The sequence below is a fragment of the Myotis myotis genome, unplaced genomic scaffold (genome assembly GCF_014108235.1).
Source record: "Myotis myotis isolate mMyoMyo1 unplaced genomic scaffold, mMyoMyo1.p scaffold_m19_p_2, whole genome shotgun sequence".
In the NCBI taxonomy this organism is placed as follows: Eukaryota; Metazoa; Chordata; class Mammalia; order Chiroptera; family Vespertilionidae; genus Myotis; species Myotis myotis.
Genome location: NW_023416324.1, coordinates 20,100,796 through 20,242,217, shown reverse-complemented (window position 1 = coordinate 20,242,217; position 141,422 = coordinate 20,100,796). Strand labels below are relative to the sequence as shown.

At 49.8% G+C, this 141,422-nt stretch overlaps 3 protein-coding genes, 1 long non-coding RNA gene and 1 pseudogene across 13 annotated transcripts in view; 3 read left to right on the top strand and 2 right to left on the bottom strand.

Annotated features, from left to right (window-relative positions):
* PHC2 (polyhomeotic homolog 2) overlaps positions 1-33,940 on the top strand; it is a 49,496-nt gene extending 15,556 nt beyond the window's left edge. Inside the window, exons 7-14 of one of the 4 annotated variants that reach the window (XM_036347191.1) lie at positions 5,301-5,716; positions 5,973-6,138; positions 23,560-23,762; positions 25,705-25,834; positions 26,719-26,833; positions 27,865-28,006; positions 28,993-29,269; positions 32,524-33,940. In XM_036347191.1, the coding sequence (XP_036203084.1) occupies positions 5,301-5,716; positions 5,973-6,138; positions 23,560-23,762; positions 25,705-25,834; positions 26,719-26,833; positions 27,865-28,006; positions 28,993-29,269; positions 32,524-32,678 (1,604 nt within the window). In that variant the 3' untranslated portion in view covers positions 32,679-33,940. Of the gene's footprint in view, positions 1-5,300; positions 5,717-5,972; positions 6,139-10,969; positions 11,270-11,997; positions 14,752-15,375; positions 15,583-23,559; positions 23,763-25,704; positions 25,835-26,718; positions 26,834-27,864; positions 28,007-28,992; positions 29,270-32,523 lie in introns of those variants that run through there. The other 3 variants (XM_036347189.1, XM_036347188.1, XM_036347190.1) reach the window with 3 other exon arrangements.
* A 3,387-nt stretch (positions 33,941-37,327) lies between these two features.
* Positions 37,328-37,643, bottom strand: LOC118675055 (annotated as a pseudogene).
* Positions 37,644-42,868: 5,225 nt separating this feature from the next.
* Positions 42,869-48,162, top strand: A3GALT2 (alpha 1,3-galactosyltransferase 2). Of its 4 annotated transcripts, XM_036347185.1 has the most exons (5): positions 42,869-43,065; positions 43,773-43,853; positions 44,049-44,138; positions 44,421-44,558; positions 47,023-48,162. In XM_036347185.1, the coding sequence occupies exons 3-5, from the start codon at positions 44,071-44,073 to the stop codon at positions 47,708-47,710; spliced, it is 894 nt and encodes a 297-aa protein (XP_036203078.1). In that variant the 5' UTR covers positions 42,869-43,065; positions 43,773-43,853; positions 44,049-44,070; the 3' UTR covers positions 47,711-48,162. The 4 variants fall into 4 exon arrangements, with proteins under 4 accessions (XP_036203078.1, XP_036203080.1, XP_036203079.1 ...); XM_036347187.1 differs by lacking the exon at positions 43,773-43,853; XM_036347186.1 differs by lacking the exons at positions 42,869-43,065; positions 43,773-43,853 and having other exon boundaries at positions 43,870-44,138.
* A 9,944-nt stretch (positions 48,163-58,106) lies between these two features.
* ZNF362 (zinc finger protein 362) lies at positions 58,107-95,673 on the bottom strand. Of its 4 annotated transcripts, XM_036349231.1 has the most exons (9): positions 95,324-95,656; positions 82,640-82,765; positions 77,507-77,570; positions 77,123-77,369; positions 73,226-73,547; positions 72,316-72,540; positions 63,221-63,299; positions 62,941-63,099; positions 58,107-59,886 (listed from the first exon to the last, which is right to left on the bottom strand). In XM_036349231.1, the coding sequence occupies exons 2-9, from the start codon at positions 82,675-82,677 to the stop codon at positions 59,770-59,772; spliced, it is 1,251 nt and encodes a 416-aa protein (XP_036205124.1). In that variant the 5' UTR covers positions 82,678-82,765; positions 95,324-95,656; the 3' UTR covers positions 58,107-59,769. The 4 variants fall into 4 exon arrangements, with proteins under 4 accessions (XP_036205124.1, XP_036205125.1, XP_036205127.1 ...); XM_036349232.1 differs by lacking the exon at positions 82,640-82,765 and having other exon boundaries at positions 95,324-95,673; XM_036349234.1 differs by lacking the exons at positions 82,640-82,765; positions 95,324-95,656 and adding an exon at positions 95,124-95,304.
* Positions 95,674-120,712: 25,039 nt separating this feature from the next.
* Positions 120,713-125,807, top strand: LOC118675096. Its single transcript, XR_004973814.1, has 3 exons — positions 120,713-121,083; positions 122,680-122,793; positions 125,630-125,807. It is a non-coding gene; the product is annotated as an uncharacterized LOC118675096 (long non-coding RNA).
* Positions 125,808-141,422: the final 15,615 nt, after the last annotated feature.

The following is a 141,422-nucleotide window of genomic DNA, read 5'->3' as shown; positions in this document are numbered from 1 at the left end:
GAATACGCTTCGGCATTTCATATACTGCTGGTTTGGTGGTGATGAACTCCTTTAGCTTTTTCTTATCTGTGAAGCTCTTTATCTGACCTACAATTCTAAATGATAGCTTAGCTAATCTTGGTTGTAGGTTCTTGCTATTCATCACTTTGAATATTTCTTGCCACTCCCTTCTGGCCTGCATAGTTTTGTTGAGAAATCAGCTGACAGTTGTATGGGTACTCCCTTGTAGGTAACTAACTGTTTTTCTCTTGCTGCTTTTAATATTCTCACTTTGTCTTTTGCCCTTGGCATTTTAATTATGATGTGTCTTGGTGTGGTCCTCTTTGGATTCCTTTTGTTTGGGGTTCTCTGTGCTTCCTGGACTTGTAAGTCTATTTCTTTCACCAAGTAGGGGAAGTTTTCTGTCATTATTTCTTCAAATAGGTTTTCTTTTTTTAAAAAAAAAAAATTTATTTCTTTATTGATTTCAGAGAGGAAGGGAGAAGGAAAGAGAGATAGAAACATCAATGATGAGAGAGAATCATTGATCGGCTGCCTCCTGCACACCCCCCACTGGGGATCAAGCCCACAACCCGGGCATGTGCCCTCGGCCGGAATCGAACCTGGGACCCCTTAGTCTGCAGGCCGACACTCTATCCACTGAGCCAAGCTGGCCAGGGCTAAATAGGTTTTCAATATCTTGCTCTCTCTCTTCTGGCACCCCCATAATTTGGTTGTTGGTACGCCTGAAGTTGCCCCAGAGGCTCCTTACACCATCTTCAAATTTTGTATTCTTTTTTTCCCTTTGCTTTTCTGGATGGGTGTTTTTTGCTTCTTCGTATTTCAAATCTTTGACTTGATTCTTGGGATCCTCTAGTCTGCTGTTGGATCTCTGTATATTATTCTTTATTTCAGTCAGTGTATGCTTAATTTCTAATTGGTCCTTTTTCATATCCTTGAGGGTCTCACTGTATTTCTCGGAGGTTTCTAGAAGATTCTTGAGTAACCTTATAACCGTGGTTTTGAACTCTATATCCAGTCATTTGCTTTCCTCCATTTCTTTCATTTGTGACATGTTTCTTTGTCTCCACATTTTGGCTGCTTCCCTGTGTTGATAGAGTGGCTTTGTGTGCTAGGTGTCCTATAGGGCCCAATGACTCAGCCTCCCTAATTACCTGAGGTGGACACTCTTGGTGCACCCCTTTGTGGGCTGTGTGCACAGTCTTGTTGTAGTTAAGCCTTGATTGCTGTGGTATCACTGGGAGGAATTGACCTTCAGGCCAATTGGCTGTGAGGACCAGTTGTGTCTATAATGGGAGAACTTCTGTGCTGGAGACACCCTTATGGGGCAGGCCTTGCTTCAATGGGTCTTTGGTGCTCACTGAGTCTGTCCCCTGAGTGTGTCTCTTATGGATGTGAAGAGTTGTAATCTGGATGGTCTCACTCTGACCACTGGGTATACTGGCTCTTGGATCTCCAAGGAGGTACAAAGTCCGCCATTGCCTGAGGCCACCCAGCAGGAGCTACAGAGAGCTCTGCAGATTCCTCCTCTTTGTTTGGGGTTTTGAGGTGCCCAGATGAGGCGCAGCTGTGAAGCAATGCTGGCTGCTGATGAGCCTTAGGCCTTCTTTTGGAAGCTCTGGGGTTCTCTGACCCAGCTACAGTTTGACAGGTTTTTAGGTAGAGAAAGGCCAGGCCATTCTATGCAAAAGCCTCTGCGCACAGCTTGGGTGGGGTTGTAAATTGGGTGGGGCGGGGTCTCAGAGAATCACCAGGATGGAGCAAACAGCAATGGCTGCCAGTCAGCCCTGCCATGGAGAGGTCCCGGGGTCTGTGTCCCGTGGCCCCATGCAGGAACAATCAACGCTGCAAGCACCTCTGTGAGAAAGCCGCCCTCACGTTCCAGCCCAATGCCAGACAGTCCAGTTTCTCTCTGTATGAGTCTGGGTCCCCAAATTCTCTCCCAGAATTGAAGTTCAGCGCAGTTGGGCGCTTGTATCTCCCTCCCGGTTGAAAAAGACAACAGCATACCCAGCTGCCAGCCCCTTTCACAAGTGCCTCCATACCTCCACACTTCCACACCTCTGCACCTCCTACCGGACTCAATGCACTTTTCTCTTTCCTTCTAGTTGTAGAATTTCTACTCAGCCAGCCTTCCCGTGGTTCTGGATGCTACTCGTTTTATCTTTTAGTTGTAGTTTTAATGTGGTTGTGCTCGGCAGCAAGTTCAGGTGCTTACCTGTGTCGCCATCTTGGTTCCATGTTCTGGTTTTGTGGGACAAACAAGCTGGAGCCCATGTTTGTCATTCATTCATTCATTCATTCAGTAATACTGATTGAGCATCTGCTAAATTCAAGGTGCTTTGGAGGAAACAAATCCCATCAATTCTGCCTACTAAAGAAGATGGTTGTTTACTGAAATAATTATGAGATAGGTATTATCATGACCCCCATTTTAAAGATGAGGACACAGAGGTACAGAGAGGGCAGATGACTTCCCAGCATCCCACTGCTGGTCAGTGGCACGCTGTCCCTAGGACAGTGCAAAGCAGAGACCTCCAAACAGCTGGGAAGAAGGGGAGAGTCCTGCTAGCTGCAAGGATGGGAAAGGGTGACCGGGATTTGGTCTGTGGCGCTCTAGACAGCGTGAGACAAGACAAACTCCATAGCGGGGACAGTGAGCTTGGAGCAAAGAAATAAGAACTGAAAGGTTGGTTTGTGTTGTGAAAAGATCTTGAACGTCAGGGGCTTTAGATGGCTGCTGACAAAGAAGAGTCCCCGATGGCTTTTGATCAGGGATCAGATCTGTGCACCAGGAAGAGTACTTTGCAATCATCTGTTAGGTGGGCTATAGGAGAAGAAACTGGAGTCACAGAGACCCATTAGGTTATTGCAATACTCAATAGAAAAGGACTTTTGACCCAGGACAATGCTGCAGTTTAATTCATGGTATTTGTTTTTCATTAACCTCAGAAGGATGTATACTCCACCCAAAATACACTGGGGTCTTTTTTCCCCCCTTTATTGATTAAGGTATTACAAATGTGAGCTTATCCCCCTATTGCGCCCCCCATCCCCCTAGTCCTGCCCTCACCCTCACCCCCTGTTGTCTGCGCCCATTGGTTATGCTTATATGCACTCATACAAGTCCTTTGGTTGATCTCTCCCCCTTACCCCCACCCTCCCCTACCTTCCCTCTGAGGTTATCTAAGCTTCCAGGAGCTTTGTTTACAGCCTTGGCATACACTAGCATCATTTGTTCTAAAACAATTGCCTTTGGGTTTTCCACTAACAGCACAGGGTCAGGGAGGGGGTAGGGTAGGATTGGAGGCCCAGGGATGGAGGGCCAGTAGGCCAGCAGTCGCCTTTCCCAATTTGGTAAACATGTAGTGTCCCTAATTCCCTAACTATACTATTTATGTTCTATAGATCCAGAACCTTTCTTCTCTTTAACCTTTTCTTACAAATCCTGAATTTTAAACTAGTTTCCTGTGATAGCCACTCACAATTGTAAAACAGGAAGAGACTTGTATGATCACCTAGCCCAAACCTCATGTTTCACAGATAAAACTGAAGCCCAGAGAAGGAAAGGGGCCCATCTCAGGCCACACAGCCAGCGAGCAGTGGGATGTGCACTGATCCTCTCAGCTCCTCTGACCTGCACCATCTCTGGCTCTCACCTCAGATAGGCAGCCCCCAGAGTGACTCTGTTCCCAAGCCCGGAATTCCTGATTTTGAAATAATAGAGAAAAGGTTTTACCTGAGTTTTCAGTGAGGATAAGCATCATTCTGCAGGTCTGTTTGGCTGCTGGAGCCTGACAGGACTGGCGTGGCATCTCTAGTATCTCAGGTGCTATCAACGGTTGTCTTAGACATTCCTGATCGTGAAGTTTGCCTGATTAACATTTTTTGCCTGGTTGTTAAGTTTTGAGTTAAGTGACTTTGTAAGTTAAGTTCAGATAAGTTCCTGGCTGTTCAGTGTGGAATTAGGAGACAAGGCTTCGGTTAGGGTCAGGGGCAACTTATAATCACCAAATGCCTGCTGGAAATTTTCATTTGGACGTTCCACCATCACCTCAAACCCAGCACATTCCTCTCAAAACCTCATCACCATTGGAATTTCCCTCTTTCATCACTGACTGACATCCACACTGTAGCCTGTGGGCCACCCACATTCGCTCTCTTTCTGCCTGCAACAGTCCGTCACCAGGGACCACTTTGTTTTTCCTTAATGCCTCTTGTTTCAGACCTGGGTTTCAGTCGAATGTCCTGAAACGCTACTGTATACAAGGCATGAGATAGACCCGGAAGGGAATACTAAAAATCCTCACCTCAAAAGGTCAGCCTGGTTAAAATGCAGGGAGAGAAGGCCAGCAGTGAATGCCAAAAATGACAATAAGTTTCCTTACTTAGCACCCATCTAGTGTCAGGCATGAGGTTCTGGATAAAGAGATACCTGACAGCTTTGATGCCACGGGGTTTATGATCTGGAAGGAAAGAGAGCTAAGAACAGTTGTAGCTCACTGTAATATTGCTGATTCTGATAGAGGTAAGCCCAAGATACTTTGAGAATCCAAGCCAGCCCTGAAATAATGATTTTAATTATAGCTAGAAATGCTTGAACAGGACTGGGTGCCAGACACTGAGCTGTGCACATCATGTCATTTTCTCTCATTTTATTTGCACAGTTTTGTTTGTGTCTTATTTCATCCTTACAACTTTCTGGGTAGGAACTATCTTTATTTCTAATTTTTAGACAAGGAAGCTGAGGCCCAGAGAGGTTGCGCACATAGCCCAACGTCCCAGAGTATGCAACAGAAGGTGCTGGTAGCCCGGCCCTGGTCTGCCTCCTGCCACAGTCTGAGGACCACTGTGTGCAACTGGTGCTTCCTGGAGGAGGCCAGCCTGGGCTGAGCAGAGGGTGAATAAGAACGAGCCAGATAGAGCTGGGTTGGGCAATGGGAGGCTGCACGTATGGAAGGCATGGAAAAAAGCAAGCGAAGGGCCTGGAGAAGAGAGAGAACATGGCACCCTAGAGAAGCCCGCTGGAATGTCAAGGAAGGCTTCACAGAGGAGGTGAGTTTTGCATTGGGCTTTGAGGGACAGCCACAGGTCCAGTGTCGCAGCATAGGAGGAAAGCAAGAAAACAGAGAGAGAGAAAAAAACGGGCCATGACCAAGTCAGGCTCTAGGCTCTAGGTGAAAGCAATCCACACTGAGTTTGAGAAGCCTCCTTTATGTGGGCATGGGAGAGGGTCCATTTGGGGTGCTTTGCAGAGGACGAGGTCAAGCCACGCCCCCTCCCTGGTTTTTCCCCTTCAGCCTATGCTCAACTGCAGCCACACCAGCTCCTCTCCCAGCCGCCTTCAAAGCACCTGCAGCCCCAGTTTGTGATCCAGCAGCAGCAGCAGCAGCCAGCGCAGCAGCAGCAGCCCCAGCAAGCACGGCCCGCACTCCAAGCCCAGTCCCACCCCCAGCTCGCCTCCATCCCTCCGAGCTTGGCCCTGCAGCCCAGTCCCGAATCCCATGCCATGCCTCTAGGCCCAGTGACATCCACCCTGCCTCTCCAGTGTCCCACTGCCAACCTATACAAGCCTGGCAGCACTCAGCATTGCCACCCTCCCACGCCAGATGCTGGGCCTCACAATGGGTACCCTGAGGGCCTGTCCCACACCCCTCAACGCAGGTTCCAGCACGCTTCCGCTGTCATCCTACAGCTACAGCCTGCGTCACCAGTGGTGAGTAAGACGATCCCAGGTGCGGGGAACAAATGGGGGCCACAGCTCAGGTAATCCCACAGCCCTACGGGGACGTGTTTCCAGGTGGGGTGAGTGGTGAAGACCTCTGGATATTCCAGAAAGGGGCCTCTCTCTAACGTGGGGCTGGCTAAATCTTAATGTCCTTGTCTTCTACCCAAGCTCCACGGAAGCAGGGAAGTGTCCAGAATGTAAAGGCAGTTCATGAGAAGATCATCCCTGTCCTGTGTCTTAACAGCCCCAGCAGTGCACCCCAGAGGACTGGAAGGAAGTGGTACCTGGGGAGAAGAGTCTGCCTGAGGCTCGGTCCCGCCCATCACCGCATCAGCAAGCCATTGTCACTGCCATGCCCAGCGGTCTGCCTGTACCCAAGAGCCCTAATATCCAGCAGATCCCAGCTCACGGTATGAAGTGAAGTGGGGCCCTTGGGGGAGGGGAGAGAGCTGGCCTTCCTTGCCATCCCCTGGCACATTATAGTTGGGCCACTAGAATGGAAGGGGAAACTATTGTAAACCAAAGAGGCAACGAGGAAACTGGGTAGGTAAAGATGGAGGGAAGAGAAGATGAACCAAGGATAAAGGAAAGGGGGCCTAGAAGGTATAAGATAAAAGGCTAGAGAAAGGAGAGTTGAAAATCCTAGATGCAGACTCAGGCCTACATGTCATTGCTGTCAGATGTGTCTACACATCCATATGCTAGCTGGGGAGCTCAGCAGGTATTCAGTTGTCTTTGTTTTCTGCTTCATTGGTAGGAGAGGAGTTCTTGACATTGGAAATATGACAAGATGGCTGTGTAGCTCCAAGATAAGGGAAATAAATGCCTAGGGGGAGCTGGAAAGGGATTCAGAATGAGTTCAGCTTGTGGAGAGCATTTTTGAAGGAACAGTGCTCGGCTGGGACCCCATCTGTCTGCCTGTGAGTGCCCAGCGACAAGTGGGTTTTCCCATGGCCTAGGTTTCAGAAGATTCCGCTGGATCCTTCTACCCTGGTGGGAGAGTCACAGCAGTAGTTCTGCCTTTGCAGCAATCCATTTGCTTTCCTTCCCTCCCTGCCAGTGTGCACAGCAATCTTGGCCCAGATTTCAGTGACATTCTGAGCCATTTGCTGCCTACAACTCAGGGTGGCAGTTCCAGTCATTGGACTGTGTGTTGGGGTGAGGGTGGGGAGAGCCAAAAGAAAGTTTGGAAATGGAAGGACAAAATGGGGGGGGGGGTGTAATAAATGTCCTATAATGAATGGAAGACAGGATCAAGGAAAAGGAAAGCAAAGGAATATGGAGAAAGAACATTAGAAAAAGTAAAAGACAGGAAGGAGTTCATTGTTCTCTTGGCACTTGCAAGATTCATCGTTTTGAAAAGCAGCCGTTCCATTGTGGAATTGCTCTAATGATCAGAAAGTGACTCTTCAAATTAAGTCCAAATCTGCTCCCCTGGAACTTCTACTACTGGTTGTGATTGTCTTGTGAATTATAACAGAGTCCATCTCCTACTGTGGTTGTAGACAGTTATCATGTCTCTTTCCTCTCCCTCCCAATCAGCCCTGGCTGGTGTTGCTCACTGGTTAAAGTGTCAGTCCGAGCACCAAAGGGTCATGGGTTCAATTCCCAGTCAAGGGCAAGACCCTGGTCAGGGTGCATGCGGCAACCAATCCATATGTCTCTCTCACATCAATGCTTTTCTCCTCTCTCTCCTCTGTCTTTCCCCTCCCTCCTTCTTTTCCACTCTCTCTGAAAAGCAATGGGGAAAATCTCCTCTGGTGAGGATTAATGAGAGAGAGAGAGAGAGAGAGAGAGAGAGAGAGAGAGAGAGAGAGAGAGAGAGAGAGAGAATATCCAGTCTAAAGGCTGAGACTTTTTTTTTTTTTTTACCTATTACATGTCAAAACCTCCTATTCCCTATTCCCGCTGTTCTGGTTATTCTTGTCTAGGCACTTTCCACCTTTTCATTAATTCCCTTCAAGTGTGATCCACAAAATTAAGCACCTTAATTCCAAATATAAAAGGCCACAAGTCACAGTAAGTTGGGACTTGGGTCGCTGTACTAGCCCTTCAAGGGGCAGGCAGGACTGTTTTCCAGATCTACATGGTATGGTAGGGAGGAACTGACATTTATTGAACACCTACTATGTGTCCAGTACTGTTCTAAGTTTTCCTTTACCCATGATAATAAGGCCACGAAAGAAATGTTATGGCCCCAGTATTTCGAGGAGAAAACAAAAAGCTTGAAGAGGCTTCAGGTCACACAGCTATGAAAGCACCATGACTCTGGCTCCAGTGTCACCTTCCTTCATCAGGAAGTTGCACCCAGGGCCCCACATCAACTGCTCCAACCCAGGGGGATGACACTGTTGGGCCACAGAGCATTGTGTCACCTGAATTCCTGATGGTTGGGTCAGCTTTTGTGTCTGCTTTTGTTTTTGAGGTTTCTTTTTACATGGACTGCTCTCACTCCAGGTCTCCCCAGTCCCAAACACATACAATTTATATTTTGTGCCAATGTCTAGCTAATGACATGTGTTAAATATCTTGCGAATTTAGCCCAGAGTTCCAGCCTAGTAAGAAAATGGTAATAGTTAATAGCTAACATTTACTGGGCCCTCTCTGTCAGAGTTTACATGTATTTCCTCATTTAAACCTGACAGTAACCCTCTGAAGCAGAAACTTTTATCATCCCCATTTTAAAGATAAGAAAACCGAGGCACAGAAAGAATATGTGGTGGGGCAGAAATGTTTCATATCTGAATTTTGTTATTCATTATATAATGCCTCTGCTAACTTTGCCATCTATCAATTATATAGCATGTTTTCTTTGTCTTTAACCAATTTGCTGATAGAAATGTTGAATAGGACCCAAATGAGGACACATGCCCTGTCTACAGGTTGGTGATAATCAATATTCTTTGTTCAATTATTTGTTATCCAATAACCCTTAAATGAACTGACATTTGCCTACCTTTCTCCACCTTGTCTACAAAGCCCTCAAAAAATCTCTTTCTGTAATCTAATCAAGATGATATACACATAACAGGCATCCTGCCCCAAAAGGACTATCTAAGGAGAGAAGTAAGCTTTGCACAGTGGAAACAATGGTCAGCCACCCAGCACTTAACTGTATAACCATCCTGTATCTATCTGAATGCTTGCTCTGTGCAAAGCACTGTGGGATGGGAGGTAATACATAGAGTAAAAAAGATTTGTACCCTGCCTTCAAGGAGCTTCAGTTCTGCTGGGAAAGATGATAAATGCACAGGGGAGGGGGGACATATACAATAAAAACTAAAATGTGATAAATGCTATAGAAGGATTATAGGCAAGTGCTATAAGAGGGAAGAGTTACTATCAAGTACAAATTATCAGGATAGACTGCAGAGAAATGGCATTGTTCTAGAGCAGGGGTTAGCAAACTGTATCCCAAGGCCCAAATCCATCACATCACCAGCTTGGTTTTATTATTATTATTATTTGTTTTGGTTGTGTGTGTGTGTTTAATCCTTTCCTGAGGATATTTCCCCATTGATTAGAGAGAGTGGAAGGGGGGTTAGGGAGAGGGAGAGGGAGAGGGAGAGGGAGAGGGAGAGGGAGGGAGGGAGGGAGGGAGGGAGAGAGAGAGAGAGAGAGAGAGAGAGAGAGAGAGAGAGAGAGAGAGAGAAACATCAATGTGAGAGAGAAACATTAGTTGGTTGCTTTCTGTACATGCTCTGAGCAGGGATTGAACCCACAACCTGAGTATGTTCCTGGGAATCGAACCGGCAACCTTTGGGTGCACAGGACGATGCTCAACCAACTGAGCCACTCAGACACAGCACATCACTATTTTTTTGTACAGCCCAGAAGTTATTGATGGTTTTTACATTTTAAGATGTTTAAGAATAAAAAGAATAGTCTTCATGATACATGAAAATTATAAAAAATCCAAATTTCAGGGTTCATAAATAAAGTTTTATTGGAGCACAGCCACCTGTATTCATGGACATATTATCTATGGTTGCTTTCCTGCTACAACAGCAGAGCTGAGTAGTTGCCACAGAAACCGTATGTTCTGTAAAGTCTAAAACATTTACTATCTGGTCCCTTACAGAAGTTTGTCGGCCAGCTCTTGCATCTTGACCTTGAAGGATAGGTAGGACCTGGACATGCAGAGTTGGGAAAAGGGCATTCCAGGAGGGAGTCGTGGAAGTAGAGGTAGGGAGTCAGGAAGATGTGGGCATGTTTGGAGAATAGAGAGAAGCTGTGTATTCGATCCTATGTTACCTTCTTTTATAAAACAAAATATATGTCTAAGAAATGTAAAGACAGAAATGTGAATATTAATGAAAAAGGGCTTTGGAAATTTGAAAAATACTAGAGGGGAAAGGGAATGGGGAAAAGAGAAAGGGGGTGAAGTAAACAATCAAGAAACATAAAATAAATGTAAAACGTGGAAACAAAGACAAAGGGATGAGGGAGACCTAATGGGAAAAGAGAGAGAATGTGAATGCAAAAAAATAAATAAAAAGTCAAGACAATGGGAAAATGTTGGGAATAGTGAGCGAGCAATCATGGAGAGATTCGAGTTGTCTTCTCAGCACAAAGCTGGGAGTGGGGAGTGAGCTTGTGACTCACTTATGGCTTTTGTATCCCCCACAGCTCCTAGCATATCTACTGAATGACTGTACTTCGCCAGGACCATTCCGTTTAAAGCAGTGTGGTTTAGGAAGAGAAAGTAACCTTTATTGGGCTCCAACTGTGTGCCAGGCACTGCTGGCACTTTGTGTAAATGTCCTCAGGTAACCTCCACAGTAAGCCTAACAGTCGCATTATTCCCGTTTATGGAGGTGTAGCCGGGTCGCTTCGGTCATTACTTAACCTCTCTGATCCTGTCCCCGTGGGGGCGGATAATGACTCCTGTGGGGCCGTTGCGAACACGCAGAGCGCGCGCACGCAGAGCTTGGCACGCACCGAGCAGGCATTGCTTGCAGTTACTATTATTGCCTCCGTATTGGCCCAGGCGGGAGGCCAGGCCACCGCGCCGCTGGGGACTTGCGGCCCGGCGAGGGCAGACGTCCTCGGGGCGCCGCTGGCCTCCCCGCACCGAAAGCCCAGGTCCCTAACCGCCGCGGGGCGGGCGGGGCGACCGCACAAAGGAAGCGCGCGGCCCGGCTTCCGCGCCGGGGCCCCGCCTCCCGGAGGCCCCGCCCCGCCCCGCGCGCCCCAGGCCCCGCCCCGCGCCTCACTCCGCCCCCGGCGGAGGCGGCCGCGGGAGCCCAGCCGGGACGCGCCGCATTGTCTCCACGGCGGCTGCAGCCCTCGAGCGCCCGCCGCGCGCGCGCAATCCAGCCGTTGCCCGCGCCCCCGCCCCGGCCTCGCGCCCCCGCCGCCCTTTGTTGTCGCCGGCCCGGCCGGTGCGGTCGGATGCGCCGCGGCAGCCCCGGGCCCCGGCTCGGAGGCTCCCGGCGGAGAGGAGGCGGCCCGCCCGGGCCCGGGACTCCGCGCGAGGCGGCGCCCGGCCAAGGGGCTGCGTAGGCCCCGCCCGGCCAGGCCCAGCCGGGCCCTGGACAGGTCAGTGCCCGCGCGGGGGAGGGGGTCTTGCCAGGAGGGGTCCGCGGCCCGCGCTCCTCGCGCTGGAAACCGGGCACCGCCCTCCGGTGCCACTCCCGGCCCGGGCCTACTCGGCTGCCAGGCCGTGCCAGCCCGCGGCTCTCGCCCTCTCGGCGCCTGAGTGGTGTCCTGCGCCTCCTCCCCTCGTCGGGGACCCTGCCTGCCCCGCACTCCCCCTGAAGCCTCGGTGTCAGCCTGGCGAGCCCAACGCTTCCGTGTGTCCCGTCCCTACCCCGAGCCCCCGCACACCCCGCCCCCGCCCTCCCGGGACGGCGAGTTGCGGGGGATGGACGTCCCTTTTAAGGAGCAAGGCTGCTGTGCTCCACCGACCGGGGACTTCTGTCTTGGAGGGCCTGAGGCTTCGCCGGAGAGTTTTGTTTTTAATCTAGTTCAGTTTTTAATTGGATGGAAAGGGACAAGCTGTTCTGTGTCTGTCCTCTCCTTTCCCATTTTTAGAAGAGCATTTTCTCTCCTCAGACCAAATGATGGTGTTCTAATATTGTTGGTCCTTTACATCGGGATTTGTGAGGTTCGCTATTTAAATTGAAGTGCACAGAGGGAATGATTAGCCCAAGGTCAGGTTGCAAAGAATGGTGAAGCTACAATCTGAACTTATATCCGTCTGTGCCCCCCCCCCCCCCGCTCCCTCCCCGCCCCGCCTTCGATACCTGGACCGATTTCACTGAAGCGACTGACATGCTTTCAGTTCTGATCAACTTTCCTTTCCTTCGTGCTCCATACTTAGAATGTTTACCTTTTTCCTGTGCTGTCTTCAGACACACATTCTTTTTCCTGCTTTACCAGTGACAGCTTTCTCCTCCCATATCTCCCATCCTAGGTTTTTAATCCCCTCTATTAGCATATTGGGCCCAGAGGATCCTTGTAGTGAAATAAGCTACCGACCTAAATGCACCATATGCCCTCGATTTTTCTAGGACAGCCCCAATGTAAAATATTCCATCTATTGTCTGTCAGCCCGCGTGTCTCGATTTTGATTTAGAAAATAGTCACTTTAGCTGTATCTAGCCTGCTGTCCTGGCCTTTTCCAGCCTTTTGGCTCTGGTGCATAACGGTAATCCAATTATCATTCACCTGGGATTTTTCTTCCCCTTCTGAGTCAACCCAAATGTTGGAACTGCCAGGATTTCTAGGGGTGCCTGAATACTACAGGCTAGTGGGGAAAGGGAATGCCTTCTTACTCCTTTATTTCTGTCCCCTCCCCATCTTTTATACCAGTACAGGGAAGCTTTTATACACCTGGCAGTGTCCATTGATTAAGGCTCAGGTTTAAGTCATGAGGGATGTAGGGCTTTATGTCATTTGATTCTAGAATAGAAATAACTTACTGTATTGGTTATAGGGCAAGAGATTCTATCTTGAGTCTTAAGAAACCTGCCTGCACAAGTTTCTTAAGTAGTTTTGGTTTCATTGAGTTACATTTTACAGACCTCTGTTAGGCTTCTTCATATAAAGAAAGCACTTGCTAGGCACTGAGGAAAATGTAAAAGTGATTTCTCCACACAGCCCCGACATCTGGATCTGTATTTGGAAATGCCCACACTTTTGAGTCAGCTGATAAACTTGTTTTCCCCTGTTTCTGTACCTAAGTTCCAGTCCCTGCAAGGCGGGAGCCAGAGCTTCTGGTTTGGCTCATTCACAAGGGCTGGCTTGTTTCACAGAGGGTCCAGCAGATGGGCAGTGGTGCTCTTTTGGCACCTGCCCTTTCCAGGCACTTTTCATCACATGGTCTCTGCCTCTCAGCCCACCCAAGATCTTTTCCCGTGCACACTGGGGAAACATACCTTTTTTCTCCAGCCTTCGTCTTGAGAAAGCAGACAGTTTCTTCGTCCACTTTTCTGTTGTTCTTGAGTTGGTTTCTCAGTTATCCAACTGCATTTTTTTTTTTTAAATCCTCACCTGAGGATATGTTTTCATTGATTTTGAGAGACAGAGGAGACATTTGAGAGAGGAGCATCGATCCGCTGCCTCCTGCATCCGTTCCAACTGGGGATTAAACTTGCAACCCAGGCACGTTTCCCTGAAAGGAAATTGACCCCGCCACCTTTGGGTGTAGGGACGAAGTTCTTGCCAACTGAGCCACCCGGCCCGGGGCAGCCCAGGGCATCCGACTGCATTTTCATGAGTAAATCTCTCCTGGTCTCACCCTCTTCTTTATTTTTCTTGTTTTACTGAAGGTGGCACATAGATGCTAACTGAACATTGGTAATTCATCATGTACTCACCTACCAGACCTTTCCACTTCTCTTCCAGGTCCTGGCTTAATTTCTAATTTACCGTGTTAAGTGCACTCAATGTATATTATTCCACTTTCTTTAAAGTAAGGAGAAAAGGAAACTGTCCCGGGAATGATTCTCCTGGTTGTAGATCTCTTCAGCCATCTTTTCTCGGCATCTCAATGGTGGATAACTTTTTAGGAAGATGTTTTTAATGCTTCTCCAGACATACCTCCTCTGTCCCTGGCTTTCTAGTCTGAGCCAGTTGACCCTGAGACTTCTCTTCCTGCCACCAAAACCCCTTCCCCCATCTGTGACCCTGTGCCTGTTACTTGCTCTGGCTCAGCCCCAGAATCCACTCTTTTTCAGACCACATCCTTTTTCCTGCCTTACTCATTTCCTGTCTCAGATACTTTGGATCCCTTGGTTCTGATTTTTCCGAGGGAGAGAGAACAGACTAAGAGAAGAGGAATAAATAGATAAGTCATCTCACAAAATTGAACTGTTCTTGCCTCTGGTCTTGCATGCTCTCACACAGCTTGCCCCCCTCCCTGAGATTTCTTATTTAAGAAAAACAAGAACCAGTTACTATCTCAGAATCAAGAATTCATGAATGTTTTTTAATCTTTTTCCCTTTGTGAATGTATGCCTGCCTTAGACTCTTCCTCTAAGTCTTTGCCCTTCTTTGGTCTGTGGACCTCATGCTAGTCATTTGGTAACCATTTGCTGAATAAAGTTCACCCACTTCCTATGAAAGTCCTTCACTTACAGATAGCATGGAGCAGCAAGCCAAAATAAAGTAAAAACAAAAAACGGGAGAAGGATGGTGGTTCCAGTTCTGGTAATACTGTTCGTGTTAATATGCTACTTACCAAGAGGTATTTTCCCCCTCTTCTTGAGTTAGTCCAAGTTTATATTAAAGTTCTCCCAGCTGTTCAATGCCACTTAATCTCTAGACAGATTTGGTCCCACCCACTAAAAGATTCTCTTCCAAAAATATACATCTACTGAGATGAGAGTAGGGACGTGAGTCTTCATAAATGATAGTTTCTCTTTTATTCCTTTTATGCCATTTTGCAACTGGAAGATGAAGATGATTTTCTGTGGTCAGGAGGGAGCTCACTAAAGTGGTTGTAGAGAGATGCTTTTGTGTTTTCCGCCCCCATGGAAGTGCAGGGTGAGGACTGGCTGCTTATGCAATCCACTCTGGTGAGTCCTTTGTGCCAGTAACAGAAATGACTCCACAGTGATTTAGCAACTTGTTTGATGGTGATATCAAAGCCGGACTGCCCCTCAAGGCAGAGGTCTGAACATATGTAGATTTATGTTTTAAATATTTTTTTATGGCATGGTTTAAACTACAATGTGAGTCCCCAGTTTAAAAGACTGAATATGTTTTCTGTTTAAAAGAGTGCTTTTTTAAAACAACTATTTATTCACAACTTAAATAGGTGCAGGTTTCATTTTAAGCATTGACTTACTTTTAAATTTCAGTTTGAATTACTAGCTACATTAGATCACTGACTTGATATGTCAAACTATTCAGACACAGATCATCTTTAATTCAATTTCCTGACATTTTGCGAATAGATAGGAAAATAATCAACCATTTGTTTATCCAAGACAGAAGTCTTACAGATTCTGGACACTTTCCCATCAATAATATAGTTTTATAATCAATAATTATGCAATTTAAAATGGTTAGGTTTTGAAGATTAAAAGTAGAGTAAGAAACATAGCGTTACTTTAAATAATAAATTGTTGCTCTGTGATTCAGTGTAAGACCATCTTAGCCAGCATGGTAAACTTAGTATTTTTTTCTTCCCCTTCCAGATTATTTATAGCTAGTGGAAAAGGATGTGCTTTCCTACTCTTTGAGTCTCCAGATGATTTTTTTTTAGTTTAGATAAGTCCAAAAGAAGAGGACATTCTTTCTACATCTGCTAAAGAAATGATTGCTGTTAAACAGGCATCGCCAGTGCTCTAAGAGGAATCCACATGTTGAAAAGAGTCCCCGTTGCTGTTAGGATTTTCTTGAAAGCAAGTATCTGTTTCTTGAATGACTTTCTTCACAGTAAAAGTTATTATACCTCCTCTTAAGAAAAGATGTGTTTTAGATGTCAGCTCTTCTCTGTACGTTAGGAGGTCCAGAGCCGATGCTGAGTATTGAGACTGTTGGCAAGAAAGTGAGAGTTTGTGACTGCTTTGAGTTATTTTTAAAGTTTTAGTTGCATGGCTATTATGTCTCAAGTACTATATAATTATCCCTAGTTAGTGATATCTTTAGCATATTTGAAACCATCATACATCGTCTGAGTCCACACCAGCTATATTAAGACATTTTTAAACAATTCAAGCAAATGACACTTTAAATTAATAACATGAATGTGAATCAAATACTTTTAAAATGAATTAAGTCCACATTTCCAGGACTCCAGTAATCAGTATTAATCTGTTCTGTCAGTTGATTTGTAGCAAAGTAGGGTGAGGGAAAGCTTAGACAATGGTTACAGGAAGGAAGCGCGGGGGATGGTTTCCAAGAACTGAAATTATCAGGAGGATTGATTTGCAAGGTATTATCCAGCCCATTATATAGATAAGACAACTGAGGCTTAGTATTCTCCCTCCCTCCTTCCCCGCCCCCAATCCTTCAGCCATTTATCTACATGATCCTACAGCTGGTAACCAAATAAATAAATAAGGCATCATTGCCTTTTCTTGTTGTCACCCTGAAAATAATTAGGGAATTTACTAAACATTCCTAGATATATATTTTTCTGGAGTGTAAACTGTTATAAATTCATCTCCCATGATTTTACCTTTAGCTATAAGAGGCTGGTTTCCTAATCTCTCAGATCTCAGTGATGTAACCCTTCTATGGCCAAGTCAGGTCAATTCCACTGTGTTGTACCTGCATTATCTTAATCCTCATGGAAGCCACATGAGACAGAGATTATACCCCATTTTGTAGATAAGGAAACAGGCCTTGAGTAACTTGTCCAGGATTACAAACTATGATTTAAGCCCAGAGTCTTTGTGATCCCCAAGTCTTAACTTCCATGTAGCCCAGCTTCTAAATGTAATCAGAGCCAGGGTTTTTCTTATACTCAAATATTTGCTGTAACCTTGCAAGACAGGCAGTGATCCTCATTTTTATAGATGGGAAAACTGAGGCTCAGAGCAGGTACCAATGCTTGAAGCTGCACAGGTGATCCACGATGGACCCAGACTGTGAACCCAAGTCTGACCAGATCTAGTGTTCTTTCCCCTGTGCCCTCTCCTTTCATCTCCTGCTGTGCTGATGCCTCTCCTGTTGGTTGCATTCTCCTTTGAAACCATAGTGTCTGCTAGAGCACTGTGACAGGAGACTATGTGGGGCCTGCACCTCGGCATGGGGTACACAGGACCGTCCCCATTTAAGCAGGACTCTGAAAACCCCGCCTGCCTGACGCCTCGAAGTCAGAGTAGCTGTTATTCCTGTCCTGTTGGACGTCCCCCTGTGGTCCTGCAGATGCTGCTGCTGAGTGTGATCTGGCTGTAGAGTTGCAGCACCCGCCTGACTGGGAAGCAGTTCTTGCAGCTGTTTGGAAATCCCCCACGGCTCTGGCTCTGTTGTCCTGAACCGCATGGGGGACGGTGGCTGTTCGCCCCATTGATTCCTTCATAGCTGGGGGTGGCAGCTTGGAAAACATTCAGCTGTTTACAATTCAGCTTATGTACACTTTAGCTGGGGATTGTGGGTGAGTGAGAAGGGCTGCTCTCTTTGCCTGTGTCCTAAGAGACAGCATGAAAGTCAGCTGTATGGTAATGGCTGCCAGTGAGGAGGAGGAGCCCTAACAGATGCCTCAGCCAGAGTCACTCAGCCCAGATGCTTAAGATCCGAGAAGCATGTCTGCTCTCCAATCCCCTTCAGCCAGACTCACAAGATCATTGTTCAGTGACACCGAGGGCAGGTCTGGGGCCACCTGGCTCGGCCTCCCGCTCATTCTGCCGGCCAGCTCACCCCTTTGCTCAGTAAAGTTCCCCAAAGGGGTCCGCCTGCCACCGCTGTCACTTCCCTCGGGGAGAGGTGCTTCAGGTCGGCCGCTCTTGTTTGCAGAGCCAGGAAGGTGCCCTGAGGAGCAGAATGTGGGTGGCATGTGTGTGAGAGCCTGCTGTGTATCCTCAGGGCAGGGACATCTTGGATGTCTGACAGCTTGGTCCTTAGCAGGATTGAAAAACTAGCAAACATTTGGCCTTGGTTCTTTCTGCCTTCTGGTACCTAGGGTCCTACAATTTCCCCACCACTAAGAGCTCCTTCTGTGTGTTTAGAAGATACTGTCTTCCAAGCAAATTGCATCTATTCCTCTTTGATTCTAAAATGCACAGTTAACTGTGCGCACTTTTCCTCCTCTGGAAAATGAAGATGTTATACGAGGCCCTTCCAACTCTAATCATCTGTGATCTCACACCCAGGATCCAAAATGATCGCTCTCCACCCCCGCGCCTCCCACTGAACCTTCTGTCCCAGCTCTGGGAAGAAAGCTATCTGCTTATCTAAGTGGTTCACAGTGAGGTGTGAATGACCGCAGGTGTATATTTGCATTTTAAAGAAGGTTGTTAACCAAATCAATCTCTTTAATTGATGGGCTCTGTCAGGATCCCGGGGTAGAGCTCCACTCCTCCCTCCCTCTTCCCCTCATACTACCCCCCACTTCATTTTCCTACCCTTCCCCTGGGAGAGTGGGGGGCTGGGGAGAGGGAAAGGAACCCCAACAGATTGGTGCTTATGAAATAGCTTACCTCCCTAACCTGCAGTGACACTAATTTTTTTAGGGGCCCAAATAAAGCTAAAATCCTAACGGGTGGCCCACAGACCTCTCCACAAGGACTGTGCCCTGCACCCTGGGCTTCCTGCGCTGTGGCTCTGCCCTCTGCTCAGACCAGGCACTGCATCAGCTGCTCTCTGGCCCAGGGGTGTGGTTGCCCTGGGGTCCCTTTGTAGGTGCTCCACTCAGGCTCTCCAGAGGGCAGTCCTTCAGGAATCCTGCTGTCACCCTCCAGGCCTCGTGTCTGGCCTGCTAAGCTGGGCACAGTGAGCAGGACTCTAGAGCCAGGAAGGGGCCTGGAGAGGACGCTCTGTGCGGTACAGGTGGCCTTGTTTTCCCATTTGCCCAGCAGAATTTGCTGCAGGCAAATGACCCATGTTATCACCTACTCTGCTTCCTTGAATTCTTTTAACTCCATTAGCTCTGGCTTACTCCTGCTATAGCCAAGCAAGGCTAGTTAGAAGCCTTGTTGAGCAAAATACTCTCTCCTGTTGTCTAGAGAAAGGAGGGAACGTGTTGGTCCAGCTGAGGGGGTGGAAGGAGAAGCTGTGCTTGCCCCCCATTTCCTCTGGAGTCAGATCTTCACGGCAAATAGAATGAGCAGCCAGGCCATCTGAGATAGCCACAGTAAATATTAGTACTAAATGTATTCCAGTATAACTGGTGATGTTGATGTCTTATCTGTGCATGTAAACAACATCAGAACTGGTTCTGAAGTGGTCCAGGTTTTGCATAGCTGGGGCCAGTATGACCTCTCTCTGCAGAGGGCAGGAGAGCTCAGCCTCTCTGGACATCTACCAGTGGTCCTTCGGGCCTGCCCATTTCCACAGGCAACTCCTGGCCTTTGCCCCTAGAGGTCATTGTGCCTTTCCAAGTGCCTGGAGCTGGCGTAAATGTTTCCCTGCCTTAACAGGAAGAAGTGGACCAAGGAATAGCTCTTAGGCTTCTTTATAGCCAGGTACCCAGAAATGCCACTCTTATTGACAGGCACCAGCCTAGCTGCTCTCAAACCATTATAGCCTCGGAAGTAATTTTACAAATCCCAGTTGCTCGCTGGCAAGTTGCTTATTTTGAGTCTAGGGAGACCTGTTGAAACCATGGTTTCATATATTCCAGTTTAACAGACATTAAGGGTCTGTCATATAGTGGACATTGCATTAGCCCCTGGAGATACAGAGGTGACTAAGATATAGCCCCTGCCTAAAGAAACGTGCTCTGCCTAGTGAAGGGGACCAACCCCGAAGCAGATCATTTCACAGACAAGGCCATTGTGGTCCTTCCCACATTATCCCGCCCCTATTAGGGCTATTTCTGCCAGAGCCTGAGTGAAACCAGAATTGAGAGCCACCCGAAAGGTTGAGACATTATGTAACGACTGCCCCAGACATACTGTTCTGTTCATTCTGGTCTGAATACTTGGCCCTTACGGTCAGCTTCAATTAAGGGCTAGATTCTACCTTCCCCCAGCGCCAGCACCACAGAAGCTTGGCTTTACTCCCACAGCCTCCTAGACTCATGGTGTCCTGGCCTTCCCCTTTCAGATTTCAGGTGCCTAACTCTGTACAAAGGCATTTGAGACCCCTGGGAATCCCAGGCATCCCTTGCAGCCTAGGACTGATCCAGAGAATTGAGAAAGGACAAATTCCAAACGGTAGAGTATTGCTTTGTCTCGGTCTTTTATCTGGCCTCCGGGCCAGCAGGGCAGGTTTCTGCAAGTTTCCCTATTAAGCTGCTTTTCCCCAAGCAGGCCGCAGAGCAGTCTGGGAGAGCGGGGAAGCAGATTAAATTAATCGCAGTGTGCTGAGCCTGGCGGGGGTGAGATTGTGTTTTGTCATTCCACAAATAGCCCAAACTCCTTTGTTACTAAAGCAGATGAGGAGGTATTTGCTACGAGATGAATGTGAAGCGAAGCAGTGTCTGCAAACCTGTGCCTTCATAAAACATGCTCTTCTGTCCCTTGGATTCTGTCTCTCCTGTAACGCGCCCCAGTGATAACGGGAGTGATAGTTTCTAATGTTATGGTGAAAGGGTTTCTCCGTTTGTTGGCTCTCTCGCCTCTGAGCTGGTGAAGGTATCTCTCACCACTGTATTTGGCATGAGGGAAGAATCTGACCTCAAAAGAGTTGTCCCGCCTTACAGTGTATATTAATAGGCACAGATCTGAGAGGCAGGAGGGAAGGGATGAGGGGAAAGGGGAGGAGTCCAGCAAAGATAGATCCCATGAAAGGAGACAAGGATCAGAGGCTGTTTGGTGGTGAGTAGCACTGAAAAGAGCAGGGGGTAGGAGTGATCCCAGAATTCAGGGAAGAATGGATTCATAAACTAAAGGAATTATAAACTAAAACACGGAAGTCACTAATTTCCCTCCACCTGTTCTCTTAATGTAACAAAAATCTTATCAACCTGATCTCTTACCAATACATTGCTATGTTTGCAGTAACTGGGTAGACTTTAAAAGATGCAGGCCAAGAAGACCTAGGATGATGATGAACTTGAATCCTTTTTATATACAAGAAACAGTTGGAAGAGCAGAGGGAGTTGGGCCTGGAGGAGAGAAGTATTCTGGGTCATGAGTGGCTTCTTCATGCCACTTGAGCATTTCCTAGTGTGCTAGCACTACACTGCTGTTGATTCATTATCTCATTTAGTCCTCACAGCGACACAGTGAGGTAAGTATTGTTATTGTCCTTATCTTACGCCAGTGAAACTGAGGCTCAAGGAACAATGAGGACTTGCCACTGACACTTCAGTGATAGAGAGACCAGCCTCTAAGACAGGTCCCAGCCCGTGTTTCTGCCCATCACACAAACAGGATTAGCCTTGTTCTGTGTGGTCTTAAGGAACACAGCCAGGATAAGTGGGCAGAAATTAACAGCAGATAGATGTGGGGCTCATTATAAGGAAGAACTTTTCATTGAACTGCCCAAGGTGGGAACAAACTACTTCAGAGATAGTGAGCTCCTTTGTCACAAAAGATATTTAAACAAATGCCCGGAAATCTCTGGGTGGGGGTATGACAGAGCAGGTGTAAGCAGTGGTGAGAGGATGCCCAGAATTTCTCATCTTGATTCTGTAATCTATGGTTCATAAGAGTAACCAGAGAATCTTTTACGAGGCTCTAATAAGGAAGAAATAGCCATCATCTAAAAATAAAATTTTAACTTACACAGTAAGCTTTCTAATTATCTATTCATCATTTTAAATAAAATATATACTCAATTTGAATTTTGAAAACATTTTTAAAGCAGAGGAAATGTAGTTATGTCAATGCAGAGTTAAATATTTAAAATTTAAGCGCAGAGAAAAGTAACTTGATTATGTAATTAACTCAGTCCACCTAGTTATTCATAGTTTATGAAAGAAAGTGTTTTTGTTTTTTGTTTTTTCAGTTCCCAAATGCCTTTCACGTTAGAAAGATTTCAAAAGAGGGGAAAGTTCCTATCTTTACAAAAAGAGCCAAAGCTTTAAATAATTCTCACAACCAAGAAGAAATTTTTCAAAGGCCATCAATTACACCTCTTGGATGACTCCTGCTCAGCAGTGAAGTTTATTAGAGTTGAATTAGGCAGGTCTGACTACTGGAGCATGTGTCGTAGCCACCAACTCTTTTTCATCAAAAAAGATTTATCCTGGCTTATTTGAGCATTGGGGCTACTAGTAAGAAATGAGCCAGTTATAAAGCTTTTCTAAAATGAGTTTATTTTGATTTCTCCATGCTGCATAATTAGACCCTGTTCCATCGTAGGATTTGAGATCTTTTTTAAAAAATATATTTTATTGATTTTTTACAGAGAGGAAGGGAGAGGGATAGAGAGTTAGAAACATCGATGAGCGAGAAACATCGATCAGCTGCCTCCTGCACACTCCTTACTGGGTATGTGCCCGCAACCAAGGTACATGCCCTTGACTGGAATCGAACCTGGGACCCTTGAGTCCGCAGGCTGATGCTCTACCCACTGAGCCAAACCAGTTAAGGCGGATTTGAGATCTTTAACATGAAATAAGAGCATCTTCATGGAAAGTTTTGTGCAGACATGGCTTAGCTAATAAATTTATTGAAATCGTTTTTAAAGTAACACACAAATACACACTGGTTTATACTTAATAGGCTGTTGCAGTAAAAAAAAAAAAAAAGCTTTTTCTTTCCTTTTCCCTCCTTTCTTAGGAAGTTCCAGGTTAAAGGCAACCTCAGGCCTCCTGGGCAGCTGGTGGTGGTAGAGAATGACTCTGAGAAGGGGGGTAGAGTTTCACAAGTGAGGTGACGAAGTCTTGCACCTCTAAACGACTCCTGAGAGGTGAAGTGGAGAAGAGGCGGCCATTGCGGTGTGGTTCTGTATGGATACCCATCACGCTTTTGGAGCACTCTGTTAGGTCTTTCCGAGCAAGGCCAGGGGATCCAGGAGAGGATAACTCAGGAAAAGTTGTCCACAGAGGGACAGAGGGAAGGAGTCTCTGGTTGGCTGAGCATCAGATCGGATATGAGGCTGACAACGGGCAAGAGGCTTGACTGAGCACAGGACCAGCAGAAGCAGCACGGAAGGCCTCCGCTCGGCCTCGCAGCCTCCTGGCGGGAGAATGGAGCAGTGTATCTTAATGCAGTGACCTGAGTCCCAGGCTCTGGACAGTCAGATCTGTGTTACCGTGTTTACTTGGGGTTCCGCTCCCCAAATTCCCTTTGCATTGATTTCTGGAATTCAGTACTCTGACATTTCACAGGACACTTTCAATCTAACCCTTTTCCAAGGAACCTCCTAGAAGGTTCACTTGAACTCTTTCCCCCAAACCCTATTATACCCCTAGCCCTCTGTCTAGTTCAGCTTCTCAATCTGGTTTCTGATACCAGTTTGAATATATTTTCTCCCTTGAACTGAATGTTACTTTATTTGTCCATATCAATATTGACCAAGTTCCTAACACCTCAAAGGCAAGATTCTTGTCTGTTCACCTAGTTGAATTGTTAACACAGTTGGAAGTCTACAAAACACTGCCAGCTGATTAGTTGCATTGCTGCACAACTGAATGGAGTCACACCTGGTGGTGTGTCCCTTGACACCACATCAAATAGGTGGTTGAGGGAGGGGACTGCTTGGTTTGCATTGTCGCTTGGCTCCACCGAAGGTACCAGGCTCATGTTGAACCCCTGTGCTCCTTCTGGGCTGAACCAGGTTCTGACCTCCCCTGCTTGTGTTTCCCTACTTTCCCTGTACAGAGACAGGGCAGGGCATTGTTCATGCACTGACCGACCTCAGCAGCCCCGGCATGACCTCAGGGAACGGAAATTCTGCCTCCAGCATCGCCGGCACTGCCCCCCAGAATGGTGAGAATAAACCACCACAGGCCATTGTGAAACCCCAAATCCTGACGCATGTTATCGAAGGGTTTGTGATCCAGGAGGGGGCGGAGCCTTTCCCGGTACGGACTACTTCTTTTCCCCTCTTTTTTCTTTCTTTTCTTTTTTTTTAAGTATAATTTGGATGTGTATTAGAATATTTTATGTTTCCATGTAAAATTTCCAAAAATGTGAAATAGTTGTTCTTTCCCTGCTAATTTTCCCCAAAGGAATGTCAGAACTATTTTCTTTCTAGGATTGAGCAGTGTCCTGAGGTCCACAGGGGGTCAGTGATTAGGAATAATTGGCAAGACGCCTTGTTTAGAAGTTCCCAACATAGACTCCGCTGTGTCCCGCCTGGTGATATGTGACCCCCTTGGTTAAAAGGGAGTTCTCCTTGGCATGTTTGGTGGACTTTGGGAGATGAAACCCCATTCAGTTTTGAATACTAACACCTCTGCATGGCAAAACTGGCCAGTCAGAGAACAAAAGGAACCTGTACAGAAGAGAATTCTTCAGATGCATTTGAAACGAAGAGAATAGGGTTGTGGCTGGGGACAGAGCCTCTAAAGGGGAGTGAATGAAAGTGAGGGCACTTCAGAAAGGGCACAGTCAAGTGTCTCCAATCCTCCTATATAATAAAAGGCTAATATGCAAATCGACAGAACTGTGGGATGGTTGCTATGACGAGCACTGACCACCAGGGGGAAGATGCTCAACGCAGGAGCTGCCCCCTGGTGGTGAGTGTGCTCCCACAGGTGGAGTGCCCCTCAGCCAGAAGCTGGGCTCACAGCTGGTGAGTGCAGTGGCGGTGGTGGGAGCCTCTCCTGCCTCTGCAACAGCACTAAGGATGTCCAACTGCCAAGAGGGCACAGGCCAGGCTGAGGGACCCCCCAAGTACATGAATTTTGTGCACCGGGCCTCTAGTTAAAGCATAAGACCAAAGGGAAATATAAAAGAATCAAGAAAATGGCTTATTAGAACAAAGCAGCCAAAGCTAATTCTGCTCAGTGCAGACTGGTGAGGACAGGTGGTACTGCTGTGTGGGTGGGAGGGGCCTAGACCCAGTGCACGTAGCTCCTGTGATAAAAGTATCTGTTAGAGACATACGATCCTCACGGGATGCCATCTGCCTCCTGCTCGTTCTCTGGATCCATAAGTGATTTGAATAGTCAGCAAAAGACTGCTTGATTAACTGAGAAGGATGGCCTGCCCTTCTGAAATGCCGAAGGACGTGTAGGTTCTTGTCCTCTTTTCCTCTGGAGGTCGTTCAAGGCCTGTGGCAAAGAAACTCACATGGCGCACCTTAGTTATGAGTAGCTCTAGGCCTATGACATCCCTTCCCTCATTAGACTAAGTCTTCCCCTGGGCCTCCTGGAGCAACACCAGAAACCAGCCGATTTCTCAGGGTGATGCAGATTCAGTAACACCCCAGTATTGCTCTAGCGATCTGGCCACGGGGCTGCCTGAACAAAGGCAGCTAAGGGAGAACCAAAAGAATGAATTAGCCAATCTGGGATCCTTGCAACCATAGAGGGCATTTTTGCTCTTAGCCCAGAGTCCATTTTTTTCCTACTGCCTTCCATGGCTGTGTGTACATCTGCCTTGGGTAGGGCAGTGATAAGATAGAGAACAGTAAGAAATTTTAAAATGGTTGTTGAGACACACACACACACACACATAGCCTTGGCTGTGTTGCTGCCTGGTGGCATGTGAACACTGCTGGCAGTGTGGGAAACTCTAGTCTCTGCCTCATCTCTGCCCCTTAGACACTGGGAAGGGTAGATATTTTCCTTACCTCCCGAGGCATCCATTTGTGCTGGATTGAAGCCTTCCCTTCAGTCTCCAGTAGCATCCTGCCTCATGAGCTAACAGTGAAATAGGCCTTTTACAGGGCTTACTTGGATGATGATATAGGGGCTGGCATCTATGCCTGGATGCTTTATACGTGTAATTTTGGTGAGGCTGGATAAGGAAGCATTTCCCAGCTAACCCTCATGGCCTCCGTGTCACCATGTCCTCTAGGTGGGACGCTCGTCCCTGCTGGTGGGGAATCTCAAAAAGAAGTATGCACAGGGGTTTTTGCCTGAGAAACTTCCACAGCAGGACCACACCACCACCACTGACTCCGAGATGGAGGAGCCCTATCTGCAAGGTAAGCGTCTCACACCCGGAACGCTGAGGGTGTGTGTAGCCACATAGGAAGTAGGCAAGTCTGGAAAAGCAGGCCTTCCCCACTTCCTTTCTTGGTATCCATGGAGGAACTCAGAGCCAGGGTGTGTGTGAACATGCAGGCTTACTGATCATTTCCTCCAGTGCCTTCCCAGCTCCTAAGAAGCAGGGACAGAAGTCCCTGCCCTCTGGGAACTGTTTCTGCCCTGCCTGCCCTCCAGCCAACCACAGGACTCTAAGGCTCTTCTCCCGTGTGAGTCACTGGAGAGAGGTAGGGCTTGAGGAGCAGCGGGCCACCATGCCCTTCCTCCACCGCCTCGGGAGCCTGCACTCAGCACGGCCCAGCTCAGAGGCTCAGTGGCGGCCAGACAGGGACGGCACTGGTCACTTAGCCACTGATAAATGGAAGGAGGGGCCTGTGTAGGAGACAGAACTGGATTCTGTTACCCAGGTTAGCAGCCAACTAGACAGATTGAGGTGGGTGGGGAAGGACAGCTGTTCCTTCATGAGCTTCCCCCCAGCTCAGGTCAGTTGTGGCAGCACCCAGAGTGCTCCCTCTGAGCTCCTCTCTCCCAGGATCAGGAGGGGTGCTGCTACATCTTCCCCTGTGGGCGCCTCAGGCTCATAGCACTTAGACAAGAGAATGGTCAGTGTCACGGGGGCATTCTCAGATCCCTTTGAGTACTTTCCAGGGAGGGAAACGGCTCTTCCAAAAACAGTGACAGAGAAGGCTCAGCATTTCCCAAGCTAGGCAGCTGTGTGTGTCACAGCTGTGAGAACATGAGCAGGCAGACAGTAGGGAGGCCCTGTGATGGGGCTGTTGACAATTGCTCGTTCTCCATACTTACCAATTTTCATACATTTCAGAATCCAAAGAGGAGGGGACTCCCCTCAAACTCAAGTGTGAGCTCTGTGGCCGGGTGGACTTTGCCTACAAGTTCAAGCGTTCCAAGCGCTTCTGTTCCATGGCCTGTGCAAAAAGGTGAGTGGCTTGGCCCCCCCACCCCCTGTGCTGTGCCCAGCCCCTGCCCTCCCCCAGGATTGTGCCTTTGATCCTGCTCCTGTGTCCCACCTCCCTTCAGTAATAGTCCATCCCAAGAGGCCGGGGGGTGACTTACCAGCTCCCCATTTCCTGTGCCTGCCTGGAAGCAGCACCGCGTCACTAATTCCCCCAGAGAAACCCCCACCAGCAGATGAGAGAGAGCAGCCCAGAATGGAGGGAGGAGGCACAGAAGGAAGCAGGGCTTCAGTGTGGCTGCCTCCTGGGTCCCCTTGGCCCAGCCTCTTTTCCTGCCCATCTCCTTATGGCAAGCCCTCCCCTTGGAGCTTTGCCCTGAGCGCTGCACTAGTGACAGTTCCTCATGAGCTTCCACCAGCTTAGGAAACTAATGATCCTAGTAAAAACCAGCCGTATTGGATGAGAGCCTATGTGTGCAGGGCAGTGGGTATTCATTGTGTCATCCAGCCTTCAAGACAACTCTGAGGCCGGTGTTGCTATTGTCTTCTTTACACACAGTTTGGGAACTGAGGCATGAATGATAAATAATTGCGCCTGAAGTCACAGAGCTGGGGGGTTTAGATCGTCTGACTCTACAACCCTCTGTGGTCTTTGTATCAAAGTGGACAAGGCGGCTGCCCTAGAAGCCCTGAGCCCCCCAAAGAGAAGAACTCTAGGCCCCAGGCACCCATGTTCTGCAGGCCAACTAGAGTAAGGCTTCCTCAGCCCTCATCCCCGCAGGCTGTGCTGGAGGGGATCAGGGCGCTTCAGTGAAGCCTCACCAAGCTGCTCTCCAGCAGGACCGTGGACAGGAGTTTCTTAGCACAGGTAGTATTTGCAGCAGAGTGTGTCTGCAATGAGTTATCACCAGGATCCAAGTTATTTCAAGTGACGGATTTAGGATTAGAATGAATGAATGGACGGACACGGGTTTGCCACATAGCTTGGCTGCTCTTCTGCCCGAGGCCTGTGCACCCTATGACTGCTGACTTCCTGTATTCCCCTGACTCTGGCAGGTACAATGTGGGATGCACCAAACGAGTGGGGCTTTTCCACTCAGACCGGAGCAAGTTGCAGAAGGCAGGAGCCACGACCCACAACCGCCGTCGGGCCAGCAAAGCCAGTCTGCCAACTCTTACCAAGGATACCAAGAAGCAGGTGAGAGGGCTGGCTGAGCCTGAAGCTCCATCCTCACTGTCCCCATGTCTTTTCTGCCCACATCAGCATGTTCTGTCAGATCAAGCCTTCCCCATGTCCCTTCATGTAGTTCAAGCATGTCAAACTCAAATAAACAAGGTGTAAGTTTATGTGGGCCGCAAAAAAAACCCAAAAGCTTCAATTTTGATAGAAACGTAGGTTTATTTCGATTAAAGATATGCTGAATACAAAAGGCTGAAATAAATGAGTAATCGTTAACATAAAGTAATAGAACATTTTCATAAAAATTTATATTTTTTTCTTGGACATTGACTTACCAGATACTAACTGCACAAATCAATAAGCATAACGCAAATAAACCTATTTTCTTGTTCTCTGAAAGCGAAATATTTCCTGTTGCGCACACCAAACAAGTCAGTACAAGACTAATGACATGGCAGTCAGCTGCTAAAATATTCGCTGCTAGTATTAGTGGAGAGAAATGGTGTGCCTGTGCATAAGGCGCATAAGGGAAATGAACACGATTATAGTAATCAGTCATTGTCGAATGTTGTAGTTTGTTATTACTAATTATGTATAACAGTATATAGTAAAAATTAAGTTACAAAATTTTTATTAAAATGTTTCTTACATACCGTTATATTGGCTGGGCTACAAAAATACTCGTTGTGGGCTGCATGTGGCCTGTGGGCCGTGAGTTTAACATGCTTGATGTAGATCCATGGGTGTCTATGAGGTGACTCTGTTTTCAATGACCTTGCCCCAACATCATCCCTCCCGGTTTGCCTTCATCCATGGCCTCAAGTGTGGCACATACTCCAGCACTGACCCCATAGGGCCAGAGAGGGACAGCACAGAAGGTACTTTTTGGAACTCAGAGATAGGTAGTAGTAGACCAAGTAGAGGAGGGAAATGCACCTGCCTTTGCACATCACTGTACTAGAGATGGTTTAGTCCCCATTCTGAAGAAACTTTCTCTCTCCCAGCCAACCGGCTCTGTACCCCTTTCGGTTACTGCTGCATTGCAGCTAACACATAGCCAGGAAGACTCCAGCCGTTGCTCAGATAACTCAAGCTACGAGGAACCCCTGTCACCCATCTCAGCCAGCTCATCCACCTCCCGCCGGCGACAAGGCCAACGCGACCTGGAGCTCCCTGACATGCACATGCGGGACCTAGTGGGCATGGGACACCACTTCCTGCCAAGTGAGCCCACCAAATGGAATGTAGAAGATGTCTACGAGTTCATCCGCTCTCTGCCAGGTGAGGCCCTTGGAGGTTCCACACCTGCATGGAAGGCGAGAGATGAGAGGGAGTGAGAGGCCTCACCTCTGCCACCAGGAAAGATTAGGCAGCTCAGTTAATGACTCTGGTTCATGAACTGGGTACAAAGATGATGGTGATGAGGTTTCATAGCTAGAGCTTCCATTCTAGCACAGAGCACAAACTAACATTTTAAAGCTATAATTGGATATAGTTGCTGGATATATTTACGTGTGTGAATATATTTGTGTGTGTGAAACACAGAGGTGATAATGTAATGAACCCTGTGTCCTGTGCAGGTTGGGAGGAGTGATAGGTGGGAGTGTAGGAAATCAGTCAGGAACATCAGGAACAGGTATAGGATAATGGCTGTAGACATGCCGTTCAAAAAATTTAAACTGAATGACAGTGGACAGGTAGGCCCTTGCCAGGTGAAGTGATGCATGAGGCAGCAGCATGAGGCATGAAGACAGGGAAGTGCAGGATGCAGCTGGGAACTCCACAGAAGCCTGTGTGGTGGAGCGCAAGTGGTTCTGAGGGCTAGCATCCAGAGATGAGCCCTGAAAGGCAAACCTCATACCAGTGCTCTTCTACTGCCTTCCTGCCAGCTGCGCCCAGCCAGTGACCAGGTCAGGCACCGACGGCAGCCACAGGCCTGACACTCAGGGCCTGGAGTGGGCGTAGTTGCCAAGAGCACAGACTTCTGAGTCAGACAGACCCCAGCTCTGCCAGTTAACCCAGTGTGGTAGTTATCGCACAGCTACTGTGGGCAGTTCTGCCGCAGGGTCCCTTTTGAGATTTTGATGAAGATGTCGACAGGTCAAGGCTAAGGTCCTCTGAAGGCTTGTTGGGGCCTCACTCACATGATTCTCAACTCGGGTGTGGCTGTTGGCAAGAGGCCGTTTCTCCACACGGGCTCTTCAGAGCACTCACACTTGAGTCTTCTCTTGACATGGCAGCCAGTATTTGCCACCGGCGTTGTTCCAGGAGAGCAAGGTGGAAGCCACTGTGCCCTTTACGATCTGGGCTCAGGCACCACACACAGTGCTGTCAGTCTCACAGCATCTTCCTGGTCTCCCAGGTAAACCCTGTTGTTTTGTGAGGGACTCAGGAGGACATGAGAGGGAGGCAAGGGTTGTTGGGAGCTCTTTGGAGGCTCACAGCCCCTCATGTAGAAACGCTCTCAGCCCTACTGGGCTCTCCTGAGGCTCCTTCCATTGCAGCAGCAGTTTGAAACCCAGGATCTCGTCATCTAACTCAGGACCAGGCACGAATGAGCCTGCTCTTCCAATAAATAATTCCTCTCAACTTTAAGACATGAGGACTAGAGACAGGTTATCCGTTTTCCTTCACAAATTCAAAATATGGTGGGTGAGATAGGCATAGGATAACTACTGTAGACGTGTCGTTTAAAAGGGGGGAAACTGCCGCAGCAGTTCCTAAACCTAGTGGTGCACATGGCATTTCCTTCACTAGGACTCAACCTGGGAGTGATTGTCTTTAACTCTTGGTTCCACTCTCTGAGTCATTCTTCCTCTCCTCTGAAAGCTAGCCTCAGTTTTCTTAGCCTGTTTCCTGCTGCTTTTCAGGTTGTATTACCTCTGACCCTTTCAGTTTAAGTGAGAAGCACTCTGCCAATATGATTCTCTTAAAATATTTGTTGGCCCCCCATGTATCTTGTTGGGGGCTCACTTCATAAGACAAAAACCATACCCACGGAAGTCTTCAAGATGAACTCTCTCTGCATTGGGCTTCTTCTGAAGCTGAGGGACAGTGAATGGTCATAGAAGCCCTGCTGATGCATGGAGAGGATCTGTGAGGCACTCCCATAACATCCTTCAAGAGTTTTTTTATTGAATTGTGCTCGAGGCAGCATCTTAGATCTTTCTGAGGCCTTAAAAGATTTAAGTCACAGCCTCAGTTTCATCTGTAGACCATCTTTTCTTGAACACCGTGCCTTGTATTTGATCTTTGCCTAGAAACCATTTCTTAATTTTAGCATCATTTACCATGTAGAGAGGCTAGAGATTTTCAAAACCAGCAAATCCTGGCTCCTTTATGTTTTAACAGTTTTCCTTTACCTTATCTCTCTCTCCTCTCCTTTTGTTTTAAGCAGCAATAAGCCAGGCAGCCTGGCTGGTGTGGCTCAGTGGTTTAGTGCCAACCAATTGGAGTCACAATTCAATTCCTGGTCAGGGCACATGCCCGAGTTGCAGGATTGATCCCCAGTGTGGTGCATGCAGGAGGCAACCAATCAACGATATCAATAAAAATATATACATTAAAAAAAAAGAAGCCAGGCAACACCTTCAAAATTCTGCCTAAAAATGTTAGCTGACCCGCTCAGTTCATTGGGCACATTAAACTTACCTGTGGCTGCATTTTCTAATTCATAGCAAGGATCCATTTCTTCCAGTTTCCAGTAAGTTTGCTCACTTTCCTTTAAGACTCCCAAGGAGTTTCTCAAAGGCCATCAGGCGTTCAGTCTTGGGAAAGCGCCTTAGCCATTCACTAACACTCTCCTCTCAGTCCTCCCAGCTCCCACCCACTGGCGCTCCCAAGATCAAACCCACATTTTTAGGGGTTATGGCAGCAGCCCTCTGCTAAGTACCAAAATCTGCATTATTTTTATTGTGAAACAGGTTACCCCAAAACTTGGTGGCTTAAAAGAGTGATTATCGGAAGGTTTCTGTGGGTCAGGAAATGGAGTGGCTTAGCTGGCAGTTCTGGACGGGGTCTCTTACAAGGTCTCGGTGAAGACATCAGCCAGAGCTGCAGGTGTCTGAGGTTTGGGGCCGGAGGATTCACTTCCCGGTGCCTCCTTCACATGGCATGGAGGGCTGGCTATGGGCAGGAGGCTCAGTTCCCCTCCATGTGGCCTCCAGAGGACTGCTTGAGTGTCCTTACAACATGGTAGCTAGCTTACTCTAAATTATCCAGAAGAGCAAGGTGGATTCCGCTGTGCCCTTTGTGATCTAGCCTCAAACCACATGCCATCACTCCCGCAACACCTTATTGGTCTCCCAGGCCAGCCAGTTCACCGAGGGGGGGCTCTGAACAACTCCATGGAGACTAAGGAGGTGACTTCTGGGGCCATCCTGGAATCCGGCTGCCTTAGGCAAGTCACTTAGCCTTTCAAGCTATAAAATAAGGATGTGATTGTGAGGACTAATTGAAATGTGTGTGCAGTGCAGGGACTGCCAGAGTGAATTTGGGGGGCTCTGATTGACAGTCTTTGGTGGTGTCCCTGTCAGGCTGCCAGGAGATAGCAGAGGAATTCCGTGCCCAAGAAATCGACGGGCAGGCCCTGCTGCTGCTCAAGGAGGACCATCTGATGAGTGCTATGAACATCAAACTGGGGCCCGCCCTGAAGATCTACGCTCGCATCAACATGCTCAAGGACTCGTAGGGCTGGCCGGGCAGCCACGGTTCTGGCCCAGGACGCCTCCACCCAGCTGAGCAGAGCCAGACAGACATTCCTGAGGGGCCCAGACATGGGGCCAGGCGGAGGGCAGGGGCTCTCCCTGTGGGGCATGGCTGGTGGGGAGGTGTTGGCACCTCCCGGTGGCTCTCAGGGGCCTTTCTTTCTGTGGGAGGGGCTGAGAGGTAGGTGGCGCAGAAGATGGGGCTTTATGCTTGTAAATACTGATAGCACTGGCTTCCTCCAAAGTCCCAACACTCTAGCCCCGCTCTCTTCCCCTCTTTGTCCCCCATTTTCCAGGGGGTATATGGTCAGGGCTCCCAACCTGAGTTGGGTTACTTCCAAGGGCAGCCATCAGGCCTGGATGGAGGCCTTGAAAGCCCTTCCTGCCTTCCTTCCACTTCCTTCTCCAGGCCTGGCTAACGCTCCCGACGCCAGCTTCTCCCCCTTCAGCTTGTTTCTGAAGCAGCCAGGTGTTCCCCCCTTCACCCTCGGCAGGTGGAGAGAGAGAAGCTGGGCCCAGTTTGCCATGCCTGCTGGCACAGACGCCTTAAACGCTGTGTGTGTGACTGTATGACTGTGTGGGAGCCTGGACTGACAGATAGGCCAAGAGCCACTCTCTGGCATCTCCAGGTGTTTTGTAGCAAACAGCCACTTAGTGCTTTGTCCTGGACTCCACTCGGCCTCAGGATGGGGAATAGAAACGAAGGGCGGCCCCAGTGCAGAGAGGCAAGATCAGAACGCGAGTTAGATGATCCTCTCCAGACTGGCCACGATGCCTCTAAAGTCCCTTCCCCACACTGTGAAGTCCCCCCGACTGCCCTGCTGTCACAAACATTAAAGAAGCTGCCGGCCACAGTGCTGGTGGGCGGGCTGGGTCAGGCTGAGCCTCCTGCCCGCCGCCCGGGGACCCCAGTGGTGAGGCCCAGACAACCTCGGAGGGAGAGAAGAGCTGGAGTGACCACTCATATGGAGAAGGCAGCCTCTGGCCTCCCGCTCCCACACTTGGCCTTGCGAACCTGCTCGCAGCAATCGGCTGCCCGCGGAGGAGGCAGGGCAGGAGGGGCGAGGTCTGCCTCCCACGTGCCCTGTCCTCAGCAGCTCCCCGGGGGCAGGGGGCCTCTCCCCGGAAGAGGTGGCTGCCTTCCTCAGCTTGTTCTGTTCCCCACTCACACCCCTGGCAGGGTTGGAAATGAAGGACTTTTTTAACCATTTGTTTTTGTTTTTTAAAAATAAATCTGTAAAATCTGTTTCTATGCCTTTCTTTCCTGGGGATGCCTGTCCCTACAGGTATAGGTCTTGAGTGGTGGCAGTTCACCCCTAGGAGCGGGGTGAGTCCCTGGTTGGGAGAGCATCTCCTCCGCACTTCGCTGGGCTGGGCCACTGAGGGCACCCTCAGCCCCAGTCCTCACAGGGGTGGCAGATTCCCCGTCTCCTCATGGTGTCCCTTGAAGTGGAGGGTCCAGAGCCCCTTTAGCTCTGAGCCCCGTCCCCACCATTCCCCTGGGGAGACAAGTCCCCAGTGGGGATATCTGGGACACCCGAGGCAGAACCCTGACTCCCATCCTCTAGCAGACACCTTTAGTGGTCGCTGCTCAGTGTCCAGAAGAGCCTTGGAATGGCTCTGGTTTACTCAGCGTGTTCTGAGCATTTGTTGGATGCTGGAATAGCAAATTATTAGGAAGTCATCGTCCCCCAGGAGGTAACATCTAAGCCTCGAATGAAAGAGAAAGCTCATTCCAGGCCCAGGCAGCTCACCCGAAGGCAGGAGCATGAAGGTGGGAGTGCAGACCAGCAGGATGTGAGGGGGTGGTGGGATGGGCTGTGTTGACCTGTGCCTCTGTGAGCCAGGCCTTGTGCTGGCAACGAGGCCTTGGTGGGGAGCAGGACACTGCTGTGCCTGCTTGCGCGGAGCTTACATCTCGCTGCACCTGTCTCAGGGGAAGGGAGGGCAACTGGCCTGCTCCTGACCTTCTCTAGGTTTTCCCTTCAGTGTTTCCACTTGTTTAAAACATAGGATTTAGGCCGAGGGCCCAACCTGCTGAATCAGAGAATCTAAGGGGGGGGGGGGGGGCCGGGCCTGGAAGGTCAGGCCCATACAGAGCCAATACCCTCATCTTGATAGCACCTCTGGAAAGCCTGTTAAAATGTAGCTACTCCTGCCCTGGCTGGTAGCTCAGTTGGTTAGAGCATCGTCCTGATACTGATACACTAGTGCAGTGGTTCTCAACCTGTGGGTCGCGACCCCTTTGGCGGTCGAATGACCCTTTCACAGGGGTCGCCTAAGACCATTCTGCATATCAGATATTTACATTATGATTCATAACAGTAGCAACATTACTGTTATGAAGTAGCAACGAAAATAATTTTATGGTTGGGTCACAACATGAGGAACTGTATTTAAAGGGCCAGAAAGTTGAGAACCACTGCACTAATGGGTTCCATCTCCAGTCAGGGCACCTACAAGCAGCAACCAATGAATGAAAAAATAAATGGGACAACAAATCGATGTTTCTCTCGCTCTCTAAAACCAATTTTTAAAATATATGTACTGTCCTAGCCAGTTTGGCTCAGTGGATAGAGTGTTGGCCTGTGGACTGAAGAGTCCCAGGTTCCATTCCAGTCAAGGGCACAATCCCGGGTTGCGGGCTCGATCCCCAGTAGGGGGCGTGCAGGAGGCAGCCGATCCATGATTCTCATCAGTGATGTTTCTCTCCCTCTCCCTTTCTCTCTGAAATCTATAAAAATATATTTAAAAAAATAAAAATAAAATAAATGTACTACCCGGAAGAGGAGGAAAAGCAGATTACAGGCTTACCTTGCATTTTTGCGCTTTATTGCAGTTCACAAATACTGCTTTTTTTTCCCAACAAATTAAAGGATTCTGGCAACCTTGCCTCGAGCAAGCGTTTTCCAACAGCATCTGGTCTCTGAGTCTCTGCTGCTGGGAAGATGCTGGGAAGACTGCTGGAATGAGATTAGCACGTGAACTGATTGACAGCGGCAGCAGGGGTTGAGAGGATCTGAGATTTCCAGTTTTAAGTTCTGTGGTAAAATGCTACCAGTAGCATCACATGCTACAGAGAAATTGTTTGTGAAGGGAAAAGTCAACTAGGGCAAACTTCATTGTCTTATTTTAAGAAATTGCCCCAGTCGCCCCACCCTTCAGCAACCACCACCCCGATCAGTCAGCAACCATCAGCATCGAGGCAAGACCCTCCACCAGCAACAAGGTTACAGCTTGCTGAAGGCTCAGATAATGGCTAGCATTTTTAGCAATCAAGTCTTTGTAAACTAAGTTATGTGCATTATTTTAGACATAATGCTATTATTACTTAAAAGGCTACAGTAGCCTGGCCGGTGTGGCTCAGTGGGTGAGCTTCGACTCATGAAGCAGAAGGACATGGGTTGATTCCTGGTCAGGACACATGCTGGGGTTTCAGGCTCCATCCCCAGTAGGGGGCGTGCAGGGGGCAGCCAATCAATGATTCCCTCTCATCACTGATGTTTCTATCTTTCCCTCTCCCTTTCTCTCTGAAATCAATAAAGAATATATTTAAAAAATAATAAAAGGCTACAGTATAGTGTAAACATGGCTTTTCTATGTACTAGGAAGCCAAAACTTCCCATGGCTCACTCTATTTCAACATTCGCTTTATTATGGTGGTCTGGCACCGAATCGACAGTTGATAGCCCAGAGGGTAGAGCCAGGACTGGAAAGTCTGGTGGTTCCAGGAGATAGGGAATGGCTCGCAGGACCAGGGGCCAGCATAGCCCCTGAGCTGAGGGGGAAGAAGGAGAGCATAAAGGACCTTGGGGAGGGCACCCGGGGACGCCCACTGCCCTGCCCCTCCCGCTGCAGGAAGTGGGCAGGTACGCTGTGGCCTGGGTGGCTCTGGGCAAGTCTGCACTCTGGACCTCAACATTCCCCTTCCTGGCAGATAGTGAAAGCCAGGCCACACCTGAGTTTGTTTTGGTGTGCATGGTGGAGAAAGAAACCTAAATTCCCAAGAGGGCATGGTGAATTTGAGGGAGCTGACTTAGGTAAATATGGGCACTGTTTCCTGTTTTTTTGTTTTTTGTGTGTTTTCTTTTGAAACAAGTTTATTTAAACAACAAGACACTTGAAAGGAAAACTAGGATTCATTTTTTTAGAGTAATCTATCCCTGCTTAAAAACAGATTGCCCTACATGTAACAGCTATGTACAAAAAAGTTATAAAATTGTCCTTGGTTTTACAATGATAAATGAAACACATTAAAATTCTTCAATCAAACAAGGTATGCACGAATTTTTATGTTGTTCTTTTTTGTTAAACAGCGAGAGTAAAATAACTTACCGGAATATAAAGGTAAGAGCTGCATGAGCATGCCACGAATGGAGAAAGGGGGTGTTTTCACAGATCCAGTATTTTCCCCATCCCATCTCCATTTGCTGTAGATCAAAACATAACCATTGGCCATGTAGTTTAAAAAAAATGCAAATGCTGGTGCACATACATCAGTTACTTTATGTACAATAAAGGAATGGGGAAGGGGAAAGGAAAGAATGGAGAAAACGATACGGTGGCAGTCAGATGTGTTGAAACCAAATTGCAGTTTTCTAATTGAGAATGTCTTCTTGGTCTGGAGGAAGAGTTCTGGAGTACACAGCAGGTTCCCTTTTTAGCAGACACCTGTCTGCTGCTGGGACACATCGACTGTATCTTCCTCCTCCATGTCCAACTGTGCAGGTGTGTCTGTTTCATTGATTGGCTGGCTGCCCGTCAAGTCGGAATCTGATCTGCCTCATTGACAAACCCTGTCATTCACAATAGGCTTTCCTTAGTTTACTAAGTGGTGTGTGCCTCTTAATCTTAAGCGGCACCCCAGAACCGCCCTGCCCCGCCACCTTCAAATTCGTATGGTCGTTATTCTCAGTCTTGGCTCCTTCCTTGGGCTTTGTGTCGGCCATGGCGAGCGCCGGAGTCTCCAGCTGCTGCTTCCCAAGAGGTACCAGGCCCGCCCGGAAGGAGCACGCGAGCAGCACCAGGAGCGGCCTGGGCGCTGCCGCTTTGCTTTGGGTGGAAGGCCCCACCCCATCGCCGTTTGAAGGGCGCAGCCTTCACTATACTTTTGTTCCTGTTTACACTGTACACAAAATTTTTCCAACCTCTGATTACGGCCCAGAGTTTAAAAAGTGTTTCCAACATTCACGTACATACTTAAACACGTATACTGGAAACAAAACTTTCACAAAACAGCACCTACCGTCATGTACCATGCATCCTGGTGTTTTCTTTTCCAGTCTCTTCCTGGTCACACTTTTTAAGTCTTGGTCACAATCCAGGAAATTGATTTCATGGCTCTCGGATGGATCACAACCTGCATCTCAAAAAACGCTGCCCAGTGCAAACTCTCCAGAAATCCCGTATCCGCTCTCTCAAGTGGCTCTTCCACTGTCCTGGTGACTTTCCCATTTGACTGAGGAGGTGAAGGACTCCTGGGTAACTGGTCCAGGATCGCAATCCGAAATCGGGAGACAAGTGCCCTGGGGCTCTGGCTGAAGCCTTTCCCTCATGAGACCAGAAGACACTGGAAGGGGCACAGGGAGCGTAGAGAGGGAAAGGGAGTCAGTACGAAGTAGTTCCGAGCCTCTGCCCAATCAGAGCTGGCCCTATTCAGGTCCACTCTTTTCCAGGTGATTGGCCCCAAGGGGGTTCCCAGCCCCCACCCGAGCCTGGGGCCAGCCTCCTGCAGCAGGTGCCACTCCTAAGTCCCACACCAGGCCAGGCGTTCTTCCCCGCCTGCTCCTGTGGGTGTGGTTCCAGATGGCCTGTACCTGCTTTGTCCCAGACACAGGGTCATTTGCTTCCCCGCTGAGCTGAGAGAGTTCTTGGAAGGCTGCTCCACCAGCTTCTCAACATGGCTCTCAAAGAGAGACTCAGGTGAGTGGGGACACCCCCAGTGTGGGGGAAGCTGGGGGGGACAGCTGACCTGAGAGGAGTCTAGAACAGCCAAGGAGGCACCAAGACAGCCCTGGGAGAAGGTGACTCTCAGAGGGAACACAGCCCACGGGGTAGATAGACGGCAGGGGACGATCTGGGAGATCTCGTAGCCTGTGAGGAGCTGGGTAAGTCCCCTTGCTTCCCTGACTCTGAGCCCCTTGGTGAGCCACAGAAGGCAGGCCCCGGGGCTGCACCCCCACTGTAACCGAGGGGTCTCCACGTTCCCACGGCAGTTACTGTCCAGGACTGGAAGCTTCTACCTGCTTAAGAACTAATGACTGATCTTTAACCCCTACAGGGAAGGTACAGGGAACAGAACATGGGGTGGGCTTGAGGGACTACCTTCTGCAGATAGAAGAGGGGTGCAGGGGGTCCTTTTGAAAATATCTGAGAAGGGAATGTGGAGGAATAGGCCAGGCAGCGGCCAGATGGACTAAGGGCTCCCAGGCTGGGGCATGGCAAGGCGGCAGGAACTGGTGGGTGCCTGCCGAAGGCCTGGGTCTCAGCACCTTCCCAGACCTGACAGTTTGCGCCCACCTGGCGCAGCTCTGCCTGGCTGCCCTGGTGGAGGCCCAGTGCCCTAGATAAGCATCGGGACAGCAGTGAGAGCAAAGGTCCCAGCCAGCCTTTTCCTGCCCGGCACCACAGAGAGTACTTCCTATCGTGTACCTGGGCAACCCTGCTTCCGGGAGCCGGAAAGGCCCTGGTGCAGCCAGCCCTCCAGCTGCTCAGCGTGGAGCTGGGGAGTGAGGAGGGAGAAAGGCTTTTTGTAGGAGAGACACTGACTTGGGGCCGTGAGGAGCCTTGGGAGGAGCCAAGCCTATGGGAAATGGTAGCAGGGACGTTTGGAAGACGAGCGTCAGGGTTGGGCTGGGGCCAGGTCATAAAAAGCCCCAAACGCCAGGCTCTGGCTTGGGAGTCAGACAGACTACGTTCGCACCTCAGCTCCAGCACTCCTAGCTGTGTGAGCCTGAGCGAATGATTTCACCTTTCGGAGCCACAGTCCCCTTGTCTACAAGGTGGAGGTAATCACCGTATCTTCCTCAAGTGACCGTGGTCAGACTTCCCTGAGAGAGGGGCAGAGAACTGTCAGCACAGCATCTGCCTCAGTAAGCGTCTGGGATCATTCAGAGAGTGCAGAGCTGACCCTAAAGAAAATGGTGTTTTGAGCAAAGGAGAAACCATCAGTTTAGGAAAGAGAATGAAGACCAGGAACCCACTGATGACCTCATTCATTTACTGAACAAATAACTATTCATACCGCCAATTCTGAGGCAGCCTCTCGGATCCAAAGTCGGATAAAACAGGAAACCCGTGGCCTGGCCCGGCAGTCAGTCTAGTTCGGCAGGTGCTAGAGTAGAGGTTTGCACAGGAGGAGCTCTTGGGAGGGCGGGTGTTGAGGGGAAGGCGTCCCCAGGAGGAAGCTGGGATCGAGGGATGACTGGGAGCTTGGTGGTGGCTGATGGGGAAAGAGCAACCTGGTGGGAGGACCCAGAGTCAAAGCAAGTCTAGGAATCACAGGATGGAGACTGGGAGGCAGGTGAGGGGAGTTGCAGGAATCTATCTGATAAGAAACAATGAGGGGTAAGAATTCAGTGGGGTGGAGAAGAGGGAGCTTAGAGCTCTACGAGGGAGGCAAATGCAGTGGAACTTGGTGACTGAATGGCTATGCGGGGGTGGGGCAGGAAGGGTCCCACTTGGGTAACGGGGACCAGTCACGGAGAATGCAGAAGGAAGAAGAGATCGGGGAAATGCAAATGCAGCTTGGGAAGCCGAGTTGGAGGTGTCTGTGGGACACCCAGGGAGACACCGCAGTCCAGGAGACACACGGTGCCTGAGTCCAGCGCTCAGTGAGAGCTGGGCTGGACTCGGTTTTCGGAGTCATTGGTAGAGAAAAGACAAGGGGTGAAAGAGGCTGCACGCAGAATCCTAACTGGATTCCAAATGGCAAGAAGGGCAAGCCAGGCAAAGGTGAACAAGAACGCTGCGGGCCAGAGCACGTAGGGGCGCACAAGAGAGACCCCAGGAGCCAGGTGCATGGAGCTCTGCACACAGACCCCAGGGGGCGGGTTTTGTTCTAAGGGCGTAAGAAGTCGTTGGAAGGTCTGGAAGAGGGGAGAGATGTGTTCTAATATGTTTTTGAAAGTTCATTCTGGAGAACGGATTGTTGGGGGGCAAGAGTAGAAGCAGGGAGGCTGAAAGGGGTGCTATGAGGTTATCCAGACAGTGGCCTGGAGTGGAATGAGAGGAGGCGAAGGCCCGTGGATAGAGTGGGGTGTGTTTGTGGGAGAGTCCACGGTGCTTGTTGGTGACTGCATGTGGGGCATGACACATGGGAAGAATAAACGGGGGCTCCTAGGTCTTCAGTTTGAGAAATGGGGTGTATATCATGATGCCATGTCCCAGGATGGAGGCGACCTGAGTGGAGAGCAGGTTTCTGAGGAAAATCGAGTCCCTTTCTGGTCGTATAAGTTTGAGATGCTTGTGGGATATCCAAGTGGAGAGAGAGATCAGGTGGCACCAGTGCCCCAGGCGTCCTCTGTCACTGTCCCAGCGATGCCAGGCCAGTCCACCAGAGGCCCAGGCCATGATTCAGCCCCACCCCACTTCCAGGAGGGCGGTCCGATAGAGGCTGTGGTCTCTTAAGAAAACATTTGGTCACTTTTGCACATTGTCGTCTCCTTTCCGTGGACCTCCCTTCCCACTCTACTATCTTCTTTTCTTGGATCCCTTCTCCTTGCTCCGGTGCTAGCTCAGAGGTCACCTCCTCCAGGAAGCTGCCCTGACTTCCCACCTGTCAAGGCTTAGGTGCCACTCTCCAAGCTGCCCTCGTAGCATCTTATGTTTATATGAATTACAGCCTTTGCTGCGCTGTGTTCCACTCATCTGTTTGCTGCTGTCACCTGACCTTTTCCCTCCCCTCGGGGACTCACATATTCCTGACTCACTCCCTGAAGACAGGCCCTCTGAACCCTGACCTAGCACAATGCTTGATTCTGAGCGTGTGCCCATCAATACAGGTGGAATGCATGAATGAACAGAAACGAGTGAACACCCTGATGCATAAACTTATTCCATGCTGAAGATTATCTCCTCTGAACAGAATCCCAGAAGCTGAAGTTGTTGGATTAAAGGGGATGAAGACTGAAAGCGTCCATCCCCATAGCTAAGGAGCTTTCCACAAGAGCTGCAAGTGCGAGAGAGCCCATCTCACTGTGTTCTTGCAGCATGGCTGTTTTCTTTATTTTAATTTTTAAAAATACGTATTTTAATTGATTTCAGAGAGGAAAGGAGAGGGAAAAAGAGATAGAAACATCAATGATGAGAGAGAATCATTGATGGGCTGCCTCCTGCACACCCCACACTGGGGATTGAGCCAGCAACCCGGGCATGTGCCCTGACTGGGAATCGAACCATGACCTCCTGGTTCACAGGTTGATGCTCAACCCCTGAGCCACGGCAGCAGGCTTCTTTCTTTTCTACATGAGCTCATTTTATAGGCAAATTAGAACCACCTTGTCCTAATTTGCATGTCTTTGATTACGAGTGAGGGTGAGCATTCTTCCATGATTGACTACTAAATGCATTTCTTCTTTGAGGATTTACCTGGCCATGTGCTGTGGAACTGGTAAGGCAGGTGGTGTTCTGTGAGATGTTTGGGGGCCGTGTGGGGACTGACGAAGCACGGAGCTGCCGCTGGAATGCTCCTGGTGAGGGGTGAGCAGGCAGGGCCACTGAGGGGCTGGAGGAAGAGCAGGCGCAGAGGAGGTACACTAACACTATTATTAACTCTCTATCCAGGAATAATAATAGTAGCTACAGCTTACTGAGCCACTCGTATGTGTGAGCCTTGTTCTCTTCACTTAGCACGTGATAACTCAGTAACCATGACAACCCTCTGAGGCAGGTATTCTTATCCCCAGTTTACAGATGAGGAGACTAAAGTGTGGACACCCAAAGCCTTGCCCTTGCTCAGGCAGCTAAAACGCGGTGGAGCTGGGATTCGAACCGCAAGGGTGTGGACCCAGTGTCTCTGCTTCTCACCATAGGGTCCAGCCTCTCCAGAGACAGGGGCACACATCAGAGAAGCAGGGAGCTGGACAAGACCCCCAGAAGGAGCTTATTAAGATTCTCAACTCTTGGCCCCCTTCCTAGAAAACAACAGCCACGGGCAAATCCCAGCCCACCTCTTCTGAGCCGGGAACAGGGCTGCTGAGTTCTGCTGGAGGAGCCAGCCCCGTGACTGGAGTCACGACAGACGCCTGGTCCCTGACCACAGCTGCCCTCCATGCAGCCCGGCGACTCTTCCCCAAGCCCCACGTAGCTCTCGCCTCCCAGCCACAGTCACAAACTTCCCTGCTTCCCCTCCCAGACTCTCGCCCATCCAAGGTCAGTCCCAGCCCCTTCCCAGACTAAACACCCCACACCTAATGTTAGCATCCCCCCAACCTGCCCGAGGCCGTGCCCCCCCCCCCCCCACACACACACAGCACTACTGGCAAAAGCAAAGGATATACATCTAAATGCTCACGAGAAGGGACCTGGTCAGGTAGGTTATGCTATTGCCCATCAATGGAAAGAAGGGTGAGGAAGCGATTCAAGTACTGAGATGGAGTAACCTCAAAGACATTGTCAGTGGAGAATGCAAGATGCAGAATTATCTATTGTGCTACCACCTGTGGGGAGGAAGAAAGAGGAGGAGATGAAAACCATTCCAGGGTAAAAAAAAAAAAGAAAGAAAAAAAAGAAAAGAAAAAGAAAGGGGGAGGAGCGGGGCGGGTGGAGAATCTGCTACCGTATTCACCACGCTGCCCGCCTGGGCACAGCCTCTTTCTGGAAAGACACACCGGAAACTGGCGACACTGGCTGCCTCCACGCAGAGGAGCTGGGTGTCTGGGAACAGGCAGGACCTTGCACTGTGTATACTCGTGTATCTTTGAATACACATGTGAAGATACTCGTGTTATTAATAATAACAATAATGAAACATTAAGTTGCACAGATGGTTTCTCATACGTGTGTGCAGAGCTCTGTGTGCAGATAAACATAAACACACGTGTAAATCGTGTGCTGCCGACGCCCCTCCCCCTCCCCAGGGCCCGGAAGAGGACCTTCTGGTGGCTGATCCTGCTGGCAGTCAGCTTCTCAGGGCTGCTCCTGTACGGGCTCCCTGTCAGGTACAGCCTCCTCTCCCCAGCGCTCCAGGCGGGCCCTCCGGGACAGGACTCAAGTGGGTTTTTCCAAGCATCCCCTGAGGGCTGGCGGGGGTGACCATCCCAGCCCACTCCAGTGCCCTGTGGCTCTCCCTCCCTGTAAGGAGCAGGGCTGCTGAGCCGGCTGGCGTGCCCCTCATTGCTGCCCCCGCCCAACAGGTACCTGGAAACCTTCATCCCCATGGGCACCTGCCCTTTGGCCAGAATGCCCCTGCTGAGAGACAACTTCACAGGTCTCCTGCATCTCTGGTAAGGAGACACAGTGCCTCCCCCTCTGAGATTTCCCATGGTGCCCTGCAGTATGTGCCCCAGCATCCCTGCCCTCCTACCCCCTACCCTGGCAGAGCCAGGCTCTCCACCCAAGGGCCCAGCGGGTTGCACATCTCTGGATCTTCCATTTGTGTTGGTTCTGGGCCAGGGACTGGGTATGCCCCACCTGGGGGTCCCTAGGGCCCAGCATGGGGAGATGGCAGTGAGCATCACCAAGTGGGTGGACAAATGGACCCCATCTCCCATCCCTGCTCTGGCCAGGGCCCGGCCTGAAGTCCTGACCTGTACCTCCTGGGGGGCCCCCATTATTTGGGATGGCACTTTCGATCCAGATGTGGCCCAGCAAGAGGCTATACAGCAGAACCTCACCATTGGGCTGACTGTCTTTGCTGTAGGCAGGTAAGGCCTGGGGAGGGGAGCAGGGCTGTCAATCAGGGAGGGTGGGGGTGTGTGCATGTGATATGGGTGGTGGGTCTCCCTGTTCCCTGTGCCAGAGGATCCCAAGGTGATGCCGAAGGCAAAGACAGCACCCCCATCCCATTAATCCCCTTCCTGTCCTTCCCGGACACTAACACTGTGCAGCCCACCCAGCACAGGCAGCCAGGGGCTCAACGCCATGTCCTGTGAAGAACCTGCCAGGGGGCTGGTTGTCCATTTGGAGGCACTGGGTTTGTAGTAAGAACATGATGATGTGAGAATGGTGAGACGAGGGGAGAGCAGATGGGTGAACAGAGGAAATGGCGTGGCTGCAGCAAGTGGCCACTGGAGTCAGTGGCTGAGATGCAGGCACGGGACAAGGGGAGGGCGGAGGCTTGCCAAGCAAGCCTGATGGAGGGAAAGGGGCTGGCGAGCTGAGGGTTTCTGCAAGGGAGTGAAGAGAGGAGGGGGATGCTGAGAAAGGGGTTCAAACCTGAGCATCAGTGGGGTGGGACTGCTGGGGGAGGGGGATCACAGGAAGTGGGCCGGAAGGATGGGGGGATCACAGAGTAGGACAGACTGATGATGACCAGGCGAAGGGAGTAGACATGGGGATAGGTGACTGAGGAGGGTAGAGGACAGAATCACTGTAGGAGAGGAGTCTGAGGTATGGAGGAGCCGAGTGGGAGGTGGAGCAGAAATCCCAGGGGCACTGACACCCCCATTATGGATGGCAGCTGTCCAAGCGGGGTGCCCACTCTCCAGATGCAAAGGGGACAACTGGATGTAACCCTAAGTAGGTACCCGGAGGTAGAGTTCAGGGCAGTTAAAGGAAGCATTTGTACTAATGAAACAGACTGCTTTGGGAAGGCAGTGAGAGTTTGGCATCCAGGAAGAGAATGGGGGGAAGGAATTCTATTATCAAATACCCCAGAACTCTGACCTCCACAATCCAGAAGGGAGAGAAAGCCAAGACGGTGCCTGGGAGTTAGGGGGCAAACAGGACTAAAGGCTGACCCATCGGCCAGGTGGGCAGAACCTTGTGCTCCCACTTCTATTCTGGATACTGAGTAGGGTGTTCTTGCACCAGCCGTAGGGGGCAGAATCTTGGGGTCCAGAAATTCCAGGTCTTGAGGCCCTGAATTCCAAGGTTTTGTGAGTCTAACGCCCTGGGAGGCTGAGGTTTCCTTCCAGTTCCTCACAGACCTACCAGGAATAGAGCAAGTGCAGGTAAAAGCTCTGGCCCGAATGCCAAGCTGGGTTCAGATCATAGCTCTGCAACTTACCACCTGTGTGTATGCTTGCACCAGGCATGAAAGCTCTTTGTGGCTCATTTTCCTCATCTGAAAAATAGAGATAATAATAAATGGTGAGGATTAAATGCTCGACTTAGAACACTGTCTGCCACATAAATGTTCAAAAATATTAGGCATTATTACTATTATTTCAGAACCCTGGGATCCCAAAATCTTTTAATACAAAGTCTCTAATATTACAAATGTTCTGATAAGGAATTACCACAAACTCAGGGAGTTAAGACAACAATTATTTATCACTAGAGGCCCGGTGCACAAAATTCGTGCACGGGGTGGGGGGGGTGGGGGTCCCTCAGCCCATCCTGCACACTCTCGCAGTCTGGGAGCTCTTGGGGGATATCTGACTGATGGCTAAGCTGGCAGTTGGACATCCTTAGTGCTGCTACAGAGGCCGGAGAGGCTCCCACCATGGCCGCTGCGCTGGCCAGCAGTAAACCCGTCTTCTGGCTGAGTGGCACTCCCGGTATGGGAGTGCACTGACCACCAGAGGGCAGCTCCTGCATTGAGCGTCTGCCCCCTGGTAGTCAGTGCACATCATAGCGACCAGTTGTTCTGCTATTCAGTCGATTTGCATATTAGCCTTTTATCATATAGGAAAGGATTCTAGCTAGTGATTTTGTGGGCCAGGAATTCCAACAGGGCTCCACAGGAAGTGTCCCATTGCCCCCCAATGTCTGGGTCTCTCCTGGGATAGCCCACTGCTAAAGACTGGTGGGGCACCTCTCTCCACACTGCCTCTCTGCATGGCTGGTTTGGGCTTCCTCACATCAATGCAACATCCAAATGTGGAACTTATTAAAGAAAGGCCCAGAGCTCTAAAGAGACAAAGGCTAACACAGTCAGTCCTTTGAAGGCCAGCGCAGCACAACTTCCTTGGTACGGCGGTCAGGGACAGTCCGTGTTCAAGGGAAGGAAGACAGGGCCCCTCGGGGCATGAGTGGCAAACAATCTGCTATCGCCTTGAATGGCTTGCAGGATCAGGAGCTCCAGGGACTGAGGTTGCAAGTTAACAAGGACCTGAATGCGGAGGAGCAGGAAAGCTCGAGTCGAGGGGAGGGGAGAGGACAGCGGGCGAGGGGATAAGGAGGAGGGTCAAGGCCATGCAGGTACCCCACCCCCACCCCTTGCAGGTACCTGGAGAAGTACCTGGCGCGCTTTCTGGAGACAGCAGAGCAGTACTTCATGGTGGGCCAGCGCGTGGTCTACTACGTGTTCACGGAGCGCCCGGCTGCCGTGCCCCGCCTGCCGCTGGGCCCGGGCCGCCAGCTGCGTGTGGAGCGTGTGCTGCGCGAGCGGCGCTGGCAGGACGTGTCGATGGAGCGCATGGGCACGCTGCACGCGGCGCTGGGCGGCCGGCTGGGCCGCGAGGCGCACTTCGTGTTCTGCCTGGACGTGGACCAGTACTTCAGTGGCGCCTTTGGGCCCGAGACGCTGGCCGACTCGGTGGCGCAGCTGCACGCCTGGCACTACCACTGGCCGCGGAGGCTGCTGCCGTACGAGAGCGACCCGCGCTCGGCCGCAGCGCTGGCGCCGGGGGAGGGCGACTTCTACTACCACGCGGCGCTGTTCGGGGGCAGCGTGGCGGCGCTGCGCCGGCTGACGGCTCACTGCATGCGGGGCCAGCGGCAGGACCGCGCGCTCGGCCTCGAGGCACGCTGGCACGATGAGAGCCACCTCAACAAGTTCTTCTGGCTGCACAAGCCCGCCAAGGTGCTGTCGCCCGAGTTCTGCTGGTGCCCGGAGTTAGGCCAGCGCGCCGAGATCCGCCGCCCGCGCCTGCTCTGGGCGCCCAAGGAGTACACGCTGGTGCGCGACTAGGCGCCAGGACCAGGCCTTGTGCGCCGCTCAGGACATTTGGGCACCGGGAAGATGCGCAGTGAGCGGAATCGCAAGGAGAGACCCTGAAGCCATCAGGTCCCTTCTGGAAGCAGCATGGCACTCTGGAGGACAGGGAGAGGTGGGCTGAAAGCAGCCCTGCCACCTTCTACAGGTGCCCAGCCAAGAGGCGGGGGCGCCCTGCCTTCGAGAGTGTTTTGCGCTGGTCCCCGCCTGCGCGCAGACAATGTTGTGGTTGGACCTGCGCACGTGGTTCTTCAGCGAAGGCCATCAGGACGCTGAAGGGAATGACTCACAGGTCCTGGAAGCTACACCGCACACCTGGAGCCACACAGCAAGGTCTCAGGTAGAGAGAGGCAGGCCCGGGGTCCCGTTTATTGGGGTCGAGAGTGGGGTCCTAGGGTTTCGTGGACTCACTCTGTTGGTGAATTCAACCTACAAGAACGGGGATGTAAAGCTCTGGAAGAGAAAAAGAAAGGGGTCCTGAAAGGACAGAACGGGACTGATAGCTGTGTCCCTAACTCCTCTTCCAAGAAAAAGCCACAGAATGTATCAGTTACTCAGCCTGCCCTTATCTCAGCCAATGGGAAGGCAAGGGACACAAACCCAAGGCCAAAAGTATGCTGACCACTCCCCTGTCTTTGTGTAACCAGACCCTAGCTGCACCCTGCCCTTGCGTCACTAGCCCCCGGCCCTCACTCAACCAACCAGAATCAGCCAAATCAGTAGTCTGAGTGTGCCCCCACCCCCCCCCCCCACCCCACCCCAAGCCCTGTAAATTCTTTGTTCTCTTGGGACTTGGGGCTCTCTCGCATCCTGCCGCTGCGCCGGTAAAGGAGGCACAGGGACCAAGCCCGGGCTTGAATAAAGGCTGTTTGCTTTTGCATTGGACTCGGCTCCCTAGTGGTCTGTCTTTGGGGATCTTGAAATCTGGGCATAACATTTGGGGGCCCGCCTGGGATCCCCAAGACCCACAAGGGACCTCGATCTGGAGAGTCTGACTGACTGCGGTAAGTGTCTGTGTGTTGTCTGTTCTGTTCTGTGTGTTGTGTGTTCTGTCCTGTGTTGTTGTGTGTTCTGTCCTGTGTGAGCTCATTTCTAAAATTCTGTAGTGCCCGAAGCAGTCTAGGTGGACGCACTGCTGAAGGACCACGGGCGGGGAGAGTCGGAAGACATTCCAATCTTCCTTCAGGAGGGACGTGGAATCCCCTCACTTCAGGAGGGACGAGGAATCCCCTCACTAGGATTTGAGATGAGGCGGGTCGCTCCCGCCGTTTGGTTTTGTTTCTGCGGAATCGGAAGTCTGGGGTTTTTTGTGGTTTTTTTTTGGGGGGGGGGGCTTTTTGTTTGTCTGTTTCTGTATTTTTCTGTTTTATTCTGTGGACTTACTGGATGGACATTACGGGGCAGACTCAAACTACTCCTTCAAGTATTATGATTGATCATTTCAAAGAGATTAGGGGAGGCTATAGAGCTCCCTCAGGAATTGGAAAATTGTTAGGAATTGGATGGATTATTTAAACTCTGAATGAATGTCTGTTGAAAGTGTGTGAGTGTGGAGGGAGGAGGCCTGCCCTCTCCTCTCTTTTGTGTGGCTCCACAACTTCGGTTACAGAGTCCGAGTGGGCCCCAACCTGTTGTTCCACGATTTGTCATATGGCATAATGGTGACTCACCCCCACGTGGAGGTGACCAGGCCCAGGGTTTATACGGGTGCACCTTAGCTAAGATGAATCTAAGCTCCCAAGGGACGCGGCCAGGAGGGCATCTGAGTGAGGATCTGTGAAAACAGGTCACCCCCTCCCTTGTCTGTCTCTCATCACCGATCATCACGGGGTTGGGACAAAATAAACCTACTGTTCTTAATTACATGTTAGAAAAATTTAAAGGGATAAGTTCTAGGTTAAAATGAAGGCTGGCTAGGTTCCAAGCTTGCTTAGTTCTGAGATTTCTTATAAAAAAGCAAGAGAGAAGTCTTTTTGAGTTGTTTGTTTAGCAAATTAACAAAGTAGTAAATTTCAAAGAACTTGTTATTTATGGTTTTCTTATCTCTTTGGTGGACACAAAGGGCTTACAGCTCCGCAGGGAGGAGAGATTTACTGGCCCTAACCCTGCCTGTGACGTGTTTTGTTTGACTTGCTGTTTTCAATTATTTATTAGAATCCTCATAGAGGACATAACCTGGTCTTTCCCTTCCTCCCTCATCCTGATTCTGAAAGCATCTGTAACTGGATTTCAGATGGTCTCCAGGCTTTCTGTCTGCAAAAAACCTCCCTATGCACCCGTTATCTTTCCAGGCCAACTGAGAGTCATGTTTCCCCACAGGTCGGACCCCAGCCTCCGGGAGGGAGGGCTACTTTAGGAGCAGTCTGTGGTTTTCTTCAAAACTCCCATTGTTTAAAGGGAGACAAACAACTGGACTGGGGGACAGGGAAATTGGTCGGAGAGAGATCAAGAGTAAAGAAAAAAGAAAAAGAAAAAAACCTGTGAGGGAAAGCAACTGGCCTGGGCTGAGACAAAGAAGGGGGGGTGTTAGCAGTTATGTTACTGGCTGCAGACCGCTAGCAGGTGTCTTATCAACAAACTTCAAGGTCAAAAGTTTTTTGTGAGCACCAATGCTGAATGTTCACTTTTGGTAATCATTAAAAGATTAAGGTTTCTAAGAATAAAGAATTCTAATACGTAAAAAACAACTAAACTCCCAAGAGAAAAGCGGAGGAGAAACAGAGCTGAAGTCTGCAGCCACCCTGGTGATTTATAACTGTTTGCTAGGCAGACTCAGCCCCTGAGAGCCAGCTCAAAGAAGGGAGGCTGGATGCCTGAGCTGCCCACTGCGGCCCTGAAAGAAGAAGCAACAGCAAGAGAAGTAGGGAAAGCTGCGGATAGAGCTAGCGAAAGCTCTCTGTTTGCAAATGTACTGAAAGGGTTCAGTACCTATTGCTGCTGTTACAGGAGGGGCTGATATCCCCTTCCAGTGCACTCCCTTGGAAGAGGCCTGATTGCTGCTCTGCCACAAAAGGAACTGGTGGGAAGGCAGAAAAAGCGAGGCCCTGTAACTGATAAACAGGGTTAACAAAAGCACTCTCCCTGGACCCGGGAGCCATCAGGACTTTGAAATTCTCCAAGAGAGGAGGAGTCTGACTCAGAGACTGGCCGAAACCTCGTTGGGTTAGGAGAACCGGAGGTTGCATATTGAACTTATAGACTGCAGTTTGCTGGGAAGAGGTCCAAGCCCAGTTGTATAGGGGTTAAGCTACTTGTGTACAGCAAAACAACTTTCTCCTGTGCCAGAATACATTTTAAGGAAATTGGACAGACTGTGTTTATCACTAGAAAGAAGACTGGCTGCAGTGCACAGCCCTGACAGTGACCTGCAGAAAACTGTATGATAAACTTAAATGATGCCTGCATCTTCATGGACATGGCTCCAGAGAGACAAGGACAATTTTGCCTTATAAAGGCAAGGTCAAGAGTAGACTTTAGTCACCTCCCTAAGATGTTTGTATAGCCCTACCATATGACATGTTTAGTAGCAGAAGATTTAGCTGCCTAAAGCGGCCATGGTGCCAATATTATGTTTCATTGTATTAATATGTTGTATTAACCTTCAATTCTCTTACAGGTTTAAATGTAGCTGAAGCTGCCGGTAGTTGCTGTGGACCAGTGATGGTCTACAGTGCTTGGCAGTCTTTGGAAATAACTGACAAGTGTCCAGATTCCCACACTGAAGGCCATTGTTGTGGCTATATGTTAGCTGTCCTGAAAGGAGGCTATGTGGGGTGAACCCCAAAAGTAAAGGGTGCCTAGCTGCCAAGAGGGCAGGTGCCCAACTGGGCAAAGAAGAATACCCATCAGGTTTTGGTCTCTATTGAGAGGCAGTTGACAGTTGGCAGCCTGTATACTGTCATGCAGGCCTGCATGACCATGCCCATGTGAGGGGTGGTACAAACCTCAACTGTAGAAACTTGGGAAAGGTCTGTTTGGAATAGAAGGTCTGAGGCATGGTTATGCATTTTTAAAGGACATGGAGGGAAGGTTTAAAGGCTGGTTTGAAAGTGTGAAATTTAGAAAGGTTGTGTATGTGATAAGGAGGAGAAGAGAAATGTTAAAAGGAAATTAATCAAATAGTACAGGCCAGTAAGCCAGAGAGAGTAAATAATTTACATTCTGCCTCCCTAAACAGAGGGTAAATAGTTATGCCAAAGTACTTAGGGGGAACTGATAAAAGAAATCCAACAGTTACTGTTTTGTTGTAACTCTGAAGAATCCATGAAAAGGAACTGGCAAGGAAAATTAGAAAATCTTAGAGCAGATAAGTATGTTTTTCTCCTTATATAATTCCTCTGAAATTTGGCAATGCTTAATAAATATGGCAATACATTTCTTTGCATAAATTCAAAAAGACTGGTTCCTAATAGTGGTTTTATTAATGGAAAACTTTGACTGGAGTATCATGTTTTAAAGAAACCTGTCTAGACTCTGAAGACTTGAAGCCAATAAGAGTGCCATGGGAAAAGCCTGGTATCCTGCTTGGGAGCCCTGAAGATGGCTGGCACTGGAGCGTCAGGCCCATGACCTACCATCACTGGCAGTTGGTCAGAGTAGAAGGGGAGCAATAAGGATGCCTCTGCATCCCTGCGGAACCCCCACACACTCTGGGCCGCAATGAGTAGGAGTGCTACTGAGATGGGCCTTAAAGCCTAGAGTGTGGGCTCAGGTGGAATTGCTACAGGTGAGGGATTCACCTAACTCAGCAGATACTGCAGGCAGCTGGATGGCTTGGCTTCCTGGCCCTACAGGGCACATTAAGATTCAATCATGAAATTCCAGCAAAGGTAGTCAGTTACCATTCTTGTGTTTATGCAAACATCAGGCCAAATTGAATACAGTAGATAAATTAGTCTTGATTTGGTTTTTTTGATAACCATAGAGGAATTTTAAGAAGAAAAATCCTATTTCAATAGAAGTTGTTAAAGCTAAAATGGTTTCTTTCCCTTCCACCGGACCATTTGTTATAGTTTGTCTCTGCCAGGTCACAAGCCCAGCTCCTTCTGTATCCAGAACAGCAGGGAGCCTGAGTGGAAGGTGACCTCTAACCAGACACACCCGCTACAGATCACCCTCAAGAAGACAGCGGACCTCGCCAGACCCCTTGTAATCCTCCTAATGCTGTTGACTTTCGGCCCTTGCATTATTAACAGACTAGTCCAATTTGTCAAGAAGCGTATAGGGGTAGTTCAGTTGATAGTTCTGCATGCCCAGTACAGGCCTCTAGCAACGGTGAAATAGAAATGCAGTCCATCTCATGATTGAGCCGGAAGTTCCAAGACAAGGGTGTCCTGAAAGGACAGAACGGGACTGATAGCTGTCCCTAACTCCTCTTCCAAGAAAAAGCCACAGAATGTATCAGTTACTCAGCCTGTCTTTATCTCAGCCAATGGGAATGCAAGGGAAACAAACCCAAGGCCAAAAGTATGTTGACCACCCCCCTGTCTTTGTGTAACCAGACCCTAGCTGCAACCTGCCCTTGGGTCACTAGCCCCTGGCCCTCACTCAACAACCAGAATCGGCCAAATCAGTAGTCTGAGTGTGCCCCCACCCCAAGCCCTATAAATTCTTTGTTCTCTTGGGACTTGGGGCTCTCTCGCATCCTGCCGCTGCACCGGTAAAGGAGGCAGAGGGACCAAGCCCAGGCTTGAATAAAGGCTCTTTGCTTTTGCATTGGACTCGGCTCCCTAGTGGTCTGTCTTTGGGGATCTTGAAATCTGGGCATAACAGCCCCAGTGATGAGTTGTTGAAATCAACCAAGATCTCTCAGCACAGGAGCCTCCGTGGGGGATGCAGCGGTTCTCTGGTCCTGTGGCTGGCCCTGGGGTATTGGAGAAGGCTGCTCTCTTGGACGTGCCTGCCTTGGCAATCAACGCTTAAAGTGGGCACTTGCATTACAAAAGGCAGAAAGAAAGAAAAAAAACTCAGGAAGGGAGCTTCTCACTTGCAAGCCTCCTTTCCCTCGCTTTCTGCGGGGAACTGAGGCAGAGACCTTTCACCTCTGACCTTACTGAATTTAGTCTATGCCACCTGAAGGGATGCTTTAGCCCCTCCCCACCTCACCCTCCACCCCCGTTTTTTTAAAATGAGGAGACTGGATGCCAGTGACATCCAGCTCCTTGGCTTTGACCTTTCACCTCCCTGGCCCTCAAGCATAGTTTGTACATATTTAAGTAATACTATTGTAAATGAAAAAGGGGCTGTGGCATAACCTAACAAGTTCAGGGGGCCACAGGCAGGCCTGATAAGCTCAGCAGCCACACAGGATGGTCTGATCCTAAATCCCTAACTGGGCAGGCCATAGTAGGTAGTCCCATCCCAGGACTACAGCATCCTAGCAAAGGTCAGCCTTTACCTCACGTGAGTTCTGTCCACTGTTCTTACACATCGAGGGTAACAGACCTTGGAAATGGCACAGTAATCACCTTTTAGACCCTCGAGGACACAACACAGGTACCAGAACGCAAGATCCCCAGAACCCCTCATGGTTACCTGGTCCCCTGATACCATCTCTATGTGCTGTGTTAATGACTGGTTGTCCTGTCCTGCCAATGTAAACCATGTTTCTCTATTTTGCTTTTTATTCAGTCCTAGGGATTTGCCCGCTTTGCTTTCTCCCACCTCCCTAAATCTGTCACCAATGATTTGATGTATCCTCCTTGTTTTTTTTTTTTTTTCTCCTTTAATCCTAAATGCATCCAAGGAACTGAAAACTGCCTATTTCCAGAGCATTTTCTCAGTCTTTGAGATTTTGTTTCCAGGCAAACTTTGGCTCAAACTCTTTCTTAAAATTTTTTATAGGAATTCATTTTTTTTTCTAATTTTTTTTATTTTTTATTTTTTCATTTTTTTTATTTCAGAGAGGAAGGGAGAGGAAAAGAGAGATGAAACATCAATGAGAATCATTGATCGGCTGCCACCTGCAGGCCCCACTCTGGGGATCAAGCCTGTAACCTGGGCATGTGCCCCAATTGTGAATCAAACCGTGGCCTCCTGGTTCATAGGCTGACGCTCAACCACTGCCACAATGGCCTGGCCATTTATTTATTTACTTGTTTATTTATTTTTTAATCCTCACCGAAGGATATTTTTCCATTGATTTTTAGAAAGAGTGGAAGGGATGGGGAGAGAGAGAGAGGAGAGAAACATCAATATGAGAGAAATGCATCAGTTGGTTGCCTCCCGAATGCACCGGGACAGGGAATCGAGCCTGCAACCGAGGTACATGCCCTTGACCGGAATCAAACCCTGGACCCTTCAGTCCATGGGCAGATGCTCTATCCACTGAGCCAAATGGGCTAGGGCAACTCTTTTTTTTTTAATGTGTTTATTGGGATGGTTTTTAAGAAGTTTATTGATTTTTAGAGAGAGAGGAAGGGGGAGAGAGAGAAACATTGATGGCACAATATTGATCAGCTGCCTGCCTCCTGCACACCCTCTACCAGGGAAGGAGCCTGCAACTTGGGCATGTGCCTTGACAAGGAATCAAACCAGCAACATCCTGGTGCACAGCAACCTCCTGGGAGAACGCCCACCCAACTGAGCCATACTGGCCAGGGCTCAAATAAGCTTTTATAATACTTTTCTGTATGTTGGGAGTTCTCTTGTTGGTATCATAATAAAATGAGTTATTCCAAAAGTGTCTTTATGGCATTTTTCCTGGAGAGTCAATGTTCACAAAAATGACATTTCCTTGTTCTGGGGCAATAGGTCTGTTTGGTCACAGTGTCTAGGAGAGATGTTTCCTCATCCATGGCTGCTGTCCAGACTCTGCATCCTCAACCAGGGAAAACGCAGGCTCCGAATAGGAGCATGAAGTCATCAGGTCCTCCAGGAAAGGTGGTCCCAGAGCCAAGGCAACAGGAAAGGTAACCACTGGAAGCCCCTGAGCTTTTGTCTGACAGTTGGGAACACAGGCCTGAGAGGGTGGGATTTCACTCCAGGTCTCCTGAGTCCTTTAGGTAGTGTTTGCATAGACTTGCAGTTTTAACAGCCTCCACTGCCCCGAGGCAGGATAGCAATGCCAGCTGTAAGCCAATCCTGATGGTGTTTATAACCTAGTAATTTGTATAAGCAAGTTCCAGTTTTTGATGATGTGGAATAAAAGATGCCTCCCCTCTCAAAAGCAGTTCAAACTTCCCTGGTGCCTCTTACCTAAAGAAGGTAAGCGAAATCCAGAAGGCCTTTTGGCCACTGGATTAGAAATGAGAACAGACCAGGTGTACTGGAGAACAGGTTAGACTGTGATCTGGAACCTCCCTTCCTCTGGGACCATGATCCCCATCTCACCCTAGAACATGCACCAAGGGTCACACACAGGACCCTGAGGCACTAGAGACCCCAGCGTGAGCAGGTAAGACCTGGATGGGAATCGGAGGTTCATGCTCATGTGTGTGGCTGTGGACAAGTTCCTTACCTTTGCGCCGTCTCAGTTTTCTCACATGTAGAGGGGGGGTGCCAGTCGCCCTCTCTGCAGGGGTTGTGACGCTCCAGAAAACAGAACTTGCCGTCTCCCTCTCCTTGCCTGCCCCTCTCCAACAGGCTCATAGTGCAGCTAATTCAGCAAACAGTCCTTTTCTCTTTAAAAGAGGAAGCAGGGCACACTCAAGGGTTTCTAGGTGCTGGGCTCGGGCAGCCTCATGCTGTGGGTGAAGCCAGTGGTGTGCTGGTGAATGTGTGGCAACCGGCTCTTGGAGGAAAAAGAAAGCCCAGTCTGTCGGGATTTGCACCACCAAGGATACCCTGCCCGGGCCGAGTTCCAAGCTCCCACTGAATGCAGAGTGGAAAAGAGGTGTGGGCAGCCCGCTCCCATGAGCCAGGGCAGCAGGTCCTCGAATGATGTTTCGTTCAACATCTTTTCCTTACAGCGTTGATGAGACACAGTAGGAACTTAACTATTGCTTATATCAGTCTGTGGTAAAATTGGTCTCGATATACGTCGTTTCCCTTAAAGTCAAAGAACCTATCATGACATTACGGGAGGACTTAGCTGTACACACCACTGGCACAGGAATCAAGTCACTGAGGCAGGTGGCCACCCCTGGCCAATCAGCTGTAGCTGGGATGGGGTCATGTGACCAAATATGGCCAGAGCCCATCCTTTCACTGCATAGCAGGCTGTGGGAGGTCAATTTCAGAGAAAAAGATGAGTGCTGTGAGACTACTTAAAACATGTTTTGGCTTCTCGTCCGTTTCCCCTTCTGATGACACACTCTGGCTTCCTCCTGGGGAGGTGCTGCAGGTGCTGGGGCTCAGAACAGGGGCTCTTGGCCTGAGCCACCAAGTATAAACGTTCCGGTCATGTGACTGGTTCAGGGACCGAACTTCACCCAGTTCAACCCGGGAAGACCCACTCAGACTTTTGCTGGGACTTCTGGGAGAGACAGGCTTGACTGCTGGGAACCTGAGGGCTGTGAGTTTGGAGCTGTGGACTCCACAGGAGTCCAAGGGTGAAGCTGACTGGGAACAAAGCCAAGTGGAGAGACACTTCACTGAGTCCTGAAGCTGACCTGACCCTGCCGATGTCCATGTTGTTATGTAAGCCAATAGACCCTCATTTGCATTGGGCGTTCTACACCCTGCAGCCATGTCTCACGTTCACAAGACCATGAAGACTCAGAGGAGTGAGCTCCATGGTGACTCATGTCCAAGTCACTTCTGTCTCCCCCATAATGCCTAGCACAGGGCCTACCTTGATAAACTTTGGAGGAATTAATTCCTGCATTTCCCTCCTGCAATCAGAACACTGACCTCCATGGGGCAAACTTATGTGAAGGGGACTTTTTTCTTTTTAATATATTTTTTTACAGAGAGGAAGGGAGAGGAATAGAGAGTTAGAAACATCGATCAGCTGCCTCCTGCACACTCCCTACTGGGTATGTGCCCGCAACCAAGGTACATGCCCTTGACCGGAATCGAACTTGAGACCTTTCAGTCCGCAGGCCGACGCTCTATCCACTGAGCTAAACCGGTCAGGGCTGAAGGGGACGTCTCGATCCCCTCAGTCACTGGAATAGCTCCCACAAATCTGGGCACTCATGATGGTCCCCCAAAGAGGGTTGGGAGAAGCTGCAGTGAACCTCACCGGTGGACTCCATGCGTCTGAAAAGGCTTCAGAACTAGACAAACTGGGGCTGAATTTACGTCCCTCTATTGCAGCATGATCCTCGGCAAAATACCTCTCTTGGCCTGCTGCCCACTTCATAGGGGGTTGTGAGGTAATCAGCACCATCTCCCTCCAAGTCTGGGGGGGCGGGGGAGGGGAGAGGAGCAGTGGAAAGGTGCCCCCCAGCCCCGCCCTCGCACAGAGCACGCCACACACCACCGCCACCCGGGTGCAGGTATGTTTATTCTTCACAACAGAGAAATACAAAGAGCAGAGGGTTTAGAATTCCTGTGTGTCTTGCCCCCTTTAGTGTTTTTCCCCACATTGCATTTTTTTCACTCCCCACCCCTTTTCTTAAATGTAATGCAAACCTCCTTCCTGACGCGTTGAGGGGCGCCTGCCCTCACCTCCCTGCCACCAAGATGCAGACTGAGAGGCCAACAGACTGTTTTCTCTTTTTTAATAAGGTAACTAGTTCTAAATAAGGTGGCCTGGAGGTCCCATAGAAAAAGCAGAGGGTGTTAACAGTGTGTATAACAGCGTATTTACAGGGTAGTAACATGCGGACAAAAGCTACAATACTGAGTATCAGACGACGCAAGTCAAACAAAGGGGTGGGGGCGGGCGGGGGCAGAGAACCCTGTGGGAAAAGAAACCCCAGGAGACGTTAAACTGGTAAATCAATGGTGAGTTAAGGCTTAAAAAGTGTATAAAAATAACACAGTTAATATTCAAAACGGAACTCCAGATACAGAATATATAGATGAGTTTCTGTCTAGTTTTTTTTTTCCCGGGGGATGGAGTGGGGCTTCTCCGGTCTCTGTACATGGTTCCTATATACACGGACACGCATGGCTTTCAGATCGGGGTGTGTCTGTGGGGGCTGAGGGCAGGGGCAGCTCCTGGGACCCTCCTTTCGGAGGACCCCTTCCCTACCGAGGGGCTGAGGGCCTGGGCTGGGGGTTCCCCCTCCATGGCAGGGAAGACAAGTAACCCCTCCCTGGGTAATGTCCCATCTGGAGGAAATGATGGAGGGGGTCCTAGCCCCAGACCCACTCCCTCCCCATCCCCCTGCCCACAGTCTGGGATGGTGGGAGAGGTAGCCAATAGGTTTCCTGGCCAGCACCGAGGTAGACTGGGGTGGTCTTAAGGGCATTGGGGGTCCAGGTCTTACCCAGCCCACCCCGCCCCATTTCCCTGGGCTGCACCCAGCCCAGCCCAGCACTGCAGCCTTTGGTCCTTCTGATCCCCCGGCCCCTCTCGTTTTGCCTCCTGAAGTCTGGGCAGCTCTGGTGGCTGCCGCCTCCCTCTGGTCAGTGATGCTCAGGGTGCAGCTCGAGGTCCACGCTGGGCACCCAGGGTGAGGGGCTCGCTCCAGCTGCCACCTGCCCCTTCCACCAGCCCCCCCCACCCCCCCCTTTGCAGTCCAGAAACCCAGGCCTGAGCCTTCCCTCAAGACCTAAGGCCATGGCAAGAGGCGGTCCCACGCTGCCCTCTGGTTCTCTGTGTCCATCTGTCCAACTCTTAATTTCTCGGTCTTAGCAGCACCAACTTCTTGGCCAATAAATATCTTTTTGTTATTTCCAAAACAAACTTAAAAAAAACAACAACAGTGAAGCAAGTGAAGGGTGGAGGGAAAAAGAAAACCCAACAGAGAGAGGTTCAAAGTGCTCTGAGATCGTCTTTGGATGCCACCAAACAGTCCAGTATCTTGCGGTTGGCCTGGCCACCCGGAGCTGGGCCGGGCAGGGCTTCTGTGCCCAGGCTTTCTGGAAGGTCAGGAAGGTCATTGCGAGCTCGGCTGTTCCTGGAGGGCCCTGGAGGGGGTCGGGCCTGGTGCTGCCCGGGTCTGTGTCTGCCAGTGGGCAGGGCGGCGCCTGGGGTCGGCTCAGATGAGGGAAATTCGCACCGGGATGCCGGGGGACTCCGTCCTCTGGGGCGAGTGATGGCTCACCAGGTGCTCCACCACCGTGTGTTTGGACATGTGCTTCATCAGGTAGGTCTCCTGTGGGCAGGGATGAGAGAGCATAAAACCAACAGCTGGCAGGGGAGGCAGAAGAGGCTGCAGTTCCCACAAGGAGCCACTGGAGGGCGCCTTGGCAATGAGCCAGCCAGCGAGCAGCCGCAGCCTGGGGAGCAGATGAGCATCCGCCTAGGTTCCAGGCGTGCTGCATCCACAGGCCTGGGGGCTGGCTCGCTGACCAGAGTCTGACCCCCTCGTGTTGGCTGGAGAGCTCATCCCTCAGCAGTGCCCACCTGGCAGTGCCTAGGGCCAGGCCAGCTGCCATTTACCAGCGAGCTGCAGCGAAGTGTGCTGGCTGGTGCTCGCAGTGAAGGTGGAGCGCAGGCCTGGGTTTCAGCCTGGTTCTGGATAAGTCACCTCAGCCCTCCAGGCCTAGTTTCCTCCTCTGCAAGCAGGGGTGGGCAGGAACAATCTCAAAGGGTTGCTAGGGTGATGTGGATACCGATCTTAGCATGCAGTAAGTGCTGAGGGAACCATGCCTTCCCTGGCTTTGCATTTCATTCCAGGTGGTGGTGGGAGCCCCGGCCTCTGCACCCCTACACTGGACCCTCCCTTGAGGAGAAGTGGCGCCTGATTTGATTGGCGAGCTTGGAAGCATAAACTGGGCATGCTCAGCTCGTTCCTTGAGTGCCCCCCACAGGCTCTGCTGAATCTGACTTGAGGCACCCAAGAGTGGGTGGGCAAGGTGACCAAAGGCCCACCTGCAGGCCCACAGGCCTCACACTAGGCTGCAGGGTGGCACTCTGGTTCCCACCTGCCACTCCTTGGCCTCATACCTCAATCTGCTCAGAATCCGGCAGAGAAAACCCTCAAATGTGGTGGCCACATGCTGTCACACAACATCAGAGGGAAGCAATCAGCAAAATCCAAACTAGGAAATGACTCGTCAATGAATAAATTGCAAAGAAAAAAAAAAGGTAGGAGTCAGGGGAGCCAACAGATTAAAAGATATACTGACCCAGTGCAATGTAGAAATCTTATTTGGATACTAATGAATAAAATTCTAAGTAAATAAAATTATGGCATTGGTGGGACAAACGAAAATGTGAATGCTTCCTGGGTATTTGATGTTAAGGACTTGGACTGAATTATTTTGTGGTATTAAGAAGTATTGTAGGTATGTTTAAAGAGTCCTTATGTTGAGACACTAAGTGAACCTTTAGATGAAACAGGATTGGCTGAGGGTTCTGGGAGCTGATGGGAACACGAGGATTCACTATTCTACAATGTTTCTTTTATGTATTACAGTAGTTTAAAAATCAATCTATTAATTTTTCTTGTTCAGTCAGGCCCAGTTCAGGGTGGGGCCTCAGGCCAGGTAAGAGCTGACCCCCTCCTTCCCCCCAGAGTTCAGACAGATCCCCTCTAAGAACCCCAGCTATGGATGCTGGAGGCACCTCCTCTAAGAGTGGGGGTGTAGAGGAGGGTCAAGAGCTTGGGACTGGGACTGACTGAGGTCAGAAGACTGGGGCTCCTAGGTCTCCGGGGCTCCCCACACAAGCTCCCTGGTCCCTGCAGGGTCTGTCCTCCCAGTCGCTCCTCTGCCTCTGACTCCAGGGAAGGGAAGCGCCAGGTGCTCGGCACTCAGCATGCTACAGCCCACTGGCATCAGCCACAGACTGCTGACCACCCGCCTGTCATCCCTGCGTCCCCTCCAGCCAGTGTGACCTTTCATACTCTCCTAGCTGGCCCCTCCCGATGGCTTCCCATTCCCCCTAGAAAACATCCAGACTCCCGCACAGGCCACACAGCCCCATGCGACCCATTTTCTTCCAGTTCCTGGAACACGCCTCGCTTGTTCTGCCTCAGGGGCCTTGCATCTTCTGTTCCCTGCAGGGAATGTTCTTCCCCCGCCTCCTGCTCACCTGGCTCATTCTCCTCCAAGGCCTCAGCTAAACGTTCCTTCCTCAGACAGCCCACCCAGACCTGTCTCTCCTTCCCGCTCCGTTCTGTCCTCCCCGCTGCTGTCTTTCAAAACACACTTTCCTTCTTAGCAATGGTCCTCAATCAGAAGCGACTGTGCCCCCCACGCCCGGGACATTTGTCAAAGTCTGGAGGCATCTTGGGTTGTCACAACTGGGGAGGGGGCTGCCAGTGGGCAGAGGCCAAGAATGTTGCTAAGCATCCCACAATGCACAGGACAGCCCGCCCCAGCAGAAAGTACCTGCCCAAACGCCAACACGGGCCGAGGCTGAGAAACCCTGCTTGGAGCGATCACCACAACTTGTCAGCACATACTTATCTGCGTGGCCACTTATTTAATGTCTCCAGCAGCCGACTCGAACCTCCCTGGCAGCCAGACATCTGTCTGGTTCATCCTGGTTCCCAAGCGCCGGCACAGGCGCTCAGTAAACCCTGAGTAAGTGTGTCAGCTGAGGCGGCCGAGGGCCAGTGGCCAGCCTGTGAGTTGAGAGCTCTCCCTCCTCCGCTGACAGCTGAGGAAACTGAGGCTCCGAGCTGTCTGTCTGGTACACACGGGGGTCTGTTACCCAGAATATCTGATCAGCCAGAAGCGCACACACAGTGACTCACCTGGACTCCCTCTTCTGAGGTCTGAAAGGCCCTTGTTTGGGAAATTCAAACCCAGGGCAGAGGGCTGGATGCAATGACCCTTCTGGCACTGTCCAGACCTTCCCTGACACCTGAGGTGGCTCTAGGCAAAGTCGCTCTGCCACCTTGTGGCCGTGATGGGGGTTGCAGCTTCCCCAGAGGAAGAAGGCCTTTCTCCCTCCCTGACTCCAGAAAGCAGGGTACCAAGTCCCCCCACCAAGGCCTGGAGTATTCTGGGGTCTGGCAGGAACCATGCCTCTGAACCCTAACGGCCACCAGGGAGCTGGGAGCTTGGCCTGGGGCTGCCTGAAAGAGAACTGGGAACAAGCCCTGGCTCTACCACTCACTGTGACCTTAAGGGGGCACTAGGAGCCCCGCTGGGCCTCAGTTTTCTTGTCTAGAAAATGGCAACTGTCAGAACTGATCTGAGGAGGAGGAAGTGGAGGCCGGGGAGAGGAGGAGGCCCCGGGGAGCCCAGGCACTCACAGAGGTGTAGGCCCGCCCGCACATGCTGCAGCAGTAGGCCTTGGCGTGCTTGATGGCGTGCGCGGACAGGTGGATCTGCAGGGAGGCGGAGTCCGAGTAGGCCCGGTAGCAGTTGGGACACTTGTAGGGCTTGTCCTTGTTGTGCTGGCGCTGGTGAGACTGTGGGGAGTGCAGGACGGAGTCAGGGGCCAGCAGGCCTCGCCCAGCCCCAGCCCCACCCCCTGCTTATGCTCCCTTTTCAGGTAACTGCACCTGTTGGGCAGGGGCAGGTGGCACTCACCTGGAGATTGGAGAGCTGAGTGAAAGCCTTTTCGCAGCCAGGATGCGGGCACTTGTAGGGTCTGTCGCCTGTGTGGATTCTGCAAGGGGCAGCCCAATGAGGTGGAGTCCGGCAGATACCCCTAGGCCAGCTCCGGCCCCTAAGCCTTCACTGGCCCGCGCAGACCTCTGGCTCCCAAGCCTCCCAGGCTCCACTACACAAGCTCTCCCCAGAGCGAGCCCCAGGCAAGAGCTGGGGTCTTCAAAGGCCACCCCCTCTTTCTCTGACCAACCACTGCCAGTCTATGATTAATGCCTTCCTGCTCCCCAAGTCCCTGCTGAGCCCAACTCTCCAGGGGCACCCACCCGGAGACCTGCCCCGACCTCCAGCTAGTCATGGAGGGCTTGCTGGGACTGCATTGGCCCCGGTCTTCTAAAAGGCCCACCTGCAGGCCACCCCTGAAAAGAGCACAGGCTCCCAGCTGCTTTCCCTCAGAAAAAGGAGACTCCTCCCTTTGATTGGCCCCAATATCTGTTTCCGACCCCTCCCCATGTCAGGCACGTGTCCATGATGGCTACACGGTCACTCCAACTACTGAGAGAATGCAGGACAGGGTGGCCCTAAAGCTCAGCCCCTCTGTGTCCTTCCTGTGAGTCCCTTCTGATCCCCTCATTCCGGGTTCTCATCCTGGCTCCACCCCTTACTAGCTGGGTGACCTTGGCAAATCACTGAGCCTCGGTTTTCTCATCTGCAAGATGGGTGCAAAATCCAGTCCCTCCCTCACTGGGCCTTATGAAGATAGATAATACATGAAAAGGGCTGAGCCTCAAGTACTGGCACACAGTGAGCACTCAGTGAACACTAGTATTATTATTCATTCATTGAACAGTTACTACATCAGCTACCTACCTCTGTGAACAAAACAGACAAAAACCACCGCCTTGTGCAAACAGGCAGCAACACACAAGTCACATGTGGGAGGCAATGCGTGCTGTGAGAACAAGGTGAGGTGATCACGAGTGCAGGGAGGGGTGCAGGTTTAATCAGGGGACCAGGGCGGGCCTCACTGAGAGGCCACTTGGAGGCTGATGGTGTATTTTCAGTTGAAGTCTGTGGGCAACACATGCCCGCCCTACAGCCAGGTGGGGACGCAGGTGGACCGAGGGGAGGTGTGTGGAGGGGGCCCTGCCCGCTCTCCCCACTCAAGCCTCCTCCTGCCACCTGGACTTGCCTTTCACCACCTGTCCTGGCAAAACCTCTGAGCCAAGCAGGCGGGGAGTGAAGCGCTGGCTGGGTCTGAACTCGTTCGCCTACTTTACAGAAGAGCATTAGGTGCAGGGAAGACCCAGCTCCGGCCTCCTGGTGGCTCCTTCCCTAGGCCCGGGCCACCTCGCCAACTGCGTTTGCTCTGCCCGTCACCACTCTTCAAGCAAACTGAGGCCCTGGGCCAGGCCCCATGCTGGCTGGGCTTGAATCAGGGGCGCTCCCTGCCATCAACAAGCCCATGACACAGAGACCGCCCATTGTCAACACCGATGAGTCCAAATTCCTTCGTCGCTCAAGGCCCTCTGCCGTGGGGTCCAGCCTCAGCTCCCTGCTCCCAAGCGCCCCACGTCCTGGTCAGAGAACTACGTCTCATCGATGCTTCTGATGCCAGCCCTGCGCCCGTCGCCTCCTCAGCACGGGAGGCTGCCCTCCGACTGGGATCCGAAGGGCAGGGACAGCCCGGACTCGGGTGCAAGGCCAAGTGGAGCTGGGCTGGCGGGCCCTGAGGACCCCTACTCTGCCTGCACGTTTCTGGGTGTCACATTTTGGGGACATCATCCCAGGCTCCTGCACCCTGTCTCTACAATGGAAGGACCTTCAGAGTCATCTGGACCTACCGCCTGATGCCAGAATCTGCTCCATTCCCTCCCACCTTCGCTCCCCCCAGGGCTGTGGGATTCATTCAGCAAGAGATCTGGTGACAGAGGGGACTAAAGGGCCCCAGGATACGCACGGATTTTGGCTGAAACCCCACAATACTCACCCAGAGTCCCCACCTCCCACCACTGCTCGAGTCAGGCCTCTCCCCTGCCTGCGGCTCAGCCCCACAGGCCCCGCTAGCATTCCAAGTTGCCTCCTACCCCCAGTCCTTTATCCAGGCTGGTCCCTCCTCCAAGAACAGTTCCCTCAGCAAATACCCAGCTAAACCCCCCACTCCTGTTCTCAGTATAAAGGCCCCTTGTTTGAGGCAGCTTTCCCTGACCCCCAGACTAGGCCTGGCCCCCACAGCCCACCCCTCAAGCAGAAGTCATGCTGTCACTTTCTAGGCGCTGATTTCTTGGCTGCCTCCTCGATCTCCTTCACCACCATCACCCCAGGGCCTGGCAGAGAGGACTCAACACACAGTCATCGAACGAAGGAAAGTGAGTTCTTTCTCTGAAGGCAGTCAGCGACAACAGTAATATGCTCAATGTAATCAACATCCACTCACTCCTCAGGGGTATGTCACACGTGTTTGTTGACTGACTCATCGATGGTCCTCTGGGGACTTTAGGTCTTTCCTTAGTGACCCAGCCAAGACCTCTTGACCAGGAAACCCCCCTCTAGCCTTCTCCCCCAAAGCCCCAGCTGCCTGGCCCCCTGCCTGGCCCCCAGCCTCTGCCTCTCCCCTTCTGATGGCCACGCAGCAGCGGCGGCACATGCCTCTGGCCTTGTCGCATCCCTGCTTGGCATCCACCACCGGCTCTCCTCTTCCAGGACGGAGTCCAAACCCCCTGCCCCAGATTCAAGGCCTCAGTTCCTGAAGCCTCCCCTCTGCCACTGCTCTCCCCAGAGGGGCATCTTCCCAGCCTCCCCCAGCACATGTGCAGACATCCCCCCCACCCACCACCCCCCCACCCCCACCCCCCCAGCAAGCCTCTGAGCCTTTGCTGATGCTATTCCCCCGGCCAGGAACAGCCTTCCCCTCTCTCACTAGGGAGGGCTATGGGCCCTTCACCACCTGACCCAGATGATCGCCCCCAACCTCCACCACATACTTCCCTCTTATGAAGTTTCCACATCCACCAGCCTCCCGGGTTGTGGAGGGAGTTCCTTTGGGCTAGAGCCTGCCTCTGACCACGGATCTGTCCCTGTGTGTGGCCCTCCCTCTTCGGGGAGCCACTTTGGAAGAAAGAAGGACCAGCCTGCCCGTTCTCACGGATACTGGCCCCAAAGCTCTTCAGTCCCGGAGTTTCAAGTCAGGACCAAACCTTCAACTGCAGCGCCAGATCCCTCCCTTGTGGGGCACCTTCCCCCTGGGGAGCACCCGCCACCGGCTCCCTCGCCTGTGGAGATGGAGAGCTCACCACCGACCCCAGGCGTGTGGATCACAGGGAAGCTGAGCCGAAACGGGTGCCCCTCACCTGCCTTTCCACCCCAGCCCCCAGCCCCGGGCCCCAAATCTCCCTTCTGCCTCCTCCCAGGAGTGTGACCTCAGACAAGTGACTGCCTCCCTGAGCCCATTTCCTCGTCCCCACAACAGGGGTGACAGTCGCATCGTGAAGACTGGAGGGAGCAGATGGCTTCCATGAAGGTGTTCACAGAACATTGGTGTGGTGTTAGTTTTTAATACATTCATTTCTATTTAAGATAAACAGTTTATGAAACACACCAAATGGGGAATTTATCCCATGTTTAAATAAACGTAAGGGTTCATTCGTTACCATTTCTCTCCTAGGTAATGAAGCCCCATCATAAGGAATGGCTTCAGTCAGGTTGTGCTTTGTAACAGCAACGGCGGCCTTCGTTCATTGCTCAGAGTTAGTTGGCCTTCCCTCCCCATGGCATTTTTCAGGTTTGTTATGTCTTAGGAGGAAACCCCAGTTCACATTGTCTGAGGGCTTGATGGGCACCTTGGGTGCAAACCGCGACGCAGAGCCGGGCCCACGGGCGCGTTCTGACCAGGAGCGCAGGTGGGCACCCGCAGTTTACGGGGCCTGTGGATTTCCGGTTGCTTGTTGTGTTGCAGTCTCCAGTCGTATTTTTAAACAAATGTCTACTTCTGAAAACACTCAGATTCTTAATAACTATCAGCGCTTGCTTCTGTGTGCATTTTCGTATGGAAAATAACACAGTAATTAATACATGAAAATACAAGAACCAACTCTGTGCTTCGTGTAGTCACAGCTGTAAACCTCCCTGTGCCCAGCCTGTAGCGGTGATGGTTTCACTATCGTTACTCTCAGCAGAATGGAGAGCGAATGGCGCCTGTCCCTGTCCCAGTCACTACACCCGTACAACGCGTCACACAGCCAGGAGGAGGAGAGGCAAACCGCTCTGCAGTCTGAACAAACAACCACACGCACCTAGAGTCACCCTGCCTAGCATGTGTCCCCCACAAAATAAAACTTGGAGCCCTCTCTGTACCCACGAAGCATGTTCTCCCTGACTTGTGCATCGCGTAGCTGCAGATGTGTACGTAGGCCGACTGCACGAGACCACTGCTGTCTTCCTACCACGAGCAGACTCGCTACAAAACCCTGCTTATTTTCTCTTCAAACGCATGTGGTACTCCTGCTTCCTGAGCTGAGCCTCCGGACGCCTGGACTTCGGCAACCCTTTCAAGTCACCTGCTTCCCTTTCCCTTGTGTTTGTCTGGCAGCTGAGGCCCCGCCAAGATGCTCCAGGGTCACCAGCGCACTGCGTGCTCCCAGCACAGCGCTCTCAACAGCCAGGTGAGTCTTGCTCAGCCCGTTTCTCACTGACGGGGGCTGGTCCGTTTTGGACATGAACATCTTTTTCTTACTCCCTTCACTATTGGCAATGACACTGGGAAGACGGGTTTGGTTCTACGCCCTGATGGTGGAGTCCAAACCCCCTGCCCCAGATTCAAGGCCTCAGGTCCCAGAGCCTCCCCCTCGGTCACCTGGAATCGGGTGGCTTTGTGTGTGTCTGTCTAAAGGATTCTGGGACTTGTGGGCATTTGGGAACCCCACCTCTTTGTCACTGGGTTGACACGGGGGTTTAATATGTGCTGCTGCCTAATGACTAATGATGTGTCCCTAAATGTTGTTACAAACGTTGCTTGTTTGGCTTTTCACCAGTGAGAACTGAAATCACTAAAAAATAAAATAAAATAAAAAATTGTGCCCTCAGGAATAGAGAGCACCCCCCCGCCCCCGCCCCCAGTCAAGGAACATTCTGATGAAATAGTCTCCTCTAGGCCAGTGAATTCCTTGTTACTTGCTTTGTTGAGGCTTAAGTAATACTTTTTAACAAATGTCTACTTCTGGAAAAACTCGATTCTAAATAATCATCACTGCTTGCTACTGTGTGTATTTTCTACTAGACTGATGCCCACACCATGCCCGCGCTGCCACCTGTGCTGTAGCCTTTCCTAAATCCAGAATTACAAAAGGCCGAGGTGTCCTTTACCCGCAAAGGCTCCTGCAGTTTCCAGAAGCTGCCGGGCGACACCAAAGATTTCCTCTTCCGTTTTATAAAAAGAGGGGTGATCCGAATAATTGGGTATTTTTTAAATTCTCTATATATTTTTTTGTTGTTTGTTTGTTTAGTCCTCACCTGAGGATATTTTCCACTGATTTTTAGAGAGAGTGGAAGAGAGAGGGAAAGACAGAGAGAATATTGGTGACAGAAACACATCGATTGGTTGCCTCCTGCACAAGCCCCAGCCAGGGCCTGGGCCGGGAAGGAGTCTGCAATCGAGGCATGTGCCCCTGACCAGAATCGAACCTGGGACCCTTTGGTCCACAGGCCAATGCGCTATCCACTGAGCCAAACTTGCTAGGGCAATTCTACATATTTTTAATCAGCAGAACACTAGAGCGAGAGCTAGCCTGCTCCTAGCACGAGAAAGTTGGCAAAGCAAATGAAGAGAAGCTCAAGCTCCCTGAGTTAACATTATGAATATCTGTAATTATATGTAATGTATATAAATATAATAGTAATATAATCATAGATAACATGTAATCATATAGAATATAATTATGTGTGCTCTATAATTACATATAATATAAATATACTGAGGCCCAGTGCACAGATTCATGCACCGGTGGGGTCCCTCGGCCTGGCCTGCGCCCTCTCACAATCTGGGACCCCTCAGGTGATGTCGGACTGCCAGTTTCGGCCCAATCCCCGCAGGCCAGGCCGAGGGACCCCACCGGTGCACGAATCCATGCACTGGGGCTCTAGTATGCATATAAGATCTTTGGTTAAGCTCTTCCTGCCCTCCCCTCTCCCCCCTTCCCCCTGAGATTCATCAGTCTGTTCCATGTTTCCATGCCTGTGCATTGAGCATCTGCCCCCTGGTGGTCAGTGCGCGTCATAGCTACTGGTTGAACAGTTGCTTAGGCTTTTATATATAGATTCACCATATAATTATATATAATATATTTATATATTTATGTTTTTTAAGGTGGAGAAAAAAAACACGTCCAGAGACTTGCACAATAAGTATCCACAGATTTTTTTTTTAGCTTTAACTATACTTATCAATTAGTGCCAATCATAACATGTGCTTTATGAGATAAATTAGAAGATTTATCTAATTTACCCTGAAGATTGGTCCATGCCCTTACTGCCTCTGTTTTTAATCTGAAAAATGGACCGTGATTATACTTTAACAGAGGGCTCCATTCTCCTCCGTTCTGATGTTGTTCACTATTATACCCAACAGACCAGAGGGACTTAGTCCTGTCCACCGGTCAGATTACCCCTCACACTTGCCTGAAGGCCCCTGCTTCAAACTGCAGGTCAGAAATTGAGTCTGGAAGAAGCATTCAGAGACGACGGCCTCAGCAGAGGACCGTGCCAGCCACACTCGGCTCTTTATACTTCAGGGAATGGACAGTGGCACCGGCGTCCAAGCTGACGCCATCACCGTGACCAGACACTGCCCGGGGCCCAGGCAGGGTCCATGAGTCTTTAGTCCAGAAGCAAACGACTTTGCAAAGTGAACTAACTACCCAAGATCAGCAGAAGAGGAACACGGCCCAGCATTGGATGGAAGTGATTTATTCTAGTTAATGGTATTTCCTAAAGGCATGTGAGAAAACCCTCTTTTGCTTTGATTTCTCTCTAATCCTCACTTTAGGAGGCCATATCTGTACAAATGAGAATAAAATATTCCTTAAAGGGTGCCTTGTTCCAACTAACCCTTCAGAATTCTGGAGGGGAAACACTATAAAAATTTAACATAGATATAAACCAATGAATGATCAGGGAAATTTAAAAATAATAGTTCTTTTGAAAACCATACAGGTCATTGGCCTTGCTGACAACACTCAGAACAGGTACTAGAAAGCAGTCCACGTGACGTTACTGAGACCCTTCTCTTCCTGAGATCATCACCGGCTCCGTAAGCAGGTTCAATAAGAATCTGTCCTCCTTCCTCATAGGACTCAATTGGGCAAATCAAATTTGTAACCATGACCATGCCAGAAATGTCACATTTAAGGACAAAGGTCATTTAATTGGGCATGACAAGCCTGATAGTCAGAAGCGAGGACTGGACTTCACCGGTGGCCCCCCAGGAAACCGGACTGGCTCTGCTCCGCGGCAGACCCCAGGGAGTTGCGTCCTGAAGGTTGTAGAAAGAGTCATTCCTGCCGGCCCAGAAAAGTGACCAACTTGGGGATTCTCCGAAAGATGGTACCTACTGTTCCAGGTTATAGAGCAAACCAGACAGGGGTGAAGCGGCTGGTTCTAGGTTCCCGATCTTAGATAATAAGAAAACTTTGCGGCTTCACACAGTTTCCTGGCAGAAGTCAACTCTCAAACCTTAGCGTCACATGCTCTAATTTTAAGAACCAAGCAACCAGCGGGGCTTGATTACATATAGTTCTCTGTACATAAAACTGGCCAAACCTTGAAAAAAAAATCAAAGTAATGACAAAAACCAGAGAATTGCTGAAGCAAACTTAGGGGCCAAATCTACAGCAGCGGAGGCATGAGAAAGGGAAAGGCGGACTGACTCCTTGTCCTGTGGCTGTTCTGCCATTTGTTTGTTATCCTACCTACACATCACGCCCCCAAGTCTGAGCGGCAGACAGACAAAGCCCGCTGCACCCTGATAGAGCACCCTGGGAATGGAGAGAAATGAACACATAAGGACAACAAAACAAGTCAGACATCGGGTCCCTCTGTCGAGCATTTGTCCCCAAAACAGAGAAAACCTTGAGTGCTTCCTGTGAGATACCAACTCCGCGGCAAAAACAATTTTATCCCTGACGGCGCAGGGCGGATACTGGCGAACACAGCATGTTACCGATCTCACCGCCCTGGAGAAAAGGGCTGTGTCTCCCCTCGGAGGAGATGAACTGCCATCTCGAAAACCGAGTTTGTTTCTTTAAATTTCCATGGTATTTTTATTTGGTGAGCCAGTCTCTTTGATGTCTGTCCTCCCCTGCAAAAACATTTCTTTCCTTAAAGCATGTTTCTCTTAGAATCTCCCTTTCACACACTGGACTGGAAGGTAAGCCCATGAGGGCAGGGATTTTTGTCCGTTTTGTTCATTGTCGTACTCCCAGCACCTAGAATCACATCTGGCTAATAGAAGAGGTTCTGTAATTATTTGTTAAATGGCCCCATAAAAGCTAGTTCTAGTTATTTCAAAAATATTAAACAAATGCTTAGATGCTTGCAGCACACATTGGGGGGGGGGGGGGTGGAAACGGAGACCAAACCCTGGCCTTCGAGAACTCCCAAAATATTGGGGATGATGGGTAAATAGCCAGTTAAGTACAAGACAGCCTCCCACTGCTGTGATGGGGAGGCCCAGGGCCTGTGGAACCAGCTCAGGGGGGCCCAGGAGGACTTCCTGGAGGAAGTGGACTGAGAGATGGACAGGACAGGGCCAGAGAAACAGGGTAAAGGAGGGGAGGGTGTTTCAGGGAAAGGACACAGCATGTGCAAAGACCTGCAGATGAGAAAGGATGGGAAGGATGGTGTAGCAGTGTGAGCTGATGCCAGTGAGGTCCCCGTAGGCCATATCATAAAAGGCCTCCCTCGAATACCAAGCAAAGGAATTTGGTCTTGACCCAGAAGGAAGTGGGCACCTAGAGAAGGTCCTTGCCCCAGGTCCATGCATGGGCACAGGTGCCGAACTGAAATGGCTGCAGGCGGGCACTCACCTGGTGTGCTGCTGGAGGTGGGAGAGCTGTCGGAAGGACTTATCACAGTAGGAGCAGTGGTAGGGCTTGACGCCCAGATGGATGCGCAGGTGCTGGGCCAGGTAGGAGGCGTTGGCAAAGGACTTGGAGCAGTGCGGGCACTTGTGGGGCTTGGCCTCTGTGTGCGACTTGGAGTGGATCTGCATCTCGGACTTGGTGAAGAAGGTCAGCGGGCACACCTTACACCTGTGGGCAAGAGGCAGGTTCACACCCGGGAGATGCCTGCACCCCCTGCCTGTACAGCTCAGGGGAGACCTTCTGCATGAGACCGTGCACCTGGGACTGAGCTTTCCTGTGAGGAGTCTCTGGGGCACAGGCCCACCCGGGAGAGGTGGGAGGCAGGCTCGGGCCTGGACAACCTCCAATCTGGAGGAGAAAGCTCTTCCGCCTGGGGGCCCCTTTCCAGCAGCCTGCACAGCAGGCTCACCCCTCACAGGGAGGAGAGGTCGGGTGATCTGGTGATGGTTTGCCCAGAGCCACACCCACAGTTCTGGGGGAGCGTTCAACCGGCTGCACCTTAGAATCACTGCGGGAGCTTTCAAGAAAGACTGACACCTGGTCCTCCACGTGCCCCCTCCCCCCAACAAATTAAATTAGAATTTTTGGAAGTGAGGCCCTGGTTTGGCATTTTTTGAACTCCCCCCAGTGATTCTAACGTTCAGGGTTAAAGGGAGGAGGAAACAGACTCCCATGACCCAGGCTGGGTGCCCCACACTCACTGCCTCTGAAAGGATGTGGGTGCAGGGGACTTAGCCCCCCTCAGCCCCTGGGGTCCCTCTCTCCAGCCCCCACTGCTGTGCTCCTGGGGACAGCCCTCCGCCAGAGCCTCTGCCCCAAGCCCACCTGGACCCCCTCCGGCCGAGACCCCCACCTGTATGTCTTGCCCTCCTTGGCAGTCTCGCCTGAGGCCAGGATGGGGTAGGGGACTACCAGGACAGGCGGGCCCCCTGGGTTCTCCGCCTTGATCTTTTTGCGGCCTCGCTCGGACTTGGGGGGGCCCAGCAGGCCATGGCCCTGGATTGTCTTGATGGAGTCCAGGAGGGGGGGGCTGGTGATCCCTGAGATGAGGGTGGGGGACGAGGCGATGAGGCGGCTCTGGCTGGTGGTGGTGGGTGTGGACGGGGTGCTGGTGCCCGTGCCCGCGCTGGACTCTGATGTGCTCACAGCCGGGGTCCGGGAGGAGAGCCCTAGACCTGCGAAGACACGGGGGTGGGGGCAGGGGTGAGGGGCAGCTGCAGAGGCCAGCTCAGCCCTGGCCACCCAGCTGTGCGACTTTGGCAGGTTACTCGCCTCTTTGAGCCTCCCCTTCCCTTTGTAAATTATTGTCCAGGGGTAACTAAATGAGCTTGTGTATGTGTAAGAGGCCTTAGATACCTGAGAACTAAAATGAGTTAGATAAAAGGCACTTGGAAATCATGCAAACTACAGAAAAAAACAAAACTGAGACACAACGATGTTCACGACTGTGTTAGTTATAATAGTAAAAATTAGAGGCAACTGAAATTTGTAACATTAGGGAAGAAAGGATTTGATGAATTTTGATCAATCTCCTCTACTAAACATTACTGCCCATTAAAAAGTTCGTATTTGTTTTATGGAAAAGTAAGAGGAGATATACCAAAATGTGATGTGGATGGCAGAATTAAAAGTAATTTTAAAAATATTTTTGGGGGGTGTAACTATACTTTCAGACTCTTTGAGAATAAACTTTTTATTTTTACTTCTATAATAAAAGTTACTCTTTTTAAAACGAGGGGACCAGAGCCCTGGCCGGTTTGGCTCAGTCGATGGAACATCGGCCTGCGGACTGAAGGGTCCCTGGTTCGATTCTGGTCCAGGGCACATGCCCGGGTTGCAGGCTCGGTCCCCCGTAGGGGGTGTGCAGGAGGCAGCCAATCAATGATTGTCTCTCATCATTGATATTTATCTCTCTCTCCCTCTCCCTTCCTCTCTGAAATCAATAAAAATATATTTAAAAATAAAAATAAAATGAGGGGACCAGAAACATTTACAATAACAGATTAAGTAGACAAAACGATGAAAATGGTATCATGTGGGGAAACTACACTTTTTTTTAAATCTTTCTGTGCACTGAAAGAGAGAAAATCCAGCACCAGCACCAGCATGTTGTGGGCACACGTGCAGCTGGAGTGTGCACTTGTCACCTTTAATGAAGGACTGCATGGCAACAGCCCTTAAAATGTTCAATGTACGTAACTTTTGACCAAGCAATTCTATTTCTAGAAATCGCCCTAAAGAAATATTTGCACATGAACACAAAGGCTGTACGCATGGACCTTCCTACAAAACCGTGGTTGGACAAACTGGACACGAGCTGTTTGTCCTCAGTAGGGATTGCATAAAGAGATACGTCCACCCTCATTGTGGAGGACTGGGAGCCACGACAGTAAGACAGGTGTCACCCAGTGACACAGAGAGAAGGCCAAAATGTGCAGACAGTACGAGCCCCTCTATTTTAAAACACACACCCGAACTACATATGTATTATACAGAGACAACATATGTGTGTGAGTGCACAGGAATGCATGTGAGAAGAGACACGCCAAACTAAATTGTGTGTAAATTGGGGTGCTCTCCAGGGAGAAAGAATGTATTGGTAAAAGGAGAGCTTCATACTTTGTCTGTTTACTTATATATTACGTGAATTTTTTTACCTGGCGAATTCCTCCATTTTTTACATCTGTGATTAAAGGATAAAATAAAATAAATTATAGAGAAAACAATGAAATGCTAATAATGGGACTAGGACTTTTTCTCCTTTTCATCTTCAATTTCTAAACTTTCTATAATGACTATGTATTATCTTTATAATAAAAAATGCACTAAATACTAATGTGTCCCCCCAAAATGTATACACACTTTGAATGATTATTAATTCCAATGGGTTAAATCTGAAAAGAAAGAAACATCAGTTGAGCGATCAGCTGTTAAAGTGTGGATACAGTTTTTAGGGACACCCTTTATGTTTATGATAGAATGGCAAGTAGGAAAGCAAGTTAAAATCATGGGTACAGCCCTCCCACAAGCTCAGCAACACACACACACACATTAAAAAGCAAACAAAAAGATGAAAAAGGGAGGAAACAGACCAAAAGGCTCTCTAAGCTGCTGGGTTAGGAGCTAGGGGATTTTGAGTGCTTTTTTTCCTTAGTTTCTCTGTTTTCCAAATTTCCCTTAATATGCTTATATTACTTTTTTAATATTACTTTTATAATGAAAAAATAAATTTAATAAAATCATAACGGGAGAATGTGCAGAGTGTGGCTGGGGCCTGGGGGAGGCTTACGGGCCCAATAACTCTTGGGTGTCTCTGGAAGGAGGAGGGAGAAGGGAAGAGAGGCAGGGGTGCCTGGCTGGTGGCAGGGGTGAGCCAGGGGAAGAACAAAGGCCCAGCCACAGTGGCCACCAGAGAAAACCCGTCAGCCAGGCACTCCCAGCTCTGTGACACTGCACCAGGATGTCCCCCTGGCACCCTATCCAAGACTGAGCTCATGACCTCCCTCCCCCTCCTCCTGTGGTTCCATCTCATGGGCAGTGCCCTGGGAGTCTTCCTCACCTCTTCCCACTCCTCACCCCTACATCCAATCTAGCAACCAGCCCTGTCTATTCTTCTCAACATAACTCAGATCTGTCTTCTTCTTTCAGTCCCCACCACCTTGCCAAGGTCCCACCATCCTCTCCTGCATACCTCTCCGTCACCATGCTTGTCCCCCACCAAGCCAGTTTCCACTGCAGTCTGACCCAGCTTTCTAACCCAAATCGGAGCCCTTCCCTCTCCTACTTAAAATCCTTCCATGGCTCCCCACTGCCTGAGGCTCCCCACTGCAGAGCATGGCTCTCAGGCCCCTCACAATCTGCTGCCCCTTCCTCTCTAGCCTCAGTAGAACCAGGACAAGCACAAGGATTAGCACATGGGCTCTGGAACCTCACTGCCTGCCTCTGCCTCTTCCTCCTGACTGTGAAACTGGGCCTCAGTTTCCTCATCTGTCGAATGGGGACATTAAAGTGAATGCACAAAACTGCTGGTTTTTGTAAGTCAAAAACAGTCCAGTGTTCAACCTAATACTAACAGTACCCACCTCACAGGACTGCTGGGAGTGGTAAAGTGAGTACCAGTGAACACACATCGGTGCTCAGCTGGAATTAGCTGCCATAGTATGATCATCATCACCATCATCTTCTGGCGCTCCCCACCCAGACTGTCCTACTCCTGCTTTCTACACATGCTCACTTTGCACATGCTGTTCCCTCAGGCTGCTCCATTCCCTAGTTAACTGCCAACCTTTCTTGCATATAGGCTCCTCCCGGGAAATCTCCACCCCCCACCGCCCGCCCCTCCAACCTGCCCCAGGTCTGGTCAGGGTTCCTCTCTGGATTAACCTCATGAGCCCCTGGTGGGCCCTCTTCCCTGTCGATTTAGTGGGATAGGTCCTCTCAGCAGGGTCAGAGGAAATCTGGTAGCTGTACCCATTCTGCTCTCACCCGGCCGGGCCACTCTCGCCACGCCCCTAGCCCCGCCCCCACCAGGCAGGTCTCCGCCCCTAGCCCCGTCCCCACCAGGCAGGTCTCCGCCTCTAGCCCCGCCCCCACTAGGCAGGTCTCCGCCCCGGCCCCGGCCATAGCCCCGCCCCCACCCGGCAGGCCTCCGCCCTAGCCCCGCCCCCACCCGGCAGGCCTCCGCCCTAGCCCCGCCCCCACCCGGCAGGTCTCCGCCCCGGCCCCGGCCCCGGCCCCGCCCTCGCGGTACCTGTGACCGTGCTGGTGGCCGGCCGCGCGTGCAGCGCCACGTCGGGCTGCGGCACGGACTGCGGGTGCAGCCCCGGCACCTGCTGCAGCTTGGGCAGCGACATGACCGCCTGGCTGCTCTCGGCGGGCGCCGGCGGCACGAGCAGCGGCTGCTGCGACGAGGCCGACGTGGGCGGCAGGTGAGGCGGTCGGATCTTCTCCGCCATCAGCTGCTCCTTGATCTTGTTAATCAGGACCAGGTTGTCCAGCTGCGGGACAGGAGAGGGACTGAAGGGGCTTGGCCAGCGCCCGGCCCGGTCCCTGGCCGACAGTCCACCCGCCAGCCCCTCGCCCCACAGCCAAAGCAGTAAGAGGGGAGGGTGGCCGCAGGGGGCGCTCCTCTTACCTGGCTGGGCATGGTGGGAGGAGGGGGCCAGAAGTAGGGGTTGTTAAATCGAGGCTCGGCCATCCTGCGGGGAGAGAGCGACTGTTACGGGAAGAGGGCCCTCCCCACCAGCTTGGGCCGAACTCAAGTCGGAGCCAGTGCGTGGGACCCTCACCCCGCAGCGGGGCAGGCCTCCTACCAGGGCCAGGGAACCGCAACCTCAGGCTCAAGTGTCGAATGCAGCGGCTCCCTCAGTGGACACAAGGGTCACATCCAGACCACAGTGCTGCCAGCCCCTCCTGAAACTGCAGGCCAATCCCCACCCCCAGAAGGAACCGGCAGAGCCAACCCCATGGACCCGTGGATTCTGCAATAAGCCGTCCCCCCCACCCCCCCTTCAAAGGCAAACAGGAGTCCTGGGGACTGTGTCAATGGCCACAGCAGAGGCAACGGGCCGTCCCTCATCCCTGCTCCTATGACCCATGGCCCCTCTAATGCAGACGCCCCCATCACAGCACAGGGCAAACTGAGTCAGCAGGTAAGTCTTTCTGAGAGGCAGCTTGGCGGGACGACTTACAAGGACCCAAATGGTTATTGACTTTGACCCAAGAAACTGTACCTCTGGAAAGTGACCTTTAAGATACAAGCATGGCTGTGGGCAGCCCTTTACCAGAAGGTGTCAGGTCAGTGCACAGGATGGGGCGGAGGGGGCCTGAGGTTCGCACCCTGGGGCTCTTCAGAAGTGACTATCTGTCTGGTGGCCCTGGCCTCCCAGTCCCATGGCAGGCCTGTGCGGTCAGAAGGCCTTTCAACCAGGGAAGTATGCGGGATGGGCCTTCAAAGCTAACAGTCTTCTTGTGGCCCTGGAGTAAGAAGTGCTGTATAGGGACCATGCTGGGCAGAGGGGTTCCATTGTCTTGCTTCCTACCCCATTTCTCTTATTTAACAGAAATTACTAACTAAATACCTAACTGATCTCATTGCTTAAATGAACTTATTTTGATAGGCAAGGCCAAAAGGAAGTGTCTTCAACCTCTTTTCCTGGTCCTTACAAGCCTGAGAAGCCCCTACTGGAGTTGCAGACAGAGGGTTTCAGGAGAAAACCCTCAAAAAGGTTAAATCTAATCTCAACCCTTTAAGAAAGATGTTGTATGTGAGTTATCTCTTGTGACTTTACGTAAGAAGAAGGCACAGAAGGTATTATAACCCCAAATTACAGGTGAGGAAACTGAGGCCTGGAGAGAAGGGAAGGGAGCTGCTCAAGACCACAGGGCTAGGGTGTCAGAGTCAAGACTAGAAATCAGATTTGCACAAGTTGGTTCCTCTTGTAATTTGCTTTGTAAACCCCAGTCTCAGTTGAGCAAATAGCCACATGCCAGTAACTCCATACCTGTATGCAAAACCCTGGCCTCTCACTTCCAGCCTCGGGCAGTCTGGGTGTGAGCCTGGCCAGCCTGGGCATCAGAACCGTCCTCTGGGGTGGCCAGGGCGGCCCCTGCCTAACAGCTCTCCTGCTCCCACCACCTGCAGATGCCAAGCTACCCTTCCCCCTACCCATCCCTCGCAGCCCCATACAAGCAGCACTTCCTGCCTGGAGTTCTCCCAGAATGCTCCAGGTGCCTGGGGGTTCTTTCTCAGAAAGACCTCAAAACAATAATAACAGCAAGGAGGCTGCCCTGGGCCAGGCACACTGACTCTGAAAAGCAGGTGCTCTCATCCCCCACATTTTACCACGGAGGAAACTGAAGTTCAAAAAGGTGGGATGACTTGGCCAAGGTCACACAGTAAGTAAGCAGAGAGCTCAGACTCCCACTCTAAACTGCCTGACTCTGAGGTCCAGCTCATCAGTCCCTTAGCTGTCCCGGCCCAGAGGTTATTAATAAAGTGAGTTGCATGACAGAATGAATAAATGAAGGCATGATCATCGGAATCATTTTAAAGACACACCCACACAACTATCTAGCGCTGCTGACAGTTTACCAAGCTCTTCTGTACCCACTGGCATTCTCATCAGAGCCCCGGGGAGCAGGGAAGAGGGTCCACCCCCATTTCCTAGAGGAAGAAGCCAGGGCACTAGGAGGGAAGCACTTTGCTCCAGGCCACGTGGATGGGGAAACGGGAACGAGCGCTGGGCTGCAATGGTGGGCATCGGCTCTCTGCGCATCAGTTTTCCTCGTCTGTAAAATGGGGTGAAACACCCCTGGCCCAGGACCCTGCCCATTGCACCCAGCTGTTCCTCAGGCAGTTCTGGGGGAAGCTGTCCTCTCCTCCTCGTCAATCCAATGCCGAGTTCAGGCTTTCCAAAGCCCAACCCTGGTCAGAAAGGATGTGGAAGAGGGTGGCTTGCTTAGGGTCCCATAGGTGCCACAAAGCATCTTCTCGGCCATTTACCAGGCCCCCGGCCAGACAGGGACCACCCCTCACCTTAGACGGGAAGCAGGCCCAGAGAGGGGAAGGCTCTGCCCTGCATCTTTAATCTGAGCTGCACAGCCTCTGCCTAATGTCTGCATCCTTCTCTGGCTGGTCTGAAATAATTGAATGATTCGGTTGATGACCTTGGTCCTGGTGTATCCCTACTGTGTGTCAGATGCAGGGAAGGCTGGCTGAGGTGGGGCGGGGGGAACACGTGCAAGTTTCTACTGAATGTCAGACACATCGCTAGGAGTACACCCAGAGCATCTAATGTGAGTCCCCCAGCAGGCCGGGCAGGGGGTGTCCACCTGTGCAACCCCGGGACCTGCATGGCAAGGGGGGAAAGGTGGCCAGGGCTGGGCTAAGCCCCTCAGACCTTGTTTTGAGGGAGGGCTTTAAGCAGGAGAGAGACTGGACAGATGTGTGTTTAGGACAGGTGGACAAGGCAGAGGGCATTCCTGGCAGAGGCACCAGCTTGAGCAGAGGTATGCCAGTCCAAGGCAGGTTTGGGACAGTGAGCAGGTACCCACTGGCATCAAAAGGAGAGTTGGAGAGTTGGGGGAGGGTGCTGAGAGCCAAAGGCCAGTTTGGCAGGGCCTTAATGCCACGCTAAGGTGTTGGGATGGATGCTGGTGGTAAGAAGGCATTAGGAAGTGTTCTGGGCCAGGGGGGCAATGAACCTAAGGGGTCAGAGGGAGAAGCCTGAGGACAGCGCTGGGGGCAGAGGGGACAGAGGCAGAGCAGACTGGGTGGGGCTGAGTGTCCCTGGCAGAACAGGAAGAGGAGACACGCTGGTGGTGGGGAAGGACACGTGGACTGGGCTTCAAGCCCCAGACAGAAGCCTGGACTCTGTACTGCATCCTGGGACAGATAGCACTGATCCTTGCAGTGGGGCTATCATTTGGGGGTTTTTGCCCTAAACAGTTGGATGGGTGGATGAATGAAACACCTTCCAGGGCTGCCTCTGAAAACAGCATCCTGATGGCAGCTGCCCATCCACCCACCCGTCCGTCCATCAGTACATCCATTCATCCTGAATGCACCTTACGGGCCAAACGGGGAGCCAGTGCCGGGGAACCTGAGGCACAGAAGAGCGCGGCCCCCCGGGAGCCCCAAGCTGAGTGGAGGCAGCAGACAAGTGGCCCAGGTTCCTGAGAAAAAGAACTTTTGCCTAAGAAACCTCCTACATGCCACCGAGAAACGTAGTCAACGCTGACAGGCCATCCTCCAGTCCTACCTGGCGTCCCTGCCACCGGGTCCTTTGGGAAGATCGGTGCGCGTGACCCCGGCTCCCTCATCTCAGTCTCTTTCACAGCAACCCCCACCCCCGCCGGGCGGCTTAGGGTAGCGCAGGTGATTCTTCTCTCCCACTGACCTCAGTACCTGGGTGGCCCACCTACTCTAGGGCTTTAAATGCCATCCAACCCCCACGTCTCCGCCTGCAGCCCTGGCCTCTTCCTAGAGCTCCAGACCCAACTTGCCGCTGCCTCCCTGACACATCCCTCTGGCTGTCTCCCAGCCTCTCAGACTCAGCAGGCCCAAGCCGGGCTTGGTCTTTCCCTCAATGGACACCTCCTCTAGCCATTCCCAACTCCAGGAGGGCCTCCCCAGCTGCCACATACATACATTGATCTACAACACTTCCCCTCTCTTCCCAGTTCAGATCCATCGCCAGCCACATCCTCAGCATTCTCACTTCCTTCCACAAGTCCTAGCTACACTCACCTCACCTGGACATGGGACAGCCTGCTTTGCTTGGAGCCCAGTGCACCCAGGTTCAAATCTTGGCTCAACTCACCAACTGTGTGATCTTGGGCAAGTCACTCGCTTCTGCCCCCCGAGTAAGGGAAGAGCAGCCCAGAGCCAGGGGTCTGACCCAGGATGGAAAGAAAGGATTAGGGAGGACTTCCCAGGGGCAGTGATGCTGGCTTTGGGTCTTAAAGGATGAGTGGGAGCTAGCCAGACACAGGAGTGGGGAACATTCCTGGCAGAAGGAGCAGCCTGAGCAAAGGCCCAGAGGTGAGCAGCAACACGGCCACAGCATGTGAGGGGCTAACGCATTCCGGTGTGGACTGGGAGACAGGACACGAGGCTGGAGCCATTGGCCGGGGCCAGACCCAGAAGGTCGATTCCTGAATCCTAGGCCTGGAGTCTGGACTTGAAGCAGTGGGTGATGGGACGGAATCTGTGGCTTAGAAAGACCCCTCTGACTGCTGAGTGTAGACAGGATTGGAGAGGCCAGAAGTGGAGGCAGGGAGAGAACACCCCTTAGGAGGCCCTTGGGAATGGAGGTGACAGGCAGGGGTCAAACCTGGGCCAGGCAGGAGAGTGAGCACGGAGGCCTGGCTGTTTGGTTGAGCTGGAGGCCAAGGAAGTATGTGCAGGCTGCCACCCATAGTGTGGCCTGGCAGGTTCCCTGGATAGCAACATGGACACACATGGCCACAGGAACATGCAGACAGACAGCACCAAAGTCAGACACACACGACAGACACAGACCTGTAGCCCCAAACATGGACAGAGGGGGAAACAGTAACTCCCATGAGCAGGAACCCACAGCCACCAGGACACAGGGTCATAGGAGGATGCTGTTCAAGTGGGCGCATGCATACGACCCTCGGTGCAGACCCAGAGGGACGCAGTGAGGGATGCTCAGGGGAGCTGGGATGAACACAGGGCTTAATCCCCCAAAGAACAAATCCCTCATTGACAGATTTCAACCTGGAATCACAGGCTGCTTACCTAGAGTGTCCTTTCCCACTTGGTGAACTTCTACTCATCCTTCAAGACCCAGCTCAAGTGTTCCCTCTTCTACGGAGCTTTCCCTGAACCCCCAGCCAGTCACTTCCTCTGTGTTCCCAACAGCACCTTGTATATGAGAATAACAATAACAATGATAAAATGGCAGCTACCATAATTTCCACACCTATTATGTGCCAGGCACTGTGCTGTGTCATATGCATCATGTCACTGAATCTTCCCAGTGACCCTGTGAAATGTACAGTTAACAAAAGAGGAAACAGCAGCTCAGAGAAGTTGACCAACTTGCCCAAAGTCACAGAGCTAGCAAGTGATGGCGTGAGCATGCCTCCCAGCACCACAGGGGCAGTCAGACCCTCGCGTGGTACCTGCCTCCCTGGGCGACTTCCCCACCAGGTTACGAGCCCTTCGAGCCAGGGAGGGCTGCTGCTGATTCACCTCTGCCATCCCCGCATCCAGCCCACGGTGGTCTCAGAAACTCTTTGTAGCATGAAAAAGGATAATAATATCGACTACCGTTTCTTGAGCACTTACAATAGGCCAGGAACTGTGTCAGGGCATTTTACAGCCATTATTTTCTTGTTGTAATAGACCCATTGTAAGGAAACTGCGGTCCAGAGAGGTTAAGCAACTTTTCTGAGGTCACAGAGCCCAGTCTGGTTTTAAAACCAGGTCTGTCTATCACCCTATCCTAGGAAGGAGGCCTCTGAGGCTTGCCTGGCAACCTGCACAAGGGGGAACTTAGGGTGGGGCACTGCGGAAGGGGTACACCAGGTGCCAGGCCCTGCTGCCCAGGTAGGTTGAGGCCTAAACAAACAGACACAAAGAGGACAGGCAGCCCAGGGTAGAATGCGGCTAGCCTTGCCCACTGCAGGGCAGGGGGATGCGGTTAAGCAACTTATGTCCCACCCCCATCCCCAGCCCATCCCACAGACATTAAAAAATGAGAACTGACCAGACCCCACGGCCACAAAGCAAATGGGAGGGAACAGGACCCAAAACTGTCCGGACACTATGATTACAAAGAGGCAAAAATAAAGACCTGCGTCAGAAAAAGCAAGCAGCAGGAGCCGCGCCCAGAGGGAGGCTGGGCGTGTCGGGGGGGAGGCGGCTGGAGACCATCTGACTTTGTGTCATTGTTTCTCTGATTTCCACATTCTCTGTAATATTGTTCGGTTGCTTTTATATTGAAAACAATAAATTTATTCTTTTAAAAATGAAAGAGAAAAAAAACAGAAAGAAAGAAAGAAAGAGAGAAAGAAAGAAAAAGAAAAGGAAGGTTGGGGGAGGGAGAACAGATGGAGGGTCTGGCGCATGGAGGAGCAGGGAGAGGTCAAGGTCAGCCAGGTGGACACTCAGTTGACAGTTACAAGCCAGGACCTGCGCAGCCCCAACGCTCCAGGTACATATGACCTGGGTAGGGGACAGCAAATGTCAGGAAGGCCACCTGACAGAGGCAAGAGTCAGTCTGCACTTTGAAACTGGTTAGGATTCCACCAGGTGGGGAAAGAGTGCCCCCACCCCCTTTCCTGCCGTGGTCCAGGCCCCCTTCAGCTACTGCGAGCGTTTCCTCAAGGTTTCCCCACCTCTGCCCACATTCCATTCTCAGTAGTCACTCTGATATTTCTAAAATGTAAAATATAAATCCGATCCCCTCAGAACCTCCCATGGCTCCCTACTTCCCTGCAGACAGGGTCTGGATTCCTTCGTCCTTACATATCCAGCCCCTGCTGACCTCTTCGGCCTCCCTGGCTGTTCTGCCTTACACTCTGCCCCTGCCGGGCCTGAGCATTCCCCAGTGTCCCACTTCCTTCACCTCCCAGCAGGCTGCCTCCTCCCCCTGGAGCCCTCTGCCCTCCCCAGCTCACTGGTTAACTACAACTTATTCCTCGGGCCCCAGATTATAGGCTATTTCCTCTTGAAAGCCTTCTGGGACCCTCCACCGCCCAGGCTGTGCTGGGTACCTCTCCTCTCTGCTCCCTTTCTGCCCTGCATTTCCATCATCAGACACTCATCACTGCGGTTTCTGCCTGTTTTCCCGTCTACCTCGGCTGCTGGGCAGGCTCTCTGTTAGAACAGTCACAGCTGAGCCATTTATGATCCCAGCCCCACACTGTACCTGACAAACGTCTGAATGAAGGAATGGTCTGGTGCAGGAACTGAAAGTGTCATGGTCTGGGTAGAGGAAAGTCCCTTCTCCCTCCTCGGGGTCCCTGCCACTCACCCTGGCACGATGTTGTCCTCTGTGTTAGACTGTTTCCTATTTCCTGTAGCTCAGCCCTGTCTTCCTAACTGATCTGAGAAGGGGTTGTATGCTATAAAGACCAGCAGACCAAAAGGGTGTTAACAGCTAATAACCACAGAAAATGGTTCTGCTTCCCTGGCAGTGAAAAGTAAATGAGCTTCACGTGTTAAATTAGCAAAAACATATGAGAAAATGGTCATACCCAATGCTGGCGAGCCTGTGGTGACACTGGCACTCCCACTGCTGCTGGGGTGCAAACGGGATCATTTTAAAGCCATCTGGCAATAGTGTGTCACAAGCTCTAAAACCTTTCAGACGTCCTGGCCTAGCAATCCCACTCCTGGTCATCTATCCCTAGAAAATCCCCCAAATTCAGATAAAGTTTTAGACACGAAGCTGTTCGCTTCGGTGGTTTCTTAGAACAGCAAAACCTGGAACATCCGAAATTTTAAACAAGAAGGGGATGGCTCTGTACATCATGTTAAACAGTGACAGGGTCTGCAGTCATTAACAGACAGCGTTTACTGGCGCTGTAATGACTTATTTAACACTCATATCAACCCGGAAAGGAACTGAGGCACAGACAGATCAGGTAACTTGCCCAACGTCAAACAGTCCGTGTCTGACAGGAACCTAGAAAGTTGGGCTCCAGAGCCCCTAATTTCCCCCGTTAGAAAGAAGGATTAAAACCACGCTGCAGTCATTCAGAAAATACCTGTGATACAAAATCTATACATAAAAACAAACAAACAAACAAAACAAAAAAACTAGGTGCGGAGAGAAAACAGGGAAGGAAACACAAAAATGCTAACAGCAGTGGTGTTCAGGCTAATCTGATTTCCCTACAGGATGGTTATGTGACTTTTATTTAAGGAGTATTTTTAATAAAAATAAAGGTTCAGCAAGCTTTGGCCAAGCAGATACCCCAAGCCGCCCACAGCCCCATGAGGATTCTGGCCCTCCTCTCTGGGGCTTTAGAGAGGACCAGGCCAAACAAAGGAAAGCCTGCCCCGGCCACTCACTCTCCTACTTAAATTGCCCCGCTGGTCCCATCACTTTGGGGCACAGCTCAAAACTCCCCAGCATAGCACCCAGGGGCCTTTGCTAGGGAGGCCCTGCTGGCCACATACATCCCAACAGGTACCTCCCCCTCTCCAGCCTCACTACCTGCAGGTTCCTCCAAAATTAGCTGCTCTCTTGCACCACTGGGCCTTTGCACAGGCTGTGCCCTTCCATCTGGGGTCATCACCAGCCGAAACCATGCCAGGTTCCCGTCAACCATTAAGTCAGCTCGGTGTCACTGCTGGGAAAACCTTCCTGATCGCCGCCCCTCTCCCCTGAGTTCCCACAGCTGCCTGGGCTTCCCCGTCCAAAGCCCTGACCCCATTGTCCTGGAACTGCCTGGTTACTTGTTTGCTCACGGAGCTGGGAGCTCCCCCAGGGGAGCTTGGGTCTGGCTCTTGGTTACAACCCCACACCCTCACTCGGCCCCACAGCTTACCAGGCTCCTCCTTAAAAGTCACTTTCTGACCTTCTCCCAACAGGAATCGGGCCACCCTGTTACGCACACCCACTGCCCCCTGCATTCTCCCCACCCCGCCTCTGTACCACATCTCTAAATACTCCCTCCAGGCCTGACCCACAAGGATGGAGCCACCACTGTAGGCCCAGAGTCAAGTGCTGGCCACACAGTAGGTGCTCAAGTGCCCAGTTCACAGTAGGTGCCTAATAAATGTTCACTGAGAGAATCAGTGAGAGGAAGGGGCCTGTCCACATGGGCCTGGAAGACTGAGAAGTTTGCCAGGAGAGTGAGGGTGGAGAGAGCCTCTGAGCAGAGGGGCAGCTTTTGAGGATGCAGAGGGTTCTCAAACACGCTACTGCTGCGGGTATGGTTGGGCCAGGGGGTGGGGCATTCCTGGGAAGAGGAGCCCATCTGAACGAAGATGTCATAAGATGGGACTTACTGATGGGGGGAAGGGAGATGCCAAGAAATGCCAGGGAAGGTAAGCCAGGAGGCAAAAACTGCATGTGCAAAGGCCCGGAGGCAGGGAGGCACACAGCACACATGTGGTCTGCTGTGGGGCCGTGCAGAAGTTCACAGGGGAAGGCGGGAAGGCGGCCAGGGCAGTCACGGAGGCCCAGAGTTCCAGGCTAAGAGCTTGGATGAAAGGCTGGGCGTGGGGCACAGGAGGTCCCTGAGCAGGAGAAGGCCATGGTCAAGGTTTTCAATGGAGAGGCCATTATGGGGCCGGAAGGATGGCCTGAGACGGACGAGCAGGAAATGGTCTAAGTTGAGTTTCCCCATTTTCCCAGCACCTTGAGACCCCCATGTGCTCAGAGGTTTCCTCCCCATGACCCCTCTGCCCTCCATGTACCCCACTCCCTACAGCCCTGAGCCCTGAGCCCCACTCCACCCAGGTCGGCCTCAGAAGCTCGCTCCTGGGAACTTCCTGTGAGGAACAGGCTCCCAAGGGTCCTGGATCCAATCAGGCTGGGTTTCCGCAGCCCTGCGGGGCGGGGGGGGGGGGGGGGGGGGGTGTTCCATTGTGGTGGTGGGGCTGACCGGAGCAGGGGGGCTGCTGTCTATGCCCTGGGCGATGGGAGCTGGAAAGCGAACCCCTCCCTGACCCCTCTCATCCACTGCCAACACCCAGAGCCCCCAGGGCAGTGCCCTCACTTAGGAAATGGGCCATGACTGCTCCTCTCGGGGCTGAGAGATGTGCTGCAGGCTGTGAACACGTCCTGCTCTGCTTCCATCCCCCTGGGGATCCCCATCTCCCATCCCCACAGGGGACTCCTCTGGCCACCATCAAATGACAGCAACAAAACAACAACAATAACAGTTACTAAGCATGTCTCCCAGGTCAGGTGCTATTAGGTGCTTTACAAGCATTTCTCACTCAGCCCCCTAATGACCCTGTGAAAGATGGGAGGCAGGGAAGGGAACTGGAGCCCTCCGCCATAGGCTGGCTGTGTGACCTTCAGCAAGTCCATTTCCTTTCGGGGCCTTCATTCTTTTATCTAATAAAAGATTCCACTAAGTCACAGCCTGAGTTCCTGGACCCGCTGAGGGCCAGTGTGGCAACTGACAGGTCAACAGTACAGATTCTGGAACAAGATGGTGCGGGGGGATGCTAATGGGTTGATAACGGTGTCCCCACAGTGCTGCTGTGAAGATGAAATGGGTTAATACGTATAAAGTCTTTAGAAGAGTGCCTGGTACACAGCAAGGGCCCCGTATTGGCTACTGCTGTTCTGTTGCTGGGTTCTCTAAGGATAGCGAGCCTTTCCCAACCCAAAGACCCACGTGGAAATCTGACCAAGCTGTGGCAGTAGCGGGGGGGGGGGGGGGGGGGGGGTGCAGCCCTGGAGCCTCTTGGACTCACAGGGGCTGCTCTGCTGATGTGGGAGCCAAGTCTGGGATTAACTCAAAGCAGGACAGCCAGTTGCTGAACCCCAGCTGTGACCTGGCCCCCAGAAACTTTCTAGACAATTCCTAGGGGTTGTAGGCAGGGAACCCCTGGCAGATGGTCAGAACCTGTTCTCATGCTGTATCTCCAGACCCCAGAGTGGGCCCTCAATGCAGGGCAAGGCAGCCAAGGGAGGGGTGGGCTGGTCAGAGAGGGTGGGAAGTGCCTGGGGTGGACACGTGTGGGGGGTAAAGAGGCCAGAGAAGACCTACCCCAGGCCCTGCCAGGCCAGATCTCTCACCCTCGCCCAGGGACTGTCTGAGCCACCACCTTCTCTGGGTTCCTTGATCTCCCACCTCAGGGCCTTTGCCAGGCTGCTCCCTTGGCCTCTGTGGAAAACTTCTGGCCACGGTTCAGGTGTCACTTCCTCCCAGAAGCACCTCTCACCTACATGTACCATGACCGTCACTCATTATAGGAAATTTACAAGCATGACGCTACAGGGAGGCCCTCGCCAGAGAACAGTAGTTCCTTCCCAGCACCTGCCACAATCTATAGTCACATCATCATTTGTGTGCTCTTTGGCATGTCTGTCTCTCCAACCAGGACAGGAACGATGTCAATTTTCCTCACCTCTATCCCCAGCATCTAGCCCATGGCCTGGTATATAGTAAATGCTCAAGAAATACTGCTGATGGATATAAGCAAGCGGCCTGCTCCACCGCTGCAAGCAGATCCAAGGCAGGGTGTGGGCACACGCGTGAATGCATGGGGATCGTGTGCACAGCCCATAATGGGAGGTGTGGGCACACGTGTGAATGCATGGGGGTCGTGTGCACAGCCCCGAATGGGAGGTGTGGGCACACATGTGAATGCATGGGGATCGTGTGCACAGCCCAGAATGGGAGGCTACATCCTCATGGTGTTAATGAGTGGGTATGCAAGACATAGCTACATATAAAAACACACATGTATATGAGTATGCCTGAGTGCGGGTGATAAACTTGGCATATATCATGCATGTGAAAGTACATGAGAAGGGATAGCCATGCCGCTGTTTGTCACTTCCCGGGAGGGTGCACTCAGGAGTCTGCACGTGTATGTAATCCTGCAGGTGGTAGGAACGTATGCATGTGTTCCCATGTGATGTGTGTATCACGTGGTAGATACACACTCCAGCAGACATGCCTCCTGAACTTCTGGCTCCTGTGGGCCCAGTTCGGGGCATCTCTGGTGGTGTTTCTGAAACAGCAGGGGGCACCCAAATTGGCAAAGGAGGGTAGGGTCAGTGGTGGCAGTGGATAGCTGATAATGTGAATATGTAAGAATGTGTGCTTTTCAGTGGATCTGGGGGGATGTACCCACCCCAGTCAGGTTTCTGCTACTGAACCCCAGAATCTGAAATGGCTAAACTGTCCCCTCAAGGACTGTCCCTGTTGGCTTTAGCTCAGAGAAGGACCCACATGACAAGGAAATCCTGTGGCCACACAAATGAGGCAGGGACAAGGCAAGACACTTTGGGCTCCAGAGCCAAATGCCTGGGCCTTCCCCCCACACCTTATCCACTAAAACACCACTCGGTCACCTCCCCAAATCCTACCCAGCCTCCAAAGCCACCCCAGCCTCAGGGCTAGGAAGCCATCCCCACAGCCCCTAACCCTTCCACCACACCCACTTCCTCAATCCCACCCAAGTGCCAGGCGCTGGGCCCTCAGACAGCCCTGTGCACTAGGGATGTGACCTCCACTGTGGAGGTGAGGAGGCCAGTGCTACCCAGGGAGCTTCTCCAAAGAGGACGGCCCCTGCCTTTGAACCCCAGGCACATAGTGTGGCCGCCTGTTGGCACCTGGGGCACAGAAAGCCCACCAGGCAAAGCATCTCAAGATGTGACTTCCTTGGACAAGGCCCACTCCTCTCCCTTCCCACTGTAGTCTCCCCAACAGGCAAAACGAGGGTCCGCTGGGTAATCGCTGAGGTCTACCTCTCTCCAATGAGTATGCGACTTTAGGTCTCAGATGGTTCTCAGAGAATGGGGGACACACATCACTGATGCAGACCTTCTTAGGGCTCACTTTTCTTTCCTAAGTGCACTGAGTCTGCCCAATACCCTGGAACAAGTGCCTAGCACGGTGCTATAGAGCTACATGGAAGCCTTCTTTGTACACACCATTCATTCATTAATTCATTCATTCATTCAACACCACGCACCAAAGCCGCCTGCCTTCAAGGAGCTCACAACCCAGTGGGGAGAAAGAGGCTTCTAAGCTCACAAACCACTGGGAAAGCACTGGGAACCCATCATGCTCAGATCACTTCACACTTTGTAAAGAAATCTTTCCAGCATTGACAACTGTCTGACAAGGGGAGAATTGGGGGGCCTGGTGAGGAAGGGGTCCCCGTCACTCTAGCAGAGTCAGGGCCCTTTTGCCAAGGATGTGGGGAGGGGACTCCAGCTCCATGCAGGGTCTGGGCAGCTGGGCTTGTCCTCCACAGGTGTGGGACTCACAGGAGGAGCCCAAAGTGCAGGGTTCAACTCCCACAACGCCCTTGACAAGCTCTGTGGACCCTGGCCAGTTACCTAATCTCCCTGTGCCTCGATTTCCTCACCTGTAAAATGAGGGTAATAACAATGAGGATTAAATCCATTAACGTTTATAAAGCCTTTTCTAACGTGGCCTGACGCACAGGGAGAGTAAGGAAGGCAGAGTCCCTTTGTAAGATTCTAATTCCCAGAGCAGAGCATGCGAACACTCCAAGTGTCAGAGTTTCTGAGGCAGAAAGCTTCTCAATACTGAGATTCTGAGACTGGCAGGGACTGGGATTCCTAGATCCTAGATCCCGTGCGCGATTTCATCATCTCATTATTTCCTAACAACAGCCCGGAGCCTCCCAGGGGAGGAGAGGACAGGGCTCCGTGTCACTTCAGTGTCACTTCATCTCCCGGGCGCTGCCAGGGCCGCCGCCACACCTGGGCTCCCAGCATTTCCTCACCTCCACGACAGCCCCAGTCACACCTGCTGGGACCAGCTGCCCACTCGCCTGCACGGTCTAAGCATGTTCCAGTGGTGCAGACAGACAAGAAGTGCAAATAAACAAATACATGAGAACGTTTCGGATACTGGTAAGAGCCACAAGAAAAAATAAAAAAGGGCTGACATGGCCGAGAGTGAGAGTGGGAAGCTATCACAGAGCAGGTGGTCAGGGAAGCCCCTCTGAGGAGGTGACATTTGAGTTGAAACCTGTGAAACAAGAAGGTGGCAGCCATGTAAACATTTAGAGGCGGGGGGTGTGCAAAGGCCCCGCCAAAAGGCTTGGTAAATTTGAGGTACAGAAAGAAGCCAGTGCAGCTGGAGACGGTGAGACCAGAGGTAGGGGTGGGGCGGGTGGGGGTGCAGGGAGCTGAGGTTGAGGGGTGGGCAGGCCCAGACCTGAAGGGCCTTGTAGGCCGGCAGTCCCTTGTAGGACTTTGGATTTTTTGTTCATCTGAATGCCTAGGAAACATTAGAAACGCCTCAGCAGTGGGATGACAAGGCAGAGCAGGGCTTTCGGGGTCCCCACACCTTTTGGCTCTTTCTGAAAACACCATGATAGTTTTAAAAATCCAGGTTGAGCCCAGGCTGGTAATTAGCAATCCTTGTAATTCAGTCGGTGAATAATGAGCTCCTACCACAGGCCTGGCCAGGGCTGGGAGACATGCCGGACACTCTTGTTATCACTCCCAACAACCGATGAGAGTTTCACAGAGTTTCATGCCCCGATGCCCCACTTTAAAGTTCAAAAACCTGAGGCTCAGAGAGAGGAAGGAAGTGCCCAAAGTCGCACAAACCATGCACCACACTGTGCAAGCTGTAAAATTCAATACACAGATGGGACTTGGTCCCAGGACCCAGACTCAGGACCCAGACCCACAGTCTGTGGAACTCCTTTGGTATTTTTAAGCCGCCTCTTCTCCTGGAGACCTTCCCTGGGGCCTCGTGTAGACACCAGGCATACTGCCCTGGCTAGTGCGATACGCACCCGCAGTCTCACAGCCTTTCCCTGTTGGCTTTAGAGGACTGTCCAGCCTGGGCTAGGTGTGCCGGGGATTGGATGGTTGGATGGACAGAGAGATGAATGGACTAATGAAATGACTAGTCCAGTAAACTAATGAATCAATGAAAGAATAAAGAATCTGGCAGACCAATAAACAAATAAGCCAACGGATGGGCGATGAATGAATGAAGGAACAACTCTTACTTTACAGAGAAGCAGGGCAGAGAAGTGCCTGGAGGCCGGCTAGCTTCAGACCCAGTCATACCTCACCCACACACCCGCTTCCTCTCCGCCCGGGGCCATTCGCCTCCGTTTCCCCAAGAACTCGGGGAGCCTATTCCTCAGCCCCTGGGACAGACCATGTCTCTAAGTGTTGGCCACTGCAGTGCGCCTGCACAACCAGCGATCACAGCTCTCCTGAGCCCAGTGGAGCCCGCGGTGGGGAGAGTGGCTCCCTCTCCCTCTGCGTGCCTCACAGAGGAAGGAAAATGAGACACCAGGGCTCGGGTCCTAGCTGGGCCCTGAATCGCTGGGTGACTTCAACCCAGTGGCTTCCCGCCTCTGAGCCCAGATGACTTCTCAGGGCCTTTTCAGCTCTGACTGTTGTAGGGGGTGGGCCTCTAGATTTTTACAGTCGCTGGGTCAGCAGAAGTTGAGTGATCAAAATCTAGAAGGTGGGAAAGAGTTCTGTCTACGAGCACCAAAGTCCACCTAGGAAAAGGCCCCCAGACGAGGAGCCGGGACGCTTTGGATTAAGCCGTCCTCTGCCACTGCTCAACTTCTGCAAGCCTGTTTCCTAAATTTTCAGATGGGGTTAAGTGTCCTTGACAATTTCACCCCAACAGAGTTCCTGCGAGGCCTGATGTGATAAGGACCATGCACTACACTGTGCAAACTGTAAAGTTCCGTTCACTCCTGAAGGGTTACTATGGGGAAGGGCTATTACGGGCAGGGCGATGTGCTGTCGCATTCTAGTTTAGTTCTTTCCAAAATGACCCTCTCAGGGGTCAGGGCCAGAGAACAGTGGAGAGAGCCCAGAAGCGGGAGCCTGAACATCTGGGTCCCTGACTTAGCATCCCAACTGGCAATGTGACTTTGGCCAAGTCACTCCCCCTTCTCTGGACTTGTTTCTTCATCTGAAAAATGCCTGGCTTGGTACCTATGGCCCAGACATGCAAGTTGTACAGCCCTAAACTCTGAAACCCCACCTTGAACCCGACTGCCCTCGGGGAGCTCACAGTGGCCCCGTGGAGCTGGACAGACCAGAAATAAGACTCGAGGTGTCACTCCTCCAAGAGACACCAGGGCAGGGGCCAGAAGGGCTCGGGGTCCTCCCGGGACACATACTTTCCCAACAGAGGAAAGACCAGGCCCCATGAGCCCAGGTGCCTTGGACAGCGCCAGCCACCCCAGGCCTGGCCTCCCGAACCCCTCTGCAGGGTGCAGAGCCAGCAGGCCCTGATCTAGAGAGAGACTTCAGGAACTACACTGCCCCCAACACAGGAGCCTTCAGGGTGCTAGCAGGGGTGGCAGAAAAGGGTAGGAGCCACCACAGGCAAGAGGCTCAGATGACCCCCACTAGCAAACCAGCAGAGGCCCCCCAACACCAGACAACCTCACAGACAGGACCCAGGGGAGCTTCCGGCAGTACCCAGCCAAGAGCCCACCCCTGGGGGCATTCACCACCAGATGCCACCTCCTGCAGCAGGAGGCCTACCAGGGTGGGGAAGGGGCTCGCCAACTGCCAACCAAGCGCACTTGCCAGAGGGCTCTGGGAGCCTCCCTGGCACCCAGGGCAGGATTCCGGACTACAGGGAGGCCCCGGCCACCCAGGGAGACAGGCCCACTCCCCACACTCACGGCTGGAGGGCAGGGTGCTGGAGAGCAGGTTCATTTCCTCCTGCCTGGAGTCTCACGCGGAAACCCTGGGCCCACTCCGAGCCCTGACTGCCGGCCCTCTCCCTCCAACCTGAGACCATAGTTCCTTACATTTTATACAGGCTCTTCCAAAAGACGTTTCCTGGTCCCCCCAAGTCCCCATCCCCAACCCCCCACAGGCCTCCCGCAGCTCTGAGGAAACCAACAGTTAACTTTTCCCAAAAATTCCTGCAAAGGCGACTGTCTGGGGGGAGAAATGGACCCCGAGATCCTTTCGCGGCATTTCACCGCCTTCAAAAAAAAAGAGTGAGATAGAGAGAGAAAGAGAGAGAGGGAGAGAGAGCTTTAAAAAAAAAAAAGAAGAAAGAAAGAAAAGAAAACTTTCCGAGTTAACTTTAAATTCCCAGCCCTACCCCCCAAATCGCCCAGCGGCTTCCTTTTTTTTCTTTAAAGTGCAATTGCATTGTGTCTCACCTCCCCGAAAGGCTCGCGGCTCTCGCCAAAGAAAAGGGGAAAAAAGCCAACCCTTCGGGTGCCCCCTCTGCTTCCAGCCGCCTCTCCCACATTCTCAGACAGTTTTATTAAAATTTTCAGACAAAAGAAAAACAAAAATGGCAGCCTGGCTTATTTTTAAAACAGGACAGGGACGCCATATTCTGCAGATCTGCAAAAAAAGGGAGAAATCCGGCACTGGCCGCTCCACCCGGCCGGCTGCAAAGTGCGCGAACCGCGCCGTTTGCTACCCGTTTATTTGCATTAAGTCCCATGAATCATTGTTTACCGGAGAATTGCAGCAGGTTTGAATAGCCCGGCTTAAGAAAAACACACACACACACACACACACTCGCTCACTCTCGCACTCGCTCGGAGCAGACAGACACGCCGCGGAGGCACTTCCTACCCGCGCGCCGCCGCCGCTCCGGGCCCCGCCGCAGGCGCAGGCGGCCCCGGGCCCTCGGAGCGCCCGGCCCGCGCTGACAGCGCCCGCGCCGCGGCCCGCACCCCGCCCGCAACTCCGCGCAACTTTCCCGCGGGCGGGCGCTCGGGCGGGCACCCGCCGCCACCGAGCCCGCTCCCCCCGCGCCCCGGGCCCGCACGGACCTGGCTGTGCGGCGGCGGCTCCGGCACGCGGCCGCAGCCCCGCGCCCGGCGGCCCGAGCAGGGCCGGGCTGGGGCTCCGGCTCCCGGCTCCGGTCGGTGCGGAGCCGCGCGCAAACCTTCCGGGTCGCCTGCTGTTCACTTCTGGGTTCTGCACGCCGAGGCGGCGGCGGCGGCGGCGGCGGGAGGCTGGGTCTGCAGCGCCGCGCGGCCCCCCGTGTTCTCGGCGAGCCCCCGCGCCAGGCGCCCGGCTCCGGGGGGGCCGCGTCGGGCCCCCGCCTCTCCGGCTGCGCAGCCCGTCCGGCCCCGGGGGCTCCCGCGAGTGGGCAGCGCCGGGCGCGGGCGACGGCGCGCGAAGGGAGGGGGCCGGGCAGGGGGCGGGGGCGGGCCGCGCGCTGGGGGCCCCGCTCGGGCCCCGGGGCCTCGTCTGGCTCTCGCCGCCGCCGCCGCCTCGCAAAGTTGCGCGGCTCCCACCGTCCGCGCCGCGCCGGAGGCAGAGCCACAAAGGAACTCCTCGCCCCCCTCCGCCCTCCCGAGCCGCGCGGGGAGGGCACCGGCGCCCGGCCCTAGGCCAGCCCCTTCCCCAGCGCGGGGGCTCCCGGGGCCCCGGCGGCCGCGGCCATTGTCCCGCCCTGGCTGGGCCGCCGCCTGGCCGCCCCCTCCCCGGCGATGGGGACCTGGGCCTGGCGAGCCATGGCCCGGATCACGGCGACCCCGCGCGGCGGCAAGGCTGCCCCTGGGGGTCTCCTTCGCAGACGCAGGCAGGAGGGGACCCTCAGAATGGGCCCCCACACCTGGGAACCAACGATCGCGCTCAAAATCCAGGCTGAGATTATTTTTTTAGACGAGAACATGGGGATGGGGGTCGGGAGTTTGGACAGGCCAGGCCACCCCTCCCTCGCTAGGCTCCGGCCCGCCCTGGATCTAGGCCCGAGCCCCCAAAGGGTGGGGCCGCCCCAGGCTGTCAGCGGCTCTCCTCGCAGAAGCTATCAGAGGTGGCACCGGCTGTCCCCCGCTCCAGACCTCAGAGCCATCTGTGTGTGACTCCTCCTCCCGCCTCACCCTCCCCAGCCAATCAGTCACCAAGTCCTCCGGATTCGGCCTCCCGGGCCGTGTCAGCTTCCAAACTTCACTTCTACCTGAGGTGGCCAATCCCCGGCTCCCGGACCCAGCTCAGACTCCTGTGTCCCTGACTGCCACCCAGCCTCTAGGCCACGATGAATCGGGGCTGGCCCTGCCCTCAGGGAGCACCCAGTCCCCGGGGGGAGGGCACACACACAATCGCCTGCCGCTGCCTGCCCTCCTGCAGGAGGCATTTCCCAGGGTGCGGGCAGTGCTGATACCTGCTATCAGCACCTCTACCTGTTGGCTGGAAACAGCTCTGAACAAGTTGGACAAAGTGCCTGCCCTCAGGGCACTTCCCCGTCCAGCGCAGATAAGGCTGTGAGCAGCTGGAGGGCAGGACACACATAGACCTTTGTTTTCAAGCCCCAGTCCAAGCGACGTTGGGAAGTTCAGTGAGATGATACATTTTAAAATGGAGAGAAGGGACAACTCTCTCATGCAGAAGGATTCCAAATAACTTATGTAGGCAGTCCAGGAGCTGGAGCATAACTCTCCACTCCTTACGTGTGAGCTGTGCACTGCAACGTCCAAAGTGTACAGTATGAAAAAGGAAGGGAGCCCTGGCCGTTTGGCTCAGTGGGTAGAGAGTCAGGGCACATACCTCAGTTGCAGGCTCAATCCCAGGCCCTGGTGGGGGAGGCAACCAATCAATGAGCCTCTCCGCCTCCCTTCCACTCCTTGGGGGAAAAAATCAATGGAAAAAGTATCCTCAGGTGAGGGTTAACGAAAAAGGAGGGGGAAAGTAAATTCACAGGGGAAACGCTAAACAACTCCTACCTCAGCCAGGCAATCAAGGCCAACGTCGGCAGTCGCAAGTCCTGTTGACAGTATGTGCGCTTGATATGCAATGAAAATGACACTTTACCTCTGTGGACTTCCTCCCAATAACCTACGACCCCAGTCTTGTCATGAGAAAAATACCAAACTCAAATCACGGGTCTCCTACAAATATCTAACTAGGACTCCTTGAAACGGCCAAGACCATCAAGACAAGGAAAATCTCAGAAACTGTCGCTGCCCAGAGGAGACTAAAGAGACATAACAATTGCAATAGGGTATCCTAGATAGGATCTTGGGACAGAAGAAAGGCATCAGGTAAAAACTAAGGAAATCTTAATAAACTGCGGAATTCGGTTAATGATGTAACAAAAGCATCCATCAATAAATAATTATAACAAATATACTAACAAAAGATATTACCAGTGGGAAAAACTGGGGGGGGGGGGGGGCGGGGGAGGCGGTATATGGGAACTCTCTAATATTTTCTCAATATTTTTGTAAATCTAAATCTGTTCTAAAAAATAGAGTCCAATAAGAAAAAATAAATCCCCGAAAAATGTACTAGCCATGTCATTGCTGATGTCATTGTTAGTCAATGACATAATGCTTGGCATGGCACCTCACATATTGTAAAAGGCCCAACAAATATTATTATGTTATTATTATCATCCTCATTGTAATTCTCGGCACTGAGAATAGCATCTGCAAAGGCACCAGAGTTTAGGGTTGAAAGGAAGATGGGAGGCAGAATCCTGAACGCTTTGACTGCTGGGATGAGGTCTTGATAGGGGGGTTATGGGGGGCAAGTAACATGATCTGGCCCATCTGCCTCACCAGAGCCTCCTGTCTGGCCACCTGGAAAGCTATGCTCTCACCAGACAAAGTGAGCTGCCCTCTCAGGCCTCGCCATCTCCCCTCTAAGGCCTGTGAGCATGCTGTTCCCTCGGCCTGGATCCCCTCCCTTGTCTTCTCATCACACCTCTCCTGGTCCCTTCAAGCCATCCTTCAGATCTTAACTTAGACGCTCTCTAAAATGTCTTCCCGGACCAGCCAAGATGCCTTCAATATGGTCAGTGCGGGCTGAGACGCAAGAAGCCAGAGATGGAAGCACTGAGCTCATCTCTTTGCCATTGGCACCCAGACTCCCCTGCCCCAAATCCAGTCACACTAGATGCTGCCCCACACTGTGAAGCTCTGTGTCTGCAAGCCTCTGTCCATGCTGTTCCCTCTGCTGGGGATCCTTAGTCCTTTTCTCCCCATCTCATCTCTGGCAAACACCTATTTATCACGGCTCAGCTTAAACATCGCCTCCTCTGTGCAGCCATTCTAGATCCTCACATGGGAAGAGGCACTTTCCTCTGATTCCCAAAGAGCACCTGTTCCTCTGGCCTCACTGCTGGCAAAACTCTTATGGTGCATTAGAATAAGTATTTGTTGAATGGATGAATAAGTGATGGGATAGACAGCAAACCCACTCTCATTCTCTCAAAATATTCAATCTTCCTTATTCTCTTCCAGGAAGTCCTCCATGACTGCTCCAACCCACGGACTCCCTCCTTTTTCTTTAACTTTTACAATTTAGCCACTGATTATATTCTCACGGTTGTGCATATAAGTATTACTACAGTAAATTATTTGAGAAAGCAACTACTAGTATGAGATCATATATATATATATATATATATATATATATATATATATATATTCTGTTTTGGGTGGGGTTTTTCACTCATTCAACAAATATTTACAAAGCACCTACTTCTGTGTTGCAGATAGGGTCTCAGGCTCTGGAGAGGCAGTGAACAAGACACAGGCCCTGCTCTGATAGAGCACTAGTTAGCATAAATAGTCAGGATAGACCAGACCGTGCTGCAGTAACAAAGAACTCTGAAACCTCCATGACATAACACTTGTGCCACATACCCATCCTAGGTCCTTGCTGGGGTCCAACCCCAGCAGGTCCAGGGGTCCCCAAAGGTGTGGACGGAGTCGGCGAAAAAGGAATGACACAGAGACAGCGTTCAGTTAATCAGCAGCCTAGCCAGGATCTCTAGCCAGGATCTCCAGCCAAGTTCTGGTCTGGATCTCCAGCGAAGTTCTGGTTAGGATCTCCAGCCAGGTTCTCTGTCCATGTTCTCTTGTTAGGTTCTCCAGGTTCTCCAGCCAGGTTCTGTAGCCATGTTCCCTCAGCTCTAGTCACCCACAGACCTAGGCTGAGAAGTCCTTATCATCTTGAAGCTGCACCCAATGGAACATGTGGCTTTCTTAGTTACCAGGGCAGGAGAAGAGCATTGAAGAATTGTATGAAGGTTTCACACTGCTTCAGCTGGAAAGGGATGCACATCACTTCTCCTCATTATCCATTGGCCAGTATTAGTCACGTGGTCCTGCCCAACTGCAAGGGAAGCTGGGAAGTACAGTGTTCCCCTGGAGGGCAAGCGAAGTGGACATTGGTGAACTCTCCCAGTCTGTTCCAGGAGACAGAATTTAACAAGTAATCAAGGAGCGCTGTAATTAGTCTCCATAGCTACAAAGGACAGGTTTGAGGTGTCAGGGGTGTGGGTAAGTGAAGATCAAGGAGAACTGCCCAGAAGAAGGGATGTTCAAGCTGAGATCAGGGAAGAGACGAGAGAAAAAAAGCTTTCTGGCAGGAAGAACAGTGTGTGACGCTTCTGAGGCAAGAAGGCACTGGCCATATTAAAGGGCCAGAAAGGATAAAGGAGCTCGAGGGCAATGAGGGGGGACTGCAAAATGACACTGAGGGCTGGGCGTCCTAGGTGGGCCCTGGCAAGGAATTAGGATTTTAGCTTAAGAGCAATAGGAAGTGTGGGGAGGTGGGCATTAAGTAGACAAATGATGTGGTCAGAATTCTTTTCAAAAGGTTCATGTGGCTGCTGGGGAAAGAATGGATTGGAATGGGGCAAAGCAGGAAGGCCAATAGGAGGCGTTCAAAATTTTCCGGGTGAACAACGGTGATGGCTTGGACCAGGGTGGCACTAGCAGAGGTGGAAAGAGGTGGACAGATGTGGGGCGCGGCTACCGTGTTTGGACAGGTTTAACCCTTTGCGGTCATATGTCTGCTCTCAGCCACCACAGCAAAGAACCGTACGAATCTTAACTCTATTCATTCATGTATCAGTTCATAATTTCTCTGAAAGCTCTTAAGTGTCTAAGCGACCTTGTCAAGAACCAAAACATTGCCCCGACAAATCGGAGATATCGAAACTCAATATAAACAAACGCGGTCGTTCCACACTCGCCATGCAAAACACCGTGGCGAGTCAGTCGCCTTTTGAGAGTGAAGAAATCGACAAGCTTCGGAGATCCTTCGCAGAATTTCAAATAAAGCTTTACAAATTACGTTTAACTGTAATTAGGCATTCTCGCTTGTTAAGATATTTCAAAATAATACTCCAAAATGGCAAAAAGAAAGTTACCGAAAGAAGTGTACTGCGAATCTGAAAGTAACGAAGAAGAGTTTTATTTTGGCACCTTGAATACTGACTCTGACGTAGAAAGTGATAACGTTTGTAGTGATTCTACTAGTAGTGACGTAGTTCCAAAAAAGAATTAATAAATCTTGTTTATCCTTCATAATCTTGCATGTTATGTATCACTGCTCTTTCAATGGAAATTAATTCCGACCAGTACGACACCCATGTCCAAATTTAATACGACTGCAAAGGGTTAAGCCTTGGACTAATGAGAGGGCACAGTCCTCTCATTGCCATGTGCAAGTCCCAGCTTGGAGGGCAGAGCCCTCCCAGCACAATTATAGCCAACAGCTAGAGTTGTAAGCTTGAGCCTGTGGTCCGAACTCGTGGCCCCACGTGCCTGAGTGATGTGGGCTTGATAGAGTTCAGGTGCATGTAGTTGAGTAGGATTGAAACCCACGAGAGTGTTGTAAACATCTTGACGACGCCTTTACTTTGCCTCGTGGCATCTGCTATAAAATAAAGACACGGCTTGTGGGCGCAGGCGCTGTCTCTCCCACCAAGACCCAGCTTTCTTCTCTTGTCTGTCTTTTCTTAATCCTTCACTGCCCCCTCTCAGGGTCACTGAACCAGGCTGAGCTGGCGAGGCACATAAGGCGCCCTGGGGCTGAGTATGCCATGGCCGTGCCGGCTCGCCACAGACAACTGTGGGATTTGTCCACATTTGTGGATTCCGTGTCACCAGGACTTAGTGACTGATAGATGTGAGGTGTGAGAAAGCAGGTGTCTAGGTGACTCTCAGGTTCTGCAGCCCCCATCGTGGCAAATGCAAGGTTGACTTCATAGCATCGCAGCTAAAGCCTGTTCACAGCGAGGCCTTAAGCCCAAAGATTTCCATCTTCCTCTCCTTGCCCTCTACTCAACCTTGCCGCCTCCTTATCCCTCAAACTGGGCATACCTCCCATCGGAACTAAAACAATCTTGAGCTTCAACAGATGCGCTTTCTAATTAGACCCCCAAGGGAGCCCCGGGAGGGAGGCTGGCAGGGATGTTAGCCCCATTTCACAGGTGGGAAAACTGAGGCCCAACAAAGGCAAGTGGTTGGTTAAGTCTTGGGGCTGCAGGATTTGTAAAAACAGGGATCATAGTCATCATCTTCCTGCCCTTTGCATTGCTATGATACAACGCCCACTATGTCTTAAACCTTCAGCTAAAGGAGCTGCACGCTGAATGTGAGGTTGGCACTGGGTTGCCTGGACTGGCACTGAGCCAAGAGGAAAGGTGGGCAGAGGAAAGGTACACTAGGAGTAGACAGTTGGAGCTGGAAGTGATCAGGACTTAGTAAGTCACTGGATTTGAAGAAATCTTGAAGACATCATTGGATTTCTACAAAACGGGAGGTAGTAAATTCCAGTCAATTTTTATTTAAATCTCCAAGGATTAGGAATCTGGGCTTTAAATAAGAAGAATGCTGTGACTGATTAGCAACGTCTGACAGCTGGTTACAGAGGCCAGCCTTATTCAGGGGCTCTGGGGTCTGCAATTGAGCTCACTCAGTGTTTGCTTTAGCCAGAGGGTCAAGACTAAGTCTTGGTCATCTTCTGTGTCTCCACCATTAGTAGTGAGCTGGGGGTTGTGGGATGCCAGGAGGTGGCAGAGGGAACGGCAGGGGAGCAGAGCAGGGCCAGCAGCAAGTAAGGGGAAGGGCAGACATGTGGAGATTTAAATAAAATCTTTTGAGATTTAAATAAAAATCGACTGGAATTTTCTACCTCACATTTTGTAGAAGTCCAATGATGTCTCCAAGATTTCTTCAAATCCAGTGACTTACCAAGTCCTGATCACGTCCAGCTCCAACATGTGCGTCCAGGTTCTGACTCTATTTAACAACCTCCGTGAGCTGGGGTCAGCCACGTTGCATCTCTGGGCCTCAATTTCTTCAACTGTGAAATGGGCCAGTTGTATCTGGTGGCAGGTTGTAAGGGAAGCGCCTGAGTGTTTTGAGTTCAGACATACAGGGTTCAAATCCTGGCTCCCACCAGCTTTAAACCCTGAGGACACCCCAGTCTTTTCGTTTATAAAATGAGGAGAATACTGTCATTCTTATTTCACAAAGCAGTACGTCAGGATTAGAAATTGTATACACTGCCATTTACGGAGCATTTACTATGAGTGAGGCACCTTGCTGGGCTTTTACAGGCAGCATCTCACCTGGAGAAGGTAGGGTGACCAGCACAGTGCCCAGGACCTGGCTGGTACTCAGGGAGCCCCTTCCTCTTTTCCTGTAGGACCTTAGGAGTTCATGGGCACGGGAGGGCTCTATCATCCACAAATCACCTTCGGCAGCAACTATTTACAGCCCTTCCTCCAAGCTGGTCTGCGGATGATCCATGCTGGGCTGCCACAGCAGACCTGGACTGCCCCCACCCCCACCCCCACCCTCTCTTTTACAACTGGAGACTGGCCCGGGGCTGCCAGAGGAAAAGGGCAGAAGTGCTATAATGAAAGGGCAGACAATTACCTCCCCTTATAATTACCATTTGCAGTAATTAAATAATAATAGCCTTTTGTAGGCCCTGAGAATTCAAAGCAGCCCACCAAGATAACATCTGGCTCCCTTCTCTTCTGCCAGGAATTATGTGCCCACAAGGACAGAATGGGGAAATTGAGGCAAGGAAAGCAATAAGGCCAGCCACCCCAGGTCACACACAAATCAGGGTGCCAGAGTCCTGGAAAGATCCTTAGAGATGGATGTGACTCGGAGTGGCAAGCAGCCGGCGGCCTGTCTCCACTGCTCACGTGCTGTGTGGCTGTGGATGGCTCAGCTCCCTCTCTGGGCTTCAGTTTTCCCACATGTAACATGAGGTGGAGCCAACACTTGACCGGACACAAGTCTATTGTTCTAGGCTTTATTCCGCTGACACATAATATTTAACAATTATTTTTGCACGTTTCGGATTGCAAGAGACAGACTGTGTATCAGGCTAGTAAATAAGCAGAAGGTGTGTGTGTGTGTGTGTGTGTTGGGGGGGGGGCAGTAATTGGCTCACAGAAGCCAATTAAAGGTTGAACAGCTGTGTGCGGAGCAGAGGTCTCCGGAAGAATCAAACCAGGGACTACTAGGACACTCAGGCCTCCCTCCTCTCTGCCTTCCTCGAATATCAGCTGTATTCTTTCTCCACCTCCTTCCAGAGTGCAAGAAACATGGGCACCAACAGCTACCCCTAACCAGGGGTTCAGAGCTTCAGCCACCTAAGGGAGTCTGCTCTGATTGGCCCTGCTTGAGTCAGGTGGCCATTATTGAACCAAACCACTGCAGCCAATGGGGCAGGGTCTATATATCCCATGGGAATGTTAGGGATGGAGTAAGAGAAGGGGCTGGGGAGGGGAGAAATAGAGGGCACTAGGCAGGCAGAATAATAGTCATTCACTGAAACAAAATTTCTGCATGTGGCCTGTCAGAGAGTGAAAGCAGCGCCATCAAACCAAGCAAGGGTATAAATCACCAGGAATGCAGAAGTACCAGGGGCCCGCCTGGCAGGGGCAAAGGGAGAGTTGTACAGGACTGAATTCACCACGGGGAGAAGCAGGTTCCAGGCTTCTGGATGGCCTTGGTGAGATACCCTGTGAGTGGACATGGATTGATGCCGCCTGCCAGGCCCCTTCCTTCCTCTGGTGGTAGCAGCCCCCTCCTTTGAAGGAATTGCTGTGCCTCTTATTCCAACCAGGTGGTCCTAGTGGGGACTGGAGGGTCACATGACGCAGCCAGGACCATCAGAATCCTTCTCCTGGCCTTTCCGTGGGCACCTAAAGCCGTGGTCCCAGAAGAAGCCATCCCAGAGCATGAAGCCTGGGCTGAGGGGGGCAGATCCCAGGCAGCATCCCTAAGCCTCGGCCCCTCTCCCTGTCCGCCCCCCCCCCCCCAACTCCCCCAGAGCTCAGCCTTCTCCTCGGTGGCTAAAATGAGCCGGTCACTTTCCCCTGGGGCAGGTGTTTCCCAGAGCTGTGGTAACACGTTACCACAAATTCGGTGGCTTAAAACGATAGGAATGTATTCTGTGAGTTTTGGAGGCCAGAAGTCTCCAATCAAGATGTGAGCCCGGCCCTCACTCCCTTCTACATTTCCAGGGGGCGCTCCCTCCTTGCCCCTGCAGCTGCTGGCGGCTCCAGGCATTTCTTGACGTGTGGCGTCATCACTCCCACCTCTGCCTTCATCTGCACATGGTCTTCTCCTTTTGTCTTTTTAAAATTATTATTAATCCTCACCCAAGGATATTTTTCCATTGATTTTTAGAGAGAGTGGAAGGAGAGAGAGAGAGAGAGAGAGAGAGAGAGAGAGAGAGAGAGAGAGAAACTTAGATGTGAGAGAGGGGATTGAATCTGCAACCGAGGTACATGCCTTTGAGCAGAATCTAACCCGGGACCTTTCAGTCCGCGGGCCTACGCTCTATCTCCTGAGCCAAACCAGCTCCTCCTGTCTTTTATAGGGGCCCTTGTCACTGGATTGAGGACCTACTCAGGTACCCCAGAATAATCTTATCTCAAGAGCCTTAACTTTATTACATCTGCAAAGACTTTTTTCCAAGTAAGGTCATATTTACAGGTTCTGAGGTTAGGACATGGACATATCTTTTGGGGGAGCTACCATTTAACCCACTACAGCAGGCTTATGTCCTTGTAACCGAGAGAACCCTCACTCATGCATGCCTCGGGGCTAGCATGAAGCAGTTCTCCCCTCATTGTTCTGGTCCTGGACTCTAAACATTAAAACACACACACACACACACACACACACACACACACACACACAACAATTCCAACTCCTTTCAAGGAATGCGATCCCTCTCTGAGCCTGTTTTTGTGTTCTGCCTATCAACATGGGGTAATACCACCTGTCCACAGGGATGCTGAGTGAATTATATGAAGTGTCACAGGTTAGATTTCACAGTTCACGCTCCATATGAGCCTGTCTCCTGAGCCCCAGTGGTGGTGGATGCAGCAGTCGGACCTCTGCCAAGGAGCATCCTGTTTGTCAATGAGCCACTTGACACCTGGTTCATTCATCAGGTTCCCAAACGTATGATCCTCGGGACCTGACAAAATCAGATTTCTGCTCCTGCAGAGCTAAGGACCAGAGCCAAGTCCATCAGACTCGGAAGAAGGCGGGCATCTGTAAGCTGATAACATTAGGGTCATAGTCCCGGAGGAAAAGCCCAGAGACAGAGAAACCACAACATGGATAGCTGTTCCCTAGTGGGTGCCTCCTCCACACTCAGTGTCAGGCCCACACTCATGCCCCTGACCCCTTCTTTTGCCCCCACCACCATCTGGTGAGGCAGCTCAGGTGACCCCCATTTAAAAAGTTGCTGAGGCTCAGAGAGACGAAGTCAGTGGCCCAAGGCCACACAGCAATGAGTTGTGGGGCCTGATCCAACTCCATCATTGTGCTGTCTCCTCAACCACAGTGCCTCCACAATGCTCACTGCTCCCACACCCAGTGGCATTGGGGCGCTTGGAAGCACAGTGAGATAGCATTCTGCAATATTAAATGAGGGGTCCCCCCCACACACACACACAAAATGCCCTTGCCACACACAACATACCTATGAAGACCCAGTCCTTCCTCCATCAGACTTTGAGTCACAGTTGTGTGCCTGGTGGCTAAAATGGTGCTGGCACACAGTTGGCACTCAAGAAATATTTGTCGAACGAATGGATTCAGTTATCGAGGGCATTCCTGTGGCTAGTGCCTCGGAGAACTGATGGGAGAACGGATGACATCATAACGCAGGTAACAAAGAATTCCCGTCCTTTCGGTACTCAGCCTGGTGCAGGGGGGGAGGAAATCCCTGCAGGTGTGTCTAGACACCTGCGCCAGCCTCAGGCCTCCCACTGCACAGCGGGGAGTGGAGCTTGGCTGGGAAGGGCTGGGAGGATTAGGGGCTCTGGGATGAGCCGGGAGGCAGGCCTTACTGAGGCTCAGTGCACACAGCTGCGGAGCCACACTGGCCGAGCTCAGATGCTGTTCTGTGAGACCTGGGGCGTCTCCTCACCTCTCTGTGCCACTGTTTCCTCATTAACCCGAAGATGACTTAGTATTTCCCTCTTCATAGGACTAGTGTGAGGAGGGGCTGCTCGCCAGACACTTTGGCCACTTAAGTAGTTATTGTTTTCAATACGGGAGCTGAGCTGCACCCACTACAAAACCAGTTGTAAACACTTGTAGGGAGGGCTAGCTCCCTTGATTACCCTCCTCCCAGCACAGCAGGGGGGCCATCAGAAGCTGGGAGCCCCCCAAGGGAGGTCGCCCATGTGCTCGTTCCAGTGTTAGAGTTCATGACCCTGGGTCCCATCTCATCTGCAAAGTCTGCAAAATGAGATGCTGTTTGCAAAACAGAAAGTGCTCTATGAATATCATGGATTATTCATAGGAACTGCATACCTGCTTCTCCCACCTCATCCTTCAACTGACAATTTTTTCACCCATCTCCAAATCCATGGGCACTTTTTAATCTTTCTTTCCCTTATTTTTTAAAAATTGCATTTACTTTTTCCATTATAAAAGCAATGCCTGTTCATGATAGAAACATTTGAAAATCCATAAAAGTCAAAGAAAACAGGGGAAATCTCCTTTGGGCCCATGACCTAGTGGTAACTAATAACTTGATGTATTCCCTTCAAAATTTTTTTTTTTGGGGGGGGGAGGGGCAGGCATTTTCACCAAATGTGTTCTAGTAATATGAAAATTTGCATATAATTATTTTGAATATCTTTTTTCTTATTATAATAAATGAATAAAATTAGTACATAAAGAAAAAAAGAAGAAGAAAGAAATACTAACCAGAATCTTCCAGTTCAGATGCAGTGAAACCCCAGGTACCTCCCCTCACCTCCTGCCCAGTCATTTTCTAAAAACTTGCACGTTTCATAATCATTTTTTAAAAATCCTCATCCGAGGATATGTTTTTTATTGATTTTCGGAAAGAGAGAGAGAAACATTGATGTGAGAGAGAAAGACATCAATCAGTTGCCTCCTGTATGTGCCCCGACCAGGGACCAAACCTGCAACCCAGGTATGTCCCCTGACCAGGAATCAAAGCCACACCTTTTTGGTGCCTGGGACAGTGCTGCCACCAGCGGGGCCTCCTGGCCGGGGCGGTGTATTGATTTTTTGAAAGGGCTGATGTGGACGAGGAGAAACAGCCTCTCCAAAAGCAGCCCCGGGCCTGAGGAACACAGCTGCTGTTTTTCCCTCGTTGCAGCAGGCCTTGTTTCTGATCCAGGGACAGAGAGGGAAGGGGAATGAGACAGGGGCGTTGAGTACTTTCTGACCAAGCCTCGCCAGTGGTTGCTGATTGCACTCCTCACTCCGCCTCCAGGACTCTCTAAGCAGTGGCAAATCTTGATTCTGACCCTGGGGCGATTTTCAACCCTCGTTTTCGATATCTTAATGAATTTTTTGTCTTTTTCTGAGTCTTCAAATGACCTTTCATGCCATTTGCCCCCAGTGACACTTCCTCCCGCTTGAAATCCTCACTCCCTTGACGTCTGTGACACCTTTTGCCACTGACTCTCCCTTTGCCGGATCCTCCCTTTTCTGTTTATTTTGCCGGCTTCTCTTCCTCACACCTCTTAAGTCCTGGTCTCCCTGAGGCTCATCCCTCTCTCTTCTCTGTAATGTCTGCCCTCCCTCCCATGACTTGCACAAGGTTAATTTCCCACCCTGATCTGTCCCTCAGCCCCAGGCTTGTGTCCTCCCCGACTATCCTTCAGGAATCTGAGATTCCACCCGTCCACGGCCTCCGTGCTTTCTTTCCCCAGAATTCTTCCTATTGGATCAATGGCTTCTCATATTCATGTTCTCTCTCGCCCTTTCCCTCTCCTTCTCCCTCTCTCTCTCTCCATTCGCCCACAATAGGTAGCTCAATGTCATCCTCTCTCCTTTACCCCAAATACCAGTGGGCCCAGCTTAACCTGTTTGGAGTTTTGTGGTTTGGGTTTTTTGTTTGTTTGTTTCATTTTGTTTATTTGTAAATTTTCATTTTGAAATAATTTCAAATTTACATAAAAGTTGCAACCATAACCGGGAGAAGCTCAAATAGCCTTTGCCCAGGTTCGCCAATTGTTGGCATTTTGCCTCATTTACTCCGTTTTTCTCTCTCTCTACATATAGCGTCACACACTCAGGTAAGCATTCACTAAATAGTTCGGAGTATATTTTCTAAGGACAAAAGTAGACTCTTAAAGAACAATAATACAACCATCAAAACTAGGGAGTTAACATTGATACAACTCTGTTTTCTAATAAACAGTCCATGTCCAAGTTTTGACAATTATCCCAATAATAATGTCCTTTATAACAATTCTTTTCCAGTCCAGGATCCAATCCAGGATGGCACATTGCAGTTAACTGTCATATCTCTTTAGTCACCTTTAATCTGAACTGATTCCTAACCCTTTCAATCTGTTGACGCTGACTTTTTTTATACCCACCAGAGGAGATGTTTATTGATTTTAGAGAGGAAGGAAGCGGAGGAGGAAAGAAGGGGGGGGGAGGGAGGGAGGGAGGGAGAGAGAGAAACCTCGATGTGAGAAAGAAACTTCTATAGGTTGCCTCTCATACGCACTTCAACCAGGGATCAAACCCTCAGCCTTTTGGTGTACCAGATGACACTCCCACCAAGAGACTCAGCAGGGCTTAACCTTGACATTTTGAAGATTCATGAACAAGTTATTTTGTAAAATGTCTTTCAATTTCTCTTTGTCTCATGTTTTGGAATCAGATTACATATCTTTGGTAGAAACACCGTCGAAGGTTGTATCCTTCACAGTGTGTTACCTAGGGCACTCAACACCTGGAACAGATTTTTTTTTTTTTAAATTAACACTTCCTTCCTCTATATGGCACAATTCTTTTCAAAAATAATCATGAAATTATATGAATAATAATAATGATCCAGAAGAGAAACACAGAGATGCCAGTAAAGTTATGAAAAAATCAAATATTAAAAAATATGATAGGGCACAAAAGGGAAAAATTAATGGATTAAAGATGTTAAATTACATTAGTGTAGTTTTAGAAGAAGGGAGGAATAACATATACCTACATATTGGTCTGTCACGAAATGCACAATAACCGTACACTTCCTCATTTTTGTGCCTTTACTGCTATAAATTTCTCATGCTTTCATCAGAATTTATTTTATTCCCATGTTCAGTGGGAAGTGTACCCAGATTTGTAAATCTGTCTTCACTCATAGTTGGTCAAATAGTACTTTTTATTCATTTTCATTTAGACAAGTTTCTTTCATGTGAATCAATATATATATATATATATATATATATATATATATATATACACACACACACATAGTTAGAAAAAAAGTCATGGGCACAGGGCTAAGTTTGGGAGGGACCCATACAAATCCCCGTTCACAGTAAGTCCAAGAAAGCGCAGTGCTGTTCCCGGCTTTGTGTCTTTGGGATGGATACCGATCCAAACACCTTCGCAATTTAAAAAATTTCCACTAAATTATATTCACCAGAAAATTCATCCAATACATCCAATACTTCTAATCTACTTGGTCAGGAAAATAACTTCCAAGGTTTTCCTTCTTTTGCAAAAACAGACAAAATGGCTGGTCTATCACCAAATTGCTGGCACATGGTGATAACAAAAAGCAAATCAATGTTAGTTAGACGTTATTTGATCCCGTGCCTTTCAAGAGGATCCAGTTCTGGGTGAGAATGACTGTGGCCTCCAAACATTTGCCTTTTATTTCTTCTTGCAAAGGGAGACGAGCATCTCCGGCGGTTTCTCCGGCTCTCTTCTTCTGAACACGCGTATTTTTTCTATGTGAATTCCCACTTCCTTACCTGTGCTGTTGCATGGTTAATGACTTTCTCCACAGTTTCTGTTCACCACCCTGCAAGAAGCAATTTGAAAGCTGGAGGTTTTACTGTACCGTCATCCAGGCTGATTCCAGCTGGTTCAAATATTTTTGTCTGATTGACCTCACCTCAAACTTCACACTTGATAAAAGGTAACTCAGGGGGAAATTCTCACATGCAGCAGAAAGCAAAATCTGCACGGATTCCCCTGTGGATCACACAGCTTTCCAAAGCTGGAGTTACCTTTTCAAACGTTGTCTGACTTCATGCACAGCTTCAGGCGGGGCAGCGGTTTTGTCTGGGGAAGTCTTTTCACTGCACTTCATTCTGCAGCATTTTCCATCAATGAAGCGACCCTGAAAAGAATGACTACCTTTTTTCTAAAGTTCCAAAAAATGTCACACACGGGGAGACACTCCAGGGGGCCACATAGAACGTCAGAATTAAACTAACTCAAGTTCAATTTTCTTCACCATCACTCTGCTATTATTGCTTATTTTGAGGCCACTGTTTAAACACAGACTGTAACCAGGTCAGCTTGAACGGTTAAGAACTGAAATTAATTTACTCTGGCAAAACAAACAAACATTTTTCAGAGCCCACATATGCGAGGGCCACGAGATAAGCGGGAATTTTCCAAATAAATATTCCCTTTGAACCTATTGTTTATTAAAAGATTAGTGTGATTAAAATATTCTCATCTGAAGCACATAGGTGTGTGGTGTATAGGTGTATGTGTACACATATAATTAAACATATACTAAATATATAATTAAAGACAAAATGAAAACTCAAACATAATGGCGGCAATTGCTTAGATGTTTTCAGGGAGGACTGGTCTATCACCAAATTGCTGGCACATGGTGATAACAAAAAGCAAGTCAATGTTTTAGTCAGTTTTTCTATTTTTAAATCCTTTAGAAACACAATTCGCCCCCTTACTATTCTACCACCCTTCGTTGATTTTTTTTAACTCCCAAATTTTCTCAAATTTAGTAGTTGGCATTCTACAGTTAGGAAAAAGAATTCTCTTCTCCCATATTTATCTATCATTTATCTATGGCAATATGGACTTGCAGATTGTTATTTTAGTCAATGGATTTTAATCCAATACTATCTTTTATCGTTTTGATTTTCAAATTGTTCCTGATTTGGCCAGTGGGAGCCTCTTCAGGTTAGGACCTGTGCACTTTTGAAATGTCCCCATAAGTTTTTTGAGCACTTTCTTACCTTCTGATGGATACCAATAGGTATCATGCATGCCACTAATGTGTGTCTGTCTACTGGTACTTGTCCATGTGCCAATATGTATATAATGTGAGAATCAGGAAAATGACCTAGGGGACCCCAGAGGGAATGTTGCTGGTCTCCACTGGGGCCCATTGTGGGGTCTTGCCCAAAACACTGGAACAGGAGAGAGCAGACCTGTGACAACTTTTCATTTTTCCTGCAACTCCCCACCAGAGTGAGTTTGCTGCCCCTCTTCTGTGCGGTGATACAATTACCCGGATTCCAATACTCTGCTGTTGATAGTATCTGATAACAGTGCAGCGTATACAAACTGGAGGATGAGGTGGATGCTACCTGGCTCACAGTGGTTCTCCCAGCACGAATTCACCACCTCATGGGGGTATTCCCCATCCCCCCAGGCAACACACACCATTTGGAAAACCGTTCCTCCTGAATTCCTCTACTCAGACATCATAATAAAATACCATCGACACCAGAAATTTACTTTCTCACAACTCTAGAGGCTAGAAGTCCAAAACCAAAGTGCCAGAAGGGTTGCTTTTTGATGAGACCTCTCTCCTCAGCTTGCAGGCAGCACCTTGTCACTGTACCTTTACATGACCTTTTCTCTGTGCATGATCATGGAGGGAGGGGGAGAGGGAGGGAGGGAGGGAGGGAGGGAGAGAGAGAGAGTGTGTGTGTTCTGGTGTCTCTTCCCCTTCTTGTAAGGACACCAGTCCTACGGGATTAGGACCCCACCCTTACGGCCTTATTTAACCTTAATTACCTCCTTAAAGGCCCTATCTCCAAATGCAGTCACATTAGAGGTTAGAGTTGCAACATACCCGTTTTAGGGGACACAATATAGTCCGTAACACCTCCCTTTGCTCTAGCTAGGTATGTTTTCTTGTGACCCTGCCTTCTTGGCTGCAATGATTGGCTGAGGCACAAGCACCTGGCTGACTCTTGGCCAATCACTGCACCTCACTCTCCTCAACTATGGTGATTGGCCGAGCCAAGATCACATGACTCAAATTGTCTTTCCAAAGGGATTAATTTTTCAATTTAGAGAAGTTCCAAATATTTTTTAAAAAATAAAAGGCTAGGTAGTAAGTATTTTAGCCTTAGGAGGAAAAGGGGATACGGTCCCTTTCCCGAATATCAAGTCTGTGCTGACCTCTGCCCTTGCAGATGGAAGCAGCCAAAGACAATACATAAAGGAATAGGCCTGGCTGGATTTGGCCTGTGGTAGGCTGGACTGTGCAGACCCTGATCTACAGCCTAGAATAATGGATAAAATGGGGGCTTATTATGTGGCTTCCTCCGTTCAAATCCTGGCTTCATCAGTTTCCTCATCTATAAAATATGAACAAAAGGTAATTTTGTATTAATGGGCAGTGGTAGCTGCTGTAATAACCCCAATATCTCAGTGGCTTAGCACAACAAAAAGTTATTCCTTATGCCACCACACTCCACTGCTGATTGTCAGAGGTGGGTGGCATTGCTGGCATCAGCTCTGCTCTGTGAAGTCATTCAGGGAACCACGCTCATTCTACCAGGAGGTTTCACCATCTTTAACACATGGCTTCAAGGTTGCCCTGTCCTCCGCCCACTGGCAGATCAAAGAAAGAGAGAGCACAGAGGAGTAGTCACGCCTAACTGTCTTGGGCCATACAGAGGTCACTTCCAGTCACATCCCATTGGCAAGAACTAGTCATGTGGCTCCACCCAGACAAAGGCATCTGGGAAATGTAGTTTGCTTGAGGGTCCAGGAAGAGGAAAAGGGCCTGATGAGCATCCAGCCAATCTGCCGTGGACTCCAGGTTATCATGAGACCTGGGTTAGAGAAAACTGTGAAGACTTAGAATAGTGCCTGGTCCTCATAAGCGTCCATAAACTTTAGCTTTGATTATTACTGAAGCTAGAGGGGAGAAAAGAGAGAAAAGAGAGCGCTCTTTTCCTTTTGGGTGGTAAAGCTTTGCTGATATCACCTTACCTATAGGATGGAGCTTATAATAATACCTCCTTCACTGGGCTATTGGGAAGGGTCAATGAATTAGGGCAGTGACTGCAGTAAAAAAAGACATTTTATACCATGACCAGTACACACATCATCTAAAACCAAAGTCCATCCATAAAACAAAATTTTTATTATTATACTCTGTGATATGCTCTGATGTATAGAGCAGCCTGCAGCTGTGGCTTCTACTGAGTGGCAAAGGCTAGCGTAAGGAAAAGATGCTGGCCCACAGAAAGAGAAGCCTGGGTAGAAAATGGAGGCCAACAAGAGAATCCTGATTGTGCCAAAGTGCCTGCTGCAACCAAACCTGCCCTCTAATCTTGGTTGGTCTGCAATTAATAACAACAACAATAATAGCAGCTAACAATGACTGAGGTCTTATTATGTGCCAGACACTTTGCTAAGCTCTTAATAGCCATTAACAATTTTTAACCGGTTTGGCTCAGTGGATAGAGCGTCGGCCTGCAGACTGAAAGGTCCCAGGTTCGATTCCGGTCAAGGGCATGTACCTGGGTTGCGGGCACATCCCCAGTGGGGGATGTGCAGGAGGCGGCTGATCGATGTTTCTCTCTCATCGATGTTTCTAACTCTCTATCTCTCTCCCTTCCTCTCTGTAAAAAATCAATAAAATATATTTTTAAAAAAACAACAAACAAACAAAAAAAACAACAATTTTTAAACTCAAACCACAATCCATGGCAGGGTAGTGGGTCACGAAATCACTTTACGAAGTTGGTACCAATATTTTCTTAATGAACAAAATAGACTAGACTAAACTAGGACCAGGTTAAACTACAACCAAAACATGTGAGTGTATCACACATAATAATAGCAAATTTTGGTTTATGGATGGACTTTTGTTTCAGATGATGTGTGTACTGGTCATGACATAAAATGTCTATTCTACTGCAGTCACTGCCCTAATTCATTGACCCTTCCCAATAGCCCAGTGAAGAGGGATTATTAAAAGCTCCGTCCTATAAGTGAGGGAACTGAGGCACCCAGAGGTGACCCCACTGGCTGCAGGCTGCACAGTGAGAAAGTGGTACAGTCAGCATTGGCACCTTCATGGTTTGGCTGCTGGGTCCCACTCTGAAATCTACCCTAAGATCCTTCTAATAAATCAGTCACTTCCTTTTTGGCTTAAGCTTCTCCCAGTCAGATTTCTGTATTGTGTAAACCCAGGAGTCCTAGGAGGCAGGGGCAGAGAGGGCCCGGGATGTGCAGAGAGGAAGGAGGCTGGGCTGGGCTGGGCCTGGGCTGGGCCTGAAGCTGCCCAGAGACCTTCCACAGGGCATCTCACCTTTTTGAGTCTGTTTCCTCCTGGGAAACAAGCCGGGCAATCATGTCTCCCTCAGAGGCTTTGCCAGGAAGAAGGCGCTGACCTAGGAGAGCACCAGGCCTGTGTCCACCTGTGAGCCCCTGGATGGGGGAGGGGCGGGCAGGGACAGCACCTTAAAGGTATAGAGATGGTATGGAACAGAGCAAGAGAAGACCGACCAGACAGAACCAGAGGATGGGAGGTCAGGCAAAGCAGGTGTCACCAGCCTCAAAGGCTTCATGAGTGCACACAGAATCAATTCACCATGCAGAATCCTGGGAGGTCCAAGGAAGGGCCAAGTGGGAAGTTCCCAGTGTCCTAAGGCACAGACAGTCATTTCCTGTGAATTAAGCTTGAAGAATACACAGCATGGTATTGTTCATCCCAGCTGGCCTCCATGCCAGGTGGCTAACCGAGGAAAATGGAGTCAAGTATCTCAAACCTACAGCTCAGGACTGTAGGAGAGTGAGGGCTGGGGGGGAGGGAGGAAGCCAGGGTCCAACCTTGGCTGAGGCCTCCCCAGTTCCCAGAGCTGCACAGCAGGCTCCGTGCAGAGCAGGAAGCCCAGAGCTGCTCCAGAGGGCAGGCAGCTGCAGGCCTCCTCTGGGAAGCTGCTCTTTGATCTCCATGGCAGCTCAGGGTCCCACTTCCTGCATCCCAGAATGCTTGCTCCAGAAGGACCTCAGAGGTCACAGAGCCCAACCCCATTGGACAGATGGGGCCGATGGGGCCCTGAGAGGCACAGAGTCTGGTCAAGGTCAGACAGGGAGTGGGGGGGGGGGGGGGGGGCGGGCCTTGAAGACCAGTGTCCAGGCAGCAATGCTTGCCCAGGGCCCCCTCCACTCCTCAATGCTCCTCCTGTTTCCCCTCCCTCAGTGGGAAGCCAGCAGGGAGGGTCAGCTCCTTGGCTCTTTCCATTCTCTCTGCTGTGGGGGATCCATTTCCTGCCCCAGCCAAGTAAGTTCAAAGGCCCTGGAATGGCGGGGAGGGGAACCCGGACAGCACAGGGTAGGGAGTGGGTCTTTAAATCACAAAGGCGACTTTATCCTTTGAGATTTTAAGTGGACAGAAGCCAATTTTCTAACATCCTTTCTTCTGATGTGGCCCTTGGCAAAAATTATGACATGGGGCGGGGATAAGGAAACTTAAGGTATCTGAGCCCCTGCTATATGCTGGGCTCTGTGCCAGGCACATCTTTTATAGCCATAACAATCCTTCCTGGTAGGGACTGGTTTCCTCAGTTTACAGCTGAGGAAAGGGACGCACAGGAGGGGAAGTAACTTGCTCAAGGTCACATAGCTAGGATTCGAGCCCAAGTGTGTCTGACTCAAGAGTGTTTAACCTTGCCCTGCCAACGTGGCTCAGTGATTGAACATCGACCTATGAACCAGAGGGTCATGGTTCGATTCCTGGTCAGGGCACATGACCTGGTGTGGGCTCAGTCCCCAGTGTGGGGCATGCAGGAGGTAGCCGATCATTGATTCTCTCTCATCATTGATGTTTCTATCTCTCTCTCCCTCTCCCTTCCTCTCTGAAATCAATATATATATCATGTTTAACCTCAGGCCACATCAGTGCCCAAAGGGTTGTGTTGTGGGTAGCCTGAGTTCTACCACTGTCTCAGCCAGGGTTCTCCAGAGAAACAGAACCAACAGACAGCAGATAGATAGATAGATAGATAGATAGATAGAGTTGGTTCATTATGAGACCGTGGGGCTGAAATGCCCCATGATCTGCTGGAGACCCAGGAAAGCTGATGGTGTCATTCTAGCCCAAGCCCAAAGGCCCAAGATCCAGGAGAGCCAGTGGCGTCCATCCCAGTCTGAGTGCAGCTCAGGCACACAGCGAATTCACTCTGTCTCCACCGTTTTGCTCTGTTCCGATCCCCCACAGATTGGATGATGCCTCACTGGAGTGGGCAATCTGCTTTACTCAGTCCAACAATTAAGATACTAGTCTCTTCCTGGAATACCCTCACAGACTCACCCAGAAATGATGCTTAACTAGTTATCTGGGCATCTCATGACCCAGTCAAGTTAACACAAAATTAACCATCACAACTGGTCCATTAATGCATCCAACAAATACATGCTGAATGTCTGGTAGGTGCCAAGTGCTTTGAGTACAGAGATAATAAAAATAGGCAAAATTAATTGAGTACTTGCTATGTGCCAAGCACTGTTCTAAGTACTTTATGTGAATGAATTTATTTAAGCCCCACAACAATTGTGCAAGGTAGAACCTGTTAAATATCCCCATCTTATGGGGAGTTAAATAGAGTCACAGAGAGAGGAAAGGACACACCATAGTCCCAAAGCCAGGAAGGGCAGAAGCCAGCAGTCAAACTCTGGTGCCAGCGTCCATGCTCTTGACCACTGCACCACACGGCCCTGTTAAACCTCCAGAACTCACAGGCAGGACTCCATAATAAAGTGTGAGTGGGGATGGGTGAGGGAGGTATAGGGCATTGCTGGTGTGCAGAGTAAGGGCAGGCCAAAGCCAGTTTGGGTGGCCAGGAAAAGCTTCAGAGAGGATGTGACAGCAAAACCAATGCCTAAAGAGTGAGGAGTCAGGCCAGAAGGAAATGGACTGCCCTCGGCTGGCCTCAAGGAGCAACCTGTACAAAGGGTGTCCAGAGGAACTGAAGGAAGTTTTTGTCTGGCCAGAGCTTGGAGTGAGGTGGGGAGTGCTGAGCAGGGAGACTTGGAGGTAGAAGGAACCCAGGATCCTGACAGGCACTGAATGACATGGTTAGAAGTCTGGGTTTTATCCTGTGGGCATTAGGGAGCCGAGATGTGAAGCCCTGGACAGGTCACTTTACCTGATTGCACTTCAGTTTCCTTATCAGTAAATTGGGAGTAGAAGAACCTACTTTACAGACCCGGCTGTTATTCAGTGGAAGACATGAGACAATGCATTTGTAGTAGAAACCTCACAAATGTTAGTTTCCAGCACCCCCACCCTCCTCCCCCCAAAAAACAAACAAACCCATGAGGAACCAAAATGCAGAGAGGCAGCTGAACAGCTAGAAAAATGCTACAGGAGCCAGAGGCTCCCTGTGTGCCACGCCAGAGGCTTTGAGCAGCAAGGTACAGAAACTCCAACTCAATATGGCTTAAGCCTTAAGGAGTTCATTTTCTTACAAACAAGGGAGAGATGTTCTAGAATTCGGAAATTCAGTGGCTCAATGTTGTGTTCAAAGAGGTGGCAGCCTCCTTCCCATGTTGGCAATGGCTTGCCTCATGGTCACAAGACAGATGCAACAGGGCCTGCCATCATCCCCATGACCATGTTCAATGAAGAGGCATTTCCTCTTATTCATCTTTAAAGGACAAAAACCTTTATTGGACGCCTCTTCACCAGACTTCCTCTCTGGTCTCATTGGCTGGGATTAGATCATAAACCTTTCGCTAACCAATACTGGCAAAGGGGATATAATGACCTTGGCTCACTTAGGCCATTCACAATACGTATCCCAGGGCTGAGGATGGACTTGTCTCCTGATTGCTGGCCTCAAGGGGGCAGGACCCAAACAAAACAGGTCTTTCTAATAGGGAAGAAGGGGGGATAGATTTGGTGAGGCATTAGCATTTTCTGTGACTCCAAGGACCTGAATTCATTATCTGTGGCTCGGGACAGTAAAGGTAATTCTGTCCCCCACCTGCTGGTGGGCTCAAGGGCTGAAATCATGCTATGACCCTGGAGGTCAGGTCAGGCTGAGCCCAAAGCCCGGAGCTTAAAAATCACCTCGAAGGGGCTGAGGGAGCTGGAGTGTGTCCCCTGGGCCCCCTGGGTCTAGCTCAGTGCCTCTGACAGAATCCATCATTTACTCATTCAATCTGCAAATTATTTGGTTAAAATATTTTTTTAATTGATTTCAGAGAGGAAGAGAGAGGGAGAGAAAGATAGAAACATCAATGATGACAGAGAATCATCGATTGCCTCCTGCACGCCCCCCACTGGGGATCAAGCCCACAACCTAGGCATGTGCCCTTGGCCGGAATCCAACCTGGGACCCTTCAGCCCAAAGGCCGATGCTCTAATCATTGAGCCAAACTGGCCAGGGCTCAATCCACCAATATTAATTGGGTACTTGTGGCGGGGACAAACAATGAGTAAAACTCAACATGGACCCTGCCCTCACAGAGCTTACCTCCTAGTTGTGGAGAAAATCAGGTATGTGTGAAATGGCAACCATGGTCTGTTGTGGACTGATGAGCACCCGATGCTGGAAGAGGAAATAGCAGGGGGACTTGACCCAGGTGGGGAGGTCAAGGACTTGGGTTTGGCACTTGTTTTGATTCCAGACTCAGTCACTTACTACCTGTGTGACTTCTCAAATGTAATTTGCTTGACATTTCTCTATGCCTTGGTCTTCACTGGGAAACAGCAAAAATAAGGGTAGCTGTCTCTGGGATTGGCAGGAAAACTCAATGACATAATGCAGCCCATTCGACCATCATGCAAGAACTAGGAACCCGCACACTATCGACAGTCCAATAGTACAGCACATGGGTAGGGCTTCTGGCCCGAGCCAGACTGTATGGGTTTGAAGCCCAGCGAGCTCTGCCTCCTTCTAGTTCTGCTTCCTTCTAATGTAACATTGAGCAATGGCCTCATCTCTCTATGCCTCAGTTTCCACATCTGTACAATGGAGCCAGTAACAAAGGGAGTTGTAGGGACTAAATAGGTTGTGTATCTTATATAATAAAAGCCTATGTGGTCGTGACGCTCTTACGCCCTAACAAGCAATCACCAGGAGGCTGGGTGTGCAGCGGGCGTGTGCGGGTGGGCGGGGCTGTGTGTGAGGCACACTCGGGTGGGTGGGGGGGGGCTTGACACTGTGTGCGGTGCAGAGGTGGGACCCCCGGCTCTAGCCTACCTCTTTGGGGCAATCCATCAAGGAGCCCCAGATGGGTGGGCGGGGCCTACCTCTTTGGGGCGATCAATCGTGTGGGGCTCCCACACTGAGAGGGCACAGGCCAGGCTGGTGGACCCCCCCCCCCCAAGTGCATGAATTTCATGCACCGGGCCTCTAGTTAGTATATAAAGCTCTTTGCACAGGGTCTGACACAGAGTAAACTCAGTAAAGGTTAACAAAGATCATTGTTATGTGTTGCTGTTTTGAAATTCATCATAAAACAAATGTGAAAACAGCTGGATGCAAGAATTTCAGTCAAGCCACTGCAAAGTCATTTTTCTTGCTGACATCTTAATAATAAAGGCGTTTGGCAGAGCAATATGCGTACAGCTACGAGTGTTAAACATCCCTAAGCATGCCGGGGTTTTGATTGCATCCAGATTCTCCTCTGGAGCACTGGCTGGCCTGCCCATTTCTGTCACCTCCAGCGCCATCAGTAACACACCTTGAGAAGCAACCATTGTTAGGATAAACAAAGCAAGACGCAGCCGCCGCGGGCAGCCGCACCGCAGCCCAGCCTCCGCTTCCTTCCGGGCTGCTTCCAGCTTGCAGCGGTGTCTAACCAATCGCGAGCCGCAGGATGCAAATTGTGTTCCCTAATTGATCCATCAAGCTACGCACAGTTCAGGTTATGAAAACGGGCGCAGTGGGAGGAACGCCTGCGCGTGCAAACACTCAGCCCTGGGCCCGGCGGATGTGGAGCGTTTGGGGAGCTCAGCTATTGTCTTCAATAGTATGATTCCTCCAGATGGTGGGAGCACCGGGGCCCCCGCAGGCCCGAGAGAACCGTCGCCAGCTTTGCTTCCCCTTCCCTTTGTGAAACCACTGACGCCTCTGCAGGTCCTCGTGTTAAATTACAGCCACACCTACTTCCCAGGGTGGTGGAGAGGATGCCGGGAGTCGGTGCGCGAGTAAGGCTTTGGGAATGGGGCCTGGTACTGGCTGAGTGCTCAGAAACAGCAAGGGCAGTGATGGTATCTGACGCATTGAGCACTTACCACGTCCACTCTCCAGATTTAACCCTGACAACCTACGCATGAGGTAGGTAGCCATAGCATTCCCATATTACAGGTGAGGAAACAATGGCACAGACCGGTTAAATAACATGCTTTAAGTTACACGGTAAATCCTAACATTAGAGGCTGTGATTATAGGGTCCCCCCCCCCCAAAAGGAGAGCATTAATCTGGAGAGTCAGTAGAAGCACACCCATATGTAATGAACATAACAGCTTGTGCACAAGGGGGAAAGCTGGCAGGAAAAGACTTCAGAATGTAAATAGTGCTTATCGCTATCTACAGGGGAGGCATGTGGGTGGCGTTATACCCCTTTCCCCCTCATTAATCTGTTTTCTAAGTTTTTCATTAGCAGCATGTATTACTTTTATATTGGGGGGAAAGAATCAAAATTGATGTTTTAAATCGCTGTGGCAAGAGCCTAGATCAGCGATTTTCAACCTTGTTCATTTCATGGCACACATGAACTAATTACTAAAGTTCTGCGGCACACCAAAACATATATATTTTGCTGATGTGACAAAAAGAATAGGTATACTTTTGATTTACAAAAAATAGTAATAATAGTAATTCCTACCCTTTTGTGCTCCCAAGTGACTCTTTAAAAAAGCAGGTGCCTATACTTCTATACAAGGATTTCTGGTACTAAGAATTAACCAAACAGATGCAACCTCAGTATCGATTAGACCAATAAGCTGCAACTCTGTTGTATGACCTATGCACTTATGATTCAAGACACGGCATTCACCCGGCTACTGTTGTGTTGGCTCTTGTCATTTTTTTTTTTTAACACATTTTACTGATTTTTTACAGAGAGGAAGGGAGAGAGATAGAGAGTTAGAAACAGATGAGAGAGAAACATCGATCAGCTGCCTCCTGCACATCTCCTACTGGGGATGTGCCCGCAACCAAGGTACATGCCCTTGACCGGAATCGAACCCGGGACCCTTCAGTCCGCAGGCCGACGCTCTATCCACTGAGCCAAACCGGTTTCGGCAGCTCTTGTCATTTTTAAAATTTGACAACCTAAAGGAAAAGAGGTCAGTGCCCCTGATTTTAAAAGGAAAAACTGAGCCCTAGCTGGTTTGGCTCAGTAGATAGAGCATCAGCCTGTGGACTGAAGGGTCCTGGGTTCAATTCCAGTCAAGGGCACATGTCCGGGTTGTGGGCTCAATCCCCAGTAGGGTGTGTGCAAGAGGCAGCCAATCAATGATTCTCTCTCATCATTGATGTTCTATCTTTCTCTCCCTCTCCCTTCCTCTCTGAAATCAATAAAAAAAAAATTTTTAAAGGAAAAACTGAGAAATGCTGTGGAAGAGACGCTATGGATTATCCACCCAACAGCACTCCTTTCAGTAACAGAACCTTGATTTTGGTTAGGTATCCAGCAGCCATCTGCTTCCTGGGTCTGGACCCCTCCCACCACAGCACATAAGCCAATCACAAGAATCCATTGTCCTTTCCTGTAAAGGGTTTTGGAGTGGCCCAGTGATATAATTCTGGCCAATGAGACAGGAAGGGGGTCTGCTGGGTGTACTGCAGAAGAGGAGCTTCTTAGCACTTCAGAAGAGGTGCAAAGAAGAGCTCATCCTTCTTCAGCAAGATATTTTCATGTCTTCTAGGGAGACTGCACAGCAATGAGACTGCGAAGTATGATGAAATGTGAAGATGGAAAGCAAATTGATGTCAGCATTAAGCGAACACTGGAGAAGCCTGGCCTCTGGGTGACTTCTTAAGTGAGATAATAAGTATCCTTATTCTCTAGTCACTTTAGTTGGGTTTTCTGTCAATTACAACTGAAAACATCCATCCTTAAACACATATTGGTTTCTCTATTTCTCCGTCCAATTCCAAAGAGGATTAGGCTTATCCTAAAATAAATTACACAGGGAAAACTCAGAACAAGGGTAAACAAGTATGACATCATGGCAAACTAAATACCCTTAATGACCTTCCTTATGAAAAATAGCTGATGTTATTTTAAATGAATCGGTTGCATTTATCAGCTTATATTTACATAAGAGGCAACAACCAAAAATGAAAGCATATAAGATGTCAGCAGGTAATAATGTATAGAGAGAAATAATTTGGGGAAGAGGGATCAGGAGTAAGTAGGCTACAGTTTCAAATAAGGTGTTCAAGGTAAACTTTATTGAAATGGTGACATTTGAGAAAAGACTTGAAAGTGATGAGGGCAATAGCCATATGAATATCTAAGAGAAGAATGAATCAACTAAAGGAAATAGTGCAGAGAGCCTATGGTGTGAACCTGTCTGGAATGTACAGGGAATAACAAAAAAGACAATATGACTAAATGAGTGGATGGGAGAGTAGGAGGAGAAGAGGTCATAGTATTGATAGATACAAAATTCTAGATTTACAGTATTTTCTTTCAGCCATTTGAGATTATCATTCATTCCCTTGTCTTCTGGCTTCCAGGGTATCTGTGCAGAAGTCCACTGCCAGACGTATTACATAGTCTTTGAAGACAATATGTCTTTTTTCCTCTCGCTGCTTTTCATGTTTTCTCTTTGCCTCTGGTTTTCAGAAGTTTTTGCTATTTTATCTCTGAATTTGTTTTTCTTTCTATTCATTCTGTCTAGGGTTCATAGTGCTTCATGTATCCTATGACTTAAAGTCTTTGGTTTTAGAAATTCTCAACCATCAACTCTTCAAATATTATTTCTGCCTTATTTTCTCTTTCTTTTCATTCTGAGACTCAGTTACACATTATTTAGACATGTTCACTGTGTTTCATGTCGTATATATTCTTTTCTGTATTTTTTTATCCTTTAGTCTTTCTTACTTTGGTCTGGATTTTTAAAAAAATATATTTTTATTGATTACAGAGAGGAAGGGAGAGGGAGAGAGAGATAGAAACATCAATGTTGAGAGAGAATCATTGATCAGCTGCCTCCCACACGCCCCACACTGGGGATCCAGCCTGCAACCTGGGCATGTGCCCTGACCCGGAATTGAACTGGTTCATAGGTCATCACTCAACCACTGAGCCACGCTGAATAGGCTGAATGTGTTCTTTTAGCCTGTTTCCAATCTGCTAATTTTCTGTTCAAGTGCATCTAATCTGCGTAAACCCATCCACTGAGTTCTTAATTTCAATTTTTATGTTTCAGTTATAGAATTTACTTTTAATAATTTTCATAGTTCCCAATTCTCTGTTGAAAATTTCCATTGTTTCATTTAATTTGTTGATCATATTAATTACTGTATTGAAAAGTCTGATACTGCCAATAGCTGGGTCTCTGGTGGGTCTCTTTCTATGACATACTTTTTCTTTTTCTTTTTTAAATTCATGTCTCTTTGTATGTTTGGTAACTTTTTATTAAATTTTAGCATTGTATATGAAAAATGTAGAGATAATTTGAAGTTCTGGCTCATGTTCTACAATGATTTGCTTTTTAAAAAAGATATTTTTATCGATTTCAGAGAGAAAGGGAGAGGGAGAGAGAGATAGAAACATCAATGATGGGGATCAAGCCCAAGACTGGGCATGTGCCTTGACTGGAATCAAACCTGGGACCCTTCAGTCCACAGGCCGACATTCTTATCCACTGAGCCAAATCTGCTAGGGCTTTACTTTGGACAGGTAGTAGTGACAGACCATTTTGATGCGATCAGGGACTGAGCTGAACCAAAGCTGGTCTTTCTTTAGTGTTTATGATGGCTCGTCTATTTCTGATTCACTCAAAGTCACAAATTGTGAGAAGCGCTATAAAGGAAGTAAACAGAGTAATAGCACAGACGGTAATGAGGAGTGGGAGTGAGAAGTGGGGGCCACTTTAGCGGGAGTGCTCAGGGAAGACCTCTGGATGATGAGAAGCAAACAAACGTGAAGATGTAGATTCTTCCCATCAGAATAAGCAGCCAATGTGAGTGTCCTGAGGTAGAAATGAGCTTGGCAGCTCTGCAGAATAAAAAGAAGTCAGAGATGAGAAGCCCTGGCCAAGAGTGTAGATTTCCTTCAAGTGCAATGGGAATCATTGGAGAATTTTAATGCAAGGGAGTGACATGATCTTTGGTGTTTTTCAAAGATTCCCTGATTGCTAGGTGAAGAAATGTTTATGGGGGGGGGGGGGGGAGAACAAGAATTGAAGCAAAGAGACTAGATGAGCCACGTGATGGCCTGGACTAGGGTGGCAGAGCGAATGAAGAAAGATGCATTTGAGCTATAGTTTGGAAGTGGATTGACAGAGCTTATTGCTGGATGCGGGGGAGAGGGTTTGAGCCAGTGGTTCTCAACCTTCCTAATGCCGCGACCCTTTAATACAGTTCCTCATGTTGTGGTGACCCCCAACCATAAAATTATTTTCGTTGCTACTTCATAACTGTAATGTTGCTACTGTTATGAATCGTAATGTAAATGTCTGATCTGCAGGATGGATTTGCAGGGTCGCGACCTACAGGTTGAGAACCGCTGATTGGGTGGCTGCCCTTTTCTACAAGGAAACGATTTACACAAGAGGAAAGGCCGCATCCCACAGCCCATGCGCCTCTCGCGGCACCTGCCGCATCCCTCGTGATGTGTGAGTATCTATCTGTTTGTCTTTCTAGGAGCAGACTGGACAGGCCTTATTCCCTCCGACCCCCTCGCTTAGTGGAATGAAAAGTGAACCGGCTTTGGAGTCAGAAACCTGGATTCTCTCGGGCTCTGACCCTCAGTAGCTGTGAGGCCTCGGACAAGTCACTCAACCTCGAGAGACTTCGTTCTCCTCATCTATAGAAGAGTGATGAGAAATAATTGGGTAGGTTGTGAGGATGAAGCAAGATCTCGAAGAGAAATGCCTGGTGCGTTCAGGTGCTCTGTGCTTTGATAAGGGAGGCCTTCCCAGGGGCTGAGTCTGATCCTGGAGAAATGGGTGGGGAGGCGAGAGGCTGGAGTGGAGCCTAGCAGCAGGGAGGGAAGCAGCTTGGGGCGAGGGGGGCGGGGGGGGGGGGGATGTCTGCCGCTCCTTGGATCACTGAGTAGCTTCCTTGGCCAGCCCCACCCCAAGCCTGGCCTCAGCCCAAGCCTGCCTGGTGGGGCCCTCTCCAGGGTCCGCACCCACAGCCAGGACAGGCCCCGGCCTGTACCCCACTCCTCTGCCTGGGGATGGGGATTGCTAAAACCACACACATTCCTGAGGGATTGATAAGACTGCAGAAGCCACGCCCACCACCCATGGGCCTACCCTGGCTGCATAGGAGGGGCGCACCAGGCCCTCCCCCTCTACACAGCAGGGCTGACTGCCAGCACCCGCACCCCATATACAAACACCCCAGCCCTTCCTACAGAGCACAAAATGGCACAGCTTCAAGGAACCCCGAAGAGTCCAGGCCCTGAATCTGGTGGGGACCCCAGCATGTTCCCCTCAGAGCAAGAACCAGCTTCATTTTTTTCCTCCCCGTGAAGCCCACACATTTTTTTTCAATGCTTAGAATCCTTTGGTGTTAGGGACGCTGTGGCTAGGGTACCTAAGGGTGCGGGATTACCTGTCTTCCTCAGGCATCTTCACCTTGATTATAGCTCCAAGGACTCTGAGACCCCAGTGGCATCCCACTGGCCTTGGTGGGTGCAGGACACACTCCAACCACGACTGTGGGGATAGGTGGGACAAAGAGGGGAGTTCTTAGGCTCTGGAGCCAAACAGGAGGCTTTGCCCTGACTCCCCGACTTCTCAGTGTGACCTGGGGCAAGTGGCTTAACCTCTCTGAGCTCCTGTGACCACATCTATGAAGCAGAGGTTGATGACAAGGTAAGTGAGGGTTAAATACAGTAGTGCTTGTGGAGAGTGTAGCAGGAGGCTGGCACATAGTAAGCAATCAATAATCAGACCTGTTCTTGCCCTCATCATTAATACAAACAAAGGAATAGTCCTGCCTTAGCCCTGGGACCAGGCAGGAGCTTGAAGGAAACTCAGAGCCCCCCTCCCACCCACCCCCCGCCCCCCGCCCCGGGACCGCCCCCCCCCCCCCAACCACCCTCATTGTGGAATCCCAGGACCTCACCGCCTTTTATCTGCCTGCCTCCTCCCTCTCCCCCCACTCCCCAGCCCGCTGCCCAAGCCCACATCCTGGAGCCTGGACCCAGCCCTCTCCCGCTCCGCTCCCCCACCCCCCCACCCCAGCTCCCCAGCTCCCGCTCACAGCCCTCTCAGCCTGCTGACTGATGATTCATCTGGCCCCCAGGCCATAGTCCTGCCTATCAGAAACCCATTTTTCCGGTTTCCCCTCCCAAGCCAGGGGCCCCTTGGGCCCTGCCTTGTTCCTGGCATAAGGGAGCTATATGGGGCCCTGAGGGGGAAAATATGGTCTCCTCCTTGACCCTACCCCAGACCTGGGACCTAGGGGCTGCTGGGGGAGGAGGGGGAGATCTGAGAAGCAAGGAGAAATCAAGGAAGCAAGGGGCCACCTCTCCCCTGGCCTGAAATAGGTCTAGAGCAGAGCCATGACTGACCGGGGAGGGACCCAGGTGTTGCAGGGCTGGGGGTGGGAGGAGGGGAGAGGTCAGGCTGGAGCCATGACTTCCCACTGCCTGGAGGGTCCAGCAGCCCCTCTGGCACCTCAAACTCAGCGAAATGAAATGCAAGCAGAATGTGTCTCCTCTGTGACCAAACTGCACCTCCCTGGTGGCCCATGCAGTCCCTCAGCTAGAGAACCAGGGAGCCCCCACCCCTCTGACCAGTGCACCCCATCAGCGGCCAGGCGCTGGCCTTTCCTGCATGTCTCTCAGTGGTCCCTCCTGCCATAGTCTTTCCCGAGCCCTGGTGTGGGTCCTCAGCAGCTCCCTCCCTCCCCTCCCCGCTCCTCTCCTGCAATCTCCCTCCAGCCCAAAGGGGTTCGTCCTTACCCCAGAACTGACCCACATGGGCAGCTGGGGAGGAGCAAAGCCAGCAGTGACTGCAGGAGCCCACGCTTCTCTCTGGATGGGGGGGGGGGGGGCGACCCCAGTCCTGGGCTCACAATCACTGGTTACCTACCCATGCCAGGCTAGGACCTTCCTCAGTTCACCTTTCCTTTACCACACCTTGGGACTGGGCGGGGGAGGGGGGGGGGTTCACTGGACCCATTTTACAGATGAGAAAACCAAGAGGTAGGCTGGTCATGAAGAGTGCACCCAGCCTACAGCTGGGAGGTAGCAGCTGGAGTTTGAATTCCAGTAAGACTTTAGAGCCTGGTTCTCTTCCCTGTTTACAGGTGTTTCTGAGACTACAGGGAAATAATCTGTGTTGGGAAGCTCCCAAGAGTAGTGAACCAAGTGGTTTCCTGGGGAGCTCTCTGGAAGGGTCTTTGTGGGGAGGGGTGTGTGTGTGTGTGTGTGTGTGTGTGTGTGTGTGTGTCCCTCCTGGCCAGCCTGTGTGTCTCACCTGAAAGTGAGTCTTGCCCACTGCTGCCCTCCACTGGCCAGAGGCAGAACTGCTGCAGTCTCTTGGGAATCCGGCTTCCAGGGGACCACATTGCTCAACTCGAGACCCAGAGAAACCAGGTGGTCTGAGGTTACTTCCTTCATATACAAAGAGCTCTTAGAAAGCAATCAGAGCCCTCGCTGGTTTGGCTCAGTGGATAGAGCATCGGCCTGGGGACTGAGGGGTCCTGGGTTCGATTCCGGTCAAGGGCACATGCCCAGGGTTGCAGGCTTGATCCCCGGTGGGTGGCATGCAGGAGGCAGCCAGTTGATGGTTCTCTCTCATTGATGTTTCTGTCTATCTCTCCTTCTCCCTTCCTCTCTGAAATCAATAAAAATATATTTTTTAAAAAGAAAGCAATAAGAAACCAACAAACATATCCAACATAAAAATAGACAAAGGATATAAACAGGCCATATCACAAAAGAGAACATTGCAATAGCCAAGAAGCAGACGAATGACCAAAGAAATGAAAACAAAAACAATGAGATGACATGTTCACCTATTAGATTAGAAATTGATCATGTTTTCTGTTAGGGAGGGTGTTGAGAATGGGCACTCATATTGTTGGTAGCAGTGAGATGTGGTACTAATCTTTGGCAGGGTAGTTGGGCAGAATCTATAAAACATTTTAATGCTCACATTTTTTGACCCAACAATCCACATCTGGAAATTTATCCTAAAAATGCAAAAGGACATATGTTTACAGATGCCCATTGCGGCACTGTTTATAGTTCATTCACTTATACAGGAAAATAGGGAGCCACTAAAAATGAAGGGATGGCTAGGGTTTATGCTGATCATATTTACACATCTGTGTAAATAGTATGTTTGTGAGTATGTAATACAAATTTTTTAATAACAAGGTGAGCATTTTTACATAGATATCCATGACATATTATTGAGTGAAATACTTAGATTGCAACACAATTAAAATACTATAATTTCCTTTATACAATGTTGTGTGTGAAGGTTTTACATACGTAGGGTGTGTGTGTGTGTGAGAGCATAGCGAGTTGTAGGGAAAACTACTGCCAAAATCTTAACAGGGAATGCCTTTGTATAATAGAATATGCACTTCTTCTATTACACGTCTCTTATGGTTTAAGTTTTAGGAATGAGCTTATATTATGTTTATAATGAAAACAGTAAAGCTGTGCTCATTAGGAAGAAAGCAATCAGAAGGTCTTGTTTCCCCGAGTGTGGGGCTCAGAGGTGGGAATGAGGGGGATGGCCCTACCAGGAGGCCATGGCAGCCGGCTGGGACTTTGGGGGAATCAGAGAGCTGGGGTTGGATCTGCTAGCCCATTGCGAAGCTGTCAGGAGCAAGTCCTGGGCTGTCAGAGACGGGAGGGCCTGCTCATCTAGTGCCCTCGCTTTGAAGCAAGAGTGATGGATGAGATGGTGGCTCAGAGAGGGCAAGGAACTTGGCTGAGGTTACACTGTGAGCCAACGCTGAATCCGGCATGAACCCAGGCCTTCCGACCCAAGGCCAGGGCTCTTTCCTCGATGCTCTCTTCTCATAATGAGATGGATCTGAAGGTCAGAAGGGTGCTTTTAACCTTCACACACCCACCGCCCCTCCCCAGGGACCAAGCGCACAATCCAGGGCATGTGCCCTGAGCGAAAATCAAACCTTGACCTCCTGGTTCATAGGGTGGTGCTCAACCACTGAGCCAGCCACACCAGCCGGGCAGAAGGTTGCTTTTAAACAGCACGTTTCCACAGATATGGGGCTGCCACCAGTTTGCTGTGAAAACAATTCTGTCCAACTCAGTCTCCGAATCTGCGAGCCAGGAAGTCACAGCGCCCCGAGAACATCTCCACTGACTGGCCTGTCCCTGACGCTGACCAGGAAGCTGACGTGTAAGGAAATGGGTGGTGGCCTCCTCTCAGTCCCCATGGCCTCCCTCAACCTCCTCACCACTCTCCCTGCCACCAGGACTGCCTCAATGACCCATTCTGTACACCAGCCTCACCGGTGCTTTTAAACATCACTCTGGCTGTCATTTCTGCTTGGAAAAGCTTTCCGTGGTTTTCCATTGCCCACATTCAAGGCCTTCAGCGATGCAGCTCCAACTTTCATTTTGCATCCTCCCCCCCCTCCCTCCAGCTGCATCCACTGGGGTCGCATCCTAGGTGCTGACCTAGCATGCCTTTTGGCCTACCTGGGCATTTGCTCATGCACCCCCCTCTATCCTATATAATAAAAGGCTAATATGCAAATTGTCCCCTTGACCAGGAGTTTGACCAGGGGGCGGGGCCTGCCAGCCAACTGCCCAAGGCCCCTCCCCCAAGCCGGCCCCACTCCAATCGCTCCCCCCCACCCTGATCGGGGGCAGGGCCGGCCGGCCAACCTCTCATGTCCCCTCCCCCTGGCCAGCCTGGCCCATCGAGATGGCCCCAATCAGGATGGGCAGGCTGGCCCCCAACCATGCATGAATTCATGCACCGGGCCTCTAGTTTATGATAAGATTCCTGCCTTCTCTAGGTGGACACTCAGTCTTTAAATCTATCTTAAATAAATGCCCCCTCCTGCAGGAAACCATCCTTGACTCCCACGTGACTTTTTAAGGGATTGCGCTAAACTATCCCTACCTGCTTTCCCGAGACTGCAATTGCTACATGTTTTTTCTTTGCTTCATTTTTCATATTTCACATCTTTCTTTGAATTAATTTTCAAAAAATAATTATCCTTCAGCTAGCAAGGAAGTTAAGTAAAAATAACACACACTTAAAATCTAGAATTGAGTAAAACCCTCACCTTCTTTCTGCCAATCAATACAAAATCAGATGTTTTCAATCCATCTTGCAATTATTATCATTATCACTGTGAGTTACCACTACTTATTTATATTCACCAACGCATTTGCCCGTTTCTTTGTTCACTATTACCTCTTTCTTCTCACTCTTTCCTTCTGGGATCTTTTTCTAACAGCTTTACTGAGATATAATTGGCATACAAAGAAACTGCGCGTGTTGAAAATGAACAAATTTGATAAGCTTTGACATATGAATACACCTGTGAAATCATCACCACAATCAAGATAATTGCCCCCAAGAGTTTCCTTCGTCTCTGTAATTTCTCCCTTCCTCCCTCCACTCCCTGCCCTACCCCCTCCCTAGGCAGCCACTGATCTGCTGTCACTATAAATCCGTTTTCATTTTCTAGAATTTATATGAATGAAATCATATGATATGTACTCATTTTTCATCTGTCTTCATTTCCTCACTAAGCAAAATTTTGAGATTCAGCCATGTTGTTGCATATATAAATAGTTTATTCATTCTTTTATTGCCGAGTAGTAATCCAGTGTATGGACATGCCGCGTTATATTTATCCATTTACTGTTGATTTGGGACCTGTGGGTTATTTCCAGTTTGGGCTATTGTGAATAAAGCAGCAATGAACATTCGTGTAAGAATCTTTGTACGACAAACGCTTCATTCCTGTTGGGTACCTGGAGTGCAATGGCTGGGTTACATAGTAAGGTTTAACTTTTTAAGAAACTGCTGCACTGTTTTCCAAGATGGTTGTACATTGACATTTCCACCAGCAATGTCAGACCCTTTAGCGACTCCACATCCTCCCCAGCACGTGGGATGGGCTTAGACACCGCCACAGGTGCGAAGCCGTAGCTTATTGCAGTTCCAGTTTGTATTTGAATGATGCCTAATGATGTCGAACATCTCTTCCTAAGCTTATGTACCATCCTGTACATCCTTCAGGGGAGTGGCTGTGCAGATCTTTTCCCCATTTTGGAGAGAGTTGTGTCTTACCAAGTTTTCAGAGTTCTTTACATTCTGATATAAATCTTTTATCAGGTATGTAATCTGCAAGTATTTTCTCCCAGCCTGTGGCTTGTCTTTTCATTTTTGTAACAGTGTCTTTCAAAGAATAGATTTTCCCTTAATTTTGGTAAAATTCAGTTTATCCATTTTTTGTGTTATATTCAATTTTTTAATCTCACTGTTGCATCCAAGAAATCTTTACCTACTCCAGTCCCACAAAGAACTTCTTCTATGTTGTCTTCTAGATGTTTATAGTTTTAGGTTGTGCACTGAAGCCTATGGTTCATTTTGAGTTTTAGTTTTGCCTGCAGATATCTTAATTGTTCCTTGAAAAGACTATGCTGTCTCAACGGAATTGCCTTCATGTTTTTGTCAAAAATCAATTGACTATGTAAGTGTGGGTGTCTGTTCTACTTCATTGACCTATGTATCTATATTGAAATCAATACCACACTGTCTTTTAAAAAATTATATTTTTAAAATTATAGCTGACATACAATGTTACATTAGTTTGAGGCATGCAACGTAGTGATTAGACATTTATACCTTACAAAGTGATCCCCTCGATTCGTCTAGTACCCAGCTGGCATCATACGTAGCTATTACCATATTATTGACTGTATTCCCTGTGCTGTACTTGGCATCCCTGTGACTATTTTTATAACGGGCAATTTGTACTTCTTAATCCCCTTCTCCTTTTTCACTCCTCCCCAACCCCCTTCCATCTGGCGACCATCAATTTGTTTTCTGTTTCTATGAGGTTGTTCCTGTTGGGTATTGTTTGTTCACATATTTTGTTTTTTATATCCCACATATAAGTGAAATCATCTGAACACACACTGTCTTGATTACTGTGGCTTTATAGGTCTTGACATCAAGTAGTATAAGTTCTTCAACTTTCCTCTTCTTTTTCAAAGTCATTTTTGCTATTTTAGATTCTACCCATTTTTATATACATTTCAGAATTAGCTTGTCAGTGTGTACACACACACACACACACACACACACACACACCTGATAGGGTTTTCTTTAGGATTCTGTTGAATCTATAAATGAATTTTGGGAGAACTAATATCTTTTTTTAAAATATATTTTTATTGATTTCAGAGAGAAAGGGAGAGGGAGAGAGGATAGAAACATCAATGATGAGAGAGAATCATTGATTGGCTGCCTCCTGCACGCCCCCTACTGGGAATCGAGCCGACAACCATGCCCTTGACTAGAATCAAACCTGAGACCCTTTGGTCCACAGGCCAACGCTCTATCCACTGAGCTAAACCAGCCAGGGCAAGAACTGATATCTTAATAATAGTGTGTCTTCTAATCTAAGGACGTGCGTGGTATATCTTCCCATCTATTCAGGCCTTCTTTAATTTCTCTTAGCATTTCTTTGTCGCCTTCTGTGTATAGATCTTATGCAGCTTTTGTCAGATCCATCCCTGAGTACTTCCTGTATTTTATGCTATTGTAAATCATGTTTTTAAATTTAATTTATGATTATTTGTTGCTAGTATATAAAAATACACTTGATTTTTTAAATATTAATCTTGTATCCTGAAACCATATGAAACGCACTTATTAGTTCCAGCAGCACTAGCAATGATGAGTATGAGGGATGCGTGCTGAAATCCTTGCTTTCATTCTGATCTTACAGGAAAGCATTCAGCCTTTCTCCATGAAGTATCACATAAAGTGTAGGTTTTTGACAAATACCCTTTATTTAGTTGCAGAAGTGCCCTACTACTCCTAGTGCATTGAGAGTTTTAATCAAGAATGGATGTTGGCTTTTGTGGAAAAAAATTTTCTGTTCTATTAAGATATGTGACTTTTCTTCCTCAGTCTGTTAACATGATGAATTATACTGATTACATTCCCGGGATGTATTATCCGTTGGACCATAATGTTGAATTAACTTTGACGGCCTCATAGAATGAATCAGGAAGAATTCCTTCCTCTTCAGTTTTATGAAAGATTTTATGTAGAATTGGTATTATTTTTTTTCCTCACATGTTTGGAAGAATTGCTCAGTGAAGCCGTTTGGAACTAGAGTTTTCTTTGTAGAAAGGTTAAATTCAATTTATTTAATATCTGTAGGACTATTCAAGTTATCTCTTTTTCTCTGAGTGAATTTTGGTAGTTAGTATCTTTCAAGAAATTTGCACATTTCATCTAAGCTATTAAACCTATGGGCATAAAGTTGCTCCTATTATTCCATTATTATTCTTTTGACATGTTTAGAATCTATAACATATTTAGAATTAGTGATGTCACCTCTACTGTTCCTGGTATTGATCATTTGTGACCTCTCTTTTTTTCTTCATCAGTCTGGATAGAAGCCTGTTGATTTTATTGGTCTTCTTAATGAGCTAGCTTTTGATTTCATTAATTTTTCTATATTGGTTTTAATTTCACTGAAATTCGCTCTCATCTTTATTCTTTCACTTCTTCTGCATACTTTAGGTTTCATTTTCTCTGTTTCTAGCTTCTTAAGGAGAAAACGGAGGCCTTTGATTGATGTCTTTCTTCTTTTCTAATATAGGCGTTTAGTGCGATAGCTTTCCTTCTACATACTACGCTAGCAGCATCCTACAGATTCTAACATGTTGTGTTATCATTTTCATTACATTTAAAATAGCTTTAAACTTGCCTTTTGACTTCTTCTTTAGCCCATAGGTTGTTTAGAAATGTGTTGTTTCATTTCCAAGTATTTGAAGATTGCCCAGAGATCTTTCTATTATTGACTTTTAGTTTGTTCTGTTGTTGTAAAAAATATACTTTATATGAATCTGGTCCATTTAAATTTAATGATACTTGTCTCATAACCCAGACTATGATCTAACTTGGTAAATATTCTATATAAGCTGAAAGGAATGTACACTCTGCTGGCATTGGAGGAAGTATTTCTATAAATGTCTATTAGGTCAAGTTGGTTGATAATATTATTGAAATCTTTTATATCTGTCAACTTTTGATAAAAGTGTGCTGGAATCTTGTACTGTAATTATGGATTTGTCTATTTCTCCTGGATTTGTTTATTTCTCCTTGCAGTTCTCTCAGTTTTTGCTTCATCTATGTATTAGTTTTCTAGGGCTTCCATAGCAAAGTACCACCGACTGGATAGCTTAAGTAATAGCAATTTATTTCCATGTAGCTCTGGAGACTAGAAGTTTAAAATCAGGGTGTCAGCAGGGTTGGCGTCTATTGAGGCCTCTTTCCTCGGCTTGTAGCTGTCCATCTTCTCCCTGCCTTCACACGGCCTTTCTTCTGTGTGAATCTGTGTCCAAATTTCTTCTTATAGGAATACCAGTCACACTGGATGGGGTCCCACCCTAATGACCTCATTTTAACCTAATTATATCTTCAAAGGTCCTATCTCCAAATACAGTCATATTCTGAGGGGCTGGGAGATTAAGACTTAACATATAAATTTTGGGGTAACAGAATTTATCCCATAAAAAATATGTAAGTTTTACCTTGTTGGGTGCCAGATAATTGTTGTATACTTATAAATATTCTTTACCTTTGTTCTGGATATGGTTAAGTTCCTTGAAAATAACTTTAATCTTTTTTGGCAGGATCAGAATAGCATTTAGTCTAAAGATAATGTTCCCCACTCAGTGCCCCAATAATGATGATATTTTCTACTCTTGCTGGTGGGAATGACACGATTCCTGGCTGTACTAGTATGTGATCTCTGAGAATTTTTCCCTTTAATGCTTTTGGGAGATTCTTTGGCCAATCGTGGGTCCATTTCCTCACTTGCCTGCATTGATCAGTACTCAGTACTGTGCAGGTCTGTCCTGCCACCTCTGGCTTCTTTGGTCTTCTTGGACGCAGCTTTGTCTCCTTAACTCAGGAAGGCCTCTAGTATCTGCCTGGGCTCCCCTTGCTTTCCCTGTGACCCGGAAACGTTCTCTGGGTGGTCAGCGGGGGCTCACCCTGTTCGTTTCCCGTCACTCAGAGATCAGTGCCCTTTGTGGCCTGATGTCCGATGCCTTGGAACCACTGTTTTATATATTTTATCCCAGTTTTAGTTGTTCCTGGTGGGAAGATTCATCTGATTCTTGTTGTTTCATCTTGTTTGGGAGAGAAGGTCTTTCCTTCTGAGTTTCATTTTTTTTTCTCGCTGACGTCTATCCTTCATAAATTTTTTGAGCAAAAATCTGACATAAGATTGCCTTCTCTCTCAGTCTGCATGTATCCGAAAATATTTTTATTTTACATTTACCCTTAAATGCTGGTTAGCTCAATGTAGGATTCTAATTGTTTTTTCCTCATCACTCTGAAGCCATCATTCCAAAAGCATCTGTTGTTGCTGCTGAGAAATTGGCTTCAGGCAAAACGTCAGTCACTCATGGATAATCTGTTTCCTCTCTGGTAGCTTTTCAACTTATTTATTTATCTTTATTGTTTTTTAATTTCTCTAGAACATGTCCAGGAATGGAAATTCTTTATCCCACTCAGAACTCAGTGTGTTTTTTTTCATTTTAGGGACTCATTTTTCTTTCTGTATAGAAAATTCTCCACCATTATTCCTTCAAATGCTACTTCTCTATTTTCTCCTTCTGGAATTACTATTAGATAAATGTTGGAACTTCTCATTTCCTCCTCCATAATTTTTAATTTACCTTCATCTTTTCCATTCCTCTGTAGTATTTCCTAACATTTACTTTATGCTCTGAGAATTGTAACTTCCTGACATGAACTACTAACTCAGTTGATCCTCACAGCCATCTTATATCTGAGAAAACAGGCGCAAAAAAGTTTAAGAACAGGCCTGAGGCCTTATAACTAGTAAGAAGCAGGGCTGAAACTTAACCCCGGGTGTGTGTTTGCAGAGCCCGTGCATCCCACACTGCCCGCTACAATTTCGACTGTTTGTGCACCTTCATGTATTGTATTCTGGGTGGTTTCTTTAGATCCATTTTAATTTACTAATTCTCTTTCCTGTCTGTATCTAGTCTACTTTTCAAAACATCTACTGAGTTTTTGAGTAGTTTATTTCTATTCTTTCTATTTGGTTCTTTATTCATAAGTGCTCCTCCTTGCCGTATGCCTTCTATTCTTAATTCTATCTCCTTTAAAATAGTTGCATTAAAATCTTGGATATTGCCTGGCCAGGGTGGCCAGTGCCCGGCCAGGGCTTAAGCATTGACCCATGCCCAGGTTGTGGGCTTGAGACAGCCGGTTGATGTTTCTCTCTCATCAATGTCTCTCTCTCTCTCTCTCTCTCTCTCCCTCTCCCTTCCTCTCTCTAAAATCAATAAAAACATTTAAAAAAATCTTTGATATCGTTCTATTATCCTAATTTTTGGCGTATGCACCACTCAAATCTCCCTTTAATAAAAGGAAAAGTTGCCATTCGGCCACAGGGAGTGCAGTTAGCTGACCACCACCAGCTGCTAGTGCCTTCGGGATCTGCTTTAGCTTTTGAGTTGAGGCCAGGCTCTTCCTTGTCAATCCCTAAGAAACGACGGATTGCGAATGGCCACTAGAGTCCTGCAATTTCTGCTCAGCATGGGACTCCTCTAACAGCAATGTTTGCTGTAGTTCCCCTCTCGGTTAGCCAGGCCTTCGTCTGATCTGCATCATAGCCGGGGCTCTCCCAGTCCCATCTTGCTTCCTGTGCTTTTAACTTTCCCAGGCATTGCCCTCGATAACCCCCCTGGCACTCCTACTCCACCCCCACACTCACTTTCTGGAAGACCCAACTAACACAGCATTTGCAGCAGCCAAGTTGTTTCTGACTTGATCTCCTCGAAGTCTTTCTCTTCCCATACATTGTAATGTTTTTAGTAGTGGGCGTTGTTTTCTGTAGAAGTTCCGTGTGCCCTAGACTGTGGAGGAGTGCCATGGGTAATTTCACAAAAGGCTCTATTACTTTAACCAGCTCCAAGACAAATTTCATTTCAATTTCTCGGGTAAGATTTCCCCCAACCACCACCATTAATGCAAACAATTCTCACACCCACACTAATTCAAGCTGTTCACAACCACCCCCAGGTGACTCTTTTCTACCTACAGTTTTTGAGCTCAGTTGCATATTAAAAATACATTTGTTATATTTTACCCATAGTTTCTATTTGTTTAGAGTAGGACATGAAAGGAACTACTACAATTATAGGCAGCAGTTACTGTCCTTACTTAGTACCCCATTTTTACTGAAAGTAAACCCAAGAATCTACATTGAGTATAGACATAGGGTGTCCCAAAAAAATGTATGCACACACTTCGAATAATTATAAAGGCAGTTTATTAAAATAATCCCATTTTCAAATTTGAGCTACCAACTGTCAAAGTGTGTATGCATTTTGGGGGGCACCCTGCATCTTCTGTTAACTGCATCTTCATACGTTTGATTTCCTTGGTGGTTCTATTGTTTTAAACTTTTCATTTAAAAATAATTATAGATTCTCAGGAAGTTGCTGTTTCCCGCTATCAGAAATCTGCATTTTAAGCAAGTAATGAAGTGACTCAGATATAGATGCAGCTTGTTGCAGATCCTGTCAGTTCCCCACCCATATTCCTGAGACCTTTCCTGCCAACCGCTCTCATCCACCCCTAAGCAATGACGCTCAGTTGTTATATAAACACTTCACGCTTCACATGGGTTATTGCTGAGACATGTGCTGTGCAGCCCTCTCAGAGCTTCCCCGCTTGCTGGATTAAGCTTTGCTGGCGTAATAGTGCACTCTTCTCGGCTGCCTTCCTTTCCTTTGTCATTTCCCACTTCTCAACCAATGTAACTGACATTTCCCAGATAAGCTATTGAACTCACGTCCTTGCCCCAGAGTCTGCTTCTAGTCACCCAAACTAAGGCATCTTGTACCAGAAGTGGTGTTAGGAAGCAGATCCTTCGGATGGACTTCTAGGATTGGACCACTTGCTAGTCAATGGCAACATTGCTAGTCATTAATATTTTGAAGAAGCCCCATTATAAAGACTCTCACTTGTGGTGAATTAGAGGCTAGGATACAAATGGGAGGGGATATCATGGTTTATGCAGTCTCTTCAACAATTGAAAATGATAATAAAAATCCCCAAAAAACCAAAAAAACAAAAAAATGAAGAAAGGAAAGGAAAAGGATAATTAAAAAAACTTGTAGTGCCCAGGTTGTGGGCTTGATCCTCAGTAGGGGTGATAGATGTTTCTCTTTCACATCGATGTTTCTCTCCCTCCCTCTCTCTTCCTCTCTCTCTAAAATCAATAAAAACATAAAAAAAGAACTTGTGGAGTTGGTTGGTTGTTGTTCAGCATAATTGATGTGATGAAAGAAGACAATGACAGGTTCAAACTAGCCAGCTACTAATCTAGGGCATGGCATGAAAGCAGAAAACCTCTGTGACAGCATTTGAAAATCTCCTGATCTCCCGCAGCCGGAGGGAAGATAGGGCTGAACACCACGTCCCGGACCCACTGATGAGAGTGGCGGGAGTGCCCCACTCCCCTTTGCTAGAGTGCCGTGGGCTCCCTTCCTTGCCTAGAGACCAGCAGAGGCCTCACCTTAGAGATTCCTTGCAAGAGGATACTTGCCCTCTCTAAGACCTGCTCCCACTTCCTCTTAGAACTTCTCGGCCAATCATTAGGTCAAGTCTCAGCAGGGCACCACTGAGGAAATACTATCTCTGCTTAGAGAAACAGGAGTTTGACAGAAAGAACTGTGGGATCTGGCTAATAGCTTTTCTCTGGAAAGCTGGAGAACCTGTCCGTGCATTGATATTGGGGGTGTTGAGTCAGGATGGGAAATGGAACATAAGGCCCGATTAGAGAGGAGTTTGTTGACATGGAGGCACTCTCCTGATATGGACCTCTGGGTTCTACATCCTGGCAAGAGTACTTGGAGCTCAGATGGCTCCTTGAAACTTGAAGAAAAAATAATGACCAGGACTCAGTCAGGAGACAGAAACCATAGCACTAATTTAAATAGAATCTAATTAACGTATTGTTAAGTAGGTATAACATTATTAACTAGGTAATTGGGGGGAAAAGAGCACAGCGTTTTCACAGCGTGAGCTGTTAGATACTTGCCTCAATTTTATTTATTTACTTTGGAGGGGTCCCAGTTTTAATGAGATATAATTGACATACAGCACTGTCTACGTTCCAGGTGCACAGCGTGGTAAGTTGACTTACCTATATCGGGGGATGATTGCCACATATGCCTAGTGGCCGTCCTTTCTAAGCTTGGTGGCTACAAGGGGAGGCTGCTGTGGGACTGGACTCCTTGGTGTTGTTAATGGTGACAGCAGAGGCCAGGTGGCAGCACTTAACACCAGAGGAAGGTGGACAGAAAGTCCACCAAAGGGCTCTTTCCCACAGGGACCTGAGGGATAAACTAGACCTTGGCTTTCCTAAGGGAAAAATCAATGGGCAACCAACAAGGGAGTTATTGACCAACATCATCCAAACAGATCAAGAGCATGTGATCCAAAGGCTGATGCGAGCCACCACAATGGGAAATCACTATCCCTCACCTATTTCCCATGCTTAAGTTAGTCCTTACCAGCGGTTCTCAACCTGTGGGTCGCAACCCCTTTGGGCTCGAACAACCCTTTCACAGGGGTCACCTAAGACCACCGGAAAACACATATATAATTACATATTGTTTTTGTGATTAATCACTATGCTTTAATTAGGTTCAATTTATAACAATGAAATTGGGGGTCACCACAACATGAGGAACTGTATTAAAGGGTCTCGGCAATAGGAAGGTTGAGAACCACTGCCTTACACCAAGAGCCCATTGTTTGACGGAAAGGCTGGGATTCTTTGGGGAAGGACTGCAATGCCACAGGAAGTAAATATAGAATCTACTCCGCTATTCTTTCCCCAAAGAAATGTACACCGGGGAATGAAGGATATCCAGATGTTTCTATAGTTTTTGGATACAGGGTCTTGGCTGAGGTTAATACTAAGGCATCCAAAAGCCACCATGATCCCTCCTGTTAAAGCAGGGACATATTGAGGCAAGATGACAAAAGCCCACCTCACAGTGGATCCATTGGCTCTTCAGACCCTCCTGTGATCATTTCCCCATCCCTAAGTACTTTATTGGGATGAATAAATTTAGCAGCTGGTAGAAACCTCACATTGGTTTCTTAATCTATACAGAAATATCCATAATGGTAGGAAGGCCACACGGAAGCATCTGAAATTGTGCACACACACC

Bases quoted from the DNA above. Each gene is read 5' to 3' on its own strand.
- ZNF362 (XM_036349231.1), bottom strand. From the start codon at position 82,677: ATGAGTAGAAGTTCACCAAGTGGGAAAGGACACTCTAG. The intron at 77,370-77,506 runs GTAAGAGGAGCG...CCTGTCCCGCAG, and splicing joins CTCCCACCATGCCCAGCCAG to CTGGACAACCTGGTCCTGAT. The intron at 63,100-63,220 runs GTGAGTGCCACC...CACTCCCCACAG, and splicing joins CTCAGCTCTCCAATCTCCAG to TCTCACCAGCGCCAGCACAA.
- A3GALT2 (XM_036347184.1), top strand. From the start codon at position 44,176: ATGGTGCCCTGCAGTATGTGCCCCAGCATCCCTGCCCTCCTACCCCCT. The intron at 44,559-47,022 runs GTAAGGCCTGGG...CACCCCTTGCAG, and splicing joins ACTGTCTTTGCTGTAGGCAG to GTACCTGGAGAAGTACCTGG.